This window comes from Salmo salar, chromosome 16 (assembly GCF_965601325.2).
Source record: "Salmo salar chromosome 16, fSalSal1, whole genome shotgun sequence".
In the NCBI taxonomy this organism is placed as follows: domain Eukaryota; kingdom Metazoa; phylum Chordata; class Actinopteri; order Salmoniformes; family Salmonidae; genus Salmo; species Salmo salar.
Window position 1 is genome coordinate 38,671,371 of NC_138306.1, and position 116,786 is coordinate 38,788,156.

General features: G+C 42.5%; 2 protein-coding genes across 4 annotated transcripts; both read left to right on the forward strand.

The window, feature by feature from the left end:
- The first annotated feature begins 4,971 nt into the window (after positions 1 to 4,971).
- LOC106573621 (uncharacterized) lies at positions 4,972 to 20,298 on the forward strand. Of its 2 annotated transcripts, none has more exons than XM_014148834.3 (4): positions 4,972 to 5,211; positions 6,730 to 6,953; positions 16,828 to 16,953; positions 18,549 to 20,298. In XM_014148834.3, the coding sequence occupies exons 2-4, from the start codon at positions 6,827 to 6,829 to the stop codon at positions 19,502 to 19,504; spliced, it is 1,209 nt and encodes a 402-aa protein (XP_014004309.2). In that variant the 5' UTR covers positions 4,972 to 5,211; positions 6,730 to 6,826; the 3' UTR covers positions 19,505 to 20,298. The 2 variants fall into 2 exon arrangements, with proteins under 2 accessions (XP_014004309.2, XP_014004310.2); XM_014148835.3 differs by having other exon boundaries at positions 4,972 to 5,185.
- Positions 20,299 to 26,846: 6,548 nt separating this feature from the next.
- Positions 26,847 to 110,555, forward strand: LOC106573620 (low-density lipoprotein receptor-related protein 5). Of its 2 annotated transcripts, XM_014148833.3 has the most exons (24): positions 26,847 to 27,074; positions 35,970 to 36,170; positions 36,444 to 36,660; positions 42,077 to 42,274; positions 45,338 to 45,534; positions 52,338 to 52,469; positions 60,337 to 60,733; positions 62,266 to 62,437; positions 91,371 to 91,587; positions 93,420 to 93,709; positions 93,905 to 94,131; positions 97,483 to 97,667; positions 97,900 to 98,223; positions 98,885 to 99,081; positions 99,330 to 99,544; positions 101,140 to 101,330; positions 102,705 to 102,914; positions 103,075 to 103,200; positions 103,308 to 103,544; positions 107,292 to 107,402; positions 107,589 to 107,831; positions 107,974 to 108,116; positions 108,324 to 108,421; positions 108,556 to 110,555. In XM_014148833.3, exons 1-24 carry the CDS (start codon positions 26,990 to 26,992, stop codon positions 108,815 to 108,817), a joined length of 4,875 nt encoding a protein of 1,624 aa, XP_014004308.3. In that variant the 5' UTR covers positions 26,847 to 26,989; the 3' UTR covers positions 108,818 to 110,555. The 2 variants fall into 2 exon arrangements, with proteins under 2 accessions (XP_014004308.3, XP_082818828.1); XM_082962702.1 differs by lacking the exons at positions 26,847 to 27,074; positions 35,970 to 36,170; positions 36,444 to 36,660; positions 42,077 to 42,274; positions 45,338 to 45,534 and adding an exon at positions 48,578 to 48,583.
- Positions 110,556 to 116,786: the final 6,231 nt, after the last annotated feature.

Sequence of the window (116,786 nt, forward strand, 5' to 3'; positions counted from 1 at the left end):
CCTTACTCTTACTTGCTAAACCTTGGCGTAAACTAAAACCTGCGAGCTCTCTAAATTGAAAACAAACGTTGTGAATAGTCATTTATGGCTGAATAATTACTGCCCACGGTAAGGGCTGCTTGAGTCTCTTTTCGGGAGAGGAGAAACATAAATGGGGAGGAAGCGGTGGGCCTAAACCCACTTATTGCTTCGTCCAGTGGATATTGACTAAACCAAAATATAGTCTCCTGTAAATGTAATAGAACTCACCCCGGGGAAAAACAGTTAGTTGAAAATGTACAAATCAATTATAGCGACCGGATAGCGGGGTAGACGGCTCCGATATCAGCAGATCAGTCCAGATAAGAGAAAACAAACAGATTGGATCTTATCCCCCAGAGAGACCGTTTTTCAGTCGCGGTTCGGTTCTTTGAGAAAAGTGAATACTTCTCCCGGTGTGTTGAAGATATGGCATCGGCCTTTGTACTGAACTTTCATCCGCGCAGGGTGGATGAGGTAGCCGGTGATGTTCTTCTCCTTCAGTGCTTTGGCGGCAGGTCTGAACTGCTTGCGACGTCTGGCGAGATCGGCACTCATATCCGGGAAAAGGCTGACCCTCTTGCCATCGAAGGTGATGTCCCCTTTGGCTCTTGCGAGTTGCAGTATCTTCTCTCTGTCTTGGAAACGGAGGAACCTGACCAGAACGGCACGTGGGGGCTCCTCTGGCCGGGGTTTCGGCGCTGATGTTCTGTGGGCGCGTTCGATTTCCAGCGGCTTGGTGAAGTTGATTATGCCTAGGACATCCGGGATCCATTGAGTGAAGAAGCGGACCGGGTCACGGCCCTCGCTGTCCTCTTTCAATCCCACCACACGGATATTACTGCGTCTGCTCTGGTTCTCCATCTGGTCTACTTTGTTTTTGAGGTAGGCATTATCCTTCTGCAGTTCTATCAGAACCTGGTCATGTCGAGCGACGGTGTCCTCAACTGTGCTAATGCGCATCTCGGCCTCAGTCGTTCTCAGAAGGAGATCATTCATGGAGGATTTCAGGTCGTCGATGGAAGAATGGAGTTCAGCCGATTTCTTGTCAATTTTCATAGAAAGACCTTTGTTACCATCCTGAATTTCCCGGAGGAGAGTAGCCAGGATGTCTTGCGAGGCTGCCGAGAGCAATAGTCTGGAACCGTCGTCTGAGATATGAGGGCTAATGCTAAACTTGCTAGCTGTGGCATTATCGTTGTCTTGGGATTCAACGACGTTTTGGTCGTCCTTCTTGCCTCTCGGTCGGAGGTCCATGGCTCTTTGGGAAGGTAAGTATTTGACAATTTATCAGCCGATGTTAGAATATTGTTTCAACGTTGTTATTTAGGTAATAATAGGATACATTTCAAGAGCTCGGTTTGTCAACGTCTGTTCAGCTCCGCGGCATCACGTGTCTCCCCCAATTGAGATGGTTTGGATGAGTTGGACCGCAGAGTGAAGGAAAAGCAGCTAACAAGTTCTCAGCCTATGTGGGAACTCCTTCAAGACTGTTGGAAAAGCATTCTAGGTGAAGTTGGTTGAGAGAAAGCCAAGCGTGTGCAAAGCTGTCATCAAGGCAAAGGGTGGGTACTTTGAGGAATCTAAAATCTAAAATATATTTTGATTTGATTAACACTTTTTTGTTACTACATGATTGGTTACTACATGATTCCATATGTGTTATTTCATTGTTTTGATGTCTTCACTATTATTCTACAATGTATAAAATAGTACAAATTTAGAAAAACCCTTGAATGAGTAGGTGTTCTAAAACTTTTGACTGGTACTGTATATTCTAATTTTGTATTTTTTTTTTGCTAAACAGGTGGGGCTCAAAACAGATGGGCCTCTGCCCCTCCTTCCCTGAATGATGCATCGCCACTGCATATTCTTGACCTTCAACAGATGCACAGCCTTTGGCAGGGGAAAAAATGCTCTGCTGTGAGAGTAAAAGTCTCCCACTCAATGGTGTTCTGTTTCAAAGATGTATGAACGCCACCACTGGGAAGACGGACAAACAAACTAAAGCCAAAGACAAATATGCTGTTAAAATTAACAAGAATGCAGTAAGTTCAAAGACAGATCACTGTAATTTATACCATACACGTGTACAACAATTTAATTTTAATAATATTGAAGAACTAACTAACAATGGAATGTTCCTCAATAAATTGGAAGATTACGGGACTTTAAACAGGTGTCCCAACTCTGTGGCCACAAAGGATCCCATGGGGTGGTGCTTATATTTGTCCTGTTTTCAACTGCATGTGTATATCATCAAACTATTCCTATCATGTAATACTGTGTATAAAAGTACCATTGTATGTAAAGTGTATGAATAATGCATATGTAACAAAATATATGTAAAAAAAATAATTGTAAGTTACTTTTGTCCTCTGAAGAGGGGGGTGGATGGGCCAATAAAATAAATAAAAATAAAGAGGATGTAAGTGGGTGGTGAGTTTCACACTGTAAAGAACTTTAGGTGTCTAGAAAAGTGCCATGTAAGTCCAATGTATTATTATTAAATGTTTTGCTATCTTCTATAGCTTGAAGACCATGTCTTTGTACAGAGATGGAAACTGGTACAAAATACCAAAAAGGTGGACTGCAAGACTATGTTAAGTTGTTTAAAAAATATATATATATATACTGCTCAAAAAAATAAAGGGAACACTTAAACAACACATCCTAGATCTGAATGAAAGAAATAATCTTATTAAATACTTTTTTCTTTACATAGTTCAAAGTGCTGACAACAAAATCACACAAAAATAATCAGTGGAAATCCAATTTATCAACCCATGCAGGTCTGGATTTGGAGTCACACTCAAAATTAAAGTGGAAAACCACACTACAGGCTGATCCAACTTTGATGTAATGTCATTAAAACAAGTCAAGTGTGTGTGGCCTCCACGTGCCTGTATGACCTCCCTACAACGCCTGGGCATGCTCCTGATGAGGTGGCGGATGGTCTCCTGAGGAATCTCCTCCCAGACCTGCACTAAAGCATCCGCCAACTCCTGGACAGTCTGTGGTGCAACGTGGCGTTGGTGGATGGAGTGAGACATGATGTCCCAGATGTGCTCAATTGGACTCAGGTCTGGGGAACGGACGGGCCAGTCCATAGCATCAATGCCTTCCTCTTGCAGGAACTGCTGACACACTCCAGCCACATGAGGTCTAGCATTGTCTTGCATTAGGAGGAACCCAGGGCCAACCGCACCAGCATATGGTCTCACAAGGGGTCTGAGGATCTCATCTCGGTACCTAATGGCAGTCAGGCTACCTCTGGCGAGCACATGGAGGGCTGTGCGGCCCCCCAAAGAAATGCCACCCCACACCATGACTGACCCACCGCCAAACCGGTCATGCTGGAGGATGTTGCAGGCAGCAGAATGTTCTCCACGGCGTCTCCAGACTCTGTCACGTCTGTCACATGCTCAGTGTGAACCTGCTTTCATCTGTGAAGAGCACAGGGCGCCAGTGGCGAATTTGCCAATCTTGGTGTTCTCTGGCAAATGCCAAACGTCCTGCACGGTGTTGGGCTGTAAGCACAACCCCCACCTGTGGACGTCGGGCCCTCATACCACCCTCATGGAGTCTGTTTCTGACCGTTTGAGCAGACACATGCACATTTGTGGCCTGCTGGAGGTAATTTTGCAGGGCTCTGGCAGTGCTTCTCCTGCTCCTCCTTGCACAAAGGCGGAGGTAGCGGTCCTGCTGCTGGGTTGTTGCCCTCCTACGGCCTCCTCCACGTCTCCTGATGTACTGGCCTGTCTCCTGGTAGCGCCTCCATGCTCTGGACACTACGCTGACAGACACAGCAAACCTTCTTGCCACAGCTCGCATTGATGTGCCATCCTGGATGAGCTGCACTACCTGAGCCTAGAGTTGTAGATTCCGTCTCATACTACCACTAGAGTGAAAGCACCGCCAGCATTCAAAAGTGACCAAAACATCAGCCAGGAAGCATAGGAACTGAGAAGTGGTCTGTGGTCCCCACTTGCAGAACCACTCCTTTATTGGGGGTGTCTTGCTAATTGCCTATAATTTCCACCTGTTGTCTATTCCATTTGCACAACAGCATGTGAAATTTATTGTCAATCAGTGTTGCTTCCTAAGTGGACAGTTTGATTTCACAGAAGTGTGATTGACTTGCAGTTACATTGTGTTGTTTAAGTGTTCCCTTTATTTTTTTGAGCAGTGTATATATATATATATATATATAAAACCTTTATTTGAGTCAGTTAAGAACAAATTGTTATTTACAATGACATCCTACCCCGGCCAAATCCGGACGAAGCTGGGCCAATTGTGCTCTGACCTATGGGACTCCTTATTATGGCCGGATGTAATAAAGCCTGGAATCAAACCAGGGACTGTAGTGATGCCGCTTGCACTGAGATGCAGTGCCTTAGACCGCTGCACCACTCGGGAGCAAATAAATAAATAGACTATACTAAGTGCCTAGGTGCCAAATAAATTCACAAAATTGAAGTTTTCATCTTAAATCAACCAAAAAATCTACCAATATCAAATATTTTAATTTCTTTTAAACTGTGTACGCTTTACTTGTGGATTTTGAAAATAAAATCTACACTTAAGCTGTGTCAATTTGTTTGTCTTACATGCCATTTAAAAACTATGCAGATATTGGAGTAAACCAACAGTATTTTGGGTTAAGACAAGTAACTATGAGTAAGGCCAACATGATAAGCTTGCAAGCTGAGTTTGAATAAGACATCTGATTAACACTTTGCATTTATAATGGTTGGTTTTTCTATATCTAATAAATAATCAAATTATTGACGGATCAATAGATCAAATAAATACGTCTCTCACCTGTCCCTGCAAGCCGGTCGGCATACGCGTCATCACACCTCGTCATCTGATTGGCTGTTTACAACGAACCGTAAACTGGCATACGCGTCATCACACTCCCTCATATGATTGGTCGAGTAGGCGGGCCTTCTGACTTTGTGATTGTGGTAACTAGTGATGACGACCCTTATGTAGTTGTTAGCTTAGCCAGCTAGCTACTTCAGTTAGCTTCACGTGTTGGAAAGTGGGATGTTTTTCTGATGTTGGTTGATATGAGATGACACCTCTTTGGTTTGTCTATAGACTGTCAACTGCTATGGTGTTGTCTAGCTACAAGAACAGAGACATAAGTTGACTGAAGGTGTGTATTGTTAGCCTCCTGCCTGGGTGAGTTGCATTTGGTGTTCAACTAACGTTAGCTATCTATCCAGCTAGGCGGCTAGCTAGTTAGCCGTCTCCCCTACCTAGCTACTACCAAATAATATTGAAGTGGGTATTGACTGTTGAGTGTCATTTGGTGCCAGAGATATTGGCTTATTTCTCTACAGTCTCTGTTTGGTACTACTAACAACTTGCTTGGATATACCTGTGCTGTGGTGGATGTGGTAGTAACTAGCGAAGTGAAAAACTAACTGTTGTCCAATTGGCTAATAAAGTAACTAGCTAACTAACGTTAACAATCTAGTGATGAACCTGCATTGCAACGCAGTGTTGGCTATTAGTTAGCGGCTAGCCAAATTACTGGGCTAGGGAGTGGTAAGTTCAAGTTCCTGTGTTAAAAAATAAAGATATCTATCTCGTGGAGTTGAATAAACTCAGCTAGGGAGAGGTCTGAAGACGGATGCTTGTATGTTTAGGAAAAAGTAATGCAGGTTTAGCTGTATTGACAAGCACCTGCGACGGTATGTGGTTAAAACCTTAGTGCCAAATGAATTCACAGTGGGTTAAACGTGTGTAATAAATAACTAACCAGAAGGCTCTGATGTTTTTCATACACATACTCTGTAAACTGGTCGTTTGTCCAGTTGTGGAGTGAAATGGAGCAAATCCATTGTTGAGCCCATCACATGATCTCCACGTTGGCATACATGTACAGTAGTGAACTGTGACAATTTGCTCAGCCCAATGCTGATTTATATTTAAGGTAGAGCCAACAGGAGTTCTGAAAAAGTGTTCTTGAGTTTGCCTTTTGTAAACTTGAGCATTGTCTACAAACAGTGAGTTTCCAAAAGAATGAACAGGACTCTGGAATTCAAAAATTGCTTTGAGGCCTACTCAGTTGAATATCTGACCTGTATACGTGGGATATTTATTGTATCACAATTATAGTGCCTCAACATAAAACCTGTACCTGAAGGCCAGAATAGTTAACAATAGTTGGTATTGCCCTGTACAATATCATCTTTTGTGCCTGGCTGCAAGCTTAACTTGCTCTCTGGTCTTCAGGCTAGCTAGATCTTAAAACTGTAACCTTATGTATAATTTGTGTAATAGTCCATACAATGATAATATATTGGACATACTACGGAAACCAATTGCGTGAGATTTTAGTTCCTCATTACCCGAGATTAATAAATTACGAAAGTCCCACCTTGCAGTTTCAGTGCAATCCATCTAGATGGTGCTCATGATTCAAACTTTGACTCTAAACTGCTCAGGTCCCGTTACTCAGGGCACACGCCTACAACAAAACATCGACTACGTTTTATTTTGCTCGACAGAAGTAAAAATGTACAAATTATTTTTATTCAAATGCGTCTTGAATAAACTGGAATTTACATGGTTATAATTCCAACTGCTGCTCTATTGAAAAAATACAATGAAATGCAAGTAAAAAAAAAAAAAAAGTCAAGTAGCCCTATATGAATTTTAAATAAGACTGTGTTCCATATCTGTGTCCTGTAGATGTTAGAGCTGTGATGGTGGTGTGTCCCCTGCCTTCATTGTGACTCCTGTCCACCACCTCCGTCTCCCTGCCCAGTGTGTGTGCCACCATTTCACCATGACCCTGCATCTTCTCCTGGTCCTGGGGCTCTTTTTGCTGCCTTGTCTGTCATCCCATGATATCAGCGTGTCTGGCGTTATAGCCTGCCAGAAAATGACAAATCAAACCCAATGCTTGGAAGCATGTAAGTTTTGAGTCAGTCTATAAATCAGGTGTTACTGCCATATTGCAGTGGGTTGTCACACTGAAAACGCACATAAAACTCAAATGATTTGACTGTGAATGTATAAAATAGCTTGTTGTACAATGTTGCCTACATACACCCTGTTTACAGAAGTTAATTAAGTAATTTTTGATACGTTGTCTTTCTACTTCTTGTGGAAATGGTAGTCGCTCATAAGGTGTCTAAAAGCTCATTTAGAAGATAAGCTAAGCTGTATGCTACCTAGAGTTGCATCCAAATATATTGGCACCCATGCAGTTTTCATAAATTATTCCCCATATATTTTAAAATAGACAATGTTTTTAATACATTGCTCACCATACCCTGTTATTGGATTTTCAGCATTGCGGAACCAATTTTATATTTGTAAACGTAAGTTAATTTAGAAAATAACGACAAATGGCATGAAAAATATTATTGGCACCCCGGAGCTAGTACTTGGTTGCATAGCTTTTGGCTAAGAACTGCCAACAAATTATTTTTGTAGCCATTAATGGTAACGTTTACATGCACACTAATAATTTGATTTTAAACTGATTGTCATTTTTGCAAGGTTACGAAGATGGGGGGGGGAAGCTGTTCTTGAAATATTCTTGATTTGTTCAAGAGAGAGATCAGGGTCCAGTGTAACGCGGAGTTCCTTCAGTTTTATTTTAGACAACTGTACAAGCATCAAGATTCACTTTCAGATCTGACAGAAGATCACTTTGTTTCTTGGGACCTAGAACTAGCATCTCTGTTTTGTCCAAGTTGAAAAGTAAAACATTTGCTGCCATCCACTTCCTTATGTCTGAAACACAGGCTTTCAAGGTAGGCAATTTTGGGGCTTCACCATGTTTCATCGAAATGTACAGCTTTCTGTCGTCCACATAGCAGTGAAAGTTGTTATTGTGTTTGAATGACATCACCAAGAGGTAGAATATATAGTGAAAACAATAGTCCTAAAACGGAACCTTGAGGAACAGTGAAACTTGTCAGAGGACAAACCATCCGCAGAGACAAACTGATATCTTTCTGATAGATAAGATCCTAACCAGGCAAGAACTTGTCCGTGTAGACCAATTAGGGTTTTTAATCTCTCCAAAAGAATGTGGTGATCGATGGTGTCAAAAGCAGCACTAAGGTCTAGGAGCACGAGGACCAATGCAGAGCCTTGGTCTGACGCCATTAAAAGGTAATTTACCAGCTTCATGAGTGCAGTCTCAGCGCTATAATAAAAAAACATACTGAATCATTTCGTATACATTATTTGTCTTCAGGAATGCAGTGAGTTGCTGCGCAACAGCATACTCAAGACAACTGAGCTTTGGAGAAATACGCAGATTCAAAGTGGAGTCCGTAATTTGCTTTCTAATAATCATGATCTTTTCATCGAAGTTCATGAATTTATCATTGCTATGAAAGCTAACCTCTTGTTGAATGTTTTTTAGTTAGCTTTGTGACAGTATCAAAAATAAATGTTGAATTTTCTTATTCTCCTCAATTAAGTTGAGAAAATAGGATGATTGAGCAGCAGTCAGGGCTCTTTGATATTGCACAGTACTGTCTTTCCAAGCTAGTCAGAAGACTTCCAGTTTGGTGGAGCACCATTTCTGTTCCAATTTTCTGGAAGCTTGCTTCAGGGCTCGGGTATTTTCTGTATGCCAGGGAGCTAGTTTCTTGTGACAAATGTTTTTTTGTTTGCATCTAGGGTATTACGCAAGGTTAAATTAAGATCCTCAGGTAGGTGGTTAACCGATTTTTGTACTCCGACATCCCTGGGTAGGTGGAGGGGGTCTGGAAGGGCATCTAGGAATCTTTGGGTTGTCCAATTAATTTATAGCACAGCTTTTGATCCTTGGTTGGGGTCAGAGCAGATTATTTCTTGCGATTGCAAATGTGGTGGTCCGATAATCTAGGATTATGAGGAAAAACGTTTAGATCCACAATATTTATTCCACGGGACAAAACTAGATCCAGGGTATGACTCTGGCAATGAGTAAGTCCGGAGACATGTTGGACAAAACCCACTTAGGCGATGATGACTCCGAAAGCCTTTTGGAGTGGGTCTGTGGACTTTTCCATGTGAATATTAGAGTCACCAAAAATGTGAATACTACCTGACATAACTACAAGGTCTGAAAGGAATTTGGGGAACTCTGCGAGGAATGCTGTCTACTGCCCAGGAGGCCTGTAAACAGTAGCTATAAAAAGTGATTGTCGGCTGCATAGATTTCATGACTAGAAGCTCAAAAGACAAACGCGGTCAATTTTTGTATTTGTTTTTAATTTAAATTTGCTGGCATAAATGTTAGCAACACCTCTGCCTTTGCGGGATGTTTGGGGGATATGGTCACTAGTGTAACCAGGAGGAGAGGCCTCATTTAACACAGTAAATTCATCAGGCTTGAGCCATGTTTCAGTCAGGCCAATCATATCAATATTATGATCAGTGATTAGTTAATTGACTATAACTGCCTTGGAAGTGAGGGATCTAAAATTAAGTAACCCTATTTTGAGATGTGAAATATCACAATCTCTTTCTATAATGACAGGAATGGATGATGTTTTTAGTCCAGTGAGATTGCTAAAGCGAACACCGCCATGTTTTGTTTTGCTCAGACACGGTCTCAATGGGGATAGCTGAGCTGACTACACTGACTGTGCTAGTGGCTGGCTCCACTAACCTGGCAGGCTGACTATCTCATTGGGGAGTTAGAGCCCTGTCTCTAAAGTATGTTCATAGATAAGATGAGAGCACCCCTCCAGAGAGGATGGAGTCCGTCACTCCTCAGCAGGCCAGGCTTGCTCCTGTTTGTAGGTGAGTCCCAGAAAGAGGACCAATTATCTACAAATTCTTATCTTTTGGGAGTGGAAGAAAAAAATGTTTCAACCAGCGATTGAGTTGTGAGACTCTGCTGTAGAGCCCATCACTCCCCCTAACTGGGAGGGGGCCAGAGACAATTACTTGATGCAACACATCTAAAAATGCATGCATTGTCTAACATAATGTCCTAGGAGTGTCATCTGATGGAGATTGTAAAAGGTTAGTGCATCATTTTAGCTGGTTTTATGGTTTTGGTGACCCTGTCTTTGAATTGACAAAACATTACACACAACTCTTGTAAATGTACTGTCCTAACATACTCTAAATTTATGCTTTCGCCGTAAAACCTTTTTGAAATCGTAAAACGTGGTTAGATTAAGGAGATGTTTATCTTTCAAAGGGTGTAAAATAGTTGTATGTTTGAAAAATTTGAATTTTGACATTTATTTGGATTCAAATTTGCCGCTCTTGAAATGCACCTGCTGTTGATGGAGTGCACCACGGGTGGGACGCTTGCGTCCCACCTAGCCCATAGAGGTTAAGCGAGGAAAGGAAAAAAAAGACGTTGATAAATGTATTTAAAAGTAAAAAAACGAAAAGTTCGGAAGATAGCATTTTGGTACATCCAGGTTGTATCACAACCGGCCGTGATTGGGAGTCCCATAGGGTAGCGCACAATTGGCCCAGTTTTGGCCGGTGTAGGCCGTCATTGTAAATAAGAATTTGTACTTAACTGACTTGCCTAGTTAAAAAAAAAATTATAAAACATCAGAAGCACATTCATTTCCAGTGGACTGGTGCGTTTGCCTTGCAGTATTGCGTTCTGTGTGGTGCGTATGTTGGCTTTATGAAACGTATGCATCAAATTCAATGCATGGACAACTTGACAGAAATGGCAGCAGAAGGTAAATGTTCAACTTTTTTGTTGCACACATATCCAGATAATGCTGCGGTCCATTTTGCGCGAAGACACTGCAGGTGTGATCGAGGCATTATGTGCGAGTGAAGTCGGCTACGCATGCCTCTACCTAATGTCAATATGCCTTGTCTGTTGCTGTTTTGGTTAGTGATTATTGCCTTATTTCACTGTAGAGCCTCTAGCCCTGCTCAATACGCCTTAGCTAACCCTTTAGTTCCACCTCCCACACATGCGGTGACCTCACTTGGTTTAAATGATGTTTCTAGAGACTATCTCTCTCATCGTTACTCAATGCGTAGGTTTACCTCCACTGTATTCACATCCTACCATACCTTTTATCTGTACATTATACCTTGAATCTGTTCTACCATGCCCAGAAACCTGCTCCTTTTACTCTGTTCCGAACGTACTAGACGACCAGTTCTTATAGCCTTTAGCCATACTCTTACCCTGCTCCTTCTATGTTCCTTTGGTGATGTAGAGATTAATCCAGGCCCTGCAGTGCCTAGCTCCACTCCCATTCCCCAGGTGCTCTCATTTGTTGACTTCTGTAACCGTAAAAGCCTTGGTTTCATGCATGTTAACATTAGAAGCCTCCTCCCTAAGTTTGTTTTATTCACTGCTTTAGCACAGTCTACCAACCCGGATGTCCAAGCCGTGTCTGAATCCTGGCTTACGAAGACCACCAAAAAAACTGAAATTTCCATCCCTAACTATAACATTTTCAGACAAGATAGAACTCCCAAAGGGGCTGGAATTGCAGTCTACTGCAGAGATGGCCTGCAGAGTTCTCTCTTACTATCCAGGTCTGTGCCCAAACAATTTGAGCTTCTACTTTTAAAAATCCACCTTCCCAGAAACAGGTCTCTCACCTTTGCCGCTTGCTATAGACCACTTTGTGCCCTGGACACCATATGTGAATTGATTGCCGCCCCATCTATCTTCAGAGCTCTGTTAAGTGACCTAAACTGGGACATGCTTAACACCCTGGCCATCCTACAATCTAAGCTTGATGTCTTCAATCTCACACAAATTATCAATTAACCTACCAGGTACAACCCCAAATCCATAATCACAGGCACCCTCAAAGCTTTCAACCTGCCCTCTAAATACCAACCTGCCCTCTAAATACACCTCTGCTGTCTTCAACCAGGATCTCAGCGATCACTGCCTCATTGCCTGTATCCATAATGGGTCTGCGGTCAAACGACCACCCCTCATCACTGTCAAACGCTCCCTAAAACACTTCAGCGAGCAGGCCTTTCTAATTGACCTGGCCCGGGTATCCTGGAAGGAAATTGACCTCATTCCGTCAGTAGAGGATTCCTGGTTATTCTTTAAAAGTGCTTTCCTCACCATCTTAAACAAGCAGGTCCCATTCAAAAAATGTTGAACCAGGAACAGATATAGCCCTTGGTTCACTCCAGACCTGATAGCCCTTGACCAGCACAAAAACGTCCTGTGGCGTATTGCGTTAGCATCGAATAGCCCCCGCGATATGCAACTTTTCAGGGAAGTTAGGAACCAATATACACAGGCAGTTAGGAAAGCAAAGGCTTGCTTTTTCAAACAGAAATTTGGCCTCCTGTAGCACAAACTCCAAAAAGTTCTGGGACACTGTAATGTCCATGGAGTATAAGAGCACCTCCTCCCAACTGCACTGAGGCTAGGAAACACTGTCACCACCAATAAATCCACGATAATTCAGAATGTTAATAAGCATTTTTCTACGGCTGGCCATGCTTTCCACCTGGCTACCCCTACCCCGGTCAACAGCCCTGCACCCCCTACAGCAACTTGCCCTAGCCTCCCCCATTTCTCCTTCACCCAAATCCAGATAGCTGATGTTCTGAAAGAGCTGCAAAATCTGGACCCCTACAAATCAGCCGGGCTAGACAATCTGGACCCTCTCTTTCTAAAATTATCCGCCTGAAATTGTTGCAGCCCCTAATACTAGCCTGTTCAACCTCTTTCGTATCGTCTGAGATCCCCAAAGATCGGAAAGCTGCCGCGGTCATCCCCCTCTTCAAAGGGGTGACACTCTAGACCCAAACTGCTACAGACCTATATCTATCCTATCCTACCCTGCCTTTCTAAGGTCTTCGAAAGCCAAGTTAACAAACAGATCACCGACCATTTCGAATCCCACCGTACCTTCTCCGCTATGCAATCTGGTTTCCGAGCTGGTCATGGGTGCAACTCAGCCACGCTCAAGGTCCTAAATGATACCATAACCGCCATCGATAAGAGACAATACTGTGCAGCTGTATTCATCGACCTGGCCAAGGCTTTTGACTCTGTCAATCACCACATTCTTATCGGCAGACTCAACATCCTTGGTTTCTCAAATGACTGCCTCGCCTACCTCTGGCAGTCTCTATGGGGGTGCCACAGGGTTCAATTCTCGGGTTGACTCTCTTCTCTGTATACATCAATGATGTCGCTCTTGCTGTTGGTGATTCTCTGATCCACCTCTACGCAGATGACACCGTTCTTTATACCTCTGGCCCTTCTTTGGACACTTAACTAACCTCCAGACGTGCTTCAATGCCATACAACTCTCCTTCCGTGGCCTCCAGCTGCTCTTAAATGCTAGCAAAACGAAATGCATGCTCTTCAACCGATCGCTGCCCACACCTGCCCGCCCTTCCAGCATCACTACTCTGGACGATTCTGACTTAGAATATGTGGACAACTACAAATACCTAGGTGTCTGGTTAGACTGTAAACTCTCCTTCCAGACTCACATTAAGCATCTCCAATCCAAAATAAAATCTAGAATCAGATTCCTATTTCACAACAAGGCAACCTTCACTCATGCTGTCAAACATACCCTCGTAAAACTGACTATCCTACCGATCCTTGACTTCGGCGATGTCATTTAGAATATAGCCTCCAATACTCTACTCAGCAAATTGGATGTAGTCTATCACAGTGCCAACTGTTTTGTCACCAAAGCCTTATATACTACCCACCACTGCGACCTGTATGCTCTCGCTGGCTGGCCCTCGCTTCATATTCGTCGCCAAACACACTGGCTCCAGGTCATCTTTAAGTCTTTGCTAGGTAAAGCCCCACCTTATCTCAGCTCACTGGTCACCATAGCAGCACCCACCCTTAGCATGCGCTCCAGCAGGTATATTTCACTGGTCACACCCAAAGCCAATTCCTTCCAGTTCTCTGCTGCCAATGACTGGAACGAACTGCAAAAATCACTGAAGCTGGAGACTCATATCTCCCTTACTAACATTAAGCGTCAGCTGTTAGAGCAGCTCACAGATCACTGCTCCTGTACATAGCCCATCTGTAAATAGCCCATCCAACTACCTCATCCCTGGACTGTTATTTATTTTGCTCCTTTGCACCCCAGTATCTCTACTTGCACATTAATCTTCTGCACATGTCACTCCAGTGTTTAATTGCTATATTGTAATTATTTCGCCACTATGGCCTATTTATTGCCTTACCTCCCTTATCCTACCTCATTTGCACACACTGTATATATACTTTTTCTACTGTATTATTGACTATGTTTGTTTATGTTCGCAGTTGTAAAAAAAAAAAAAAAAATCACAGCGTCATTGCGCAAAATGGTACGCAGCATCATTTGGATAAGTGTACAACTAAAGTTAAACATTCACCTTATACTACCAATTCTGTCAAGCCGTGTGCGTATACAGTTTGATGCATACTTTCGATAAATCCGACGTATGCACAACACAGAACGTACTGCAACTGCCTCTGCAACACAAACGCAGCAGTCCATTGGAAATGAATGTACTTCTGATGTACGAAAATGACACTGTCGGTGTGATCAAGGCATAAATTCAGGAAAAACTGAAAGTATGCATCTTAGAAATAGTTTTCACATTCTAACTTTGTCGGAACTCAGAATAAAATAGTCTTCGCAAAAATAACATGGTCACTGTGGTAGATTGTATTGTGATAGGTGATTTTCTGCATTTATCAAAAGTCCCATCAAGTAGCCTGATTTCAAATGTGACTGTGTAAACAGGATTATTAGGGGTTATAATACATTTGTGCCAGTAATTTTGTCCATGCCATTTGTCTTCATTTTCTCAATTTAAACTTAAGGTTACTAAAATAACATTTGTTATGCAATGTTGAAAATCCTATTTTTATTTTTTTTTAAATTTAAAACTTATTCTAGAAAAAAATAGGGAATTGTTTGTTCAATAAAAGTGCAGGGTGCCAATGTATTTGGCCGCAACTGTACCTACCTACCTCTAAAAGCTTACCTCTTGGATGAAGTAGGAACACGACTGATATGGGAATAGTCTGTGGAATATCGTCTTTGTTAAAAGCAAAGCCATGTTTTTTTTTTTTTTTTTCAAATCACATCTCTGCTGAAGGACATATAATTTCAAAGAAGCCATGTGTTTCAGATTTAAGATGAAAGGGATGCTTAGGCCTTGCTGTGTTTATGTGCCTGGCCCTGCTTTGGTGAGTCTTTGTCATGACATGTTCTTTAATTAAATCTTACAATACTTTTGCCGCACACGCTGCACCACCTGAGTGGTCGGATGCATGCAGCAAGTACATAGATATACCCCAGGCAGTTTTTATCTTCTTGGGAGGAGTTAGTTGTAAATGGCCCAGCCCTCTTCCAGTTCCACCACATGATCCACTCTAAACAAGCGACAGCTTTTCTGAGAGGCATACGATGCAATGTGGGTTGAGAGTAGTAGGGCATGAAAACAAGGTTGCTATTACCATCTGGAAGCATGTAATGTGTGGTATGACAGAGAGCTATAAATACATAATCATTCAGCATTCCAGCTTAGACCTGTATGTTTGGTACACGTCAAGCCCCTAGCATAGGGTGACCCCTAGTAATTTAAGAGGGAGGGGAGTGAGGGGCCCTCTGCAACTTTGATTTTCAAACCCACTGATCCTGCTTTCCCCCAACTCCCAAACCTCCACTCTTTTCCCGTCCCGTTTGGAACAGCTGCAGAATAATTTAAAACACAGTGTCTGGCCTTCCAATTAGTTTGCCATCACTGACCAGGAATGGCTCTCTAGGCCATTTCACCTGAAGTTTTTAACCACAAAGGACTTATGATACCTCAGTGCCTAGTAGCAGCTCTAAAATAAGGCAGGGAGGAGAGTGACTTGAGGTCACACAACTAGCTCTGCTATCTCTCACACTGACTCCCTAACGGGGCTAGCTCCTCTCCTTCGGTACAGGCCCAAGGCTGCCTCTGGTCTGAAGATTTCCCCCACCTGTTGTCCTCATCAGTAGGTCTGCGCTGCAGTGGGAAAAAAGCCACCAGGTGGGCACTGCCAGATGGTAAGGCTGAGGTGTACTGGAGCTACCTCTTCAGTCACACACAAAGTTTGGCAGGGATCAAAGGAGGCGTAAACAGGCCTGTTTTTCTCCCATCTGTTTCTGTAATGGATCCCAGGTCTCCTGAAAAAGCCCTGACACTGGTTGCTGAGAGGAATTAAATAAAATAAGAGTTGCACAAAAAAATAGAGTAAAAATAACCATAGTCCTGTGGTGAAAATGTAAGCAATTCCTAGGGCTTTTTTTTATGAGGATGGAAGATGTTTGGATAAGTCGTTGACAGCTATATTTTTGTATAAAAATTTTTTTTGAATAATTTAACATTTTATTTAACTAGGCAAGTCAGTTAAGAACAAATTCTTATTTACAATGACGGCCAAACCCGGACGACGCTAGGCCAATTGTGCGCTGCCCTACGGGACTCCCAATCACAGCCGGTTGTGATACAGCCTGGAAAAGAACCAGGGTGTCTGTAGTGACGCCTCAAGCACTGATATGCAGTGCCTTAGACCGCTGCGCCACTCTGGAGCCCAAAGGTGATGAGGTAACATATTGATGTTGCCTGCATAACAAATGCTTTTGGTTCATGCTGTTTTTCAGTCTGAATTGATTTGATATATGCCAGGACAATTTACTGAATTCATTTCAGACATACAGAATGTCATGGTGCCAGGAATCTTGCTCACAATGAAGCATAGAGGGGTACAATTTATTTTGAGCAATTACTTATTTGGCGATGGTTTAATATAAGATTTTGACTGCATGCAAGAGTTTCTTTTCATTTGTTGTGTTCATTCCACAGGCTTACAGTATGCGACCTGTGATCATCCTGTCTTTTGGAAAGAGAACTACACCTGCTTTTTCTTGAAGTGTCCCAATGGCACCAACTGCAATGATATCTCCGTCGATGACCTGATAAGGTTACAAGGTATACAAATGCTGCAATATATAAACACAGTTGGTGAAGAATGTTTAAATATGATGCATGTGTACTCATTGTTAGAAATGTTCAGAATATAACTTCTTATTACCATCAATATAAATATTATTACACTGAACAAAAATATAAATGCAACATGTAAAGTACTGGATTCATGAGCTGAAATAAAAGATCCCAGAAATGTTCCATATGCACAAAAAGCTTTCTCTCATTTTGTGCACAAATTTGTTTCATCCCTGTTAGTGAGCATTTCTCCTTTACCAAGATAATCCATCAACCTGACAGGTATGGCATATCAAGAAGCTGATTAAACGGCATGATCATTACACAGGTGCACCTTGTGCTGGGGACAATAAAAGGCCACTCTAAAATGTGCAGTTTTGTCACACAACACACTGCCACAGATGTCTCGAGTTTTGAGGGATCGTGCAATTGGCATGCTGACTGTAGGAATGTCCACCAGAGCTGTTGCCAGAGAACTGAATGTTAATTTCTCTACCATAAATCGTTTGAGATTTTGGCAGTATGTCCAACCGGCCTCACAACCACAGACCAAGTGTAACCATGCCAGCCCAGGACCTCCACATCCGGATTCTTCACCTGCGGGATCGCCTGAGACCAGCCACCCAGACAACTGATGAAACTGGGTTTGCACAACCAAAGAATTTCTGCACTAATTGTCAAAAACCATATCGGGTAAGCTCATCTGCGTGCTCGTCGTCCTCACCAGGGTCTTGACCTGATTGCAGTTCGGAATCGTAGCCGACTTTAGTGGGCAAATGCTCACTTTCGATGGCCACTGGCATGCTGGAGAAGTGTGCACTTCACGGATGAATCCCGGCTTCAACTGTACCAGGCAAGTGTTTTTGTTTTTTTTCAGATTTTTTGTTCTTTTTTTTCTGGATTTTAGTGATGGAAATTTGTATGCACAGAGACACTGTGAATGAGATACTGAGGCCCATTGTCGTGCCATTCATCCGCCGCCATAACCTCATGTTTCAGCATGATAATGCACGGCCCCATGTCGCAATGAACTGTACACAATTCCTGGAAGCTGAAAATGTCCCAGTTCTTCCATGGCCTTCATACTCACCAGACATGTAACCCATTGAGCATGTTTGGGATGTTCTAGATCGACGTGTACGACAGTGTTCCAGTTCACGCCAATATCCAGCAACTTAACACAGCCATTGAAGAGGAGTGGGATAACATTCCACAGGCTACAATCAACAGCCTGATCAACTCTGCCCATGAGACAAATGGTGGTCACACCAGATGCTGACTGGTTTTCTGATCCATGCCCCTGCCATTTTTAAGGTCTCTGTGACCAACAGATGCATATCTCTATTCCCAGTCATGTGAAATCCATAGATTATGGCCTAAATTAATTTATTTCAATTGACCGATTTCCTTTTATGAACTTTAACTCTGTAAAATCTTAAATTGTTGCGTGTTATTTTTGTTCAGTGTAATTGATAAATCTAGTAACGTTATCTTTTGGTTTGTAAATTAACAATACATTTTGTGATTGTAATGCGTATCATTTACATTTGTCAGACTTTAAAATCAGTTTTTCCCCCCAGATAAAAACATCAGTGGTCTTAAATGTGACGCTGGACCTACCACTGAGTCTTCAAGTTCCAGTTCCATAACTTCATCAGAAATCTATCTCAACCCCACTGCTCCTGAATTGACAGCCAGCAATAATGCCAATCAAATTACAGACACCTCTACCCTCAATGAAACTGACTCTACCTTGTATTTTCGTAAGGATGATGGGCAGGCCCCCATCTCCACTGCATTTATGACCATGACTGCAGCACCCATGCCAGCCACTAAGAATGACACCTTCATTCTCAGTAAAACTGTTAGCAATGCCTCCAGAGGAACTACAATACCTGACATACCCCATAAGTCAACCGTTCAAACCTCAGAGACAACCACTTCAGTAAAGCAGGAACCTAGAACTACAACGACGCCCTCAGCCCTGACCTCTCCACCAGCCAATCCACAGATGTCGACAACAGCATTATCAACAACAAATACCACTATCACCACTGTAGTACCAATAACAGCAATGCTGTTAACTATCGCCACCACAACACACCCAACTACCACCACAACACACCCAACTACCACCACAACAATACCACCACCAACTATTCCAAACATAACCACCCCTACCACCATAGACTCATCTACAGTTGAGAAGAATCCATCACCAACCAGTCCGGAGGTCCCCAGCTCTCAAGCTACCTCCAGAAACGCCATAGTCCCTTCGACCTTCACTGTTGAGGTCAGCACCAAAAGGCTTGACGGAGATACCAACAGAGCCATTATAGACGTTGTTGCCGGGGGGCCTCTGACACGCCAGTTGGTGGACACAAGTACCCTATTGGCTGTCCTGTTGTTTGGCCTCGTCTTCTTCCTGGTTACGGTTGTCCTCTTCCTCACACAGGCCTATGAGAGCTACAGGACGAAAGACTACACCCAGGTGGACTATCTCATCAATGGAATGTATTCTGATTCAGGGGTTTGAAAGTGACAGTTGAGTGTTTGTTTTTCTAATTTCTTTATTGGAACAGGATTAATAACTTGTGAGTTAACAGATTGCCAATTTTGCACCAGCCTTTGCTGTAGTATTGTATAACTTTTCTGTCTTAATGGTACTCCAGCCAATTTCATAGATTTTTTTTTCAACTACTGTATGTATAAATTGCTCCAGGCCTGCTGTGGTTTTATTTAGGCCTTAACCTCTTACGAAGGGCCAAGAAATGCACCTCTTGCTCATCAGGCCAAGGGCCAAAGTATCGCAACAGTGGTTTGTTATATCCTATATTTCTATGTCTTACATTTCTACAGAGATGCTTCCAGCCCCAACCCATAGGACTAAAGACCATAGATGGTTAAGTACTGTTTTTTTGTCATTTGGATTGCTGTGGGAAAGCGGGTGAAAAAGTTTATTTGTCCGGTGTTTATTATTTCGTTTGTATCCATTGCTTTGTGTATGTATGTCATTTTCATGCCTTTTTTTTCTTCATGACTAGCTTATTTCCTTTGTTTACCATTCCTCTTCTTGGATTAAGATTGAATGCCAAATTGATCGCTGTAGCACTGAAGCACATTAACATTGAAGCCAAGGGAATTGTCTAGCCATTATGAAGGAGGAGGAACAGTTTGTATGATGACCAAAAGAGACTTTCAAAGGCAGAGGAACTTCTGTCAAGGGTGGAAATGGGTATGAAGGCCTGTTATGTGCCAATTTTTTTAAATCTTACTAATGCATTGTTAAATATGGTATTTGCAATAAAGGGGGAAAAAGTAAGAATAAAATACATTTTCCTTTCATATTTCACAAAATAAAGTTTGAAAAAATGGCAGTAGGGGTAAATCAGCACTTTAGCAAGATGCATTAGTAGTCTGCTAGTCTTTCAACTGTTGTAAGACTTAAAATTTCTGCAGGCCTGTGAATAGTATATGCTGTGTTTCCCAGGCAGGGAGAGATATTGATGTTGTTTATTACAAGGGCATAGCAATCAGTCTGGGTGTAATCAAGGTGGTCCACATAAATATCCCACATCTGTAGCCCAGTAATTGCTTCCTGGGAATGTGATGCACATGTCATGTCTGTTGAGAAGGTTTGAAGGTGTGGACTAGGAATTAATTGACAGAAGGAAATAATGAGAGCAGGGAGGTGGTCCGACACCTTAACAATGCACTCACCAGTGAAGCATTTATTTTTTGGGGGGAAACAAAAACTAAAATGGAAAAACATGGATTCCAATAGTAACATTTGGGAGAAAACAACTTTTGGTACCTCGAGGCAGGTTTTAAAGGGTTTTTCTCTGCTGAGTTTCTGCTTTGCTCTCTTCATTCCAGTGCTTTCTAAAAGTCCTTGTTCAGACATCTATTACCTTGGACTTTATCCCTGTTCCACACGCAGTTCTCTTGGGAACTTCCTGGTCCACACAGGCTCTAGTTTCCCATTTCCTGGAATAGTTAGCAATAAAATAAACAATTTTGCCCCTTGCCAAAGAACATTGCATTTAGTAAAAAAATAACTAACAATTGGTTGCTACAGTATTTGTCATTGACAATTTATCACCCCTCTGCAATTCCCCAATATATTGCTGCCAAGACCTGATATTCATTTTTTTTTCTACAATGTTACAGAATGTTGTATTTGCTCTGGTTGTGTGTGTGTTTGCTCCCATTATTGAGCTCTAACTGTCAGATCAGAGACAGCAGGAAATCACAGCCTCCAGGACATGTAATTTCAATATTATCTGCAATATGAATATCTGGTGAGAAGCAGATAGCAAGGGGGTTAGTGATAAGCTCACTGACATGATGCCTGTATAAGCCTTTTGTTTTGAGAGGGCCTGTTCCACATGGACTTTGTTACACTGTAGTGTGGATATTACTGAGAAAAACAATATTTATAAGCAACAAAGACCAATGATTTTTATTTTTTTGTGGATAAGGCCCAGTGGATCAAAGGGAATGCCGACGGCTATATGGTGCAGGTGACTATAAAGGCAGGTTTCATTATGGCATATTTATCTGGGCTGGGAATGGTTGCCTGCCTCACTCATACACGGAGGGACATCTGCTTCTACTTTTCCCCGTTTCGAGTTCATGCCAGTTGGAGAACCTTCGCATTCAACCCGAGGAGTGCTTTTTCTGCCAGGACCTATGGCTTAATCCTCAGTGTTTACAATGCCTGGTGTCTTGTGAAAGAATGAAGGGCAAATTGTATATCATAAAAGTACCTTTTCTGTTATTGTTATTGTATATTATAGAGAACATGAGAACATTGTTTAAAATGGCTTTTCTTTTTTCTTTTTTTTAGAACATCCTGCTGCTTCAGACACATTATCAAATCAGTAAATAGTCCGGGTGGCCATTTGACTAATTGTTCAGCAATCTTATGGCTTGGGGTTAGAAGCTGTTAAGGAGCCTTTTGGTCCTAAACTTGGTGCTCTGGTACCGCTTGTTGTGCAGTAGCATTTTTTTGGGTCTTCCTCTGACACGCCTAGTATATAGGTCCTGGATGTCAGGAAGCTTGGCCCCAGTGATGTATTGGGCCATATGCGCTACCCTCTGTAGCGCCTTACGGTCAGATGCCGAGCAGTTGCCATTCCAGGCGGTGATGCAACCAGTCCGGATGCTCTCGATGGTGCAGCTGTATAACTTTTTGTGGATCTGGGGACCCATGCCAAATCTTTTCAGTCTCCTGAGGGGGAAAAGGTGTGGTCGTGCCCTCTTCACGACTGTCTTGGTGTGTTTGGACCATGATAGTTTGTTGGTGATGTGGACACCAAAGAGTTTAACTCTCGACCTGCTCCACTTCAGCCCCGTTGATGTTAATGGGGGCCTATTTGGCCCTCCTTTTCCTATAGTCCACGATCAGCTCCTTTGTCTTGCTCACATTGAGGGAGAGGTTGTTGTCCTGGCAACACACTGCCAGATCTCTGACCTCCCTATAGTCGGTCTCATTGTTGTCGGTGATCTGGCCTACCACTGTTGTGTCGTCAGCAAACTTAATGATGGTGTTGGAGTTGTGTTTGGCCACGTAGTCGTTGGTGAACAGGGAGTACAGGAGAGGACTAGGCACGCACCCCTTGAGGGGCCCCAGTGTTGAGGATCAGCGTGGCAGATGTGTTGTTGCCTACCCTTACCACTTGGGGGCGGCCCATCAGGAAGTCCAGGATCCAGGTGCAGAGGGAGGTGTTTAGTCCCAGGGTCCTTAGCTTAGTGATGAGCATTGTGGGCACTATGGTGTTGAATGCGGAGCTGTAGTCATTTAACAGCATTCTCACACAGGTGTTCCTTTTGTCCAGGTGGGAAAGGGCAATGTGGAGTGCGATTGCGTGATCTGTTGGGGCAGTATGCGAATTGGAGTGGGTCTAGGGTTTCCGGCATGATGGTGTTGTGAGCCATGACCATCCTTTCAAAGCACTTCATGGCTACCGACGTGAATGCTACGGGTCAATAATCAATTAGGCAGGTTACCTTCGATTTCTTGGGCACAGAGACGATGGTGGTCTGTTTGAAACATGTTTATAGACTCGGTCAGGGAGAGATTGAAAATGTCAGTGAAGACATTATGGGCTAAGTGTAGTGTCAGCTAGGCAAATCAAAGTGCAACACTCATTTGGAGACTGATACTGTTAGGTATTATTTTTATTTATTTTATTTCACCTTTATTTAACCAGGTAGCCTAGGTGAGAACAAGCTCTCATTTACAACTGCGACCTGGCCAAGACAAAGCAAAGCAGTACAACACAGAGTTACACATGGAATAAACATACAGTCAATAACACAATAGAAAAAGTCTATATACAGTGTGTGCAAAAGAGGTAAGATAAGGGGGGTAAGGCAATAAATAGGCCATAGTGGTGAAATAATTACAATTTAGCAATTAAACACTGGAGTGATAGATGTGCAGAATAGGTGATGCTAAAAAATAAAGGGTTATGCATGCCAAATATCCTCTGGGTAGATGGAGTAAAGCCTACATGGCCATTTGTTGTAAGGAAGTGTACACCCCTATAGCCTACCCTTATTGAGAAGCGGATGTTAGTCTTCCGATAAATCATCCTGCACTGGACCAAAAAGGACTCAATGTGTCGCTTTGTTTTCACATCCTCTGTAGCCTACACAATAAATGTAAAGTCAAAATGATTCTCACTTTAAGTTTTGTGCTTTTAGGTTAAGAAGAAATCATTTCAATATTTACTACTTTATATAAATCAATATTTGACAGTATATCAATCTAGTTTGTGACAGAAGTATGTGGACACTTGCTCATCTAACATCTCATTCCAAGATCATGGGCATTATTATGGAGTTGGTCCCCCCCTTTGCTGCTATAACAGCCTCCACTCTTCTGGGAAGACTTTCCACTAGATGTTGGAATATTGCTGCTGGGAGTTGCTTCCATTCAGCCACAAGATCATTGGTGAGGTCAGGCATTGATGTTGGGCGATTAGGCCTGGCACGCAGGCGGCATTCTAATTCATCCCAAAGGTGCTCGTTGGAGTTGAGGTCAGGGCTCTGTGCAGTCAAGTTCTTCCACATTGATCTCAACAAATCATGTCTTTATGGACCTCACTTTGAGTACAGTGGAATTGTCATGCTGAAACAGGAAAGGGCCTTCCCACAAAGTTGGAAGCACAGAATCGTATAGAATGTCATTGTATGCTGTAGTGTTTATTTCCCTTCACTGGAACTAAGGGGCCTAGCCCAAACCATGAAAAACAGACCAACCCCAGACCATTATTCCTCCACCAAACTTGACAGTTGACACTATGCATTCGGGCCGGCAGCGTTCTCCTGGTATCCACCAAACCCAGATTTGTCCGTCGGACTACCAGATGAAGCATGATTCATCACTCCAGAGAACATGTTTCCACTGCTCCAGAGTCGGCTGCTCGTCCATGGAAACCCATTTCATGAAGCTCCCGGCGAACAGTTATTGTGCTGACATTGCTTCCACAGGCAGTTTGGAACTTGGAAGTGAGTGTTGCAACCAGACGATTTTTAAGCGCTGTGCGCTTCAGCACTCAGTCGTTTGTGTGGCTTACCACTTTGTGGCTGAGCCGTTGTTGCTCCTAGAGGTTTCCACTTCACAATAACAGCATTTACACTTGATCGGGGCAGCTATTGCAGGGCATACATTTGAAGAACCGACTTGTTCTAAAGGTGGCATTCTATGAAGGTGCTATGTTAAGTCACTGAGCTCTTCAGTAAGGCCATTTTACTGCCAATGTTTGTCTATGGCGATTGCATTGCTGTGTGCTCGATTTTATATACCTGTCAGCAACAGGTGTGGCTGAAATAGTCAAATCCACTAATTTGAAGGGGGGGGCACATACTTTTTTTAATATATATACACTGCTCAAAAAAATAAAGGGAACACTTAAACAACACAATGTAACTCCAAGTCAATCACACTTCTGTGAAATCAAACTGTCCACTTAGGAAGCAACACTGATTGACAATACATTTCACATGCTGTTGTGCAAATGGAATAGACAACAGGTGGAAATTATAGGCAATTAGCAAGACACCCCCAATAAAGGAGTGGTTCTGCAAGTGGGGACCACAGACCACTTCTCAGTTCCTATGCTTCCTGGCTGATGTTTTGGTCACTTTTGAATGCTGGCGGTGCTTTCACTCTAGTGGTAGCATGAGACGGAGTCTACAACCCACACAAGTGGCTCAGGTAGTGCAGCTCATCCAGGATGGCACATCAATGCGAGCTGTGGCAAGAAGGTTTGCTGTGTCTGTCAGCGTAGTGTCCAGAGCATGGAGACACTACCAGGAGACAGGCCAGTACATCAGGAGACGTGGAGGAGGCCGTAGGAGGGCAACAACCCAGCAGCAGGACCGCTACCTCCGCCTTTGTGCGAGGAGGAGCAGGAGAAGCACTGCCAGAGCCCTGCAAAATGACCTCCAGCAGGCCACAAATGTGCATGTGTCTGCTCAAACGGTCAGAAACAGACTCCATGAGGGTGGTATGAGGGCCCGACGTCCACTGGGGGGGTTGTGCTTTACAGCCCAACACCGTGCAGGACGTTTGGCATTTGCCAGAGAACACCAAGATTGGCAAATTCGCCACTGGCGCCCTGTACTCTTCACAGATGAAAGCAGGTTCACACTGAGCACGTGATCGACGTGACAGAGTCTGGAGACGCTGTGGAGAATGTTCTGCTGCCTGCAACATCCTCCAGCATGACCGGTTTGGCGGTGGGTCAGTTATGGTGTGAGGTGGCATTTCTTTGGGGGGCCGCACATGTGCTCGCCAGAGGTAGCGTGACTGCCATTAGGTACCAAGATGAGATCCTCAGACCCCTTGTGAGACCATATGCTGGTGCGGTTGGCCCTGGGTTCCTCCTAATGCAAGACAATGCTAGACCTCATGTGGCTGGAGTGTGTCAGCAGTTCCTGCGAGAGGAAGGCATTGATGCTATGGACTGGCCCGCCCGTTCCCCAGACCTCAATCCAATTGAGCACATCATGTCTCGCTCCATCCACCAATGCCACGTTGCACCACAGACTGTCCAGGAGTTGGCGGATGCTTTAGTCCAGGTCTGGGAGGAGATCCCTCAGGAGACCATCCGCCACCTCATCAGGAGCATGCCCAGGCGTTGTAGGGCGGTCATACAGGCACGTGGAGGCCACACACACTACTGAGCCTCATTTTGACTTGTTTTAATGACATTACATCAAAGTTGGATCAGCCTGTAGTGTGGTTTTCCACTTTCATTTTGAGTGTGACTCCAAATCCAGGCCTCCATGGGTTGATAAATTGGATTTCCATTGATTATTTTTGTGATTTTGTTGTCAGCACATTCAACTATGTAAAGATAAAAGTATTTAATAAGATTATTTCTTTCATTCAGATCTAGGATGTGTTGTTTAAGTGTTCCCTTTATTTTTTGAGCAGTATATATTTTATATTTATTGTACCTGTGAGATTTTTTTAATTTAACCTTTTATTTAACTAGGCAAGTCAGTTAAGAACAAATTCTTATTTACAATGATGGCCTACCCTGGTCCAACCCTAGCCCAGACGACGCCTGGCCAATTGTGAGCCGCCCTACGGGACTCCCAATCACGGCCGGTTTTGATACAGCCCGGAATCGAGCCAGGGTCTGTAGTGACGCTTCTAGCACTCGGGACCCTTATAGCCTTAAGGTATCCATTTTTTCTTAAAAAATATTTAGATGTAGCAATGCTTTGGAATTCAATGATTGTAAATGAATTTGTGACATTAGATATGTGCTTTATTTTAAAAGGTGCAACTATAATTTAAAAACTATAAAGTGAAACACCGCGGGCATGAAATAACCGTATGTCTAGTGACGTCGTCCTTTTTCTGCTGTCATTCCCGTATGTGCCTCCACGATGAGTACAGGCAAGCGGGAGTAGAGTTCCAACAAAAGTGTCGACCAAGACAGTCGCTCGGATTTTAACTTTATTTTGCACAAATAACCAGAAGAATGGAGTCGGAGTTATGGAATTAAAGCTACGAGCAATTGAAATGGACGTTTTTCTCGTGGAATTACTGTTTTATAGTAGCTTGCTCTCCGTAGGTAATGGTAAGTAGTGACTTTTATTGTTCGGACTTTGCTCCGAGATTAAAGTTTAAATTTTTTTTTAGAAAACACTGGGAAGCAATGTGGCTTTAGTTACGTGAATGTGTCTCGCTAGTGGTCTGTAGTTATAATAGCCATAATTCAGTTATCCATTTGTGTTTTACAGTTAAATTGGCATGTATTTTCATATACTTTATTTAAATATACGTTTGAGCCTTTTCTTTACAAGTTGGATACTCACTCCGTGGCAAGGCTATCGCAGGAGTTCACTCAAGTCTAAACTTTCACGCGTTTTCAATTGATCAGAAGAGTGAAACTTTTCAAAATATGAAATTTGACTTTATTTAGCCCAACTTTACTTCATTCTTTCGGGGTACAGCAAAAGTTCATTTTAGAGCCTATACTCCGAGGCCTCAATGCACCGCAATTGATCGCCGGTGTCGGGTGTCATAAGGGCACCCTTTCTGCTTGAAAGTGTGCAAGGTTTGTGGAAAGGAACGACGTTATTTCTCTGATTCTTTCCACACACTTTGTTTTGGAGTAGCAAAATATAGGCCTACAGAATGTCCCAATGAGATAGGTGAGACAGTCTTAATGTGCATGAATAGGCATACAAATGTACATTCTAGTTATTTTGTAAGATGTAAACCACTAACAAAATGCATAACAAACCTTTCACCAGTTACATTCCATATCTAATACAAGTCTACAAGTGGGACTAGGTCTATAGAGTTCCTGGTTATTTTGGTGCATCTTTTGTCTATTACACTGTTATAGGTCCCATACAAATATTGTATGCGCTAGTAGACAGCTGCTTCCAATAGGTTGACTATGGATGAGTTTACACTAGAGATGAATGGACTGTATGGATACAATTAGTTAATCTTTGATCAAATACCTAGGCTGGCTATGTCTAGGAATAAATAAAAAAAGTATTTCTGTATGCAGTGTACTTGCATGATTAGGCCTGCATATCAAGTGCAGTAGACAACAATTTCCAGAAGTTGAAATAGACAATCTTTTTCGGTTTTATGGCCATTCTTCTTTCAAGTTGAAAATGGCAGATTAGGACATCTCTTTAAAGCCCACAATGAATTTGTTGATCCATTTTCCTGGCATTGATTTGGGTGAATTATCATATCGAGTGTGTTATCATGAAATACTCTCTTTCGCCAACTCTGAATGAACTGTTTATTTAGTTTATTTAGTTACACCCATGTGTCACTGCTACGGTATAAGCCGTATGTATCAACCGGAGAGAAAATCTCTGTGTGTGACTTCGACAGAATTTAGGGAGGGGGTGAGCGGATGTAATGCACACTAACAGGCCAAAACACAAAACAAGTGTCATTAAACGCCAGTCAAGCCAAACACCCAGTGCTGTGTGTAGAGAGATGCTCTATATTGCCCTGTATAAATCACTGTTTATAAAAAAATAAGGCCATATATTTTATGTATGATTTAGAAAAGTTTTAAACACTCACATCTCACATTACACATCCCAGGTAAGATTCAGCCCTTAGATCACTTGAGTGTTCAACATTTTAAAAATAAGTTTCACCATGTTATGTACTTGTGTTGCTTTCTTGCGACTGCATATCATCATTAATCAATCCTTTCATACCTACGCTATTTATCCAATAGATCTGAGTTTTGGGTACTTTTAATATAAAGCATTGCAGTGTATGGAAAAATGTGCTTGCCTTGAGCTGTTGATGTTATTAAATTCCATGGGTGAAGAATGTATGCCTATGGATTAAATATTTTTCCTGTTTTTTTTCACTTTTGAAATACAATTATCTTGGGATTTAGCGAGGAAGTTTAGTGGGAGTCTACTCAGTAGTAGGCTGTCTTGATTTCCCCTGGTTCTCCCGCACTCCTTTCCACAACACCTTGGCCTACTCTTCCTCTGTCCTCAACCCCACACACCCAGACACTGCACAGCACTGATAAGGCTTTAGAGTCAGGGAACTGTTGGTCTTCCTTCCAACCAGAACAAAACAATACAAGAAAAGAAGAGTTAGGGAATCACTTCTCAAGCTGTGCACAGTGCTAGAGCAATGGAGGCTTTCTGCCTTTCCTTTCAGGACGCTCCTGAATACATCAATGATGTTGCTCTTGCTGCTGGTGATTCTCTTATCAATCCCAGAACAACAGCAAATGACCCTGTGAAGATGCTGGAGGAAACGGATACAAAAGTATCTATATCCACAGTAAAACGAGTCCTATATCAACATAACCGCTCAGCAAGAAAGAAGCCACTGCTCCAAAACCGCCATAAAAAAGCCAGACTGCGGTTTGCAAATAGGGACAAAGATAGTACTTTTTGGAGAAATGTTCTCTGGTCTGATGAAACAAATATAGAACTATTTGGCCATAAGGACCATCGTTATGTTTGGAGGAAAAATGGGGAGGCTTGCAAGCCCGAAGAACACCATCCCAACCATGAAGCATGGGGTGGCAGCATCATGTTGTGGGGGTGCTTTGCTGCAGGAGGGACTGGTGCGCTTCACAAAATAGATGGCATCATGAGGGAGGGAAATTATGTGGATATATTGAAGCAACATCTCAAGACATCAGTCAGGAAGTTAAAGCTTGGTCGCAAATGGGTCTTCCAAATGGACAATGACTCCAAGCATACATCCAAAGTTGTGGCAAAATGGCTTAAGGACAACAAAGTCAAGGTATTGGAGTGGCCATCACAAAGCCCTGACCTCAATCCCATAGAAAATGTGTGAGCAGAACTGAAAAAGTGTCTGTGAGCAAGGAGGCCTACAAACCTGACTCAGTTACACCAGCTCTGTCTGGAGGAATGGGCTAAAATTCACCCAACTTATTGTGGGAAGCTTGTGGAAGGCTACCTGAAACGTTTGACCCAAGTTAAACAATTTAAAGGCAATCCTACCAAATACTAATTGAGTGTATGTAAATTTATGACCCACTGGGAATGTGATGAAAGAAATAAAAGCTGAAATAAATCATTCTCTCGACTATTATTCTGACTAACTGACCTAAAACAGGGAATTTTTACTCAGATTAAATGTCAGGAATTGTGAAAAACTGAGTTTAAATGTATTTGGCTAAGGTGTATGTAAACTTATGACTTCAACTGTATATGTTTGGGCTTCTTGCAGTCAATTTGCAGTCTACAAATTATTTGTAGTTATGTTCCGGCCCCCCCGACCATCCGCTCAAGAAAAAAAAAGTCCCTGGCTGAATCTATTTGATGATCCCTGTTCTAGTGTATATAGAGTTGATGATTCCCTCACCGGTTAGACCTAGATGTTAGTGCTGAGTTAAGCTACAGCCTTATTAGCTACAACACCAAATTAAAATGTGGCTCATAGGCTGTTTGTTTCCATGTATATATTAGCTGGATAATCCTGCTGGTGGAGCCACTTGAACATGATGATGGTAAAATAAGGAACCACATTCTTCTGAGTGAATGATCGTGCCCAGAGGCCAGTCATGGATGTTTAGGGAAGAGCTGGCATTGTTTTTTGTAGTGAGACTGGCTTCTCCCTGGCCCTACCTCTTGGGTTGTGGCAGAGACAGAGTGCGACTGCTTTGTAGAATGTGGAGTGGACAGGCCTGGCTGCTGCCTCTGCTCTGTTCTCATAAAAAGATCAGCTGTTGTTGAGAGATTGATTTTTGTAATCCCTGCTGTTATGTATCCACTGGGGGCTGAGGTGTCAAGAATCTTCACTGATGGCTTTCGTTGGTCTCCCTGGGCCTCCACATTCTGCTGTCTTTTTAGGAATGCCTTTGGATTACCAGTGCTGCATATTTATTTTCAACACGCCAATACACACAACCACTTAGGACTTCTTCTACACTACATCCTTGAGATCTCATAAGAAGTATGTAGGCTACTTGTTGTATGCCAAGTGTTGACTATTCCTATTTTCTAAAGGCAGCGTTTCTGTGATTGTGGCATTTCTAGGGCATAGGCCTAGTTCTCCTGTACCTTTTTAGGGAGGGATACTGTGTTCATTGTGTTCTTATGTTCCTCTGTAGCTCTCACTTATCCTCTTTCAGTTTTGACGTATGAACCTGTGATTCAGGGAAGAAAGGAAAGAGGCACACATGGCCTTATGGTTGAATTAGGCTATGACTTGTGGCTTACATCTAACATCAAATTGTATTGGTCACATACACATGGTTAGCAGATGTTATTGCAAGTGTAGCGAAATGCTTGTGCTTCTAGTTCAGACAGTGCAGCAATATTGAACATGTAATCTAACAATTCCACAACTACCTAATACACACAAATCTAAGTAAAGGAATGGAATAAGAATATATACATATGAATATATGGATGAGCAATGACAGAGCGTCATAGGAAAGATGCAATAGATGGTATGAAAATACAGTATATACATGAGATGAGTAATGCAAGATATGTAAACATTATTAAAGTGACTAGTGATCCGTTTGTGAAAGTGGCCAATGATTTCAAATCTGTATTTAGGCAACAGTGTTAGTGATGTGTTAGTGATGTCTGTGTTAGTGATGGCTGTTTAACAGTCAGATGGCCTTGTTATAGAAGCTGTTTTTCAATCTCTCGGTCCCAGCTTTGATGCACCTGTACTGACCTCGTCTTCTGGATGTTAGCGGGGTGACCAGGCAGTGGCTCGGGTGGTTGTTGTCCTTGATCTTTTTGGCCTTCCTGTGACATTGGGTGCAGTAGGTGACCTGGAGGGCATGTAGTTTGCCACCGGTGATGCGTTGTGCAGACAGCACCACCCTCTGGAGAGCCTTGCGGTTGTGAGCGGTGCAGTTGCTGTACCAGGCGGTGATACAGCCCGACAGGATGCTCTCGATTGTGCATCTGTAAAAGTTTGAGGGTTTTTAAGGCAAATTTCTTCAGCCTCCTAAGGTTGAAGAGGCACTGTTGTGCCTTCACCACACTGTCTGTGTGAGTGGACCATTTCAGTTTGTCTGTGATGTGTATGCCGAGGAACTTAAAACTTTCCACCTTCTCCACTGCTGTCCTGTCGATGTAGATAGGGGGGTGTTCCCTCTGCTGACCAGACCTCTCGCGCCATTTCGCGCATGTTGATTTTGTCCACCCACACCAGACGCGATCAGGACACGCAGGTTGAAATATCAAAACGAACTCTGAAACAATTATATTAATTTGGGGACAGGTCGAAAAGCATTAAACATGTCAATTTAGCTAGCTAGCTTGCTGTTGCTAGTTAATTTGTCCTGGGATATTAACATTGGGCTGTTATTTTACCTGAAATGCACAAGGTCCTCTACTCCGACAATTAATCCATAGATGAAAAGGTAAAAGTTTGTTTCTAGTAATCTCTCCTCCTCCAGGCTTCTTCTTTGGACTTTATATGGAGGTTGGCAACCAACTTGAAGGTGCACTACCAATTGGACTTGAGTGTGAACCTCAGTTCATCTTTCAATTACCCATGTGGGTATATGCTCCTAAAAAGCAATGTGGAGATGGGAGAAGAGGGACTTGCAGCGATTGTATAACATTTATTTAGCAACACTTGTGCATGTGACACGAGCGGTGTGGTCAGCATGTCAAGCTTCTTCTCCCTCGTTCTTCACAAGTACCTGTATGATAGCAGTCTTCTCAGTCTCTCTCTCACTGTCTAGCAGGTGCACCCCACTACAAAGACATATGGTATGTGTTTGTGGAATCCAGATTTTATGCCGCAATAAAGTCATGGTCTAAACAAGGTTATGTTGGACATTGAAGCCTATGTATGGGGAGGGTAGAAACTAAAGTTTGACGTTTAAAATGTTTTGCTCATTTGTTCATTTGCCTCCCAACCCTTTTGTAGTCAATAATGAGGAGTCGTGTTCTGAGAATGTGTAGATAGACGGGCAGTACATTGTGATTAGTCCGGGTTTTTACCCTGTTCAGAGGAAGTCCTTATAAGCAGCAACAAGCAGCAGACTGTCTGGCTGGCTCCACCATGTTAAAATCTGATGTCTGTGCCAGCTTCACAAATCCAACATGGCCTATGATTAGAAGGTCACAGGTATGGACCTAAGGGGATTGAAGCAAGTGGTTATGCCCCAGAGAAAGTTAGAGCATTTATTTGGGCACCTTTTTATGTAAAACGCAAACATTGCTGACTAGGCTAATTGTTTGCTTATGGGCAATTCCACAGTAACGTAATTATGCTTATACTCAGATTTTTGTATGCCAAGCAAAAAACATTGGTTTCAAAGTTTAACAAACCATACAACTCTATGCACAAGGGCTACTTTGATCAATTTACAAAGACAATTTCACAAAACATTTACTGGAAGAACTGTGCAGATGCAAAGTTTGATAACATAATCACGGTAAAATCTCCCTCAGTTTTTTTTTTATGCGACCACGTCTAAAAACTCTTAAAAATATCTGCTCTGAATTAAGATTCAGTGATGTCTGCAGAAAGAATGGGCTGTCAGCTATGACATGACACCTTGAGTTTTAAAACATCTATTTTGGTTACAGTAGGTGAAGTGTATTTACATCCAGTAACGGAAATACGGTAATGGAATTACATCATGGGTCCCTGATCTGTGCTGTACATAAATGCATAATTTATGAATATCATTCTCTTCATGGTGATGTATCCTGAATAGGTACACAAAGGTTGAAATGTGCAATATCCTACTTTTGTATATTTGGGTATTATTCTACACACTGGCTATTGTAATCCGCTCCGCCCCCAAACAAGATATGTACAGTACATTATACTGTACTCTGACCACCAGATGACAAAATAACTTGTGAGTTGAACATAACTGTATGGCAGTGGAAGGGAGGACAGTAGGAGGTGACTCAACTGGTTTGTGACTACAATGATTTCCCAATTGCATTAATTCCATTACCGATTTTGTTAACAGCATTACGTTTTAATCACTTAATAATTCATAAACAAACTTGATATCATTAACACTAACTAATTGGTAGGTCTACCCTTGTTACTTCTGTGAACTTTTGTAATCCTCCCTCTTCATTAGTAAGAGAAATTAGAAAATATCTTAAGGATATGTGGGTTTTTGGTAACACAATTACAAGGCAATGTTTCTTAAACTTACAGAAGGCAATTTCCAAAACAAAAAATGTGTTATTAGTTGGCAGGGGTCTTTACTTCATTGTGTTTTGATATATTTCTTCTGCATTTTAACACTTTTTTTTTTCTGGTGGATTTATTTACCAGAAATCAGACTTTGCTTATTCCTATTTTTTTGGGGATGGAAATGGTAAAAAAAAAAAGTGTGCCTTTAAAATAAAATTTACTCTCTTAGTTTTCATTTGACACCTACATTGCTACTGTCAGGGTTTCCGCTAGGAAAATGTGGCGCTATGACCAGAAAGATAAAAAATTTACCGGCCATTTGAGAAATTTACCGGATCCATATGCATTGCTCAGAATGACAGAAATCCCATTTAGATTGTGGTAATGCTTCTTAACAGAACGTGCAACTCCTGTTCCGAATGTGACCGAGATGAAAATCTCTGTTATACATTTTGAAAGAGGTGGAATCTAAAGATGCAACAACTAGGATGGGTTGCTAATATGACTAGGATTGTGTCTTTGGCTTCTGCACAACAAAAGAAAGTTGATATGAAAACCAACAAAACAGGAGAGAAATTTCATAACGGTGGATCCAATAGGGAAGTAAATGGAAATACATTTTCCCAAATGATATAATTAGTCCTGTCTATATAGAAATAAAGATAAGCATTCAAAATGCATGACTTAGCCACAGAGGAATCAAGGATCATTAGCTTCTTTAAAAAAATTGCTGTGGGTTGTTTCGACTCACAAGCTCGTAGGTCTATGCCTATTTCTTTGGCTGCATGGTATATGAATGTGTCCATATGGCAGAGGCTGGTGATCTCGCATTAGTTGACTTTTAACTTTAAGATTTTTATCATTTTAATTCCGATTTTTATGATTAACCATGTGACAATGATTTTGAGAAACAAAAACACACGCTGATAGCCTTTTGCCTTCACTTCAATGTTGAATGGAATGCGGGCTTCAATTACCAGTTAAAAAAATAAATACAATTGTAGCTATTTTTAATCATGCACCAAAAAGCTTTTTAACACACGATTGCATTTAGAATTGTCGTGCAATGAATTGGCTTATAAAAGCACGTTTTACTACAGCAGGAGAAATCCCACTCAAAATAGGCTCTGTATGCTGTTCGTGTGTGACGGAAACCCTGGCCAACGGAGACCCTGGCTACTATGAACTTCACATGTTGGTGCTCATGGTTCCTTTTAGATGGAAATACTTTTTTTCAACTCTATTAGGCCAAGTACAGATCTTTATGCTCTTTAACAAAAGTCTATTCACGTTGCAGAGAGTTGACACCATAAGTTTTCTATTACTATGCCACTCAGTCTTACTCATATATTAAACTGATGTCGAATAGCATTGGAGTAACTGTCCCAGTGAGGCGCTGTGCTGTGGTGGAAACCAATGATGGCTCTTGTCTGGTGTCTTGGTGCTTAGTTACCTGGCATGCTGGTAAACCACAGCGTGGCACACCAACCCACAGCCCTCTCTCCTCTTTTCTCTGCAGGCATTGTGTCAGCACTGTCTGCATGTGATGACATCAGTCTGTGTGCATGCATCCAATGCCCCCATCCCGCTCAACAGTCACTGAGGCACCACTTACTTACTGGGTGGCACATTATGCAATCCAGCCTTTGGCTATTGGCTTTCACTCTCGTTGCGGAATATCTAACTCGATTCTAAATGTAACTAACGTGAACTGTCATGGAATTCTCTGTGTTAGTTCTCTTAGAATTCTCTTAGTTACTTTTCAACCTTGGTAGGTAGCTGTACTAAATGAGAATAGGGTGTATGGCTGTGTACCTTTTCTTTAATGTAATGTATTTCTTCTCATTTTCCTCAGGATCCCCCTTGCTGCTGTTTGCCAACCGGCGGGATGTGAGACTGGTGGATGTGGAGATGGGAAGGCCAGAATCAGCAGTGGTGGTCAGTGATCTGGAGGATGCTGCTGCTGTGGACTTCCTCTACTCTGAAGGACTCATCTTCTGGACCGATGTCAGCGAGGAGGCCATCAAGCAGACCTACTACAATCAGTCCACCGACTGTAAGCTTCACACTGCTACATCCAAGTTAGGGACTATTCTTATGTTGTTGTCTTACATTTTGTAAGTGTGTTAAATATTTAGTTGTTTTTAAGTTTGGTGCAAATATAATCGAAAAACAATTTATTCTGCAAAACAGAAAAACTTGAAGAAAGGTCCAACACCTATGGATACATCTAGAAAATAACAGCAGAATGTCACTATTAATGGAGGGATATTGATATTGAAGTTTAGACCTAAGTGTTCCTACTGAAATGTTGGGCTTTTGTTTTCAGCTCTGAAAGAGGCCTTGGGGACAAGGCAAACGGTTGTTGTGTCGGGCCTCGACTCCCCTGACGGACTAGCTTGTGATTGGCTGGGCCGTAAACTATACTGGACCGACTCGGAGACCAATCGCATTGAGGTAGCCAACCTGGATGGCACCTCTCGCAAGGTGCTATTCTGGTTGGACCTGGACCAGCCCAGGGCCATCGCCCTGAACCCAGCCCACCGGTGAGTCTCTGGCCTGGCCTCTCTCTCTCCCCTGACTGGGACATTGGTGATGTATCCACAGCAGCAGCCCCTTCCATCCATGTGTATTTATGGTTCATATATGCATCTGTTGGTTGAGTGAGATGGTGGAAAACCTGCTTTTCAGCTGGGTCTGTTTCCTGTTGTTGTGTTGCGTAGATCCTCTGGAGTTGACTGCTCTTTTCTCATAGGGCACTGTTTGAAATTATATGTTGGAGACTAAGGATGTGTATCCATTGTTAGCATTATTGAGTCAGTCTAATTTCACTCTAGTCAGTGGAAAGTACTGCAGGAATACCTTTTTATTTCATGGATTTGGTGCTATTTTTGAACATGTATGGTTTTGTGAAAGAAACTTCAAACCTCGAGCCTGAGTTTTGCAATTTATTAACATGGGATTATAAAACGAAACAAAGGTTAAAAGGGTGAAGAGTGTAAAACGATGATCCATTCTTCCCCAAATCTACATTTTTGATTTTAATGGAGGTGCAGAAGAGGTAGATTTGGCACATGCGCACTTGGTCAAAAACAATACTTACATTCTTTCCAGACAAGGCATTTTTTTCGGTTGCATGTAACTTCTTATTTAGACCTTTTATGGAAGTACATTCCGGCCTTAATGGCAGTAATGACGATAGTTGCTCTGCGAAACTCCATTATTTGGTAGGTACCGATCATACTTTGACATTATTAAGCTTGAAAGCTGGTGAAAGGCCAGTTGAATGGCTGCTTCCTGGACTTGAAGGAGAATCACCATATTCAACATCTCCTGTAAGACCAGATTCTGGTTCAGTGTACACCTAGATCAGCATGTGTGTGCAACGGTATATTTTAAATCGGAAGAATATTCAAAGCATTAATATTTTAGAAGCATCAGATGATAGGATTAGCTTTAATGTTCCAAGGGAAAACTTGTCTTAGACACACAGCTACACACAAGCTACATAAAGTAAGATAACATGTAATGTAACATCTAATTAGCGTCCACTGGGAAACACTGACCAACACTTTGGTTCCAGCCCTGTCACAATAACTCCTCCCTGGCTTTTTCATTCATTGTCATGTCAAACAGCATTGAATTCAAAGTGCCCACGATATCCCAAGTTTTGGTTGAAGTTTGTTTCGAAGCTTTCGATCAAACACAAAGGAGAAATCCCCAATTAAAACACTTAGAATGTACTGTATATGTTGCCACCCTAGGGTCATGCACAACTCATAAAGCATATTTAGAACTTTTATTATAAAAAAACCTAAAATACCTTCAAATATGTCATACTGTCAAAAATGTGAAAAATATTGTGATATTTTGTCCATATCGCCCAGTCCTACCAACACCTTCTCTAGCCATTTTGTGTACCACAGACCAGGGCAATTGGGAAACCAGGAGGCAGCTCATATGTTTTGTGTCTGGTTAGGTTATTTTAGAACCGCTTTTCAGTTCTTAGACCATTTTGATTCTGTCTATTTAACCGAACCTAGGGCCCACACCTAGATCTGTTATATTTGCTGGTGGGCTTCCCCGCCCATCCACCTCCATAGCTGTCTATGAATAGAAATGTAGCATGCCTAATTAAGCCTGCTTTCAATGTAGTGCACATTGAAGCGACTGCAGCTATTCTCGACACAACATGCAGACAGTTTGGAGATCTGCCAAATTTTAAGATGTATATCAGGCGTTGTCAGAGCACCTGTAGGCACGTGAATTTGTGTGTGTTTGTGCATGCGTATGTGCGCGAGCATCTGTAGTTTTAAAATGAGGATAAGTAGAAGAAAAAAAATCATCTTTCAAGCCCTTTGTAGAGCACCACTGATAAGATTCACTCTGTGTTTTGCTGGGTGTTTTGTCTAGTTTGTTTCCAGTAGAGGTCGACCGATTATGATTTTTCAGCGCCGATACCGATTATTGGAGGACCAAAAACCGCCGATAACGATTAATCGGCCGATTTTAAAAATATTTTTTTCCCCTTTAATTTTATTTATTTGAATTTTTTTATTGTATTATTACAAAAAAAAAAACATTTATTTGTAATAATGACAATTACAACAATACTGAATGAACACTTATTTTAACTTAATATAATACATCAATACTATCAAGTTAGCCTCAAATAAATAATGAAACATGTTCAATTTGGTTTAAATAATGCAAAAACAAAGTGTTGGAGAAGAAAGTAAAAGTGCAATATGTGCCATGTAAAAAAGCTAACGTTTAAGTTCCTTGCTCAGAACATGAGAACATATGAAAGCTGGTGGTTCCTTTTAACATGAGTCTTCAATATTCCCAGGTAAGAAGTTGTAGTTATTATAGGAATTATAGGACTATTTCTCTCTATACGATTTGTATTTCATATACCTTTGACTATTGGATGTTCTTATAGGCACTTTAGTATTGCCAGTGTAACAGTATAGCTTCCGTCCCTCTCCTCGCTCCTACCTGGGCTCGAACCAGGAACACATCGACAACAGCCACCCTCGAAGCAGCGTTACCCATGTAGAGCAAGGGGAACAACCACTCCCAAGTCTCAGAGCGAGTGACGTTTGAAACGCTATTAGCGCGCACCCTGCTAACTAGCTAGCCATTTCACATCGGCTACACCAGCCTAATCTTGGGGGTTGAAGTCATAAACAGCGCAATGCTTGAAGAATTGCGAAGAGCTGCTGGCAAACGCACGAAGGTGCTGTTTGAATGAACGCTTACGAGCCTGCTGCTGCCTACCATCGCTCAGTCAGACTGCTCTATCAAATATCAAATCATAGACTTAATTATAACATAATAACACACAGAAATACGAGCCTTTGGTCATTAATATGGTCGAATCCGGAAACGATCATTTCGAGAAACGAAACGTTTATTATTTCTGTGAAATACGGAACCGTTCCATATTTTATCTAACGGGTGGCATCCCTAAGTCTAAATATTCCTGTTACATTGCACAACCTTCAATGTTATGTCATAATTATGTACAATTCTGGCAAATTAATTACGGCCTTTTGTTAGGAATAAATGGACTTCACACAGTTCGCAATGAGCCAGGCGGCCCAAACTGCTGTATATACCCTGACTGCTTGCACGGAACGCAAGAGAAGTAACACAACGTCACATCCCTAGTTATAAGAAATTCATGTTAGAAGGCAATATTAACTAAATATGCAGGTTTAAAATATATATTTGTATATTGATTTTAAAGAAAGGCATTGATGTTTATGGTTAGGTACATTGGTGCAACGACAGTGCTTTTTTCGCAAATGCGCTTGTTAAATCATCACTCATTTGTCGAAGTAGGCTGTGATTCGATGAGAAATTAACAGGCACCGCATCGATTATATGCAACGCAGGACACGTTAGATAACTACACATGGTTGATGATATTACTAGTTTAACTGGTGATTATGTTAAGATTGATAGTTTTTTATAAGTTTAATGCTAGCTAGCAACTTGCCTTGGCTTCTTGCTGCCCTCGCGTAACAGGTAGTCAGCCTGCCACGCAGGCTCCTCGTGGAGTGCAATGTAAGGCAGGTTGGAAAAACGAAGGTTGGAAAAACGAATCCCCGAGGTGACAAGGTAAACATCTGTTGTTCTGCCCCTGAACAAGGCAGTTAACCTCTCTGGGCTAGGCGGGACGAATTCGTCCCACCTACGCAACAGCCAGTTGAATCCCGTGGCGCGATTTTCAAATACCTTAGAAATACCATTACTTCAATTTCTCAAACATATGACTATTTTACAGCATTTTAAAGACAAGACTCTCGTTAATCTAACCACACTGTCCGATTTCAAAAAGGCTTTACAACGAAAGAAAAACATTAGATTATGTCAGCAGAGTACCCAGCCAGAAATAATCAGACACCCATTTTTCAAGCTAGCATATAATGTCACAAAAACCCAAACCACAGCTAAATGCAGCACTAACCTTTGATGATCTTCATCAGATGACAACCCTAGGACATTATGTTATACAATACATGCATGTTTTGTTCAATCAAGTTCATATTTATATCAAAAACCAGCTTTTTACATTAGCATGTGACGTTCAGAACTAGCATACCCCCCGCAAACTTCCGGGGAATTTACTAACAATTTACTAAATTACTCACGATAAACGTTCACAAAAAGCATAACAATTATTTTAAGAATTATAGATACAGAACTCCTCTATGCACTCGATATGTCCGATTTTAAAATAGCTTTTTGGTGAAAGCACATTTTGCAATTTTCTAAGTACATAGCCCAGCCATCACGGGCTAGCTATTTAGACACCCAGCAAGTTTAGCCTTCACCAAAATCAGATTTACTATTACAAAAGTTTGATTACCTTTGTTGTCTTCGTCAGAATGCACTCCCAGGACTGCTACTTCAATAACAAATGTTGGTTTGGTCCAAAATAATCCATCGTTATATCCAAATAGCGGCGTTTTGTTCGTGCGTTCAAGACACTATCCGAAATGGTAAATCAGGGTCGCGAGCATGGCGCAATTAGTGACAAAAAAAATCTAAATATTCCATTACCGTACTTCGAAGCATGTCAACCGCTGTTTAAAATCCATTTTTATGCCATTTTTCTCGTAAAAAAAGCGATAATATCCCGACCGGGAATCTCCGTTTAGGTAAACAGAGGAAAGAAAACAAAGCATTCGGTCGACGCGGGCACGAGCCTGAGTCTCACAGTACTGTAACCAGCCACTACCCAAACACGCTACTTTGTTTCAGCCAGAGCCTGCAAAGCCACGATTCAGCTTTTTGCCGCCTTCTGAGAGCCCATGTGAGCCGTAGGAAGTGTCACGTAACAGCAGAGATCCTTTGTAATGGATAGAGATAATCAAGAAGGGGAAGAACTGGTCAGACAGGGTACTTCCTGTACAGAATCTTCTCAGGTTTTGACCTGCCATTTGAGTTCTGTTATACTCACAGACACCATTCAAACAGTTTTAGAAACTTTGGAGTGTTTTCTATCCAAAGCCAATAATTATATGCATATTCTAGGCACTGGGCAGGAGTAGTAACCAGATTAAATCGGGTACGTTTTTATCCTGCCGTGTCAATACTGCCCCCTAGCCCTAACAGGTTAACCCCCGTTCCTAGGCCGTCATTGAAAATAAGAATGTGTTTTTAATCTGACTTGCCTAGTTAAATAAAGGTGTAAAAAAAAAATCGGTGTCCAAAAATACAGATTGTTATAAAAACTTGAAATCGGCCCTAATTAATCGGCCATTCCGATTAATCGGTCGACCTCTAGTTTCCAGCTTCATTTGGCACCAACAACAAGACTCACCTGGTGAAAATAAAAACCTACCATTTGTTAGGACTTTTCTTTCATAGGTATCAGATGTGGTTATGTGGGTGGGTTTGTTGGCCTGATCAGATTGGTTGTGATTTTGACACAATTATTTTCCATCTCAGCTATATGTACTGGACAGACTGGGGGGAGGAGCCTCGCATCGAGAGGGCAGGGATGGACGGAAGCAACAGGAAGATCATCGTGGAGGTGGACATCTATTGGCCCAATGGCCTCACCGTTGACCTGGACGAGCAGAAACTGTACTGGGCAGACGCCAAGCTGAGCTTCATACACAGAGCCAACCTGGACGGCTCCTCACGGTTAGTTGGTCTTCTCTCTCTTCTCTCTCTCACATTTTCTCCCTCTCTCCCTGTTCTTCTCATTATTGTTTTTTACACCCTTAGTGGAAAAACAGCCAGGGATCCCAGACTGAACTATGGCACTGGGCTCAACTTAATTTCAGAGGATGGTATGGATGAAACCTCCAATCCAAACACATTTGACTCTGGAGCCCCAATCCAAACATTTGCTCTGCACGTAGGCCCAGTTGTGACCCCTCCCTCCGTGTGGTTCTCTAAACTGGAAATTACCTCTCCGCCATACTGTTGTAACCCTATCTGACTTGGCATTATGGTTGTGATTGGGGCCCTCGGGGCAAGGGTTGACTTTTCTTTGTGTAATTGAGGTTTAACGGCAATATTAATAAAGAGAGGTATGGCATGTTTACCTTTTCTTGTTTAGACAATAGACCACTTTCTACAGGATGTAGAATGAGAGAGCCTGTTTTCTCAAGACCAATGCAGTTGTATTGCCCTTAGAGTTTGTGTATAAGTTGCTCAGGAAAAGTTGTCCCAATTTGAGATTGAGGATACGAATAAGATGCACCATGGTAGAATTTTCCAATTGGAAAGAGACAGTTGAATTGCATAACTGACGTCCAGTAATGCTACTCCATTGTTGAAGTTGGTCGGAATTATAATAAGCACTTTTACGGAGAAATGTAAACTTCATCCCAGAAGTAGTTTCTGTTAGCATTTACCTATTCTCTGTGTTAAAGCGAGAGGTTTTGCTTTTCATGTGAACATTCTTGAGACGTCTGATTAATGGAGCAGTTTGCAGTATGTTTTTAATGGCTTCAAACACGCACATGTCCAACTTCCAAGTACGTCAAATGTGAAATAGCTGCGAAATCTGGATGTAATACATTTCTTCTCTCCCAACCAAGTTCTTCCCACACCAATAACGTTTTGGGGAGAACATGCTGTCACCCTCTATCCCTCTGGAAATGGATCCCTTACCAACCAACCCTCCAAAGATTTGATGAGGTCCTAAACAGAATTCTGCTGTATCAGGATTCTTAACACTTGTGCAGTGACATGCCATGCTTTGATCCTGAATGTATTTACAGTTGAAGTCGGAAGTTTACATACACCTTAGCCAAATACATTTAAAGTCAGTTTTTCACAATTCCTGACATTTAATCCTAGTAAAAATTCCCTGTCTTAGGTCAGTTAGGATCACCACTTCATTTTAAGAATGTGAAATGTCAGAATAATAGTAGAGAGAATGATTTATTTCAGCTCTTATTTCTTACATCACATTCCCAGTGGGTAAGAAGTGTACATACACTCAATTAGTATTTGGTAGCATTGCCTTTAAATTGTTTAACTTGGGTCAAACGTTTTGGGTAGCCTTCCACAAGCTTCCTACAATAAGTTGGTTGAATGTTGGCCCATTCCTCCAGACAGAGCTGGTGTAACTGAGTCAGGTTTTTAGGCCTCCTTGCTCGCACACACTTTTTCAGTTCTGCCCACAAATGTTCTATGGGATTGAGGTCAGGGCTTTGTGATGGCCACTCCAATACCTTGACTTTGTTGTCCTTAAGCCATTTTTCCACAACTTTGGAAGTATGCTTGGGGTCCAAGCTTTAACTTCCTGACTGATGTCTTGAGATGTTGCTTCAATATATCCACGTAATTTTCCTCCCTCGTGATGCCATCTATTTTGTGAAGTGCACCAGTCCCTCCTGCAGCAAAGCACCCCCACAACATGATGCTGCCACCCCCATGCTTCACAGTTCGGATGGTTTTCTTCCGCTTGCAAGCCTCCCCCTTTTTCCTCCAAACATAACAATGGTCATTATGGCCAAATAGTTCTATATTTGTTTCATCAGACCAGAGGACTTTTCTCCAAAAAGTACGATCTTTGTCCCTATGTGCAGTTGCAAACCGTAGTCTGGCTTTTTTATGGCGGTTTTGGAGCAGTGGCTTCTTCCTTCCTGAGCGACCTTTCAGGTTACGTTGATATAGGACTTGTTTTACTGTGGATATAGATACTTTTGTACCTGTTTCCTCCAGCATCTTCACAAGGTCCTTTGCTGCTGTTCTGGGATTGATTTGCACTTTTCGCACCAAAGTACGTTCATCTCTAGGAGACAGAACGCATCTCCTTCCTGAGTGGTATGATGGCCACATGGTCCCATGGTGTTTATACTTGCATACTATTGTTTGTACAGATGAACGTGGTACCTTCAGGCGTTTGGAAATTGCTCCCAAGGATGGGAGCAATTTTTTTCTGAGGTCTTGGCTGATTTCTTTTGATTTTCCCATGATGTCAAGCATAGAGACACTGAGTTTCAAGGTAGGCCTTGAAATACATCCACAGGTACACCTCCAATTGACTCAAATTATGTCAATTAGCCTATCAGAAGCTTCTAAAGCCATGACATCATTTTCTGGAATTTTCCCAGCTGTTTAAAGGCACAGTCAATTTAGTGTATGTAAACTTCTGACCCACTGCAATTGTGATACAGTGAATTATAAGTGAAATAATCTGTCTGTAAACAATTGTTGGAAAAATTACTTGTGTCATGCACAAAGTAGATGTCTAATCGACTTGCCAAAACTATAGTTTGTTAACAAGACATTTGTTGAGTGGTTGAAAAACGAGTTTTAATGACTCCAACCTAAGTGTATGTAAACTTCCGACTTCAACTGTATGTCGTCACTGGCCTGACTGTGTTGTCTGGTGGAGCAGAAGGGAGCAGAGTGCTGTACTAGTGGATGGGGCCGCACTTTGTGCTGTTCTGCTCTGACTTACTTCCCCACTGAATCAGGACAGCTGTACCATTAGTGCAACCGTTCCCCTTCTAAAGAGTGTACCAGATGCTCCATTAAAGTCTGACAACCTGATTTGTTTTATTACCTCCTGGAAAAGGCTTGAAGCGGCTCCTGAACGCTACGTGTTCTAACAGATCCGCTTTTGGGTCTCACAGAGATCCCAACTAAGGGGCTCTCGGTTGTTTTTGGGTGGTTAGTTTTGAACTGTCATGCATTAATGATAAAAACGTTATTCTGATCTGCAAACATATGTTGAATTCACAGGGAGACTGTGGTGGAGGGCACCCTCACCCACCCGTTTGCCCTCACCCTGTCAGATGAGACTCTCTACTGGACAGACTGGCAGACCCGCTCCATCCACGCCTGCAACAAACACACTGGAGACAAGAGGAGGGAGATACTTAGTGGAATCTACTCCCCCATGGATATCCAAGTGCTGGGTTCAGATAGACAGCCAGATAGTAAGTACTGCTGGGTCCAGATAGACAGCCCAGACAGTAACTGCTGCTGGGTCCAGATAGACAGCCCAGACAGTAACTGCTGCTGGGTCCAGATTTACTGTCTGGGCTGTCTCTGCTGATGGGTCCAGATAGACAGCCCAGACAGTAACTATTGCTGGGTCCAGCTAGAGAGTCAGACAGTAACTAATGCTGGGTACAGATAGACAGCCAGTTATTAACTGATGCTGGGTCCAGCTAGACAGCCACACACTAACTACTGCTGGGTCCAGCTAGACAGCCAGACAGTATCTACAGCTGGGTCCAGATTAGAGGTCGGCCGATTATGATTTTTCAATGGATACCGATTATTGGAGGACCAAAAAAAGCCGATACCGATTAATCGGCTGATTTGAAGAAGAAGAAAAAATGTATTTGTAATAATGACAATTACAACAATACTGAATGAACACATTTTAACTTAATATAATACATCAATAAAATAAATGTAGCCTCAAATAAATAATGAAACATGTTCAATTTGGTTTAAATAATGTAAAAACAAAGTGTTGGAGAAGAAAGTAAAAGTGCAATAAGTGCCATGTAAAAAAGCTAGCGTTTAAGTTCCTTGCTCAGAACATGAGAACAAATGAAAGCTGGTGGTTCTTTTTAACATGAGTCTTCAATATTCCCAGGTAAGAAGTTTTAGGTTGTAGTTATTATAGGAATTATAGGACTATTTCTCTCTATACGATTTGTATTTCATATACCTTTGACTTTTGGATGTTCTTATAGGCACTTTCGTATTGTCGGTGTAACAGTATAGCTTCCGTCCCTCTCCTCGCCCCTACCTGGGCTCGAACCAGGAGCACATCGACAACAGCCACCCTCGAAGCATCGTTACCCATCGCTCCACAAAAGCCGTGGCCCTTGCAGAGCAAGGGGAACAACTACTCCAAGTCTCAGAGCGAGTGACGTTTGAAACGCTATTAGCGCACGCACGAAAGTGCTGTTTGAATGAATGCTTACGAGCCTGCTGCTACCATTGCGCAATCAGACTGCTCTATCAAATATCAAATCATAGACTTAATTATAACATAATAACACACAGAAATACGAGCCTTTTGTCATTAATATGGTCGAATCCGGAAACTATCATTTCGAAAACAAAACGTTTATTCTTTCAGTGAAATACGGAACCGTTCTGTATTTTATCTAACGGATGGCATCCCTAAGTCTAAATATTGCTGTTACATTGTACAACCTTCAATGTTATGTCATAATTATGTACAATTCTGGCAAATTAATTACGGTCTTTGTTAGAAATAAATAGACTTCACACAGTTCGCAATGAGCCAGGTGGCCCAGACTGCTTGCACGGAACGCAAGAGAAGTGACACAATTTCCCTAGTTGTAAGAAATTCATATTAGCAGGCAATATTAACTAAATATGCAGGTTTAAAAATATATACTTGTGTATTGATTTTAAAGAAAGGCATTGATAGTTATGGTTAGGTACACATTGGTGCAACGACAGTGCTTTTTTCGCGAATGCGCTTGTTAAATCATCACCGTTTGGCAAAGTAGGCTGTGATTCGATGAGAAATTAACAGGCACCGCATCGATTATATGCAACGCAGGACACGCTAGATAAACTAGTAATATCATCAACCGTGTGTAGTTAACTAGTGATTGTTAAGATTGATTGTTTTTTATAAGATACGTTTAATGCTAGCTAGCAACTTACCTTGGCTTCTTGCTGCCCTCGCGTAACAGGTAGTCAGCCTGCCACGCAGGCTCCTCATGGAGTGCAATGTAAGGCAGGTGGTTAGAGCGTTGGACTAGTAACCGGAAGGTTACAAAAACGAATCCCCGAGCAGACAAGGTAAAAATCTGTCGTTCTGCCCCTGAACATGGCAGTTAACCCAGCGTTCCTAGGTCGTCATTGAAAATAAGAATGTGTTCTTAACTGACTTGCCTAGTTAAATAAAGGTGTAAAAAAAAACAATCGGTGTCCAAAAATACCGATTACCGATTGTTATGAAAACTTGAAATCGGCCCTAATTAATCGGCCATTCCGATTAATCGGTCGACCTCTAGTCCAGATAGTCTGACAGCCAGACAGTAACTAGTGCTGGGTCCAGACAGTAACTAATGTTGGGTCCAGATAGATAGACAGTCACACAGTAACTCATGCTGGGTCCAGATAGATAGACAGCCACACAGTAACTCATGCTGGGTCCAGATAGATAGACAGCCCGACAGTAACTAGTGCTGGGTCCAGATAGACAGGCAGACAATAACTAGTGCTGGGTCCAGACAGCCTGACAGTAACTAATGCTGGGTCCAGATAGATAGACAGCCCGACAGTAACTAATGCTCGGTGCAGATAGATGGACAGCCACACAGTAACTAATGTTGGGTCCAGACAGACAGCCAGACAGTAACTAATGCTCAGTCCAGACAGACAGCATGACAGTAACTAATTCAGGGTCCAGACAGACAGCAAGACAGTAACTCATGCTTGGTCCAGACAGCCAGCAAGACAGTAACTCATGCTTGGTCCAGACAGCCAGACAGTACCTAATGCTGGGTCCAGATAGACCGACAGCCAGACAATAACTAATGCTGCGTCCAGACAGCCTGACAGTAACTAGTGCTGGGTCCAGACAGACAGCCAGACGGTAACTAATGCTGGGTCCAGATAGTTACTGTGTGGCTGTCTAATGCTGGGTCCAGATAGCCAGCAAGACAGTAACTAATGCTGGGTCCAGATAGACAGCCATTTTTTTTTTACATGTTACTCATTTAGCAGACGCTCTTATCCAGAGCGACTTACAGTAGCGAATGCATACATTTCATACATTTTTTTCTCCGTACTGGTCCCCTGTGGGAATCGAACCCACAACTCTGGCGTTGCAAACACCATGCTCTACCAACTGAGCCAACTGAGCCACACAGACAGTATCTAATGCTGGGTCCAGACAGACAGCAAGACAGTAACTAATGCTTGGTCCAGACAGCTAGCCAGACAATATCTGATTCAGGGTCCAGATTGACTGACAGCCAGATAGTAACTTGTTCTGGGTCCAGATAGACAGCCAGCCAGACAGTCACTAGTGTTGGGACCAGATAGACTGACAGCCAGACAGTAACTAGTGTTGGGACCAGATAGACTGACAGCCAGACAGTAACTAATGCTGGGTCCAGATAGACTGACAGCCAGACAGTAACTAATGCTGGGTCCAGATAGACTGACAGCCAGACAGTAACTAATGCTGGGTCCAGATAGACTGACAGCCAGACAGTAACTAGTGTTGGGACCAGATAGACTGACAGCCAGACAGTAACTAGTGTTGGGACCAGATAGACTGACAGCCAGACAGTAACTAATGCTGGGTCCAGATAGTTACTGTGTGGCTTTCTAATGCTGGGTCCTGACAGACAGCCAGACAGTAACTAATCCTGGGTCCAGACAGCCAGCCAGACAATAACTAATGCTGGGTCCTGACAGACAGCCAGACAGTAACTAATGCTGGGTCCAGACAGACGGCCAGACAGTAACTAATGCTGGGTCCTGACAGACAGCCAGACAGTAACTAATGCTGGGTCCTGACAGACGGCCAGACAGTAACTAATGCTGGGTCCTGACAGACAGCCAGACAGTAACTAATGCTGGGTCCAGACAGACGGCCAGACAGTAACTAATGCTGGGTCCTGACAGACAGCCAGACAGTAACTAATGCTGGGTCCAGACAGACGGCCAGACAGTAACTAATGCTGGGTCCTGACAGACAGCCAGACAGTAACTAATGCTGGGTCCTGATAGACAGCCAGACAGTAACTAATGCTGGGTCCAGATAGACAGCCAGCCAGACAGTAACTAATGCTGGGTCCTGATATACAGCCAGCCAGACAGTAACTAGTGTTGGGACCAGATAGACTGACAGCCAGACAGTAACTAGTGTTGGGACTAGATAGACTGACAGCCAGACAGTAACTAGTGTTGGGACTAGATAGACTGACAGCCAGACAGTAGCTAATCCTGGGTCCAGACAGACAGCCAGACAGTACTAATGCTGGGTCCAGATAGTTACTGTGTGGCTGTCTAATGCTGGTTCCAGTTTGACAGTCACACAGTAACTAATGCTGGGTCCAGATATAGAGCCAGACTGTAACTAATGTTGGGTCCAGATATAGAGCCAGACTGTAACTAATGCTGGGTCCAGATATAGAGCCAGACTGTAACTAATGTTGGGTCCAGATATAGAGCCAGACTGTAACTAATGCTGGGTCCAGATATAGAGCCAGACTGTAACTAATGCTGGGTCCAGATATAGAGCCAGACTGTAACTAATGCTGGGTCCAGATATAGAGCCAGACTGTAACTAATGCTGGGTCCAGATATAGAGCCAGACTGTAACTAATGTTGGGTCCAGATATAGAGCCAGACTGTAACTAATGCTGGGTCCAGATATAGAGCCAGACTGTAACTAATGTTGGGTCCAGATATAGAGCCAGACTGTAACCTGTGCTGGGTCTAGACAGTAACAAGTTTTGGGTCCAGAATGACAGCCAGACAGACAGTAACTAGTGCTGGGTCCAGATAGACAGCCAGCCAGACAGTAACTAGTGCTGGGTCCAGATAGACAGCCAGCCAGACAGTAACTAGTGCTGGGTCCAGATAGACAGCCAGCCAGACAGTAACTAGTGCTGGGTCCAGATAGACAGCCAGCCAGACAGTAACTAGTGCTGGGTCCAGATAGACAGCCAGCCAGACAGTAACTAGTGCAGGGTCCAGATAGACAGACAGCCAGACAGTAACTAGTGCTGGGTCCAGATAGACAGCCAGACAGACTTTAACTAATGATGTGTCCTATTAGACAGCCTACATGAATGTATGTGTGTTCATGTATGATCATCTAGTTTGGATAAAGCAAATCATGTTTAATAAGCCCATGTGGGCTGGGCATTGTAAAGATGCATGACACAACAATCAGACAACCAGACGACAGTATGTAGTGCCTTTTCAGTTCAATCTGTGCAACATGTTAATGTTAAGTACACATGAATGTCCCCCCAGTACTCTTAGTGTTCCTATGCACAACATAACAGATTGCCTTTGTTTTGTAAGGATATTTTTTAGACTGACCTGATGGACAGTTAGTGTCCATACACAGTAAAATGCGGTCATGGTGTACAATTCATCTGTCAAGAAATGAACATTTTCAAATGTCTGACATTCCTGGCTGGACAAATAAATGTCTGTGCTGTGCAGAAACAGAGACGTTCCAGCGCGCTATGATTCCCATCTCCGTGGCATGTGTCTATGCGTGCGTGGGTGTGTGTTGAGACTGGGAGTGACAAACTGATTACTTTGGCAGTGTGTAAACATTGGTGCGCCAGTCATTGTGCGTGTTTGTTTGGGGAGTGAGTGATAAAGAGCTCCACTATTATGGTAGTTTGCTTCTCTCCAGGAGTTTGGGGAGGGCAGGGATGTAGAGAAAGGAGGGTTACATTTTTTGAGTAAATGACATGGACATTGAGGAGGTAGCCTAGTGGTTAGAGTGTTGGGCCAGTAACCAAAAGGTTGCTGGATCGAGTCCCCGAGCTGACAAGGTAAAAATCTGTAATTCTGCCCCTGAACAAGGCAGTTAACCTGCTATTCCCTGGTAGGTCATCATTGTGAATAAGAATTTGTTCTTAACTGACTTGCCTAGTTAAATAAAGTTTAAATAAAATGATAAACATTGGCCAATAAATAATCACCTTACCTGTATATTAAGCCTCCATAAATCAAATCCAAAAATGTATTGGCTTTTTTTTAGACTGTGTGTGAGAGGAGTTTGAGTAGTTTCTTTTGACTGTGGCCTTGTTGTAATCAGCCTGTAGTGCTGTCTGAAGGGGAGAGGGTTGGTGTTTGCTGCTCTGCTGTGCCAGCCGCTGGGCTCTGTAGCTCTGCAGTGCCATGCTGAGAGTAGACAAGGAAAATCACACCACATGATATCAAACTTTATGGCACAGCTATTGTCCAAGCAGGGATTTTATTGTGGATGGAAATATCAATGTTGGTCTTGTTTGAAAATGTTTTTCTTTGGTTTTATTTTTAGTCTTCCCAAGTTTTCCATCAATTGTTATGTTGTGAAAATGGTTCTCTGAATATACACCAATGCATATGACTAGAAAAGTCCCTCCAGGATTATGCGATTCTGTGATAGAATTGTTTGTGTTGACTCATCAATTTCCTGCATATTATGCGTGAGCTTGCAAATTTGACCAATCACTGCAATATTTCCGCATAAAACATTCTAGCCTTCCCTGTAGCTCAGTTGGTAGAGCATGGTGTTTGCAACGCATGGTGTTTGCAACGCTAGGGTTGTGGGTTTGATTCCCACGGGGGGCCAGCACAGAAAGAAAAAAAAATGTATGAAATGTATGCATTCACTACTGTAATTCGCTCTGGATAAGAGCGTCTGTTAAATGACTAAAATGTAAATGTAATTCAAATCATTGCAATATTATCGCCTAAAACTGACCCATCATCGCAGTACAAAAAGAGGGCTTGCAATTTTATCCAATCGCATGTTTCAATCAAGCTACACATCATCAAACTTTCCCTAGTCAGTGGATTTTTGTGAGAATTTGGACAAAATCATTTGAAAATGTCAAAATTGATGCAGCAAACTCAATTACTTTTCCTGCAAATATCACAACAAAATTCTGGAGGGACTGATGGGTGTTTGCAGTGTGGATTTCAGTCTTAGTCAGTGAAACTGAAAGGACCCCATCTGTGTTATCTCTTCTGACATTGCTCATTGCGCCCACAGTCCATACCCCATGCAGCGACAGCAATGGAGGCTGCTCCCACCTGTGCCTGCTGTCGCCCATGCAACCCTTTTACAGCTGTGCATGCCCCACTGGAGTCAAGCTCAAGGAGGATGGGAAGACCTGTCGCCCAGGTAAGAGACTAGCCACTGTGACCATCTAGAACATCATCTGGTGTGGGTTACTAGCTACTCAGTCTTTTATAGGGGACACTATGCGTCCCAAATGGCACCCTATTCCCTATACAGTGCACTACTTTTGAACAGAGCTCTATGGGCCCTGAATGGTCAAAAGTAGTGCATTATATAGAGAATAGGGTGCCATTTGCGACTTGGTTAATACAATGCCCCCTCAGTGATAACACCCTTTGCTTATGCTACTGTACGTGTTGTGGTTTCACAGACATTCCCATCTGGTGTATGGGACATTATTGACATTCCTGAGGTGATTTTAGTTTTGGACTGTCTTGAATTAGGCCTATTGAACTGCAAGAGCTGCTCTTAATAATTTCATGTCATTGTGTCAAATGTCATTTTGTCCCATTTTCTTTAACTAGATTAGGAAATAAGACAAAGCTCTACTTTTAATTTCATAACTATGTAATTAAGCATAACATTTTGTGGGGGGAAAAAATGTATACAGTCGTTTAATTGAGATATTTGTCTTGGGTGCATTGGCATCCTGTTCCTCGTCAAAACATTAGCATGCCTAACCAGAGAGCCATGACAGAGACCTAATCTCTGACAGATGGCAAGCTTCTGAATGCACAATTTACCCTGCCGTTTGCTCTTAATTTCTATTTCCCCCACATACAGAGGGCTACATTTAGGCTAGAAGCATACCACTCCACCCGTCCTCTTCTGCACATTCCCTACTTTCCAGAGTTTACCAAAGACCACATATGAGACTGACTGAGATTCAGGAAGGTTGAACCTCTTCTTTTTATGCATTGTTGTGTTTCTACTGCTGTCATTCCCCTTGCTCTGCTACTCCAATCTCATTGCCTTGATTCTGGGCAGAGAGACATTACATAGGTAGCCAGGCCTAATCAGGTCACTGCTCCGTTTGTGTGTGTAGTAGTTACGGCCCAGGCTCATGAAACCTGTTTATTTGACTTGCGCCAGGGTGTGTTTAACATTCCCTCTGCTATGGTCTCGCTCTCTCTCTGGAAGGTCTGATCTCTTAACCCCTCCTGCCCATGACTAAAGGCGTCCGCATGCTTCCCATCCGAACAGTTCGTTCATACACTATATATACAAAAGTATGTGGACACCCCTTCAAAATTTGTGGATTCTGCTATATCAGCCAACCCGTTGCTGCCGGTGTATAAAATCGTGCACAGCCATGCAATCTCCATAGACAAACATTGGCAGTAGAATGGCCTCACTGAAAGAGCTCAGTGCCTTTCAACGTGGCACCGTTATAGGATGCCAGCTTTTCAACAAGTCAGTTGGTCAAATTTCTGCCCTGCTAGATCTGCCCCGGTAAAGTAAGTTCTGTTATTGTGAAGTGGAAACGTCTAGGAGCAGGAATGGCTCAGCCGCGAAATGGTAGGTCACACAAGCTCACAGAATGGGACCGCCGAGTGCTGAAGCGCGTAGCGTCTGTCCTCGGTTGCAACACTCACTACCGAGTTACAAACTGCCTCTGGAAGCAACGTCAGCACAATAACTGTTCGTCGGGAGCTTCATGAAATGGGTTTCCATGGCCGAGCAATACCAAGCGTCGGTTGGAGTGGTGTAAAGCCATTGGACTCTGGATCAGTGGAAATGCGTTCTCTGGAATGATGAATCACGCTTCACCATCTGGCAGTCTAATGGACAAGTCTGGGTTTGGCGGATGCCAGGAGGACGCTACCTGCCCGAATGCATAGTGCCAACTGTAAAGTTTGGTGGAGGAGGAATAATGCTCTGGTTTTTCTTTCATGGTTCGGGCTAGACCCCTTAGTTCCAGTGAAGGGAAATCTTAAATGCAACAGCATACAATTACATTCTAGAAAATTCTGTGCTTCCAACTTTGTAGCAACAGTTTGGGGAAGGCCCTTTCCTGTTTCAGCATGATATTGCCCTCGTGCACAAAGCAAGGTCCATACAGAAAATATTAGTTGAGATCGGTGTGGAAGAACTTGATTGGCCTGCACAGAGCCCTGACCTCAATCCCATCAAACACCTTTAGGATGAAATGGAACGCCGACAACAAGCCAGGCCTCATCGCTCAACATCAGTGCCCGACCTCACTAATGCTTTTGTGGCTCAATGAAAGTAAGTCCCCGCAGCAATGTTCCAACATATAGTGGAAAGCCTTCCCAGAAGAGTGGAGCAAAATGGGAAACCAACTCCATATTAATGCCCATGATTTTAGAATGAGATGTTCGACAAGCAGGTGTCTGCTTACTTTTGGTCTTGTAGTGTATATTATGACTCTATTTTGTGAGGCAAGCCCAAGTCTACACCCCTTTACAGTAGTGTTTTTTTTGTCATTCAACAATGGATTAAATCAAATTTTATTAGTCACATGCGCCGAATGCAGCAGGTGTAGACCTTACAGTGAAATGCTTACTTACGAGCCCCTAACCAACAATGCTGTTTAAAAAAAAGGATAATAATAAGAAATAAAAGTAACAAGTAATTAAAGAGCAGCAGTAAAATAACAATAGCGAGACTATATACAGGGGGGTACCGGTACAGAGTCAATGTGCGGGGGCACTGGTTAGTTGAGGTAATATGTACAGTTGAAGTCGGAAGTTTACATACACCTTAGCCAAATACATTTAAACTCAGTTTTTCACAATTACTGACATTTAATCCTAGTAAAAATGCAATGTCTTAGGTCAGTTAGGATCACCACTTTATTTTAAGAATGTGAAATGTCAGAATAATAGTAGAGAATGATTTATTTCAGCTTTTATTTCTTTCATCACATTCCCAGTGGATCAGAAGTTTACATTCACTCAATTAGTATTTGGTAGCATTTCCTTTAAATTGTTTAACTTGGGTCAAACATTTCGGGTAACCTTCCACAAGCTTCCCACAATAAGTTGGGTGAATTTTGGCCCATTCCTCCAGACAGAACGAGTGGTGTTTATACTTGCATACTATTGTATGTACAGGTGAACGTGGTACCTTCAGGCGTTTGGAAATTGCTCCCAAGGATTAACCAGACTTGTGGAGGTCAACAATTTTTTTCTGAGGTCTTGGCATGTTTCTTTTGATTTTTCAATGATGTCAAGCAAAGAGGTACAGAGTTTGAAGGTAGGCCTTGAAATACATCCACAGGTACACCTCCAATTGACTCAAATTATGTAAATTAGCCTATCAGAAGCTTCTAAAGCCATGACATAATTTTCTGGAATTTTCCTAGCTGTTTAAAGGCACAGTCAATTTAGTGTATGTAAACTTCTGACCCACTGGAATTGTGATACAGTAAATTATAAGTGAAATAATCTGTCTGTAAAAAATTGTTGGAAAAAGGACTTGTGTCAAGCACAAAGTAGATGTCCTAACTGACTTGCCAAAACTATAGTTTGTTAACAACAAATTTGTGGAGTGGTTGAAAAACGAGTTTTAATGACTCCAACCTAAATGTATGTAAACTTCCGACTTCAACTGTACGTACGGTCACTGTGGGGACGACTACATTGATGCACTTATTGATGAAGCCAATGACTGATGTGGTGTACTCCTCAATGCCATCGGAGGAATCCTGGAACATATTCCAGTCTGTGCTAGGAAACAGTCCTGTAGCTTAGCATCTGCTTCATCAGACCACTTTTTTATTGATCTAGTCCCTGGTGCTTCCTGCTTTAATTTTTTTCTTGTCAGCAGGAATCAGGAAGATAGAATTATGGTCAGATTTGCCAAATGGTAGGGAGAGCTTTGTGTGCGTCTCTGTTAGAGGTCGACCGATTATGATTTTTCACCGCCGGTACCGATTATTGGAGGACCAAAAAAAGCCGATACCGATCAATCGGCCGATTTGTTTTATTAATTTATAATAATTTATAATAATGACAATTACAACAATACTGAATGAACACTTATTTTATCTTAATATAATACATTAATAAAATCAATTTAGCCTCAAATAAATAATGAAACATGTTCAATTTTGTTTAAATAATGCAAAAACAAAGTGTTGGAGAAGAAAGTAAAAGTGCAATATGTGCCATGTAAGAAAGCTAACGTTTAAGTTCCTTGCTCAGAACATGAGAACATATGAAAGCTGGTGGTTCCTTTTAACATGAGTCTTCAATATTCCCAGGTAAGCAGTTTTAGGTTGTAGTTATTATAGGAATTATAGGACTATTTCTCTCTATACGATTTGTATTTCATATACCTTTGACTATTGGATGTTCTTATTGGCACTTTAGTATTTAGTATTCCTCTCCTCGCTCCTACCTGGGCTCGAACCAGGAACACATCGACAACAGCCACCCTCGAAGCAGCATTACCCATGTAGAGCAAGGGGAAAAACTACTCCAAGTCTCAGAGCGAGTGACGTTTGAAACGCTATTAGCGCGCACCCAGCTAACTAGCTAGCCATTTCACATCGGTTATACCAGCCTAATCTTGGGAGTTGACAGGCTTGAAGTCATAAACAGCGTAATGCATTTGCGAAGGGCTGCTGGCAAACGCACGAAATTGCTGTTTCAATGAACGCTTACGAGCCTGCTGCTGCTTACCATCGCTCAGTCAGACTGCTCTATCAAATCATAGACTTAATTATAACATAATAACACGCAGAAATACGAGCCTTAGGTCATTAATATGGTCGAATCCGGAAACTATCATCTCGAAAACAAAACGTTTTTCCTGTCAGTGAAATACGGAACCGCACCCTATCTTATCTAACGGTGGCATCCCTAAGTCTAAATACTCCTGTTACATTGCACAACCTTCAATGTTATGTCATAATTACGTAAAATTCTGGCAAATTAGTTTGCAACGAGCCAGGCTGCCCAAACTGTTGCATATACCCTGACTGCGTGCAATGAATGCAAAATGACACAATTTCACCTGGTTAATTTTGCCTGCTAACCTGGATTTCTTTTAGCTAAATATGCAGGTTTAAAAATATATACTACTGTGTATTGATTTTAAGAAAGGCATTGATGTTTATGGTTAGGTACAGTCGTGCAACGATTGTGCTTTTTTCTGAAATGCACTTTTGTTAAAGCTGTCTTTGTTAGGAAGAAATAGTCTTCACAGTTCGCAACGAGCCAGGCGGCCCAAACTGCTGCATATACCCTGACTCTGTTTGCAAGAGAAGTGACACATTTTCCCTAGTTAAAAGAACTTAATGTTAGCAGGCAATATTAACTAAATATGCATGTTCAAAAATATATACTTGTGTATTGATTTTAAGAAAGGCATTGATGTTTATGGTTGGAGCAACGTGTACCTAAGCGATTATATGCAATGCAGGACAGGCTAGATAAACTAGTAATATCATCAACCATGTGTAGTTAACTAGTGATTATGATTGATTGATTGATTGATTGATTGATTGATTGTTTTTCATAAGATAAGTTAAATGCTAGCTAGCAACTTAACTTGGCTTCTTACTGCATTCGTATAACAGGCAGGCTCCTCGTGGAGTGCAATGTAAAGCAGGTGGTTAGAGCGTTGGACTAGTTAACCGTAAGGTTGCAAGATTGAATCCCCGAGCTGACAAGGTAAAAATCTGTCGTTCTGCCCCTGAACAAGGCAGTTAACCCACCGTTCCTAGGCCGTCATTGAAAATAAGAATGTGTTCTTAACTGACTTGCCTAGTTAAATAAAGGTCTAAAAAAATATTATTATAATAAATCGGTTTCCAAAAATACAGATTTCCGATTGTTATGAAAACTTCAAATCGGCCCTAATTAATCGGCCATTCCGATTAATCGGTCGACCTCTAGTCTCTGTGTGTGGAGTAAAGGTGGTCCAGAGTTTTCTTCCCCTCTGGTTGCACATCTAACATGCTGATAGAAATTTTGTAAACGGATTTAAGTTTCCCTGCATTAAAGTCACCGGCTACTAGGAGCGCCACCTCTGGGTGAGCATTTTCTTGTTGGCTTATGGCAAAATAGCTCAAAAAGCTCATTCAATGCTGTCTTAGTGCCAGCCTCAGTCTGTTGTTGTGAGATGACTCGTTTTAATGTGCATTTTTCACTTGAGAAATACTGTACCAAACATCTTAGTTAGATGTAAAAGATGTCCTCGGCAAAAGAGATTAGTTCTGACAATTGTGAGGAAGTGTATACTGGCTACGGCGTCTCAAGATGGACAAACACTACTTTTTCCACTTATTTCTCGTTTTTCAAGCAATGGGTGTATGCGAGCACACTAGTTCGGATCGAACCGAACCAGCTGAACCGAAGCATGCAGATAGATGCCTTAAGGAGAGACCCCACCCACAACCCTCCTCGTGTGTGTATAAAGGTGACAGAAAAAAACGGAGTTGTTGCGGATTTCTTGGTCAACCCTTGTTTAAGGAGTGACAGCCCTGATTGGAGGCTGTTTTACCTGGGATACTGCCCTGTTTTTTTTTTTAGCTTATCTTTAACTCTGCATTTTTTTTTTAAGGATCCGTAAGTAAGCATTTTACTGTTTGTCTACACCTGTTGTTTACGACGCATGTGACCAAATAAAATGTTATTTTATTTGTTGGGACGAACCAGTTAAACGTCAAGCCAAGGTTGTCCTAATTCTGAAACCCAGGTTCAGGCTGTCATAGTCCTGGTTCCCATCCCTCTCTGCAGGGGACAGAAAACACTATTGTCTATGTGCACCAGTCCTGTTAACGACAGCCCATTCATTACCCCAAAAGGACTCTCCTCTCCCAGGCCAGGGATGCAGCCGAGCCTCTCTATTTGAATTTATAACTCTTCCAAATTGAGGCGGTGTATTCCCAGGCCAGAAAACAATGAGTCTTATTCTTCTAGTCTTCATTCCAGAGGTGCAAGTAAAACATAGAGAGCGCCGGGGGGGGGGTGTGTGTGTGTGTGTGTGTGTGTGTGTGTGTGTGTGTGTGTGTGTGTGTGTGTGTGTGTGTGTGTGTGTGTGTGTGTGTGTGTGTGTGTGTGTGTGTTAGGGTAGCGGAGGGTTAGTTATCCCAGCCTGATAGAACATATATGTATTCAGTGACTACAGGATTAAACAGACCTCCAGCAGTGTTGACAGCTAAACAGAATGTAAGACAATACTACATTGTATCAGCTCTGATTAGGTGGAAAGCAGTGGGATTGTGTGTGGGGGGGGGAGCTGGCTGTGTGAAGTTTAAAAAGAGCAAGCATACACGCTCCTCATTTGTTTAACTTGGGTGGCTAAATGGAGGGCATTTGTTGTGGATTTAGGGGACTTCTTGTCACTTTGTCAAATGTGAAACAGACCGAGGAGCGAATTTAAATCAAAGACGTGGCGTTGTTCTCTTCTTGGTGGAAAACGAAGGGCTGTTTTTTCACTGTCATTACTGATTGGTGTCACCCCTGATGGATGACCCTTCTGATTGGGTGTCAGTAGTCTGCAGCTGGTTTTAAGGGTACTGGAGCGTAAATGGCTAAAACAGGAGATTGGGCAAGGAAAAGTTGGACCTAATTGCCTCTGCAGAGTGTGGCCCCAGTGACCAAATGCAGCTGCTATTTCAGCCATTCTACGATTCCCCTAACGAAAACATCTTTATACGCTTTTAGATAAAGGCTAAACTTAAAGACATTTGAAATGGATATTTAGATCTGGTCTTTTGACTTTGTTTCAAAATCTTGTCAAAAGCCTCTTCTCACTTTTTTTTATTGAAAAAGTGCTAACATTTCTTATTTTCATAAGCTAAACAAATAAAATCAAGATTTTAAAGTTACACTATAAATTGCCCTCTGAAATGTTATCTTTACTAAAACATATTAATTTATGCTTGTCAGGTAGGACCTCAGATAAATCCCCAATAAGCTGTTATTTCACATGCCAGTTGAATGTCATGCTCTCTCCCCACTCATTCCCAATTATGTCCACTTCTCTACCCTAGGTGCGGAGCAGGTTCTACTGCTAGCCAGGCGGACTGACTTGAGGAGGATTTCTCTGGACCTCCCAGACTTCACCGACATCGTTCTGCAGGTGGACGACATCCGCCATGCCATCGCCATCGACTATGACCCTGTGGATGGATATGTGTACTGGACAGACGACGAGGTTAAAGCCATCCGCCGCTCCCGCATTGACGGCACCGAGGCCCAGACCCTGGTCACCACGGAGATCAACCACCCAGATGGCATTGCGGTGGATTGGGTGGCCCGGAACCTTTACTGGACGGATACGGGCACTGACCGTATTGAGGTTACAAGGCTGAACGGAACCTCGCGCCGCATTCTGATCTCAGAGAACCTGGATGAACCAAGGGCCATTGTGCTGGACCCTGTCAATGGGTACGTGTGTCCATTTTAGAACTGTGGCTTTTTTCTTACTTCATCACAGTAATCAATTTAACTAATTTCAGCAAAACATTTGAATTCAGTAACTTTTTTACAGCATTCCTTTTGATTTCAACAAAACCTTCCATACATTTTTGCCCATTGAAGAAGTGATCAGAAAAGTGACTTTGGACCTGAATGCCAAAACATTCAGGAGATAAAGATGCTCAAAGATGCTCACCATACCATGAGACAACCATGTCTGCTTTACTGGAAAAGATTAACAGTTGAGTTTGATATCATTTAAAAGCTTAAACGGTGTCAAACTATTTTATTATTTCTCCCACTCAAGGACATTCAGAGTCTTGTCCCGAAGCCACTCCTGCGTTGTCTTGGCTGTGTGCTTAGGGTCGTTTTCCTGTTCGAAGGTGAACCTTCGCCCCAGTCTGAGGTCCTGAGTGCTCTGGAGCAGGTTTTCATCAATGATCTCTCTGTACTTTGCTCCATTCATCTTTGCCTCGATCCTGACTAGTCTCTCATTCCCTGCCACTGAAAAACATCCCCACAGCTTGATGCTGCAACCACCATACTTCAACGTAGGGATGGTGCCAGGTTTCTTCCAGACGTGACGCTTGGCATTCAGACCAAAGAGTTTAATATTGGTTTCAACAGACCAGAGAATCTAATTTCTCATGGTTTAAGATTATTTTTGGCAAACTCCAAGCGGGGGTGTCGTGCCTTTTACTGAGGAATGGCTTCTGTCTGGCCACTCTACCATAAAGGCCTGATTTGGTGGAGTGCTGCAAAGATGGTTGTCCTTCTGGAAGGTTCTCCCATCTCCAAAGAGGAACTCTGGAGCTCTGTTTGAGTGACCACCAGGTTCTTGGTTACCTCCCTGACCAAGGACCCAGACTGCTCAGTTTGGATGGGCGGCCAGCTCTAGGAAGAGTCTTGATGGTTCCAAACGTATTCAATTTAAGAATGATAGAGGCCACAGTGTTCTTAGGGACTTTCAATGCTGCAGAATGGTTTTGGTACCCTTCCCCAGATCTGTGCCTCGAAACAATCCTGTCTCGGAGCTCTACGGACAATTCCTTCGACCTCATGGCTTGCTTTTTGCACTGATATGCACTGCCAACTGTGGGACCTTATATAGACAGGTGTGTGCCTTTCCAAATCATGTCCAGTCAATTGAATTTACCACAGGTGGACTCCAATCAAGTTGTAGAAACATCTCAAGGATGATCAATGGAAACCGGATGCACCTGAGCTCAATTTCGAGTTTCATAGCAAAGGGTCTGAAAACTTATGTAAATATGGTATTTCTGTTTTTCAAAAATGTCTAAAAACCTGTCTTCACTTTGTTATTATGGGGTATTGTGTGTAGGTTGCTGAGAAGAAAAAAAAAAAAAAATCCATCTTAGATCCATTTACATTCAAATGGATTTTCCGTATGTACTAACCCAAACCTGTTGAATAATTTCAGTTCCATTCTCACTTAAAGCATTTTTGTTTGGTTTTAATTTTGTGCTGGCCTCTCTCCACAGTTACATGTACTGGACAGACTGGGGTGAGAAGCCTAAGATAGAGCGTGCTAACCTGGATGGAATGGAACGTCTCGTGCTGCTCAATACCTCGCTAGGTTGGCCCAACGGTTTAGCCATTGACTATGAAGCAGGAAAACTGTACTGGGGCGATGCCAAGACGGACAAAATTGAAGTAAGTAAAAAATACAAAAAAAGGTGTTTCTTATGCATCAAATAGTTGTGTATGGTGCAACTATACTATTACCATCATGGTTTGATGCTGTTGATTGTGGAAGCAGTTGAGTTTAGATCTCCCTAGGACTTGTTGTTCTCTCATTCATTCTCCTCATTTGAGGTTGTCTGGTGTGTTTGTGTTGCCTGTGGAGGTTGAGAAGTGCTTCAGGAGCACATTCTTAGATGAGGTGAGGCAGCCGTGGCCTGATATTTATCTGACCATTGATCCCATGTGAGCGACAGAGGAATGTCAGAGAGAGAGCTCTTATGTAATACCGGGAAAGGCAACACTAGATTTCCTGTCAGACACGCACTGCAGTTTTATCGTTGTTTGTATTCTTACAGCTAGGACTTTATACTGTACATATTTCCTGACTGGGGGGGGGGGGGGGCATGTGAAGGACTGAATTATTTGAAGAGGATAGAAACTGTTCTAGGCCCCTCCTATGTGAGTGCACGGTGGGTTATCATATCTTTAGAGGAATAGCTGTGTGTGCCTTCAAGGTTTCTGACTGTATTGTATGATTTATCATCTACCTGCATGTACAGGTCCCTGGGTGTTGAATACCATGGTGGCCATTTTTCTCCAGTCACACGCTCCATATAATATGTAAATACAGGAAGAGCCGGAGCCTCCTCCCAGATGAGGTTTAACACAGGGCTTGATGGAAATAAGTTTGTTTTCCTTTTCTTTCTCGGTGTGTGTGTGTGTGTGTGTGTGTGTGTGTGTGTGTGTGTGTGTGTGTGTGTGTGTGTGTGTGTGTGTGTGTGTGTGTGTGTGTGTGTGTGTGTGTGTGTGTGTGTGTGTGTGTGTGTGTGTGTGTGTGTGTGTGTGTGTGTGTGTGTGTGTGTCCGTCCTGTTGGTTGAATATTCCCCTCATCGCAACTATGCTTTTACCAGTGGCTAGTGAACTCCCTTTAGTTTCTGCTTGTTTAGGAGCAGTATGTCTGGCTAACCCCATCAGTCTTTGGAAATTAACCCAGGGAATAGTTTTCCTAGCTCGCCTCAGTCACCTAGCACCCTGCAGGAGCATTGTTCACAGTATCTGAAAGCATACTGCTCCTAGCCCCAGAGTTGGAAGGGCAGCAGGGGAAAGGGGTGGCTAGGGAGAAGACATTCCATTTACAGATTCACTCAAACTCTTGGTTGAACTGTACATCATTTTGACCTGCCTAGCTAGAATGCTCTGAAGCTGTTGATTTTCATTAAGGGGGTCAGACGTGCAGGCTGAGATGAATGAGCAGGGATTAGGGAGCTCCCGCTGAGATATTGAGCTCACTGAGAGGCCATAGACTTGTCCACATGTCATGATACCAGAATTTTTACTTCGGTACCAGGTTTAGTATCATGACGCTCGATGCCATCACAATAGCAAAACAATACCACGTTGGTAATCAGTTTATAATAGCAATCAGGCACCTCTGGGGTTTGTGGTATATGGCCAATATACCACGGCTAAGGGCTGTATCTAGGCACTCCTCATATATAAAAAATATAATTTCTGGATTACATGTATTGTTTGTTTTTTAAAGTATTATTGCAAGGTATTACTGCATGGTTGCAGCTACAAACACAAGCATTTTGCTGCACCTGTGATAACATCTGAAATCTGCTTATGCGACCAATAAACTTTGACTTGATTTATGATGGTAAAATGCATCCCACCAATGCACGATAGAAAGAAAAAAAAAACGTTGTGCCGGTATTGGGTCACATCTTTTGAACGGTATTGGCTAGAATCAAGCAGTTTTTTCTGGGGAAAAGAGGGCGTCCTGGCTACGGAACCTGGCTATGAAATGCAGTGGGGAAAGTGGGAGGGTACAAATTGAAGTACAGACTACCTTTCTATACTCAAGGGGGGAGAAAAACATAGCTGGACTGTTTTACTATTAAACTCAGTGCTCTATTGTTTTTAATTTCGTAAAGCAGCTTGTGTTTCTTAACCAGGCAAGGGTAGCAAACTATAAGGCTGGTGGTGACTGGTTAGCTATGGGGAAGCAAGGGTCTCCTGCGCGATTTGTATAATCTATGCTGCGAATCTGTACTGTTAATATCAATTGAAGTTATCGCTGAAAAGCTCTCAATCTCTCCAAAAAGTATTGTCCAGTCCACTTAGTAGTCAGATTTTAGTCACAGAGATAATTTAGTCTGGTTTTAGTCAACTAAATGAAAAATACCATTTGTTTAGTTATAGTTTTTTTCTGGGTCAGTTATAGTGTCGTCAATTGAAACTCAAAAATAGGTATTTGACAAATATTTTAGGGTGTTTTCACACTTTGTCCTTTCCAGACAATTTTCGGTTTACTGAATTTCGCTGAATTCAAGAGTCCCCCGAAGCGAACCAAACTGAGACCATCTTTTTTAGGGCAATGTGAACACAAAGCTCCCCAGGTTTGCTTGTCATTATTCCCGCACCACACACTAGACTACTGCAACACCGTTTCCCCTGCCATAAACCTTCTCCCATTGGAAAAAATGTGTTCTGTTTCTGGATAGGCCTATTGATTAGCGATTGTCAAGGATGCACAGAAATTCCAAAATACAGTTGAAGTCGGAAGTTTACATACACCTAAGCCAAATACATTTAAACTCAGTTTTTCACAATTTCTGACATTTAATCCTAGTAAAAATTCCCTGTCTTGGGTCAGTTAGGATCACCACTTTATTTTAAGAATGTGAAATGTCAGAATAATAGTAGAGATGATTTATTTGAGCTTTTATTTCTTTCATCACATTCCCAGTGGATCAGAAGTTTACATTCACTCAATTAGTATTTGGTAGCATTTCCTTTAAATTGTTTAACTTGGGTCAAACATTTCGGGTAGCCTTCCACAAGCTTCCCACAATAAGTTGGGTGAATTTTGGCCCATTCCTCCTGACAGAGCTGGTGTAACTGAGTCAGGTTTTTAGGCCTCCTTGTGCGCACACGCTTTTTCAGTTCTGCCCACACATTTTCTATAGGATTGAGGTCAGGGCTTTGTGATGGCCACTCTAAGCCATTTTGCCACAACTTTGGAAGTATGCTTGGGGTCATTGTCCATTTGGAAGACCCATTTGCGACCAAGCTTTAACTTCCTGACTGATGTCTTGAGATGTTGCTTCAATATATCCACATCATTTTCCTACCCTATGATGCCATCTATTTTGTGAAGTGCACCAGTCCCTCTTGCAGCAAAGCACCCCCACAACATGATTGCTGCCACCCCCGTGCTTCACGGTTGGGATGGTGTTCTTCGACTTGCAAGCCTCCCCCTTTTTCCTCCAAACATAACGATGGTCATTATGGCCAAACAGTTCTATTTTTGTTTAATCAGACCAGAGGACATTTCTCCAAAAAGTACGATCTTTGTCCCCATGTGCAGTTGCAAACTGTAGTCAGGCTTTTTTATGGCGGTTTTGGAGCAGTGGCTTCTTCCTTGCTGAGCAGTCTTTCAGGTTATGTCATTTACATTTACGTCATTTAGCAGACGCTCTTATCCAGAGCGACTTACAAATTGGTGCATTCACCATATGATATCCAGTGGAACAACCACTTTACAATAGTACATCGATATAGGACTTGTTTTACAGTGGCTATAGATACCTTTGCACCAATTTCCTCCAGCATCTTCACAAGGTCCTTTGCTGTTGTTCTGGGATTGATTTGCACTTTTCGCACCAAAGTACATTCATCTCTAGGAGACAGAATGCATCTCCTTCCTGAGCAGTATGACGGCTGCGTGGTCCCATGGTGTTTATACTTGCGTACTATTGTTTGTACAGATGAACGTGGTACCTTCAGGCATTTGGAAATTGCTCCCAATGATGAACCAGACTTGTGGAGATCTACAATTTTTTTTTCTGAGGTCTTGGCTGATTTTCTTTAGATTTTTCTCATAATGTCAAGCAAAGGAGGGACTAAATTTGAAGGTAGGCCCTGAAATACATCCACGGGTACACCTCCAATTGACTCAAATGATGTCAATTAGCCTATCAGAAGCTTCTAAAGCCATTACATACTTTTCTGGAATTGTTCAAGCTGTTTAAAGGCACAGTCAACTTAGTGTATGTAAACGTCTGACCCACTGGAATTATGATACAGTGAATTATAAGTGAAATAATCTGTCTGTAAACGATTGTTGGAAAAATGACTTGTGTCATGCACAAAGTAGATGTCCTAACTGACTTGCCAAAACTATAGTTTGTTAACAAGAAATTTGTGGAGTGGTTAAAAAACAAGTTTTAATGACTCCAACCCAAGTTTATGTAAACTTCTGACTTCAAATGTATGTGTGGCTTTTTTAGTTCAGGTTATTTGTTTGCAATATGTGATCTATAGGCTAAGAGAGCTTCATAAACTGTTTAGTCGATTGTGGGGTTTGAATAGTGTGAAACCACCAACGTACAGTATTTGGTGAGATCACAACACAGGGTAGAAAATCTATTCTAGCTCTTAAAGGGGCAGTAGACTACATTGGATGTACAATTTTCAATTACAGCATTAATTAGTCTGCAGTTATTCTTCTGATACTATTAACATGTAAATATTAGAATAATAATATTGTCTGATTACAATTGTCAATTTGTTTTACTAAATGCAATCTATTAGCTTCCAAAATGTAAATAGGTATATCTTGCTGTCCGATAACACGATCTGATGGAATGGCTTGTCCTGCGCTTTGTGAAAACCCAGAGTGCATTGAGTGAATGTTGGAAAAAGATCTTGGTTCCTTTCTAGCAATGTGAATGCAAAGAGGATTTGGACCACAAAATAGGTGAAGTGAACTGGCAAAATAGTTGAGTCCTCATCCAAATACAAGGGCAGTGTGAATGCAAAGGGAACATAGTTATTTCGCTTTTTTTTACCCCAGAGTTCACTTTAAAGAGGACTGACATATGTTATTTTAAAGAGCACTATATGTGAAAACACCCTTGGTCACTATTTTTGTTGACGGAATTTACACTGGTTGGAACAGAGTAGTCGTATCCCAACAACAGAATGGTGTGTGCGTATACTGGGCATTACAAATATTCATGTGAGTAGACTGCTGATTGGCCAGCTCATCCTCCTCAGGAGTATGACATCATACTCTGAGGAAATACCTAGTTTTTTTTTAAACTGTCTGTCTGAGTTCACTCTTTTATTTCTCCCACTTTATGCTTTGGTCAAAAATATGAGAATAGGGCGAGTCCACTACATTATTTGGGTATAAGTTAACAGAATGCAAACTTTTAAAAGTGAAATTTTCACTGGACAGTTACTTTAAATCGAAGTAATAACCTGTTTAATTTAAGTGCCACATTTCTATAAGCATCACACACTAGTGTTGCCAGAAGTCTTACATTCCTTAACTTTCTGGCTGGTGAAGAGTTGTTTTCTTCGTCTGTAGTCTGGACCCTGCAGCCCAGAGCCCCCCTGCTTGACTCTCTCTGTCTGTGTAGAGCAGATGGAGGAGAAACAGAAACCGAGCAGGACTGGTGGTGGAGCGCTTCAGAGAGGAGGGGGTTGGGCAGCACTGCCTCTCCTCTCACAACACAGCACACCTAACCAATGTGCTTACTGACAAGGGAAGCCCCTCGCCCATGTGCTGTACCGTGACCCCTGCGCTGGACCTCACAATGGCAGCATAGAATGGTGGCGGGGCCGGCCCTTAGTCTTCCTCAGCAGCCCCCACCCCTGAACCAGATGCACACTTTGGTGGCAGCCCTGCTTACTGAGGCTCCCAGCAGCTGACAAGTGTGTCTTGTTCTGCTCTTTTCACAAGGTTTTTTCAGCTTCACCTAATGGAGGCCCGGGCCATTCTCCCACAGACCCACTTAGCTGCTGAAAGGGACAGTAGTGCTTGAAGTGCTAATGGGGAGAAATCCACATGCAGCTCAGACATCAGCAATTTCTCATTAAAGTTTTTTTATAGAATGCAACACTTTTGTTTTGAATTCCCCTTTGTGTTTTTGTAATGGCTGTCCAAGACTATTTTTTCCTTAAAGAAGTGTTAATTTAGTTGTTACTGTTTTCTTTTTAACCTTTTTCTTTTTAGATGAAAACAACATTAGGCATTGAATGAACAGTTTTTAAAAGTGCCTTCTGGCATTTGGAATGTGGCAGTTCACTGGCTGAATGGTCTGGAGGCTTTTTAGCCCTCCTCCCAGCCTCTCTTTCAATCCCCCTTTTTCTATTTTTCTGTGCTGTTGAAGGAGCCTGTCTGAGAATATATTTCTTTCTTCCTTTCTGTTGCAAAGTGAATTGCCTTTGGGTCCAAAGACATTTCCATTATAAATGTTTCATGTGTGAGGGGTTAGGTCTTCATTAAATGTTTTTCATCTTCACACATAGCATAGCTTTCATGCACTGGCATGTGTGGCTCTGACCCAATTTACATTATCATCCGATGTGGCATCTCTCAGGGGATGTTTCGTATTAATACCACTTTTACTCTAGTTTTTAATGATAATTATGGCTTACAATTCACCATTTCCATCTCCAGAGGTAGCAACCTTTCAGAGTATGCTGGAAGAGGCACGTTTCAGTCAAAATGTATAATTTGTTTAGATGGCATTTTCCATTGCTTGCTTGTTGTTGAGTAAAAAGTCTAGAGTAAGTCAGACACTTTCAATTAAGTACATTTTGTAAATATCATTTGTTTTTCTTTGTCCATATTAATACATTTTCTGAAGTGAAGTTACAATACTATTAAAGGACCCATCTTCTGTAATGTAATTGAATGATCAAGGATGAATAGAGAGTATTGGAGTTTTAAACTAGAGGCTAGGGCTGTGGCTGTCATGGAATTTCGTCAGCCGGTGATTGTCAAGCAAATAACTGTCAGTCAGGCGGGAATTGACCATTAATTAACAAACACATTTAGCATCTCCAGGCTTCCACGCATAGCCTACAAGCCACTGATGCAGACCTTTGGAACATCTACATTTTAAAAAGTCAAATAAATCCATTTAATATAGCCTACACCTTCACAATGAATCCATTATTTATTTTAGACAGGTCTAAAGAAGCATGATATTGTAATAACGGAGCTGTGAGTCGGGAAGCAGGTGAAACGTTTAATAAAACAAAAAAATCAGGAACGAGACAAATCCATGTGGCTAAACGCCGGTACACAAGGATAACTGGTGAGAAAACATAAGAGAGTGACACATAAAGGGGAGGAAATGATGAAGCTAATGAAGTACAGGTGTGAATAATGATGAATCCCAGGACCGGTGATTAGTATTCTGGCGACGTCGTACGCCAGAGGGGAGGAGCAGGAGAAGATGTGACAGATATGAAGAAAATGTATATTTCAGAAGAACAGAATAACATACTCGGAGTTGTACTTGTGTTAGGTCCTGATCTGGTTATGCCATATGGCTGTGGGCTACACTAGTTAATTTAGCAGACAAGATTTGCTTAGAATTCCATAGCATTATTTTATAGTATGAATAATAGAATTGAACAAAGCTGAATAAAATAGAAAATATATTTTCTACAAACGATTTGAGGGAGTGCACACACGTGGCTATTCTGTGTTGTGTGGTTAACAAAGAAATGGGTACTCCTATATGTTTAATTTAGAGTTATTAATGTAACTTTAGTTGTTCTACAAACATTGGAAGTAATGTTTTGATTTTTAATACATTGTAAGGCTGATGATGCGACTAATGAGGGTTTGAAAAAAGTTGCTTGAAAGGCATTGTTTGAAAGGCATATTTGTGCAGGTTGTCTCTCATTCACAATTTGACAAGCACTTGATAATGCCTCGAATTTCACAGCGGAATCCCCTTTGTGAATCCATAATGCACCCTAAAAAAATAAATCTATGCCTTTTGCAGCCAGTGGCCGTGGTGCCCCTGGCCCAGAGTGCTGGGTTGTGCCCCTGGCCCAGAGTGCAGCGTGCTCCGAAGCACCTCTCACTCCCATGGCTCTCCATCAGGTGATCGAGTCTTACTCACAGGCTACAACTGAAGAAAGACACATCAGGGATGCAACTGCGCGTGTCCATATCCAATTCTGAGGTGCATATTGAAGATATTGGAAGAACTGCCCACATTTACTTTTCGCCAGCCAACAAGATGAGTAGGCCTAACGAACAGCAAAAGCACGAGCCTTTATCAATCTACTATCCCCCATAGTAGAAAAGTTGACCTATTCTGTGCAAGAGGTAAATATTCCAAAGATAGTCTGGGACAGTTGTGGGATGCGATAGTTCCCAAATTAAATCAACCACTTGCGTCAACAAACCTTTTTTATGCAATGTGGCTGATGCAACAGATCAGAACGTTTAGCTTAAAATGTTGATAAACTATTAGGCTATTTCTTAACATTATAAGCGCAGCAATGCGCAAATGGCAGTAGGCTATCAAGGCAAGACCCAAATGCAGACACAGGAGGCAAATGGTTGGAGTCTTACAATGTTTATGAATCTGAAGGGATAGGCAAGAGAATGGTCGTGGACAGGCAAAAGGTCAAAACCAGATCAGAGTCTAGGAGCTACAGAGTGGCAGACAGTCTCGTGGTCAAGGCAGGCAGAATGGTCAGGCAGGCGGGTACAAAGTCCAGAAACAGGCAAGGGACAAAACCGGGATGACTAGAAAAAGGAGAATGCAAAAAGCAGGAGAACGGGAAAACCACTGGTTGACTTGGAAACATACAAGATAAACTGGCACAGAGAGACAGGAAACACAGGGATAAATACACTGGGGAAAATAAGCAACACCTGGAGGGGGTGGAGACAATCACAGGGACAGGTGAAACAGATCAGGGCGTGACAGTAGGCTATAAGGGCGAATGTTCCATTAGTGGGAAAACACTTATCAAAAGTGACCGCAAATGTGATTGTGCATGTAATGCTTTTATAAAGGTGCATTTTTATGGTGAACATTTTATTCCCCAAATTGAAACTCACGCGCTGCTTAGTTATGCCAGTTAGGCTCTACACCCCTTGTAAAGTGGATTAATATGCTTAATTTTAAGATGGTATTTGGCCACTTTAGTTGTGATACAAACCTTATCAAAAGATATAGGCCAGGCTACATGAGGTGTGCGACTAGGATTTGAAAAAGTCGCAAAAAATAAGGCGGCATTGTTTCTTGCCTTATGCTGGGCATCATTCACAAGTGATGATATATAATTCACAAGTGATAGGCTAATATTGTCACCCATCAGACTATTCTTGATTTAATCTTGTCTTTACATATACTAAATACTGTGTGAAATTTGTTTTGATTTAGAATGGACCATTATCATGCACCTGTATTGAAACATGTCAGCCAGGTAGGTAATACTCCTGTGGTAAAGATAAGCAATGTGCCTAATATTAGGAAAGTTGAGAAATAAATATAGTAGGCCTAGCCTATAGAAAACTAATGGGATCCTCCTCTCCTCTGTTTTCTCGCACAATTGCAAAGCCTATAGAAATGTTGCTCATGAAGTGTTTGATTAGATTTTCTATGACATTTACATTGATGTCAGAGTGATTAGAGGGACAATATAGTGCTGAGTACCAGGCAGTTGGCAAGTTTGGTAGGCTACTAACAACCATCAGCAGCATCACAACCTCGAGAAGCCTAATTACCATAACTAAACGGTCACGTGGAATTTGACTGCCTTCATGACTAGTGACCGCTAGTGTGGCGGTAATACGGTTACCACAACAGCCTTACTAGAGGCTAGCTAACCTATTCCCTGCAGGAATAAAGCTAGCTAGCCAGGTAGCTACCGGTAACTATAGCAACTGTAGATAATTGTTTCCAATGTTGTTTCAATCATAGGAATACCTGTCACTATGCTAGCTAGCTACCATTCTACTGTTTTTCATTATCCGAAGAGTAATGGTTAGGTAGCTACTAACTACTGTACTCAATGTAGTTAGCTTACTAAACAACAACTGGAATGACCTAGCTGTAATGTTTACATTTACATTTACATTTTAGTCATTTAGCAGACGCTCTTATCCAGAGCGACTTACAAATTGGTGCATTCACCTATAATATCCAGTGGAACAACCACTTTACAATAGTGCATCTAAATCTTTTAAGGGGGGGGTTAGAAGGATTACTTTATCCTATCCCAGGTATTCCTTGAAGAGGTGGGGTTTCAGGTGTCTCCGGAAGGTGGTGATTGACTCCGCTGTCCTGGCGTCGTGAGGGAGCTTGTTCCACCATTGGGGTGCCAGAGCAGCGAACAGTTTTGACTGGGCTGAGCGGGAACTGTGCTTCCTCAGAGGTAGGGAGGCGAGCAGGCCAGAGGTGGATGAACGGAGTGCCCTTGTTTGGGTGTAGGGCCTGATCAGAGTCTGAAGGTACGGAGGTGCCGTTCCCCTCACAGCTCCGTAGGCAAGCACCATGGTCTTGTAGCGGATGCGAGCTTCGACTGGAAGCCAGTGGAGAGAGCGGAGGAGCGGGGTGACGTGAGAGAACTTGGGAAGGTTGAACACCAGACGGGCTGCGGCGTTCTGGATGAGTTGTAGGGGTTTAATGGCACAGGCAGGGAGCCCAGCCAACAGCGAGTTGCAGTAATCCAGACGGGAGATGACAAGTGCCTGGATTAGGACCTGCGCCGCTTCCTGTGTGAGGCAGGGTCGTACTCTGCGAATGTTGTAGAGCATGAACCTACAGGATCGGGTCACCGCCTTGATGTTGGTGGAGAACGACAGGGTGTTGTCCAGGGTCACGCCAAGGCTCTTAGCACTCTGGGAGGAGGACACAAGGGAGTTGTCAACCGTGATGGCGAGATCATGGAACGGGCAGTCCTTCCCCGGGAGGAAGAGCAGCTCCGTCTTGCCGAGGTTCAGCTTGAGGTGGTGATCCGTCATCCACACTGATATGTCTGCCAGACATGCAGAGATGCGATTCGCCACCTGGTTGTCAGAAGGGGGAAAGGAGAAGATTAATTGTGTGTCATCTGCATAGCAAGTATCCCCACTAGCTGGTTATTAGACGACCAATATAACAGTTGGCCCTAAATCTTTTTGTAGTGCGCTAAGGAAAGCAACTCTTGCCTGTATGTATCAGTAATGGACAGTAGCTAGATTGTGTAACGTTAACAATACTATTACAAATAGGCCACTATCAACACAGTAGGCCAACTTCTTGCACATTGTTGTGATGAGCCGGTGCCATTAGAATAAGGTTGTCACTTGGTCAAATATTAATTCATATTCTTTACAAATACATTGCATATCAATAAACATCATACAATGTATGCATACATTATTCTACTGTATGTTCCTTTTGTATTAGCAAACTTCATCCAGATATTACACTGTTGATGTGTATGTAGTAGTGCTGCAGCTCTCTGCCCCCCATATTTTTAACCTGATGATTATATCTGGTACTATCCCCAAGGTTTGGAAGGCGGCCCATGTACTCCCCTTCAAAAAAGTGGTGACCCTTGTGAACTAAATAATTATCGCCCTATTTCTAAACTTTCTTGCCTAGCTAAAATATTAGAATCCTTTATTAATTCTCAGCTAAGATCGTTCTTATTTTTGAAATGTATTCTAAATGTACATCAGTTGGGTTTTAGACCAGGTCATAACACTCTCTGCTGCATCCCTAGTTATAAATAATGTGGTTACCTGCATGGATAAAAGGCAACATTGTGCTGCCCTCTTCATTGACCTGTCAAAGGCTTCCAATAATGTTGCTCACACACTGCTTATTCAGAGGCTTTCCTCAATTGGCCTAGACCAGGCTGCATGTAACTGGTTTAAAAATTACTTGACAGATAGAACTCAATGTGTTAATGGTGTTAAATCAGGTTTCCTGGATATTACGAAAGGTGTTCCGCAGGGGTACATTTTGGGTCCACACATTTTGGGTATATTTTGGGTCAACAGAGCTTTTCTTTGCTGACGGGCTACCAAGTAGGCCTATTCCTTTTCCCGTGATACAATGGAGTTTGAAATGGTGATTGGCATAGAGTCCACTGCCTCCTTTTCTTTTAAACGTGCTGCTGAAAGCCTGGTTTTGAATACGGTCCAAGAACGTCCCCTTTCATCTTGGGACTCGCACGTCTGAAAGAAGGCTAAATTATTTGCACACGGATTAGCAGGTTTTTCCTTAAACAGTAAGGGAATTGTGGTCTTTTATTTGTCTCTCTTTGTGTTTTTGCCTCTTTTTGAGGAATCTGACTCCCTCTGCAACCACGCCACCCCCACCTCCCGGTGAAAGCCTCTGATGTTGCCGCACACCCCCTCTTTCACCCCATCACTGGTGAGATCCTGAGGATAACTCATTTGACTGATGCGCTAGTCCTCTATACAGAAACTCCTGCTTTGTTGTACAATTATGCAGATTCTCCTTCCGTGGAGCATTTAGTCACCCTTCATTGCCGTGTGTGTGCAGTGGGGTTCCATATGGTACATTAGAGGGAAATAACAAGGGACGGTGATGGAATTTCCTCCTGTAAAATATGAGAGGACTGAAAAATATATTCAGGAACTGGGTGTTAGTTCTCAGAAGTGGTCTGAACCTCAAAGACCTCCTGTGATCTCAGCAGCTAGGCCTATAACCATCTCAACGTGCTGGTGAGAAAAGAGTAGAGGCAACTTTGAACCCATGTGTGAAAATAACACTTTTCCTTCTATGGCACTCTGCTGAGCCATGAATCTCATTAAAATAACTAAGATTAGGGCCTCCCGAGTGGCACAGTGGTCTAAGTGCTAGCTGTGTCCCTGGAGATCCTGGTTCGAGTCCCCCCCCCAAAAATAACTACGATTAAATGAACAAAAATAGATTCTGAATTGCCTGTTTTTATGACAAATAAATCATTATGTGAAGTGGTCTATTATTTCTATTAAAAAAAAGTGGAGAAAGTGCACGAACAACAATGAGTAATTGAGTGCATTTGATTACTTGAGTTGTTTTCTGTGCTTCACAGTCAAAGTAGTGGCATCCAGGCCTTTTTCACCACCACAATGAAAAGCCTCACTCTGAAAGGAAGTCTTTATTTAGGCCTGAGAGCTAAGTCTGACCAGCTGAAGGCCCTGGTGCTGATGGATGCTGGCTGAAACCCCTCTCGTCTGAAAGGATCAATAATGTTTTCTTTAAAGTTCCTCTGAAGCGTCGCTCAGGTGGCCTCACCACATTGTTGTGTCTTGAGCCGTGAAACTTAATTTGTGGAGGATTTTCCAACAAGGGGCCTCTCTCTAAAACATTGGCCATGCTAATGACAGCTTTAGTCTCAGTGTAAGTGGCCCGTCCAAGCCTCTTCACATTCAGGACGGTGGGGGGGACAGCAGCTGAGTAAGCCATAGAGCACTCAGCCACTCAACACGTACACAGCCCTCTGATCGGTCAGTCTCAACTGCTCATCAACAGGTGAGTTGAGTCACGCAGACTCACTCTGCTAATGCCTGTCCGACCACTCCCACAGTCAGTAAACTCAAACCACCAACTTCTAGGAATAAAGTTCAAAAACTCCTTAAATTCCCATTCCCCAATGGATTCCTTTGCCTATCATTGTCAATTCTGCGTTTTCGTTCAGTAAGACTTTTGAGGGATTATTAAGTCTGACCCAGCATCAGCTGGGATGTTCCCCTCTTCCTTCAGGCTATCCAAAGGCTTACTATGGAAATCTGTGGCTTTTATTAAGAGGGAAAGGGGGTGATGGCATGTGTATCTCATGTTCAGAGGTGTCCAATAAGACATCTTTGTACAAGCTTGTTGTGCTGGCCTTGTTTGCTTGTTTTGTTTGCACTGCTACGTTTTATAGCTCACTTGTCACCGCATCTGGAGTCGAATAGTTTGGCTTCCATTGCCCTTTGCTTTAAATTATGCAAAAATAAATTACCGGCCTTTCTCCCTGAAAGGGTCTGCTCCCATTTAACAGTGCCTTGATAAATTATACTTTTTTTTGTGGAGACTTCAGTCAAAACCCAGATTTCTTTAAAAAGCCCCTTGTCCGAGAAGCCAAGAAGTGAATTGCCTGGTAACGGATTGTTGCTGTTTTTTGCCTTATACGGTGAGGTCTTAAAACATTGATGTGCCAAGCTCTGAGGAAGGATGCAATGTTTGAGAAGAATAAAAGACACCTGACTTTTGTAATATTTTCTACCCCCATCGGCCCATCTGCTCACTCACTTCGCCATACATCATGGACAAGGCTATTTTAGAAAACTCATCTGTAGGTATCTGAAAGACTCATTAGTAGCAAGTGCAGCTCTTTGAGTGCGTTCATCAAGGTTAGTGTTTTAAAGATAGCTGCCCAGACTAATGGTTAAGAGCTGGCTTAAACCTATTAAACTCCAAACTCCATAATTAGGCTAAATGAATGGAGGTGTTCCAATACATTTTTTACAGGAAGAGAACTATTAGCTATTACCCGTTTCAGGTGCCTTGCTACAATTTTCCAAGGTACCTCGCCGGTAAACGCTCATCATCATCATCTTGGTGGCTCATAGCGGTGCACCTTTGTAAATAACAAATAAAAACTAAAGATGGTTTGGAGAGTAGGCTCTTGAATCAACAAGAATGTATTTTTTCTTTTTGACGTTACAGCCCTGCTATATGGGAGGACGTGATCGGCTTCTTCAAAGGTTAATACCTGTACAGAGTGCTATCTGGCTCTTCTCCCTAGCTCCAGCTTTGAGCCTGCCTGGTCTCGTAGTGTTCAGCCAGAGAGGCAGTACCAGCTCCGTGCTGCACGACAATCTGTCTAATTTCCGTAGGGATGTGCATTATTCCACATCTGTCAGCAGGCGGGGGGCCTGTGAGTTCCTCTGCTCCTGTTCTGGCTATGTTTGTGGCTTAACATGATTGTGCTGTGGCTACCCCTCGTTCCATAGCAGTGTTGTGATGAGGAGTTGCCAGCAGCTGTCGACTTGTCTCTTCACAATGCAGCCCATATGTATCCCAAATACCACATTGTGTTGGTATTTACAGGCAAATAGGCCTGAGTGGCATTTAAAGAAGTTGCTGAGACATCCAGCCTGTTTAGACCGTTCTTTGAAAACCCAGTTGAGAAGAAAGGAATGAACTGTGATAGTTCCTAGCTACATTAACATTAAGGCTACATTTTCCTTGAATATGGTGCTTGGAGGGTTGATTTCCCCATCACTTTTGCCTCAGTTATGTGTGTGTGCAGGTGGGCTCAACGATTGACTGACATTGTAAATATAGGCTAAATAATGTTTCGTATACTGGTTCTGTATACTGTTGACAGTACTCTTTGCTGTAATGATTCTGAATGAACAGCCTAAATGAGCCCCAAAGCTCTTCTTACCCAAGTTATGCATTTACTCATGCCTCCTGGATCAGCAGGATTGTCTGAGTGTGAAAGCTGCAACACACTGTAAATGTAATAGTTTTTTGGCTATGCTGGACATACTGTTGGCAGGCCTGGTAGGAGAATACATGGATGTTTATAGACTGGTGCATGAGATTGACTGTGAGTGATCCTCTTCAGACACTATATCCATATCTCCCGGGAAGGTGTATGGATCAGGAGAAGATGGAGTTCCATGGATCAATAATTATTATGTTCAGCTACAGGTAGACCAGTGTTTCCCAAACTCGGTCCTCGGGAACCCCAAGGGGTGCACGTTTAGTTTTTTGCCCTAGCATTACACAGCTGATTTAGATCATTAAAGCTTAATTAGTTGACTATTTGAATCAGCTGTGAAGTCCTAGGGCAAAAATCAAAACATGCACCCCCTGGGGTCCCGAGGACTGAGTTTGGGAAACACTGAGCTAGACCCTCTCTAATATGTCTCCTTCAGCCAGGAAATAACTCAACCATCTACCATTTGAAGGTATGCCTTTATAACCAAATGATTGTATTTTATATATAGTTTTCTCTAGCAATAAGCTAATCCTGTTACTGTACTATGTGAGGAATAGCTGTTTGCCCAGGCTCTGAGGGGGGAGTTCGGCATCATATTAGGCTCATGTTGAGTTCCAGAGGAGGGCTACGATTATGATAATATAAATGTGTATTGCAGTAGGATGTTGATATTTTGTAAACAGGATACAGGAGCTCATGAGATCCACCATTTATTTTTAAAGATTGGTCTGTGAAGACTAACATCAACATGTAGGAGCAAGCCAGTAAAACATATTCTAGAAGAATTTGATCATACAACCAATAGTCTAGTCTTTAAACCCAATTTTTGTTAAAGGATTCAAACAGTAGAAACATTTATATTGGGTGATATAGTTTGAATGTTATTTGAGAATATAGTGTTTTTCCTCTTTTCCTGTGGAGGTGGTCGACCCTCAGAAGGGAGGGAGAGAAAGAAAAGAGAGAGGGAGGCTTGCAAAGGGACTGAAGGGAGTTGGGGGGAAGTGCATGGAACATTGAGATGGATTGGGAGGATAATGGAGGATTGGAGGGGAAAAGAAAAGCAGTATGGACATTCTGTTTGACTTAAGGCAGCGCTCTTCTCGGTAGATAAAAATATAATATAATTTGTTGCCGAGTCGGGCCCTTGGAAGAACTGGCCAAACCCTATAACATTTCAAAGCCAATTGTGAATTGGGAGGTCTGTTTCGTGTGAAGCGGCCTTGGGGGGGGGGGGGGGGGGTGCTCATGTGGAGATTTCATTTGTGCGCTTCTCCTGAGCTACTTCAGGTAATGCAGTCCACCAGGTTGTTATGTGCATCTTCATGGTGATCCCCAAACTGAGCCAACAGGCCATATGCTGGGTTTGTGTTCCTACCTGTCCAATGATATGATGGGCAGATAGGAAAACAAACCCAGGAAAATACCCAGATCCCACAACTACAAATATCTAACTTTTTCAGGACACTGACTTTATAACCTAAATTATTTTTAATTCAGATGAAATAGGATAAACTTGTGCTTGACATTTTAAAAGGCATTTGGAATTAGGATCTGTAATTTTGAGACAGTGGTAAAAAAGACATGTTTTTTTATGTCATCAATGCGGTGTGTGCCATTCCTCTGTCGTCTGTGTGGAGCGTTGGTCAGTCCTCAGTCATTTTCCTCAGAGAAGCTATAAAGTGGAACTGACAGCTTTTTAGCAAAAAGGAAATCTTGATAAAATGTTTTTTATATTTTCTGACAAGCGAGCGTAGTCATTTTCATACTTCGATAGAATGTTTGGGAATGGCGTAGAGTAAGGCATTTTTTAAAATACAGCCATGCATTTGGACAATTAATAGACACTGCAGTAGATAAAACCTAATAAAAACGTGCCAGTTTTGTTCAGGCCCAGACTACACAGACCGGTGCGCCATAACCAATCAGAGCTCGTGTAGGCATATATGTAAATAAGCCATTTACCACATGGGCCTGCCATCATACACTTTGAACTGGACTGTGTGTTTACAGACTGTAGCATTAGCTCAACTTTAGATCATTAGAAAGTGTTTGCCAAAAACCACAAAATACCCCTGAATGGGTTTCTGCTAAAATGTCAATAAATACTATGGAAATCCTCTTATATTTGGGAACTTAACAGTCCTATTGATCAAACAACCCTGAACAGGTAGGCTCTCTCTCTCTCTCTCAGTTGCCTATAAGGCAGGGCTCTCCAACCCTGTTCCTGGTGAGCTACCTTCCTGTAGGTTTTCACTCCAACCCGAATCTAGCACACCTGTTCTAATAATTAGCTAGTTGATAAGCTGAACCAGGTTAGTTACAATTGGGGTTGGAGTGAATTTTAATAAAAAAATACATGTTTCTTTTTCTTTATGCTCTGTTTTTCCAGCGATTTGTATTTTGAAATATTGCAATAGGCCTAGGTCTATTATAGATGCTTTTCACTTACAACCACAAATCAACAATCAGCTATTTCATATGCTGCTCGCGCTGCCCAAATAGCACGCTTCCTGACTGTTGGTTATGCCCTTGCCTTGTAATTAAAGGCTCTCCTACCCTGTTTCTGGTGAGCAACCTTCCTGTAGGTTTTCACTCCAACCCGAATCTAGCACACCTGATTCTAATAATTAGCTAGTTGATAAGCTGAACCAGGTTAGTTACAACTGGGGTGGGAGCGAAAACCTACAGGAGTGTAGCTGTCAAGGAACAAGTTGGGAGACACCTGCTATAAGGGCTCTGACACACTGGTAGGATTGTCAAACGTTTGCCTCACGACAGTACTTGGCACCTCTGAACCGAGTGTCGGCGGACAATCTCTTTAGTGTTCACACACACCAAAGACTTTGGAAGTCGTCAGCCTCCCAGCCTTGTTAAAATACTTCAAACCAGACGGTGGCAGAGTAGCATTGTTTGGCAATGCATATCCGTGCATACTGCTTATGATCAAGATTCCAAGCTTTCTACGTAATGTTTCAACTTTATTTAGAAGAAAGCCCTTGTTGATACTAGCCAGATGGCCATGGCTAGATAACTACCTACAGTTGAAGTCGGAAGTTTACATACACTTAGGTTGGAGTCATTAAAACTCGTTTTTCAACCACTCCACAAACTTCTTGTCGGTTAGGACATCTACTTTGTGCATGACACAAGTCATTTTTCCAACAATTGTTTACAGACAGATTATTTCACTTATAATTCACTGTATCACAATTCCAGTGGGTCAGAAGTTTACATATACTAAGTTGACTGTGCCTTTAAACAGCTAGGAAAATTCCAGAAAATGATCATGGCTTTAGAAGCTTCTGATAGGCTAATTGACATCATTGAGTCCATTGGAGGTGCAGCTGTGGATGTATTTCAAGGCCTACCTTCAAACTCAGTGCCTTTTTCCTTGAATTCATGGGAAAATCAAAAGAAATCCGCCAAACAATAGTACGCAAGTATAAACACCATGGGACCACGCAGCCGTCATACCCCTCAGGAAGGAGACGCGTTCTGTGTCCTGGAGATGAACGTACTTTGGTGCAAAAAGTGCAAACCAATCCCAGAACAACAGCAAAGGACCTTGTGAAGATGCTGGAGGAAACGGGTACAAAAGTATCTATATCCACATAACTTGAAAGGCCACTCAGCAAGGAAGAAGCCACTGCTCCAAAACTGCCATAAAAAAGCCAGACTGCACATGGGGACAAAGATCGTACTTTTTGGAGAAATGTCCTCTGGTCTGATGAAACAAAAATAGAACTGTTAGGCCATAATGACCATCGTTATGTTTGGAGGAAAAAGGGGGAGGCTTGCAAGCCCGAATAACACCATCCCAACCGTGAAGCACGGGGGTGGAAGCATCATGTTGTGGGGGTTCTTTGCTGAAGAAGGGACTGGTGCACTTCACAAATAAATGCCATCATGAGGTAGTACAATTATGTGGATATATTGAAGAAACATCTCAAGACATCAGTCAGGAAGTTAAAGCTTGGTCGCAAATGGTCTTCCAAATGAACAATGACTCCAAGCATACTTCCAAAGTTGTCGCAAAATAACTTAACCTGTTAGGGCTAGGGGGCAGTATTTACACGGCCGGATAAAAAACGTACCCGATTTAATCTGGTTATTACTACTGCCCAGAAACTAGAATATGCATATAATTATTGGCTTTGGATAGAAAACACCCTAAAGTTTCTAAAACTGTTTGAATGGTGTCTGTGAGTATAACAGAACTCATATGGCAGGCAAAAACCTGAGAAGATTCTGTACAGGAAGTGCCCTCTCTGACCATTCCTTGAGCTTCTTGACTCTTTTTATTGAAAACTTAGGATCTTTGCTATAACGTGACACTTCCTACGGCTCCCATAGGCTCTCAGAACCCGGGAAAAAGCTGAATGATGTCGAGGCAGCCCCTGGCTGAAAAACATTAGCACGTTTGGATAGTGGTCGGTCAGAGTACTATGAGACTGAGGCGCGTGCACGAGGCGACCCCATGTTTTTATTTTCTCTCTTTGTACTAAAACACAGATTCCCGGTCAGAATATTATCGCTTTTTTACGAGAAAAATTGCATAAAAATTGATTTTAAACAGCGGTTGACATGCTTCGAAGTACGGTAATGGAATATTTAGAATTTTCTTGTCACGAAACGCGTCGGGCGCGTCACCCTTCTTTACCCTTTCGGATAGTGTCTTGAACGCACGAACAAAACGCCGCTATTTGGATATATCTATGGATTATTTTGAACCAAACCAACATTTGTTATTGAAGTAGAAGTCCTGGGAGTGCATTCTGACGAAGAACAGCAAAGGTAATAACATTTTTCTTATAGTAAATCTGACTTTGGTGAGGGCTAAACTTGGTGGGTGTCTAAATAGCTAGCCCTGTGATGCCGGGCTATCTACTTAGAATATTGCAAAATGTGCTTTCACCGAAAAGCTATTTTAAAATCGGACATAGCGAGTGCATAGAGGACTTCTGTATCTATAATTCTTAAAATAATTGTTATGCTTTTTGTGAAAGTTTATCGTGAGTAATTTAGTAAATTCACCGGAAGTTTGCGGGGGGTATGCTAGTTCTGAACGTCACATGCTAATGTAAAAAGCTGTTTTTTGATATAAATATGAACTTGATTGAACAAAACATGCATGTATTGTATAACATAATGTCCTAGGGTTGTCATCTGATGAAGATCATCAAAGGTTAGTGCTGCATTTAGCTGTGGTTTGGGTTTATGTGACATTCTATGCTAGCTTGAAAAATGGGTGTCTGATTATTTCTGGCTGGGTACTCTGCTGACATAATCTAATGTTTTGCTTTCGTTGTAAAGCCTTTTTGAAATCGGACAGTGTGGTTAGATTAACGAGAGTCTTGTCTTTAAATGGCTGTAAAATAGTCATATGTTTGAGAAATTGAAGTAATAGCATTTCTAAGGTATTTGAATAACGCGCCATGGGATTCCACTGGCTGTTACGTAGGTGGGACGAAATCGTCCCACTGGCCCTAGAGAAGTTAACCTGTTGAGGTGTAGGGGGCAGTATTTTCACAGCCGGACTAAAAACGTACCCAAATTAAACTGGTTACTACTCTGGCCCAGAAACTAGAATATGCATATTATCAGTATATTTGGATAGAAAACACTCTGAAGTTTCTAAAACGGTTTTAATGGTGTCTGTGAGTATAACAGAACTCATATGGCAGGCAAAAACCTGAGAAAAATCCAACTAGGAAGTGGTAAGTCTGAGAATTGTAGTTCTTTTGATTCTCTATCGAAACTACAGTTTCTGTGGGGTCACGTTGCACTTCCTAAGGCTTCCATTGGCTGTCAACAGCCTTCAGAAAGTTCTTTCAGCATTCTCCTGTCACTGGGCAGATAATAGGAGCTCAGTCACTGAGTGGACTGCCTGGAGACAAAGGGATTGGATATGCGCGATCCCGCGAGCGCGCCGTTCCTTCTTTTTCTTCTTGAATGAATATGCTATTGTCCGGTTGGAATATTATCGCAATTTTACATTAAAAATACCATAAAGATTGATTTTAAACAGCGTTTGACATGCTTCTAAGTACGGTAATGGAACATTTTGACCTTTCGTCTCGGGTACCGCGCTCGCGCGTTATGCCTTTGGATAGTGCTCTGAACGCACGAACAAAACGGAGGTATTTGGACATAAATATGGATTATTTCGAACAAAAACAACATTTCTTGTGGAAGTAGCAGTCCTGGGAGTGCATTCTGACGAATATCAGCAAAGGTAAGAGAATATTTATAATACTAATTCTGAGTTTAGGTGACCCCGAACTTGGCGGGTGTCCCTATAGCTTGCTGTGATGGCGAGCTATGTACTCAGAATATTGAAAAATGTGCTTTCTCCGTAAAGCTATTTTAAAATCTGACACAGCGGTTGCATCCAGGAGTAGTCTATCTATCATTTTTTAAATAATTGTTATATATTTTGTCAACGTTTATGATGAGTATTTTTGTAAATTGATGTGCACATTCACCGGCGGTTTTGGTGGGAATACATTTTCTGAACATCGCGCCAATGTAAAATGCTGTTTTTGGATATAAATATGAACTTTATCGAACAAAACATACATGTATTGTGTAACATAATGTTCTAGGAGTGTCATCTGATGAAGTTCGTCAAAGGTTAGTGCTTCATTTAGCTGTGTTTTGGGTTTTATTGACACATGTCCTTGCTTGGAAAATGGCTGTGTGATTATTTTTGTCTATGTACTCTCCTAACATAATCTAATGTTTTGCTTTCGCTGTAAAGCCTTTTTGAAATCGGACAATGTGGTTACATCAAGGAGAAGTGTATCTTTAAAATTGTGTAAAATAGTTGTAAGTTTGAGAAAGTTCAATTATGACATTGTGTTGTTTTGAATTTGCCGCCCTGATATTTCACTGGCTGTGTCCCACAGGTGGGACGCTAGCGTCCCATGTAGCCCATAGAAGTTAAACAATGTAAAGGCAATGCTACCAAATACTAATTGACTGTATGTAAACTTCTGACCCACTGGGAATGTGATGAAAGAAATAAAAGCTGAAATAAATAATTCTCTCAACTATTATTCTGACATTTCATGTTCTTAAAATAAAGTGGTGATCCAAACTGACCTAAGACGGGGAATTTTTACTAGGATTAAATCAGGAATTGTGGAATTGTGAAAAACTGAGTTTAAATGTATTTGGCTGAGGTGTATGTAAACATCCGACTTCAACTGTAGCAAGATGATGAAGAAACAATTTAATACACTCATCCCATACTGCCAGTGTCAGCCCATAGCCAAATGTTTAGCTAGCTAGCCAGCAAGCTCGGCAGCTAACACAGGCAGCTCTTTCATGGAAACTAGCTGATCCATTGTGATTCAATACTAGCTCCAATGGTTAACTAGATTGGAGGAAGTATTTTTAGTGTTGTCTGCATTGCATCTTTGCACTTAGCTAGCTACCATCCCATAGCCTACGTTGCACATATGAAGTGTGACTGGCTCATCCGTGGATGTAAGGAAACAATACAGCTTTTTTTCCTTTTGTTGGCTCCCCCACTTGGGGGTTCATGCTTTCTGATTGGCTCAAAGTTAAGTTGTTGTCCTCTGACAAGCGTTGCGATTCTACAAGTAGAATCAGTAGATTTGTCGGCACGCAGCAGGAATCGATTTTGTTCTAGCAAGAGAAGGAACGGCCACCCACTGTGAAAAGTATCTATCCGCAGTCAATCGGTAGTGAGATTCTCATTGTGTTTCATGCTTAAGATCAACAACTAATTTTAGCCAGAGGAAGTTGAGCTAAAATCTAAATTGGGAACTGTAGATAAATCCTCTCAAACTTTTTCAGCTTGTAGTTGGCTGTCAAAATTGTGCTGATAAACGCTGGGGAAGAGCAGCCTGCTCGCCCTTCTGCAGCTTGCCTGCTAACGCATGCTTCTGTCCCAACCCATGTTTTGACAACAATGGGAACTTGCCTGCCTTCCCATTTGATCAATGCCAAATATATTTGATTGACAACTAAGAGATGGTAACTGTGGATAACAGTCATTCAAGTTCAGCATAGCTGTACTTGGGGAAAGCAAAACAAAATATATTTTTTAAATCACCTTAATTATAAAGTATTGCTGCATCTGTCATCACCTTTGCAGACTAATGTAAGATAGCCAACTATTCCTAATATGATGTAGATTGGATAGTCATAAGTTAGGCTAATAATATATGGATTTTTATTTAACTAAGCAAGTCAGTTAAGAACATTCTTATTTACAATGATGGCCTACCCCGACCAAACCTGGATGACGCTGGGCAAATTTTGCGCTGCCCTATGGGACTGCCAATCACGTCCGGTTGTGATACAGCCTGGAATCGAACCAGGGTCTGTAGTGATGCCTCTAGCACTGAGATGCAGTGCCTTAGACAGCTGCGCCACTCGGGAGCCCAATATAACTGACTCACTGTTCACAAAAAATACTTCTGCTTTTCTTCGCCTTTCTTTGCACACATCCAGAGCTCTGCCCCAGCTAGAGTGAAATTTTTTAGGTAGATCCGAGAAAAATCGGTAACTGTTTTGCCTTTTTATAAACTTTTTTTAAATTCAATTCTACGACTCTTTACCTTCACGACTGGGGACACTAGTAGAGTCTTTAAAAACCCCAAAATTACAGTGTAGGCTACTCGGCTGACACTGACAAACTGAGATAAATGAAAACGACCTCGTCTTGGAGGAAATTATTGTTAAAAAAAAAACTGGCCAGGAGCACGGACACACCCAATGATAAAGACAGTGAATATGCGCACTCACCGGGATATGGCCGATGCTCTTCGCTATCAATAAGATGAGCTACTGTTCACTCAATAAACTATTGCGAGTTGAGAATTTTGATAGCGTAGCAAAAGACATGTTTGTTTTTTTCTTTATCCTCACGTTTTTCCAGCGACTTGTATTTTGAAATATTGCGTTAGGCCTAGGTCCATTATAGATGCTTTTCACTTACAACCAGCTATTTCATATTCTGCTCACACTGCCCAAATAGCACGCTTCCCGACTGTTGATTATGCCCTGACCTTATGATTTTTAAAACAGTCCAAAGCAACAAAGAAAATAATAAGCTAATGATCCTCTGTGGCCAAATCATTTTATCTGATGTAGGGTTTTGAAGGATTGTATTTATTTTTGTGTAGACCGGAGAAATTATATAACTTTGTCAAGTTCAATTTACTTTAGGGGAAGTGATTCACATTTCTTGCTAGCTTACCAAATGACATCTGCATCTCTAGCTGTAGCCACCAAAAAATGATATGGGAGGAAAGTTTCCCACTCAACCACTCGTCCATCCAATGACATGACATCCTTCCAGCAGCTAGCTAGGCTCTGTGGTTTTAGCTTGCCAAACAAATAGCTACATATTCTCTTCGCACCATGGAAAAATGTGTGGAATTGCAGGAAATTAACTTTAAAATGTTTTGCTCGCAAAGGGGGAGTGGTATGGATGTGGGTATGCAAACCCACGAGCCACTGCGGCCCCTCATGATGAGTTGTTTTTTGTGTGGCCCCCATCCCAATAAAAGTTTCCCATCCCAGCTCTACATTGACATTTTTTGTCAAATATAACCTCTTTTGTAAAACCTCTTATGAAGTTGGTTTTGAAGCATAAACTGTCAATTTTATATTTTTGACTGATATTATCATTGTCTGTTTCATATTTACAAAGTAGTTAAAACACTGTCAGTTCCACTATAAGCTGCTAGCGAGTAGAAACTAAGACTGGGCTTCAGGGCCATGCAGCCTTCCGTCACACTGCCCCGGCCTGCAGATTCAATTTGTAAGGCATCTCAATGACACTGAGGCGCAAAGAGGACGTTTACAATTGGCTGGCATTGAAGCCTGCCGAGGATTGACTTTTCCCTGAATTACTGATGAGACTTTTGTGTTTTCTGTTTTGTTTGTTTTCCCTCGGTCAAGAAAAGGGTTCTCACACTATAAAAAAAACTCTCTCAGTGCATAATTGTCTCTGAAAAAGAGCAGGGAGAAACAAATGCTGCAACCATCTTTCAGTGGCGAGGGCCATGTCTAATTGTCTCAGTATAAAATGAATAGAACGTCTGTAAGGGAGGGGAATAGACTCCTGCTGATAGGATGGCCATCAAAGTGCTGTTTTTTTGTTTTCTCGGTTGGTCCTACATTTTGAGTCCATTTTGTGTTTTGTTTGCAGGATTTTCCTTTTTGGTAGAAGGGGAGGTAAATTCCGTCAACACTTATTTTTATTTTTTCCCCCCCCCTGTGGCATTATATGTTTTAATGACCTCAGAGGCCTGCTTAGGTTTGTTCTGGACTAATTAGCCTAGGCAGCTGGCGCGTTCTTAACAGCACAGAGGGTCCAGTGTGTGCTGGCAGCCATGCGTTTACCCGTGCCTGCAGTCTAGGGCCTCCCCTCCCCACTTCCCTCCATCCTCCACTCCACTCGCAGGCTAGCCCCAGAAAGAGTTAACCTGGAGAAAGTGTGGCCGCACCGTGGCTGGAATCCAGGGCCAAAAATCAACCAGCTGCACACTTAGTCCTTTGATGCGCTGCGCTGCGCTGCAAGGCGAGCGGTGTATGTGGAATTGTCAGGATGGGGAGGAACATGACTCCATAGCAAGAGCAGTAATCTTACCTGGATTAGACTGAGAAAGAAATGGAGAGGGAAGGAATGCCAGAGTTGGAGATTTTCTCCATTGCTGGTAAAAATAGCTGGGGTTTTTGGTGGTTACTCGGGTGAGCAGTCAAACAATGTCCTATAGTCCACTGAAAGCATAAAGGCAAGGGGAAACAGATGTTTGAAAGGTATGCCATCCAATAAAAAGGTCTAATTACACCAGTGGAAAGAATTCATGCCTCACTCCTACGTAACCATGAGACTAGAAAGATCAACTCCAGCCCTTCCTATGTTCAACTACGCTCCCAAGATTGTGTTATAATAATATTAAAGTGAAAGTCTGCTTCCAAAGCACACCTGGTCATCCATATTTTAATTGGGTCACAGATAACACTCTAATTAGGCCTAACTGCAAACTAACACATTTGCATTCCAAGGGCAGGAAAAGTGTTTAAAATGATCAATTTCCCCAAAACAGGGAATCATAACATTCATGGCATACCACACAAGTTGTGTGAAGCTTCCAGGAAAGTCCAGTTGAGGTATTATATCTCTGCTAGCTGGGGCTGCTATAGAAACTATGGCTGCTGTTTTGTTGAGCATCATGACCTACCCTCTCCCCCTCAGTGTGTTACTGCAAACCTTTCTGAATATCTTACCAGTTCCCATTTAAGACTTTCCACTGAGTTTTATTGGCTGGCTTGAGTTGTGCTTAGCCCTCTTAGTCAGTGCTATATGCTTTCTCCTAATGTCTTTATCCTAACAGCCACACAGGTATAATGTTCCATAAAGAATGCTCGGGGGGAACCCAGTCCACCCCTCTAGTCTCTCTCTCTCAGCCATGTGGTCAGAGCAGTTTAGTGAGCCGGATTATCCTCCATCTCACCTTCTCCTCAAAAGCGACACCATTTCTCTGTGGTGTCAAATTCTGCCTGTCCCCCTCATATTGTGCTGTCTGCAGTGTTTGTGAAGAGAAGAAGTATTTCGCCCAACAATGTGCCAATTATTTATATATTTTTCAAATTGGGAGAGCGGGAGGAAGTCAGTGAGTCGCTCCACCAGCTGTAGGAAGCGAGGGACTGAATTACAGAAATGAATCAAGTGGACACCCCTCCAGGGTAGGCAGCCCTTGGAAGCAGCCTCAGCCCCATCTTCGTCTGCACACTACAAGCTCCCTGGCCACACAGGAAGAGCTCGAGATGGGAACCAAACCGTACAGAAAGTCTTTGTTTTAAGAGCTTCTCGGCAAAACAATATGCCACACTAATATGGCCGTCACTGGCAGAGCTGTCTGTGAATACGTAGGTTGTATTTAGACATCAGCCGATATCTGTTGAAAGGGCCTGAGTTTGTATTCACTAGAGCGATCCAAAGTCCTCTGTAAGACCACCAGATCTTATAAGTTCAAGTTGCCATTGTTAAATACCTGCTGTGAACAGGATATGCAAGTGTACTGGTGCCTTTGTCCTCAGTTCCTATAGAGTTTTGTAAAGTGCTTGTGGACGACGTCGTTTTCATCCAGAGAAGTCTTTTCTTAACTTTTCATTATCATTTTTGTGTCCGAGCCACTTCGGCTTGTCTCCCACCAAAATAAAGACCTAGGGTTGGTTGGTTGTATGGAGTGATTAACACCCACGTGAACCCACTGATACCTCCATGCAAACCGAAATGGGAGAAGCACACAGTGCTGATCTGTGTAGTGCTCAGTTTCTCCTAGAGTAGAATATGCTCACCATGTCACGTAGGAGTGGCCATTATAAGATGCCACACTCCAGAATTTTCAGTCGGACTGAAATATTTCCTGGAGCTTACACCAGTTTGCTAAAATAAAAAACACAGGTCTATTTTCAGTGGCACAGTTTTGTGTAATAGTAATGCCGGGTTGGCTAGGATTTGTGTCGAGTGTAATTGCAGCCTTTTCAGAAATAAGCAGTTAAGTTCCCAGTAAGGAACACTCAGTTTCAGCTCTCTCTTTCTGCTCCTCATAAGACAGAGGCATGCTTTGGCACCACTCCCTATATCCGTTTACTTCATTTTCTAATGCAACCCTTGTGACTGGAATCCTATACTGTCACATTTATTCATTTAAATATGATATACTCTGCGTGAATAAGGATTATTTGTCTGGTCTCCCACTTAGCAGAAATTGGGTTTTTCCCCAGATATTGACGGTCATGCTCCACAGTTAATGGTGATCTTTGAATATAAATAGCTTGTCAGTTTGCAGTTAGTTACATAGAGTTTTATTGATTTTAAATGTCTCCATGATCTGGCTTTGAAACAGTCTTGAAATTACTGCTCTCTACAACTCTATGAAATACAATGACAATACTGTCATTGTTAGTGCATTCTATCCAGTGTCAGTAACCTGCTCTGACCTGTTTGTGTGTTTTAAAATGTACCCCAGCTTACCCCAGGTTATCAAGAATTAGATGTCATAACTCATATTGACGCCTACAGCATCTATGGTAGGGATCATCAACTAGATTCAGGCGCAATTTTTCTTTTCTTGAGCGGATGGTCGTGGGGGGGTGGAACATAATTCCAAATAATTTGTAGACTGCAAATTGACTGCAAGAAGCCCAAACAGATATATTTGACTAAAACATAATAATTTCAAACCTTCCTAACTTCTGTATACAATATTATGCTTGGGAATACTGTGGAACATTTCTAAAATTAAATCACTTGATTTGCTGTTGTCAGTTGTCAACTTTGGCAGCCAAATAAAATCCCCACCACTTTCTTTCCGCCAATTGGGGAATCCTGATCTATGGGTGTGGGTAGATGCTTGTGTGTTACAGAACAAGAGCCTGAGGACAAACTCTTTTGCTTGGACAATTGCTTATGCCTATCAGACAAATGCCTATCAGTTGCTGTTTCCTACCACTGTGCCCTTGAGCAAAGCACCCAACTGCTCCATGGGTGCTGAAATAACAAACTTTTTTGCTCATACTTGGCAAAAGCTACTGCTTGGGTTGCCCATCAATATTAAACCCCCCTCCTCTCTGTAAACCCAGGTGATTGATGTGGATGGCTCCAACAGGATGACCCTGCTGGAGGACAAGTTACCCCACATCTTTGGCTTCACGCTGCTGGGCGACTACATCTACTGGACGGATTGGCAGAGGAGGAGCATCGAGAGGGTCCACAAGACCAACGCCATCCGAGAGATCATCATTGACCAGCTGCCTGATCTCATGGGACTCAAGGCCACCAGAGTCACTGAGGTCTCCGGTACGAGAAAGAGGAAATTATGGGGTTTTATTGTTATTTGGATGTATACAGCTGTAGTAGTGTAAGAAGTGTTTCATTTATAAACTCAGCAAAAAAATAAACGTCCTCTCACTGTCAACTACGTTTATTTTCAGCAAACTTAATGTGTAAATATTTATGAACATAAGATTCAACAACTGAGACATAAATTGAACAAGTTCCACAGATATGTGACTAACAGAAATTGAATAATGTGTCCCTGAACAAAGAGGGGGTCAAAAGTAACAGTCAGTATTTGGTGTGACCACCAGCTGCATTAAGTACTGCAGTGCATCTCCTCCTCATGGACTGCACCAGATTTGCCAGTTCTTGCTGTGAGATGTTACCCCACTCTTCCACCAAGGCACCTGCAAGTTCCCGGACATTTCTGGGGGTGAATGGCCCTAGCACTCACCCTCCGATCCAACAGGTCCCAGACGTGCTCAATGGGATTGAGATCTGGGCTCTTCGCTTTCGCTGGCCATGGCAGAACACTGACATTCCTGTCTTGCAGGAAATCACGCACAGAACGAGCAGTATGGCTGGTGGCATTGTCATGCTGGAGGGTCATGTCAGGGTGAGCCTGCAGGAAGGGTACCACATGAGGGAGGAGGATGTCTTCCATGTAACGCACAGCATTGAGATTGCCTGCAATGACAACAAGCTCAGTCCGATGATGCTGTGACCCTCCACCACCGAGTACAGGCCTCGGTGTAACACTCATTCCTTCAACGATAAACGCAAATCCGACCATCACCCCTGGTGCGACAAAACCACGACTCGTCAGTGAAGAGCACTTTTTCCCAGTCCTGTCTGGTCTAGCGACGGTAGGTTTGTGCTCATAGGCGACGTTGTTGCTGGTGATGTCTGGTGAGGACCTGCCTTACAACAGGCCTACAAGCCCTCAATCCAGCCTCTCTCAGCCTATTACGGACAGTCTGAGCACTGATGGAGGGATTGTGGGTTTCTGGTGTAACTCGGGCAGTTGTTGTTGCCATCCTGTCCCTGATGTTCGGATGTACCGATCCTGTGCAGGTATTGTTACACGTGGTCTGCCACTGTGAGGATGATCAGCTGTCCGTCCTGTCTCCCTGTAGTGCTGTCTTCGGCGTCTCACAGTACAGACATTGCAATTTATCGCCCTGGCCACATCTGCAGTCCTCATGCCTCTATGCAGCATGCCTAAGGCACGTTCACGCAGATGAGTAGGGACCCTGGGCATTTTTCTTTTGGTTGTTTTTCAGAGTCAGTAGAAAGGCCTCTTTAGTGTCCTAAGTGTTTCATAACTGTGACCTTAATTGCCTACCGTCTGTAATCTGTTACTGTCTTAACGACCGTTCCACAGGTGCATGTTCATTAATTGTTTATGGTTCAAGCATGGAAAACTGTTTAAACCCTTTATAATGAAGATCTGTGAAGTTATTTGGATTTTTACGAATTATCTTTAAAAGACAGGGTCCTGAAAAATACGTTTCTTTTTTTACAGAGTTTAGGTAGTGACAGAGGGCGGCGCATAATTGGCCCAACGTTGTCCGTGTTAGGGTTTGGCCGGGGTAGGAAGTCATTGTAAATAAGAATTTGTTCTTAAATGTTCTTAACTGACTTGCCTAGTTAAATAAAGGTTACATTTTATTATTCTACAATATTAAGTATTTAATAATTCTGAGTACTACTAGGGTAAATGTTTTCTTATGTATGATGTATTATCACAACTGACAGCTGTAAACAGTCCTTAGAGAGGACAGTACCAGAGCTCCCGGTCTGCTGCAGATAAACTGACCATGTCTCTCTCTTTCCCTCTCTCCCTCATAAAGGCACAAACGGCTGTGTGGAGGATAATGGCGGTTGCAGCCACCTGTGTTTCCACCGGCCCCAGGGCCTGCGCTGTGACTGTCCCATGGGCCTGGAGCTCCTTAATGACATGAGGATGTGCGTGGTGCCCGAGGCTTTCCTGCTCTTCACCAACCGGGCTGACATCCGCTCCATCTCCCTCGGGACCAACTCCAACGACGTGGCCATCCCCCTCACCGGGGTCAAGGAGGCCTCCGCCCTCGACTTTGACGTCTCTGAGAACAGGATCTACTGGACTGACGTCAGCACCAAGGTGAGAACGACTCCTTTTCTCTGTAAATCTATTCTAGTCATTCTTTTTAGGGTTTCCATTCAAATTTTGGGGGTTTGTTTTCTGTCATCTGGGTTAATTTAGCTATCGGGATGTTTTATTTATTTAAGCGCCAGGATTTTTTGGTTCATATTGAGCTAAGTGTCTGACTCTACTCCACTGTCCTCCCTCCCTCAGACCATCAGCAGGGCCTTCATGAACGGCAGCTCTGTTGAGCATGTGATCGAGTTTGGGCTGGATTACCCAGAAGGCATGGCAGTAGACTGGATGGGCAGGAACGTGTACTGGGCCGACACAGGGACCAACCGCATCGAGGTGGCCCGGCTGGATGGACAATACCGACAGGTCCTGGTGTGTAAGGACCTGGACAACCCTCGCTCCCTGGCCCTTAACCCTGCCAATGGGTAAGACTGACTGGGATCCAGCTCATCTGCATGACACAACTCACAGACATGTCTGACTGACATGAGCCTGGTCACAGATCGGTTTGAGCTGTCTTGCCAGCTTTGAACGTGTGACAATGACCATAGGAGTTGGAATGGCAAGGCGGTACAAACGGATCTGAAACCAGGCTAGGCTGACGTCATCTGTTTACCAGTACCCATAGAGATAACTGTCTGTCTGGGTGAATCCCCTCGCATGATTCGTTCCCTCTGACTTTCTCAGGCAGGGAGTGTAGTGAGGTTGCATCAGAGGCACAGCACTGCGGCTTTCAAGTTTTTGTCACCTGCACAAGTACAGTGAAATGTCTTTCTTGCAAGCTCTTTCCCAACAATGCAGTAATATCAGTAGTACTATAAAATATAGTCGAACAAAAACACGAGAAATAGAAATAAGATGAACACAAGAAAGTAAGTAAGCTATATACAGGGTCAGTTCATGGTCAGTGCCAATACCATAGTTACAATGAGCAGGAATACAGTGTGGTAGAGGTAGATATGTATTGGGGTAAGGTGACTAGGCATCAGGATATGATAAAGGATATCAGGATAAGATAAACAGAGTAGTAGCAGCAGTGTGTATGCGTGATGCATGTGTGTAGAGTCAGTATGAATGTGTGCATGGTGTGTGTGAACACATTTAAGTGTGTGAGTGTATAGTCCTGTGAGTGGGCACAGAGTCAGTGCAAAAATAAAATAGAAGGGTCAATGCAGATAGTCTGTGTAGCCATTTTGTTAGCTATTTAGCAGTCTTATGACTTAGAAATAGAAGCTGTTTAGGAGCCTGTTGGTGTCAGACTTGTTGCTCTGGTACCACTTGCCGTGCGTAAGCAGAGAACAGTCTATGGCTTGGGTGGCTGGTGTCTTTAGCAATTTTCCGGGCCTTCCTTTCACACCACCTGATTTGGTGGTCCTGGATGGCAGGGAGCTGGGCCCCAGTGATGTTACTGGGCTGTCCGTACCACCCTCTGTAGCGCCATGTGATCGAGGGCGGTGAAGTTGCCAAACCAAGCAGTGATGCAGCCAGTCAAGATGCTCTCAATGGTGCAGTTGTAGACCTTTTTGAGGATCTGAGGGTCCATGCCAAATCTTTTCAACCTCTTTAGGGGGATGAGGCACTGTTGCGCCTTCTTCACGACTGTGTGCATGTGTGTGGACCATTTTAAGTACTTTAGTGATTTGGACACTGTAGTCCACGATCAGCTCTTTGGTCATACTGACATTGAGGGAGAGGTTGTTGTCCTGGCAACACATTGCCAAGTCACTAACCTCCTTTCTGTAGGCGCCTCATTGCCGCCGGTGAAAAGGCCTACCACCGTCGTGTCGTCAGCTAACTTGATGATCATGTTGGAGTAGTGCATGACTATGTAGTCGTGGGTGAACAGTAGGGGACTGAGCACACATCCCTGTGGAGCCCCCATGTTGAGGGTCAGCATGGCGAATGTGATGTTGCCTACCCTCCCCACCTGGGGTGGCCCGCCACCTCGGCCCGTCAGGAAGTCCAGGATCCAGTTACAGATGGAGACTTCTCCTCCATGTGAGGAGTTGTTAGTCGATACATGTGTGCCAACATGTCACAGCTTTTACATGTCACTCTGCAGGATGAAGTCATGTCCTGGGGCTGTCAAGAGTCATGCTTGTGGCTTCTGATGCATTTTTTACCACCTAGCTTTAACCCTCGGCATTTTTTCCTTTCTCAGATACTGAACTGGCTTGAGTTCTACAGGTATTATCCCCATTGCTGGGGCCGTTGCCATTTACCAGTCCATATTGAATTAGTTTGGGAATGCAGACATAGTCTTGGCTGGCATCAAGTGTTTGGGGGTATATGGGCTAGAGGTCGACTGATTATGACTAACACCGATACCGATTATTGGAGGACCCCAAAAAAACGATACCGACTAAATCGGCCGATACAAATATATATATATATATATTTGTAATAATGACAATTACAAAACACTTTTATTTTAACTTAATATAATGCATCAAAATCTATTTCGTCTCAAATAAATAATAAAACATGTTCAATTAATGCAAAAACAAAGTGTTGGAGAAGAAAGTAAAAGTGCAATATTTGCCATGTAAAAAAGCTAACGTTTAAGTTCCTTGCTCAGAACATATGAAAGCTGGTGGTTCCTTTTAACATGAGTCTTCAATATTCCCAGTTAACAAGTTGTAGGTTGTAGTTATTATAGGACTATTTATCTCATATAGGACCATTTGTATTTCATATACCTTTGACTATTGGATATTCTTATAGGCACTTAAGTATTGCCAGCCTAATATCGGGAGTTGATAGGCTTGAAGTCATAAACAGCGCAATGCTTGAAGAGCTGCTGGCAAATGCAGGAAAGTGCTGTTTGAATGAATGCTTACAAGCCTGCTGCTGCCTACCACCGCTCAGTCAGACTGCTCTATCAAACTCATAGATTTAATTATAATAACACACAGAAATACGAGCCTTAGGTCATTAATGTGGTCAAATCCGGAAACTATCATTTCGAAAACAAAACGTTTATTCTTTCAGTGAAATACGGAACCGTTCCGTATTTTGTCTAACAGGTGGCATCCCTAAGTCTAAATATTGCTGTTACGTGGCACAACCTTCAATGTTATGTCATAATTATGTACAATTCTGGCAAATTAATTACCGTATTTGTTAGAAAGAAATGGTCTTCACACAGTTCGCAACAAGCCAGGCAGCCTAAACTGCTGCACATACCCTGACTCTGCTTGCACAGAACGCAAGAGAAATGACACAATTTCCCTAGTTAAAAGAAATTCATGTTAGCAGGCAATATTAACTAAATATGCAGGTTTAAAAATATATACTTGTGTATTGATTTTAAGAAAGGCATTGATGTTATGGTTAGGTACACATTGGTGCAACGACAGTGCTTTTTTCGCCAATGCGCTTGTTAAATCATCACCCGTTTGGCGAAGTAGGCTGTGATTCGATGAGAAATTAAGAGGCATCGCATCGATTATATGCAACGCAGGACAAGCTAGATAAACTAGTAATATCAACCATGTGTAGTTATTTAGTGATTATGTTAAGATTGATTGATTGTTTTTTAATAAGATAAGTTTAATACTAGCTAGCAACTTACCTTGGCTCCTTGCTGCACTCGCGTAACAGGTAGTCAGCCTGCCACGCAGTCTCCTTGTGGAGTGCAATGTAATTGGCCATAATCGGTGTCCAAAAATGCCGATTACCGATTATGAAAAATTTAAAACAGCCCTAATTAATCGGTCGACCTCTAATATGGGCTTGTTCTACTATGTTAAAAGCAGCTATGTGTGTCTCCTCAGCTACATGTATTGGACAGAGTGGGGAGGCAAGCCCAGGATCGCCAGGGCCCACATGGACGGCAGCAACATAATGACCCTAGTGGACAAAGTGGGCAGAGCCAACGGCCTCACCATCGACTACATCGACCAGAGACTCTACTGGACCGACCTGGACACCTGTATGATAGAGTCAACCAACATGCAAGGTAAACGCATACAGTAGTCAACCTCTTCTCCAACCCCTCTGTTGTTTATGATTGATGATACATGATGAGCATAGAACTCTGTAATATCGCTGTGGTTGACAGCAATCTTCATTAATGTCCATTCTCCTTTTTCCCCCCAATATTACTGTACAAATATATCATATTGCTGTGGTTAACATCAATATCCTCAGATCTTCAATAATCCATATATTGACAATCATATTTCACCCAGGTCTACAGAGGGAGATAGTGGCTGACGACCTCCCTCATCCGTTCGGTCTGACCCAGTACCGGGACTACATCTACTGGACAGACTGGAACCTGCGCAGCATCGAGCGGGCCGACAAGCGCTCTGGGCTGAACCGCACCATGGTCCAGGGACACCTGGAGTACGTTATGGACATCCTGGTCTTCCACTCCTCTCGCCAGGACGGTGCCAATGACTGTTCCCAGAACAACGGCAACTGTGCCCACCTGTGCCTGGCGTCGCCCGCCGGCTCCCAGTGCCGCTGTGCCTCCCACTACATACTGGACTCAAACAGCAGGAACTGCAGCTGTGAGTAGAGAAACGACCAGGGCCGGCATTGACAGGGGGTTGTTGAGTTTATGTTTTTAGTTTGATTCAGTGTTGTATTTAGTGTGTTGGTACAGTCATAGTTTATTCTGTTTTGAGGCATATGCACAAATCTCCTGTGGACATTTTACTGTAAGTTGGAAATTGAATCTCTCTGTTAAGAGTAGGTGAGTCAGTGTATTTTACAACGTCTTTGCTCTAGAAGGATGTATTGTCTTAATGAAATCCAGGTGTGTCTACAGCCCTTGGCCATGCAAACCTCATAACACGTGTCTGTCTGAATCATACCATGAGCTGACCTCAGACTTTCACTGAGGCCTGATGTGGACAAGTGTTAGAAAGTAGGTTGCTGTGCACATATCACAGACTGAGCATTCCTCTGGTCTTGGCATGGGATGAAGGCCCTGTGTTTCTACATGTCTTTTTCTTTCTTACTGCTGCATACTTCCCTGGCCTCTGGGGACCACTGATTACTGCATTCTAGTAAGCTGATTACAACATCCTGAGTCATGGAAAGGTTGGTAGGAGAGAGGGAGGAAGAGATATAGAGGGAGGGGACAGAGAGAGTGAGCGAGAAGGGGAGATGGAGAGATTCAAATGTTTGGATTGGGCCTGTTGACCTCTGACCCCTCCCTCCCTCCAGCCCCCTCTAGCTTCCTCCTGTTCAGCCAGAAGGCCTCAATCAGCCGCATGGTTCTGGGTGAGCAGAGCCCCGACATCATCCTTCCCATCCATGTCCTTCGCAACGTCCGGGCCATCAGCTACGACCCCCTAGACCACCTGGTCTACTGGGTGGACGGGCGGCAGAACATCAGGAGGGCCCGCGACGATGGCACACAGGCGAGTCATGCTGATAGAGAAGACCACATATTTACTTGCTTTTACATACACAGTTAAGATGCATATAGTATATTGTTTTTCAATTACATTTTAGTTTACATGCATATAAAGTTGAGGGAGTTATAGAACTTCATTTAATTGTCAGTACAGCCATTTGTTTGAACACTCGCATATCTTTTGTCGACAGTGTGAAATCTTTCACAATTATAGGCCCTTTCTCTGATTTAATCTCCTTCATCCTCTTCCAGTCGTCAGTGGTGGTGTCCACCACTTCCACCCACCAGCAGCAGCCTGACAAACAGCCCCACGACCTAAGCCTGGACACCTACAGCCGTACTGTCTACTGGACTTGTGAGGCCACCAATACCATCAACCTCCAGCGCCTGGACGGAGACGCCGTGGGCGTGGTGCTGCGAGATGAACATGACAAACCCAGAGCCATTGTAGTCAACGCCGAAAAAGGGTGAGGAGGGAAGGGGGAGTGTTGTATCATAGAGGTGACTGGAAAACAAAGTGCTGCCTGGTTCATACTGTTGCAGCTCGAGGCAACTGTTTTTTGTGCAGATAGAGGCAAACTGACTCAATAACTGCATTTAGGGATGGCAACATTTCTATTTCAAATCTCCCAGGCTCGGTTTTCAAGTCTACCCCGAATGTGGTGGACTTGGGAATGAAAAACCGAGGGAACTCAATCACTTGAAAGCTTTTGAAAATATACAGGACTTCCAAAATAGTTCAGTGTCCCCTTATGAAATATTTTCAAGTGAGCGATGCCACTTGTATGTGTGTAAATATAGCAGTTGGCTGGCGGGCAGATCAGGGACTGGGTGTGGCACTCCTCCAAGCAGCAGAGTAATTAGTGGGTGATCAGGTGTTTAGTGATGTGGTGTTGACAATTTGACATAGGAGACTCTGTGGAACGGTGTTTATTTTCCTTCGATAGGGCAGGGAAGGAACCACAGCCCCAAGTAAGTACGAGACTGAATGTCAGGCCATGTGTGCAGCAGATGGTTGTGTTTACTGTTCTGCCTGCACTACTTTCTCCTCTCCAGTGGTGCAGTAGTATGGTCAGGGCCATAGGTCAGGGCCTGGCAGGCTGCACTGTAATTGTGATGCTCATTGTTGATGCGGCCGTTCTCCATGTTACGTTCTATTTGGGGCTCTCCTATATGGTTTGGCTTGGATGTGGCGGAGGTGACTTCTCTCATAGGAGTGACCCGGAGTAAACTAATCAACATGAGACGTTGTTTAATCGAAACATCTAAAACTGAATATTGATAGCAATCAGCTTGACAATTTGATATGGTCTTATAGTTGTTTTTATCCGATTTGAAAGTTTCATTCAGTTGCTTGTCTCTTCATGGGCCTGGAAAGCACTAGATAGACATTGAAGATATTTGGCCGAGCTCAGTACAGACAGTCTCAAAAGGTTATAGGCAGGTTGAAGAGCTGTCAGGGTTAATTTGTTCTCTCCCACGTTCCCTTGAGAAGTGACGGCTTCTACATTTACTCAAAGCATTATGTTATTACATTAATACTTCAACTGATTACACTCAGACTGATATAAAAAAAAATAATCCCTTTTGACTTGACGAGGCAGAACCAAACTGAAGAAGCAGAACCAAATTACAAACAGACGAGCGTTTGCGCAATTGCATTTCTTCCTTCAAGTCTTCTCTGTCTAAACAGGTGTTAAGGGAGGTTCTTATCAGAGCTGATAGAAGCTGGTGTGAGACGTAACAAACCGGGAAGGCCTCTACTCCTCCAGGCTCTGAGAGGGGGGCCAACTGAACAGCCCTGCGCTCTTGTCTACACCCAGCACAGTACAATACAGGCTGCCCTGCCCACCCATCAAAACACATACCTCAACTGTTATTTATCTCCCATCTAGCAGTAAATCTCTCTGGCTGATTTCCATGTTGTAGTGTGATTAATATATCTGTCAATGTTGACTGTCTAAAATCCTGTACACAGTTGGTGGTTTGGGCAGCAACTGTTCAAATGTCTGTCAGTATGCTTTTTGTTGTTTTTTTCTTACTGCCTCCATCTCTCCTGTAGGTATATGTATTTCACGACCATGCAGGATCGCTCTGCTAAGATCGAGGGAGCGTCTCTGGATGGGACGGAGCGGGAGTCTTTGTTCACCACGGGCCTGATCCGGCCTGTAGCCCTGGCCCTGGACAACAAGCTGGGGAAACTCTTCTGGGTGGACGCTGACTTGAAACGCATTGAGAGCAGTGACCTCACTGGTGAGTCCCAATGCTAAAGAAGTGTGGACAGCCATTCTAGATCCAGAGCATCAGCACTCAAACACTGCTGATCATCTGAAAAGCTGTTGCTATGGTTTATCAGTTTTGACAGCATTTATTTACATCTCTCATTCTCAGTAGTACACAGAACTACCATGGAAAATGACAATGTTCCTCGAGTCCAAACACAGTTTGTGGTCTAAAATAAAATCCTAATACGTCTGAAAGCCTACATCTTCAAAGAGGATCTTCACACCAGAAAAGCCTGGCCTCTTTGGACCCCCCCATCAGGCCAATGAGGAGTCATTTGGACTCAACATTCTAATGAATACAATCGGGAAAATAATACTTTGGTTGTGTTTATGAAGAACACAATAGCATTTTCATTAGTTTGTTGCTGTGGAGTGGATGGAATTGTGATATTTTGAAATAGGGCTCATCTCTTCAGAGCTATTTGGCAATGGTAAGTGTTTTAAAAAAACATCAGAATCTGCTTTTTCTGATACTATATAGAAATCAAGTCTTGCCTTCCTGTGACACTACGATGATATGAAAAGGTAACTTTTTTGTGCAAAACAACTGTTTTTAACAATTATGTTTGATATCAAAATTCAAAATATCAGGAACACGTTCTCTTTCCATGACAGACTGACCAGGTGAATGCTATGATCCCTTATTGATGTCACTTGTTAAATCCACTGGTAGTAGGTAGTAGGTGCCAGGCGCACCGGTTTGAGTGTCAACTGCAACGCGGCTGGGTTTTTCACGCTCAACAGTTTCCTGTGTGTATCTAGAATTGTCCACCACCCAAAGGACATCCAACCAACTTGACACAACAGTGGGAAGCATTGGAGTCAACGTGGGCCAGCAACTCAATATTAGGAAGGCGTTCCTAATGTTTTGTACACTGTATGTGTGTAAAATAGACTTATTTTAGGAGAAGTCCAGAGGGGGGCATGACTTTAAAATGGCAGAGAAATTTCCATTTCAATTCATATTGGGTCAAAATGATCCCCTTGGCCTTTCTAGTGTTAAATAAATCCCCCTGCCTCTGAAGTCTGGACTGGATAGGAACAAGACAGCATCCAGACTGATTTCTCCAGGCCATTTACGCACCATCAGACTGTAGAGTTATACAAGGCAGACCATGTTTGGCAATAGTTATTGAATATTAGTCAAACTGGTTTTAGTGATGGTGTCTAAAGTTATTACCTATATTTTCTATGATAAGGTTTAGAACTTATTAAGGAAGACCTAAGGGTCTGAAAATAAATGCATTTGGGAGGATACACTGTCTTTGATGTGAGATATAGGATATCTATTGTTTGGTGTATACTACCCTTGTTCTGAGGTCATTCCTCTTCCTTCTCCCAGGAGCCAATCGGATCGTCCTCCAGGACTCTAACATCCTGCAGCCCATGGGTCTGACAGTGCTGGGGGAGCACCTGTACTGGATCGACAGACAGCAGCAGATGATCGAGAGGGTGGACAAGCTGATTGGGGAGAAGAGGACCCGTATCCAGGGCCGCATTGCCTACCTCACCAGCATTCACGCTGTGGAAGACATGGACCCTACAGAGTTTGGTAAGGCACCTGGAGGAGCCTGTGTTTAGCCACTTCCTATTGCGTCAGCTAATACCAATCCTTTTGGAAAACATCAATGTGTGATGCAGTGCTTTACTACAACAGAGTTCCATTACTCTCCAGGGGCAAAAACTCACTGTCCACATCTTCTCCTCCACAGCTTCTCATCCCTGTTCCCGTGACAACGGAGGCTGCTCACACATCTGCATCGCCAAAGGAGACGGGACACCTCGCTGCTCCTGTCCCATGCACCTGGTCCTGCTGCCCAACCTGCTCATCTGTGGAGGTACAGCTGCTGCTGTAACATTCAATAATGATGTGCGATACACAATAAGTCAAGTATAACACCAGGCATTGGCTCTGAATCTAAACTCCTCCCCCCTCCCACTTCAGACCCACCCACCTGTTCCACAGAGCAGTTCACCTGTGCCACGGGCGACATTGACTGCATCCCCATGGCATGGCGCTGTGACGGCGTCGCTGAGTGTGATGACAACAGTGACGAGGAGAACTGCCCCATGTGTTCTGCAATCCAGTTCCAGTGTGATAAGGGCCAGTGTGTGGATGCTCAGCTACGCTGCAACGGAGAGCCAGACTGCGCAGACAACTCCGATGAACAGGACTGTGACAGTACGTTCACTCAACTGACTTTATGCACAATATTGACACATACAAACTTCCAAGATGGCGCAGCAGTAAGATGTTTTAGTCTCATGTAAATATTGTCTTTAGTTTTTTATATACATTTCACTCTTTTTTCCATTTTCAAATTAAATATACCTTCCTGCAACCCGCCTCACCCAATATGATACGGAGCTGCAATTTTTTTTACCTTATAACTGGAACCTCCATCAGCAGCTAGCCAGCTAATTAGCTACTAGCCATTTAGTCATTGTTAGCCACTGCTAGCGGTCTTTACCTTTAGCTCGGACTCCAGACACTTTAGCCCGGATAATACCTGCCAGTCTGCACAGCTCAATATCAGCCCAGAGCATATCAGACTGCTTTTTTCCCCCCACTATATCACCGGATTCCTGCCGCAAGCTCTGGACCATTACACCGGATCTTCGCAGCTAGCTAGTTGCTACTGAGTGGCTATTGTAGCTAACGCCCTTGTCCAGAAGCATGCACCAGTTAGCCTCGAGCTAGGCCCATCTCCCGGCTAGAAAACGAAGTACACCAACTACAATAGCTCTTGCCAATTGGCCTGATGTAGAACTAAGAACAGATATAGGCCTTGGTTCACTTCAGACTTGACCAGCACAAAAACACCCTGTGGCGAAGTGCACTAGCTTCAAATAGTCCCCGCGATATGCAACTTCTCAGGGAAGTCAGGAACCAATACACACAGTCAGTTAGGAAAGCAAAGGCTAGCTTTTTCAAACAGACATTTGCATCCTGCAGCACCAATTCCAAAAAGTTTTGGGACACTAAAGTCCATGGAGAATAAGAGTACCTCCTCATAGCTGCTCATTGCACTGAGAATAGGAAACACTGATGAATCCATGGTAATCGAGAATTTCTATAGGCAGTTCTCTACGACTGGCCATGCTTTCCACCTGGTTACCCCGGCCAACAGCTCTGCACCCCCCCCCCCCCCCCCCCCGAGTCTGAAAATAAATTAACCCAACAGCAACTGGCCCAAGCCCCCCCACCCAAATGTTTTGAAAGAGCTGCAAAATCTGGATCCCTACAAATCAGCTGGGCTAGACAATCTGGACCCTCTCTTCCTAAAATTATCCACTGCCATTGTTGCTAGTCTGTTCAACCTATCTTTTGTATCGTCTGAGATTCGACCTATATCCCTCTTGCCCTGTCTTTCTAAAGCCATGTGAACAAACAGATCACCGACCATTTCGAATCCCACCGTACCTTCTCCGCTATGCAATCTGGATTCAGAGCTGGTCACGGGTGCACCTGAGCCACACTCAAGGTCCTAAACGATATCACCGCCATCGATAAAAGACAGTACTGTGCAGCCGTCTTCATCGACCTGGCCAAGGCTTTCGACTCTGTCAATCACCGTATTCTTATCGGCAGACTCAACAGCCTTGGTTTCTGTAATGACTGCCTCGCCTGGTTCACTAACTACTTCTCAGATAGAGTTCAGTGTGTCAAATCGGAGGGCCTGTTGTCCGGACTTCTGGCAGTCTATGGGGTTGCCACAGGGTTTAATTCTCGGGCCGACTCTTTTCTTTGTATATATCAATGATGTCGCTCTTGCTGCGGGTGATTCTTTGATCCACCTCTACGCAGACGACACCATTCTGTATACATCTAGCCCTTCTTTGGACACTGTTAACAAACCTCCAAACGAGCTTCAATGCCATACAACACCCCTTCCGTGGCCTCCAACTGCTCTTAAATGCTAGTAAAACTAAATGCATGCTCTTCAACCGATCGATGCCCGCACCCGCCCGACTAGCATCACTACTCTGGATGGTTCTGACTTAGAATATGTGGACAACTATAAATACCTAAGTGTCTGGCTAGACTGTAAACTCTTCTTCCAGACTCATATTAAGCATCTCCAATCCAAAATTAAATCTAGAGTTGCCTTCCTATTTCACAACAAAGCCTCCTTCACACATGCTGCCAAACATACCCTCGTAAAACTGACTATCCTACCGATCCTTGACTTCGGCGATGTAATTTACAAAATAGCCTCCAACACTCTACTCAGCAAATTGGATGCAGTACCATCTGTTTTGTCACCAAAGCCCCATATACTACCCACCACTGCAACCTGTATGCTCTCGTTGGCTGGTCCTCGCTACATATTCGTTGCCAAACCCACTGGCTCCAGGTCATCTATAAGTCTTTGCTAGGTGAAGCTCCGCCTTATCTCAGCTCACTGGTCACCATAGCAACACCCACCCATAGCACGCGCTCCAGCAGGGTTATTTCACTGGTCATCCCCAAAGCCAACACTTGTTTGGCCACCTTTCCTTCCAGTTCTCTGCTGCCAATGACTGGAACAAATTGCAAAAAAATAAAATACAATTCTGAAGTTGGAGATATAGATAGATATATAGATATCGCCATCTCTCACTATCTATCTAACTTTAAGCGTCAGCTGTCAGAGCAGTTTACCGATCGCTGCAGCTGTACACAGCCCATCTATAAATGGCCCATCCAACCACCTACAAGATTTGTTTTTCTGCTCTTTTGTACACCAGTATTTCTACTTGCACATCCATCACTCCAGTGTTAATTGCTAAATGTTAATTACTTCGCCACTGGCCTATTTATTGCCTTACCGCCTTCATTTGCACACACTGTATACAGATTTGTCTATTGTGTTATTGACTGTACGTTTGTTTATCCCATGTAACTGTTTTTGTCGCATTTGAAAATGACAACTTGTTCTCAACTGGCCTACCTGGTTAAATAAAGGTGAAATAAAAACACTTCCAGTTCAGTAAACATACACCAATGTCGTAGGGATTAAAGGGCGACTGCACTTCCTGATTTGACCTCGTTTTGAAGATTACTCATGGCCGCTAGCATTTCTTAATGAGCAAAGCCAAATGAGCGTTATCTTGGATGTGGGCGTTATGTTCCCATATCGTACCCTTGCAGGTACTGTTGTTTGTCCCTCCCGAGTCACCGTAGCAACAACAGCCATTTCCTCAAAATAAGATTAATCTAAGAAATCTGTAATTAATTTAGACATTTTAGCTTTGTCGCGCAATTTTATATCTAGCTAAGGTATTTGTTCCAGTGTTTCTCAAGTTAAAAAATGTGCATGGAAAACTAGTCAGTGGGTTTTGGAATATTGACAAGTTGCAGTTGGGATACAAATGCGCTTTGATCGTCTCAATTCTCATTTTGCCCCAAAAGGTGGCAGGCGTTAGTGATTGACACTGTCAAACACATCAGCATGTGGCCACTTCATAAATGGCTTAGGGCCAAGAGTTATTTCAACATAACATTGGCAACGTGTTGTCTTATGTAAACAAGTCAGAGGCGCTGTGTAATGGGCAGGTCTGTCTCGCTGTCTGGAAGTTCTGGCTGCTATAGTTGGAGAGAGTGCACAGCTGCTTCTCTCATGTTAGTGGGCACTGGGCATGATCGTAATCATACCCAACCCTCCAGTAAGTCGTGACAAATCAGTTTTGGACAAGACGGACTGACAAATGATTCTATTTACACTTTGTGGTTAATTTTTACACTAGAATAAATGTTTCTGCTTCAAAGGTGCCACATAGAAACAACTTCTCTGAATTTAAACGGCCTAAAGAGCAGTTGACCTTTAATACTGGGAGATTGTACTATCACCACCAACAGCAACCTTGTTGTTTGTATTGATTTGATGATATGCTATGCCAAGTCTTGTAACGTGGACTTTGCTCTGCTCTGCTCTCCTCCCCTCAGCCATATGCCTGCCCAACCAGTTCCGCTGCAACAACAAGCAGTGCATCCTGAAGAAACAGCAGTGTGACTCCTACAATGACTGTGCTGACAACTCTGACGAGCTCTTCTGTGGTGTGTTTAACTTCACTCAGTCACTTGAGAAAATCAAGGGAGTTCAGAATTTACACTATTGTGTCATTTATTTTCCAGTAAGGAGAAACCAGTCAATCCATCTATAATATCACATTGATTTAACTGACTATTCATACTTGGCAGCAGTCCATTAAATCTGTTGTAATGTCTTTGCCCGTCTTGTAGAATTCCTCACCCCCCCGTCAAGCGATGTTCAATCACCATCTCACACCAGCACCATCGGCCCAGTCATTGGCATCATCCTGTCAGTGTTTGTGATGGGAGGGATGTACTTTGTGTGTCAGCGGGTGGTGTGCCGCCGTTACAAAGGTCCCAACGGAGCCTTCCCGCACGATTACATCAGTGGCACCTCACACGTACCCCTCAACTTCATCTCCCCCAGCAGCTCACAGCACGGAACCTTCACAGGTAAAGGTTGGCTATTACACAACACTGAAAACTGCAGATCAAATGGATGAGTGTATAGATATGGCCTGTACTGTGAAAGGATAGTATTTACATGCTGAAGCAGGTAGTTCTCACTGTATTTGACCGTTTTGTTGTTTCTTAGGCATCTCGTGTGGGAAGTCTATGATGAGTTCTGTCAGTCTGATGGGGAGCAGCTGTAGTGGGGCGCCACTCTATGACAGGAACCATGTGACAGGGGCCTCCTCCAGCAGCTCCTCCAGCACTAAGGGAGCCTTTTATCCACAGGTATGTACCCAACTTCTCTGCCCTCTCTTTGACCTACACGTAGGAACCCAACACCTGTCCTCCCAGGTGTATCTCATACATTATTTCTAAACTGGGGGGAAATGTACATTTTCTCCTGTTTGAACTTTACTGGACACTGGATGATCTCAAAACTTAAGTTTGTAATTGAAGGGGTAAGGGTTCGCATTTTTTTTCCTGTATTTGCAGATGCTCAACCCGCCTCCCTCTCCAGCCACGGATCGCTCCCTGTATAATGCAGAGATCTTCTACTCCTCTAACAGTCCCTCCACCACCAGGTCTTACAGGTAAGAGATGAGGCACACTTGATCAGTTTCTCTCTTTGTATTATGCAACAGTCAGCTTGATGTACATTGGCACCTCTTTGCTGTTGTGAAATAAAACAATGTTGTCTTCTCTCCTCCATGCTTGCTCCTGAAAGGCCTTATCTAATGCACGGTGTGGCACCCCCCACCACCCCATGCAGCACTGACGTCTGTGACAGCGACTACGCCACAAGTCGTTGGAAGAGCAACAAGTACTACATGGACCTAAACTCAGACTCTGACCCCTACCCCCCCCCCCCCACTCCCCGGAGCCAGTACCTATCAGCAGAGGAGAGCTGCCCCCCTTCTCCATCCACAGAGCGCAGTTACTTTCACCTCTGTCCCCCACCCCCGTCACCCTGCACTGACTCTTCATGACACCTGGGGAAATAGCCATGTCTGTAAATAATTTTAAATAAACAAATTAGAATTATATTTTATTCATTTCCACTGATTGCCATGGGTTAAAGTGGAGGTGGAATAGGGCCAGATCAAGTGTGAAGTTGTTGTACAGTGAATTCTATCACTTGTCTTTATTTTTCATGTTTCCTACCTTCGTTTCAGATGGAGTATCCTCCTAATTAGAAGACTTTCAATTTGACTATTCTATTGGCCTTTGACAATTCTTAGTTTTTTCAGCAAAGTACTTTAGAACTTCATTCAAACGTACCAATTTACAGTGAAATTTGAACAAGAAGTCACCAATATTGGTTTGAGAAATTACTCCATTCAAATGTTACATGTGGCCAGCCACATTACAAATACCAAAAGAATTTAACAAAACAAATTGTAAATATTTGTAATTAAGTAAATAAGAAATGTTTCACAACAGCCATGAAATGCTCTTATTAATTGAAATGGTCCTGAGCATGTCTTTGTTTTGTTTCGGAGTTTACCAAAAATGTGTTTGCTGCTACTGTACATATATACTTTACTCTGAATTATGAGAACACCCAACAAAACAATTACAATTTGACAATAGATCATTAAGCTGTTTTAACTGTTTCAATTAGTAACATCGTAAAAAAATTGTGTGTAGAACAGTATATATACACACGTTAATTGTTTTGAAGGACTCCTTATGAAAAAAAAAACTCATAAGAGCAGCTTCATCTTTGATGCAGTTATCAACCAGAAATGACAAGGTTTTGCACAACCTTTTAACTCTATCATGAATCGCTTATGCAATGTCCATGTGATACTAGACTGACTATTCACATTTATTGAAACAACAATACTGTTGGTATTTCAGCTTTTGTCAATGAGACAAATGTCTGTAGTTTAGTAAAAGCTATTCCATATTTTCTAAACAATGTTTGAAAAACTGTAGATTCAATTGTAGTGAAACCCTCACTATCTTCACATACCTTTCAACTTAAATAGATTGAATTTCATCAGTGGTGAATATTATGCACCTGTAAAATCGTGGCTCTATTATATTGTCTTGCTTTGAAGATTGACAATGTTGCCAAACTGAGCACTTCCTTAAATGAACTATTCAACCAGTTAAGAAATGTGAACAGTGAATGTAAAATTACATAGAGGGAAATGTATATTGAATTCATACCTCTTGTTCTTGTTTTCTGGGCTTTTTCTCTGCCATTTGTATATTTGTGTATAGGCAATTAACCATGGTGCTGACAAGTGAAATTAAATAATTTTCTATATTAAATGGTATGATCAAAAGTGTCCGGCTTCCATCTGTATGTTGAACACCTCTGGCTTCTAGCGGAGCGGTTATACAGGTTCCTCAGACCTCCACAACACAACCTGCTGCCCTGCCCATTTCAAGCCATGTCCTTACTGGATAGGGACAACTCCAGCTGTACTTCATTGTGCCAGTATGTAGATGCTCCCCAAACAAACCTGTGTTTCAATGCCTTGTGTACACTTGTGACAATTTTTGTATCAAAAGCATTTTTATATAATAAAGATTCTATTTTAAGGAATACTTGTGTGCCTAACTTTTGTCAAAGGCACTTTGAAGAATTTAAAATATTTTTGATTTAACACTTTTTTGGTTACTACATGATTCCATGTTTTATTTCCTAGTTTTGATGTCTTAACTATTATTGTACAATGTAGAAAATTGTAAAAATAAAAGCCCTTGAATGAGTAGGTGTGTCCAAACTTTTGACTGGTACTGTATATATAGAAATATTCATTTGTTGCATGGAAAAGGTTTTTGGTGATCCAAATAGGGCTCACATTTTCTATTGCAATACTATTAACTGCACTGGTTACGTGAGTGAATCATAGCTAAATGCTGCCACCACGTGTAGAAAAGTTGGAACGTCATCCTTATCCATTTTTCACATATACATAGAAATGCTCAATTTTTTGGGTCTCTTTTTTACTTTTCACAAGTGGACATCCATGTCCAAAAATCATCTACCCAAGTAAAGTCTAGTTATGGCCAGAATATTTTGGAGTGAGGACTGAAAGGCAGCAGGTGTGTTGTATGGGCTGTCCTAAAGACATCCCGAGAGCAATTGCTGCAGCTAACAAACTTCTCCAGCATAGCGCATCCGTCTGCAGTTCAAATAAGAAGATATGTAAATATCTGTGATCCACTAATGCTGAGCCAGTGTGGTATGTCAACCTCAAACAATAACAACTTGTGTAAAAGCTGCTGTTGATGTGACCCCTATTAGGAAGGATTACAGACTGGACATGGAAAACTCCTTGAAACTCTCAAGCCTTGGGTATGTAAAACCAAAGGAAACTACATATGAGGAAACATAGCTGTTCCTTTTTTGGTGTACAGTATATTGCAGAAATAGTTGTGCATGCGTGAAAGGTTTCTGTGAAACTTTTGAGCAGGTTGATTAAGGAGAACAAACAACGATATAAGAGTATTGCATTTGGTGGCTGGCATTAGAGATTACTAACAGTGAATGGAGAGCAGTTTAGAGGACCGCTATACTCTTCAGGTGAAGTTACTCAAGTGCAGGCCTGTAATGACAGGCCTTAACTGGAAAACCTCTCACATCACGTTGTTTGTTTTGCTCATTTCGTTTGGGTGTCTTCCATCTCCGACAAAGTTCTACTTTCACTTGCTACAATCCCTAATGTTAACAATATGGTTGAACACTGGCAGATTATTTTTGCTTCATGCCAAGAGATAGTTGGGTTTCTCAACTCCACGATATGTACATCTCCGCAGTGGTGGCTGGTGGCACTTTAAAATGGGGAGGATGAGCTCATAGTAATGGCTAGAACAGAATAAATGGAATTGTCTCACACACCTGGTTTCCATGTGTTTGATATCATTCCATTTACTCCATTCCATTCATTATTATGAGCCAGCCTCGGATTGAGTTGGGTTGCGACGACTGTGGACAGAGTGTACCTCCGACTACATCGAGTCGCTGTCATTCGATACGAGGAAACAGTTGGTGGTTGTATTTGACTAGTTTAATTAAAAAGTGGGGATTTCAGCAAACATAGAAAGGCACGCAGCTGCAGAAGAAAAACTTACATTCACCCTAAGCGTTTAAGAATTCAAAATTGCACAAGTATCGACTGATAGTGACTCGATGTAGTCTGAGGTTCAGTCCGCCCAGTCGTCTCCGCTCAACTCCATTGATGTGAGGTACATCTTGGAGTTGAGAAAAAACTTGGCTAGCCAAGACATTAAACTTTGATCAGTTGCACTGGCTCTAAATCTTCGAGATGCAGATAAGCAACTCTCCTGGCACTGGGTTTAACCCATCAATCTCATCACACAGAAATTATATGTAGTTAAATGTAGGATACTTTTGGAAATACACCTCAGATTATCAGGTGTCATTTCTTAGCCTGACAACTCACACTATATTCTTCCGTTGCACTGTCGTTCACTACACACTTCAAATACTGAAGTCGTTTGTGGTGATAAGGGACACGAAGGGCATTGTACAAAACAAAGTCATCATCGACTGGATCATCTCTAACCAGTCAGTGTATCAAACCCAATGACATTTTCAAACCGCCTCTTTACTAGAGGTCAAATGATTATTCAACGCCGATACCGATTATTGGAGGACCAAAAAAGGCCGATACCGATTATTGGAGGACCAAAAAAGTATATATATCGATTAAAAACAGACGATTTTTTAATATATTTGTAATAATGACAATTACAACAATACTGAATGAACACTTATTTTAAACTTAATATAATACATATAGTCTCAAATAAATAATGAAACGTTAAAATTTGGTTTAAATAATGCAAAAACACAGTGTTGGGGAAGAAAGTAAAAGTGCAATATGTGCCATGTAAAAAAAGCTAACGTTTAAATTCCTTGCTCAGAACATATGAAAGCTGGTGGTTCCTTTTAACATGAGTCTTCAATATTCCCAGTTAAGAAGTTTTAGGTTGTAGTTATTATAGGAATTATAGGACTATTTCTCGCTATACCATTTGTATTTCATATACCTTTGACTATTGGATGTTCTTATAGGCACTTTAGTATTGCCAGCCTAATCTCAGGAATTGATAGGCTTGAAGTCATAAACAGCGCTGTGCTTAACCTCACCAGGGTAGGGGGCACTATTTTCACCTCCGGATGAAAAGCGTGCCCAAAGTAAACTGCCTGTTACTCAGGACTAGGATATGCATATAATTGGTAGATTTTGATAGAAAACACTATAAAGTTTCCAAAACTGTTAAAATAATGTCTGTGAGTATAACAGAACTGATATGGCAGGCGAAAACCTGAGAAAAATCCATACAGGAAGTGGGATTCTTTTATGTTTGTAGTTTTATATTGAAAGCCTATACAGTACCCCATGACCTAGGACTCAAATTGCACTTCCTATGGTTTCCACTAGATGTCAAGTCTTTAGAAATTGTTTCAGGCTTGTATTCTGAAAAATTAGGGAGTAAGACCACTGAGTGGATAGAGGAAAGTCCCCAGACCGGTTTTCTGCGCACGACCGAGAGCGCACCTTTCTTGTTTTTCTTTTATATTGACATAGCTATTGTCCGGTTAAAATATTGATTATGACTAAAAACAACCTGAAGATTGATTATAAACATCGTTTGACATGTTTCTATGAACTTTACTGATACTATTTGGATTTTTCGTCTGCCTGTTGTGACTGCCTTTGAGCCATTGGATTACTGAACAAAACGCGCCAACAAAACTGAGGTTTTTGGATATAAAGAGGGACTTTATCGAACAAAACTAACATTTATTGTGAAACTGGGAGTCTTGTGAGTGCAACCAACCATATGAAGATCAAAGGTAAGTGATAAATTTTATCGCTATTTCTGACTTTTGTTACTCCTCTACTTGGCTGGTTACTGTTTGTAATGTCTGCTGGGCGCTGTTCTCAGATAATCGCATGGTTTGCTTTCGCCGTAAAGCCTTTTTGAAATCTGACACCGCGGTTGGATTAACAAGAAGTTAATCTTTAAGCCGATGTATAACACTTGTATGTTTTATGAATTTTTAATGAGTATTTCTGTTTTTGAATTTGGCGCTCTGCAATTTCACCGGATGATGGCCAGGTCCAACATACCCATAAGAATTTAAAGCATTGCGAATAGATGCGGGGAAACACAGGAAAGTGCCATTTGAATGAATGTTTACGAACCTGCTGCTGCCTACCACCGCTCAGTCAGACTGCTCTATCAAATCATAGACTTAATTATAATAAACACACAGAAATACGAGCCGTAGGTCATTAATATGGTCAAACCTGGAAACTATCATTTCGAAAACATAATGTTTAATCTTTCAGTGAAATACAGAACCGTTCTGTATTTTATTGAACGGGTGGCATACATAAGTCTAAATATTGCTGTTACATTGAAGGTTGTGCAATGTGATGTCATAATTATATACAATTTTGGCAAATTAATTACGGTCTTTGTTAGAACGAAATGGTCTTCACACAGTTCGCAACGAGCCAGGCGACCCAAACTGCTGCACATACCCTGACTCTGCTTGCACAAAACGAGAAGTGACACAATTTCCTTAGTTAATATTGCCCGCTTGCATGAATTTATTTTAATGAAATACGCAGGTTTAAAAAAATATATACTTGTGTATTGATTTTAAGAAAGGCATTGATGTTTATGGTTAGGTACATTGGTGCAACGACAGTACTTTTCTCGCAAATGCGCTTGTTAAATCGTCACCCGTTTGGCGAAGTAGGCTGTGATTCGATGATAAATTAACAGGCACCGCATTGATTATCTGCAACGCAGGACAAGCTAGTAATATCATCAACCATGTGTAGTTAACTAGTGATTATGTTAAGATTGATTGTTTTTTATAAATAAGTTTAATGCTAGCTAGCAACTTACCTTGGCTCCTTGCTGCACTCGCGTAACAGGTAGTCAGCCTGCCACGCAGTCTCCTCGTGGAGTGCAATGTAATCGGACATCCAAAAATACCAATTACCGATTGTTAAGAAAACTTGAAGTCGGTCGTCCTCTACTCTTTACCCACATGTTCTGGCTCTGGCCCAACCCATCGGTTTCTGAACCAAATCAGACCCCCTGAATGTGTTCACATTCAGTGACAGGTTGGGGAGTTACTCAGATCCAGACTCACTGCCAGAGAAGAAACTAGTGTGTGGGCATGTAGTAGCATTTGGCCGGAGCAAGGAGTCTAAGTATCCTTTATGTTATCAATTCATAACGCTGAGTGGCAATCTTATGCTAGAGTGAATCACAGACCATACCCACAGGAGACACTTATAAGCAAGACCTCCTGCAACTTATAAAATTGTGTGTGTGTCCCGCTTAAAGCAAGGCCTACTGTGTGTTGGAAGAATGTTCCAACATAGGGGCGTGCTAAACAATAGTTTAGTTTAACGCAACGTTGTAGATCAGTTACCTAAACCAATCCATCTACTATCTTTACCTCTGCAATGTGTTGAGAAGAAGTCGCGCTATTCCCTGCAGCTGCATCGATGCGCATTCCACAGAGAGATGGTTGTTCCACTCTCGCCAAAATCGGTTCAAATAAGACCAATGCATTTCTATGTTCTTAATTTGGACCTAAACTTGTTGCCTGCATTTCCGCCTTTGGGACGACTCCCATTGTTAAGGCGGAAACAAGCATCTCATCGTTATATACAGATCTCTGCTCTCCATAAAGCCAGCCAGCCACACAAACATCCTTCCCTCCTGCTCCCAGGCGTCCGCATCTTCTTCGGTGGAATTTCAGGCATCCGTATGGTCCTGAAGTCAGCCTCTATTAACCCTAAAATGCATTTGCTTTTTAATTTGAATTAAACTATTTTAGTAGCCTATTTTTAAATTGGTTGAGCTAGTAGCTACCATACCCAATTGACCCCCCTAAAGGAATCATGGTGCATAGTTGTATTTTTTTTATTTCACCTTTATTTAGCCAGGTAGGCTAGTTGAGAACAAGTTTTCATTTGCAACTGCGACCTGACCAAGATAAAGCATAGCAATTCGACACATACAACAACACAGAGTTACACATGGAATAAACAAAACATACAGTCAATAATACAGTAGAACAAAAGAAAACAAAAAGTCTATATACAGTGAGTGCAAATGAGGTAAGTTAAGGCAATAAATAGGCCATGGTGGCGAAGTAATTACAATATAGCAATTAAAACACTGGAATGGTAGATGTGCAGAAGATGAATGTGCAAGTAGAGATACTGGGGTGCAAAGGAGCAAGACAAATAAATAAATACAGTATGGGGATGAGGTAGGTAGGTAGATCGATAGATGGGCTGTTTACAGATGGGCTATGTACAGGTGCAGTGATCTGTGAGCTGCTCTGACAGCTGGTGCTTAAAGCTAGTGAGGGAGATGAGACTCCAGCTTCAGAGATTTTTGCAGTTCATTCCAGTCATTGGCAGCAGAGAACTGGAAGGAAAGACGACCAAAGGAGGAATTGGCTTTGGGGGTGACCAGTGAGATATACCTGCTGGAGCGCGTGCTACCAGTGGGTGCTGCTATGGTGACCAGTGATCTGAGATAAGGCGGGGCTTTACCTAGCAGAGACTTGTAGATGACCTGGAGCCAGTGGGTTTGGCGACAAGTATGAAGAGAGGGTCAACCAACGAGAGCATACAGGTCGCAATGGTGGGTAGTGTACAGGGCTTTGGTGACAAAACGGATGGCACTGTGATAGACTGCATCCAGTTTATTGAGTAGAGTTTTGGAGGCTATTTTATAGATGACATCACCGAAGTCGAGGATCGGTAGGACGGTCAGTTTTACGAGGGTATGTTTGGCAGCATGAGTGAAGGATGCTTTGTTGCGATATAGGAAGCCGATTCTAGATGTAATTTTGGATTGGAGATGCTTAATGTGAGTCTGGAAGGAGAGTTTACAGTCTAACCAGACACCCAGGTATTTGTAGTT

Bases quoted from the DNA above. Each gene is read 5' to 3' on its own strand.
- LOC106573620 (XM_014148833.3), top strand. From the start codon at position 26,990: ATGGAATTAAAGCTACGAGCAATTGAAATGGACGTTTTTCTCGTGGAA. The intron at 36,171-36,443 runs GTAAGCTTCACA...TTTTGTTTTCAG, and splicing joins CTACAATCAGTCCACCGACT to CTCTGAAAGAGGCCTTGGGG. The intron at 97,668-97,899 runs GTAAACGCATAC...TATTTCACCCAG, and splicing joins AGAGTCAACCAACATGCAAG to GTCTACAGAGGGAGATAGTG.
- LOC106573621 (XM_014148834.3), top strand. From the start codon at position 6,827: ATGACCCTGCATCTTCTCCTGGTCCTGGGGCTCTTTTTGCTGCCTTGT. The intron at 6,954-16,827 runs GTAAGTTTTGAG...TTCATTCCACAG, and splicing joins AACCCAATGCTTGGAAGCAT to GCTTACAGTATGCGACCTGT. The intron at 16,954-18,548 runs GTATACAAATGC...TTTTCCCCCCAG, and splicing joins TGACCTGATAAGGTTACAAG to ATAAAAACATCAGTGGTCTT.